The 144,179-nt window shown below is 36.8% G+C and overlaps 1 protein-coding gene across 3 annotated transcripts; it reads right to left on the reverse strand.

The window, feature by feature from the left end:
• Positions 1–41,348: 41,348 nt before the first annotated feature.
• Positions 41,349–108,134, reverse strand: TFEC (transcription factor EC). 3 transcript variants are annotated; one of them, XM_061988685.1, is made up of 8 exons: positions 108,075–108,134; positions 78,322–78,573; positions 75,973–76,065; positions 57,137–57,251; positions 56,201–56,254; positions 51,198–51,273; positions 43,021–43,168; positions 41,349–42,150 (listed from the first exon to the last, which is right to left on the reverse strand). In XM_061988685.1, the coding sequence occupies exons 2-8, from the start codon at positions 78,400–78,402 to the stop codon at positions 41,770–41,772; spliced, it is 948 nt and encodes a 315-aa protein (XP_061844669.1). In that variant the 5' UTR covers positions 78,403–78,573; positions 108,075–108,134; the 3' UTR covers positions 41,349–41,769. The 3 variants fall into 3 exon arrangements, with proteins under 3 accessions (XP_061844669.1, XP_061844663.1, XP_061844675.1); XM_061988679.1 differs by having other exon boundaries at positions 56,201–56,257; XM_061988691.1 differs by having other exon boundaries at positions 56,201–56,257; positions 108,088–108,114.
• Between the last annotated feature and the right edge of the window lie 36,045 nt (positions 108,135–144,179).

Here is a 144,179-nt window from a genome sequence, read left to right on the forward strand (position 1 = left end):
GTTTTTACCTCCTCCCCCCCCCCCCCCCGCGAAAGGCTCGGTGGGGGGGGTGGGGACAGGGAGTGGGGGTTTCAGTCAGTCTATTCCTGATAGCTTCTGCCGTTTGTCCCTCCTCAGGACAGGTGGGCTCCGCACCCATCCTCCCTGCAAGTCCGTGGGGTACCTCACACACACAGCAGCCCTGCACGGGCTGCTCCCATGCGCACTTATTCCAAAGGCTGCAGCTCCTCTCTGCCTCTCGTGTGGGGCTGCTCTGCGGCGTGCAGGCTCTCCAACACGGCCTGGGCCATGGCCCCACACAGTCTCTCACCCATCCCGGCTCACTCACACGGAGCTGCTGGTGGCTCTCAGTCCTGCCGTGGCCCTCTATGGGTTGCAGGGGTACAGCTTGCATTCTCACCACGGCTTGCAGAGGGATCTCTGGTCTATTGCTTCTCCTTATTTCTCTGGCTGAAGGGTCCGCGTGGTCGCCTCCATCTTGTATCACTCATACACCTCCTGCCAGCACTTTCAAATTCCCGTCCCCTAAATAGTGATCACAGAGGCAACAGATTGGCCCAGTCAGGCCAGAGATGGGTGTGAACCCAGGAGTCGGGGGAGAGTCCAAAAACTCTTTACTGGGTCTTCGCTGCAACCCGCTCCCCCTGTTACCAAGCAAAAGCTGCTCCTTGCTAAACCAGAACACCTTCCAAGGGAGAAGATTCTATGTGTGATTCTGTATGAAAGTTGAGAGATCTTGACAAGCGTGGATCAATTCCTCTCTCAAAGCTGTAACTGTTGAAAGAAGGTCTTAGAGTAAGGCTGATGAGTTTAGAAGTCAGTGAAGGCAAAGGCCTGAGACTAGAGAAAGTTGCTAACAAGGCCAGGTGATTCAAATGTATTTCCTCTAACAGGACTGTTGGCTTAATTCCTTTCTCCTTTAAATTAGGAACTGCTCCACTAAAGTCACTAAAATTATACTACTAAAAAAAAAAATCAAAATAAGATTTTATCTTTTAATTGACTTTAAATTGGGCCCTAAATTAGGTAATTTATTGGTCTGGGGTAATGACCTGTCTTGGAACTGACCCATTTGAGGGATAGGTAATACCTCAGTACAATCTCCATGAAGAAACAAAATAAAAACAAATACATTCTACACTTAATAGACATTAGGGCCTCAGTTCTTCTCTTAGTTTTAGATAATAATATGGAGCTCAGAGGAATGCTTGTAAATTCAAATAGTTCAAATGACAGATGAAATTCCTAGACACACAAAAAAGTTGCCAAAGAGTAACAAATTCCTGCATGTCCACTAACCTATGGTAACAACAGTATGCCATTGTCTCATTCATGTATCACTACTTCAACTCACCTCATGAACGTCTGATTTGGTAACACGTCATTACTTCAACTCATTTTATGAAATTCTGATTTGTAACATGTGCATCATTCTCAAATGTACTGAGGAACACAAGCAGGGTCCAAAATGTGAACACTCAGGAAGACCTGGTTCAGTGAGCTTGTATGCTATCTCAGTGTATTTTCCTCCCTATAGAGAAAACACTTTTGTATGTCCAGAAAGGTGACTTATTCAGAGAAGATACACAGGTCCTCCACACATAACACATGCTTCCCTGCCTTTCAACAGTGAAAGGAAAACCTGGAGCTATAGTATTGTGAACATTTCCCCAGCCTCTTCTGCTCTCCTCTGAAAAAGACTATCCCTACATATAAGAACTGCTCCAATGGAAAAATTATTTCAGCATGTCATGGGAATATGGACAATTCAAAACTGCTCAGTGAGATTACTGATGTCTCTGCATTCATGATGTAGGAGGAAAGTGACTCATCAGAAGTTAACAGCTAAAACTCAGTAAAGGTGGTTAAATTTCTCTTCCATCTACCCACTCATAGAAGCAGGGAAGGGCCACAATGTCAGAAGTCACATACCATTTTCAAAATAATGGTGTACGTGAGTCATGACAGCTATGAAAGACATTTTTACTTGCACTGATAAAGAAATAACTGAAAATGTGGGATTTTTTTTTTCATAATGTTTTTCAGACTATTTAATACTCTAGAAAAAGAATTTCTCAGAGAGTGTTCAACTGGAATACGTAGCACCAAGAGACACCTCATAAATAACTGCATTCTTGACAGGACCCATAAAGAAATTTTCAGAAATAATCCATATGGGAGGAGAAATAAACAGAATTTTGTCAAAGAAACAACCAATCATTTTGGTTAGAAGTTCAGATGCCAATCCTTGAAGTATCACTTTTAAGGAGAATATTCTGAAACAAAAGATCACAGCAGCTAGAAGTTCAAGCGCTTCTCATGGTCTCCAGGCATACTCATTCCTGCTTGCATCTCAGTATCTATGACCCTCCAGCTCCAGTGCACATAGACAAACATAATTGTTTTTAGAATCACATAATTCAGTGACCTCATTTTGATCATTACTTTCATAGATTCCTGTATTTGAAATAGCTTGACATTTTTTACTGGTGACCTGATTTCTGCTTCTCCATTGCAAACCCAAATGAATCATAATGAAGGGAAGTATTCACTTTTCTTCTGTCAGGAAAATATCTCATCTGATTGCAGCTGTAGATTAGATCAGATTTGGCAAAACTAAATGAGTTGGCAAGACAATCTTCCTTGTTAAGATTTTTTAAAAAGGGGAAAAAAAGTTAAATTAACAAATTTGTAATACAAGGTCTTCTGTAAGATTCATTGCATACTATGCAGAGGCTGGCTGTATATTGCATGTTACATTCAGAACACCAAGACAATAAGGTTGCAACAATCTGCTTTGGATCTAGAATGGACTTCAGAAAGTGACAGAGTAGCAATTTTATCTTCAAGCAATTCTTGATAAGACCTTTGCTGCATAAGCAAACAAAACAGTTAAAAAGTCTCAGAACAGTAGTGGCCATATGTGATGTCAGGAAGAGCAATGATATGTGGTTTATTCCTTTCTTTATGTACAGTAGTAAAAAGTTCCTCTTTTGAGGAAAATTTGAGATTTTAATTGGAATGGAATAAAATAGTTAACAAGAGACAGTGACTTTGCCTCAAGATATTCTGCAGAAGCAAAAGGGCAAATAAGGACTTTCTTCTATAAAAAAAGTTTCACTGCAACAATTATGCTTTGAATTTATTTTTCCATTGTGCTACACTGTAAATTCAACCAGTTTGCTGTACTATCTCACATGAGGTCCTCATGACCCAGAAACTTTTCAAGTATTACCCTTCCAATGGATATTTTTATTTCAGTTTTTTTTAATAATATATTATTTTTCATTTTTCTGCTTTGATTCTCACCTTTGTGAACTTATTTTCATGGCACATTACCAGTCTCCACAGCCTCCATATTATTTTTCTTTCCTGACAGTTACTTGCAACACTTCTTAACTTTGTATAATTTCCAAATATGAAGTTTCACTAATGTCTTTTAGAAGAATAAAAGAATTAAAGAGAATTAAATAGCCTGTATCTATAAAATAAAACTCCAGGTTGATCAAATTATGCTAATAAGATTGAGGAGCAGAATGAAATCTCCTGAGGATGTTGAAGAGCAGAAGGAAACCTCCTCAGTCCCAAATATGACATAATATTTGGTGACAGGTCCAGAACAAGCAAAGCAAATTCAGAATCAATATCATTGGGACTTACATGATAAACTTGGAATATCCACTATTACTACTTCTTCAACGTATCTTGACTTTTTAACTCCAAACCAGACAAGCTGAAAGAACTGTAAAGATTCCAAAGACAAGGAGGCAACTTCAGAGAGTTGGTGGTGCACAGAGGCATCAGTCAGCTCCCACCCATGTCCTAAATAAAGCAGCCCACAATTGAAGAAAGAGCTAAAAAATGTGATTGGTTTTGGGCTTAGTTAAATTACTAGTACATAATCTGCTTTTCAGAAAAGAAGCTGGTTATAAATGGCTTTACAAAGAATTGAAAAGAGAAAAAAAGTTGTCTCATTCTGAGACTGTAAATTGATTGCAAAATATTCAGCCAATAATCAGTCTTTATGTATTCTGACTGTTTTACTTAACATACTGTGATAATAAATATCTTTAGCTCAACTTGATACAAATATGTCTTTCCCTTTAGAAATAAAAAATAACAAAGAAAATGAAAACTATCCCACAGAAGCACAGTAGCATTTGAACATCAATTTGACAGGTACTGTAATTTCCCTATTAAGGGGTTCTGAATATCATACAGGAGTATACCGTTGGAACACTGTAAGAATTCTTCTGAATTTAAGTCATCTGAAAAAGCAAAGTTTAGTACAAGACAGAAAAGATGTTGGAAGATGGACTCAGGCTGATATATTTCCATGACCCTGACTTATTTCTGTTTAACATATATCTGTTATCACTAAACCAGTAACAAGTAGAACAGAAATCAGTATGAGACAGGAAAGTTATCTCTATAACAGATTTACTCTAAGCAGTGCTATGTCATCCACATCCATTTATATGCAAGTGACAAGAATGGAAGTATGTTCAGTTCTAATCCATGCCTTCCTTACTATTTTATGTCTAGGGAAAAGATGACAGAGGTGTGCACCACAGTCTTTTCAGGACCTTCTGTAATAGAAGCCATGAATGCAAAAGATGACACACATTTTATTAATCTTCTTTCAACATCTTCTTTATAATGTATTCAGAGCTTTACCTTTCCATGTTTAAATAAGAAAAAATGGTTTGGACATTGAAGAAATGGCAGAGGGGAAAGAAAGATTTTCATTCTTTACACAGAGATCTTTTTCTTCTTCTTGTGCCTGATAGTGTTATCAAGAGAGAAACTCATAGAGAGGCTCAAGTATTTGCTTCTTCTGTAACATATCTCACTACTGAAGGAATACACCTTTGAGTTAGTTAATCTTCATTCTCAGAATACTCGCCACTGATGGCTATTGAGATTTTTACAGTATTATGCATATGCTTCTCATTTATTTATCAAAAATTTGAGCCTTGTGTTAAACTTTGTGTTTGAAGCTGCCATAGAATGGGGCACACTCCACAGGCTTTGTTATTCTAACCTTTAAGAACTAGGCAGAAAATGACAGCATATCTCCAGTTCTCTTGCTTCAGAGGGCAGCAGTCCATCTATTTGGCAAGACAATTCCCAATTAACACAAGTGGTGATCTACTTTACATGCTGGCAGTCTCCATCCTAAGACAAAATTCAAAGATAAAAGCCCATCCTGATAGTCACAGAGTCCTCCAGGAGTTTAGAGTTTAGGAGATTCTTTTCCCCCTCTGCTCTGCCCTGCTGAAGCCTTATCTGGAGTCCTGTGTCCAGTTCTGGACTTCTCAGCTCAATAGGGATGGAGAACTTCTGGAGAGAGTCCAGTGCAGGGCCATCAAGGTGATCAGGGGACTGGAACATCTTCCTTATGAGAAAAGGCTGCAGGAACTGGGGCTGTTTAGTCTAGAAAAGAGGAGACTGAGGGGGGAAGCTCATTAATATTTATAAGTATAGAAATGGTGGATATGAGGAGGTTAGGACATCTCTTTTTTTATAGTAGCTAGCAACAGGACAAGGGGTAATGGGATGAAGCTGGAACACAAAAAGTTCCACTTAAACATAAGAAAAAAACTATTTTACTGTGAAGGTGATGGAGCTCTGGCACAGGCTGCCCAGAGAGGTTGTGGAGTCTCCTTTCTTGGATGTCTTCAAGACCCTTCTGGAGGCGTTCCTGTGTGATCTGATCTTGGTGGACCTGCTTCTGCAGGAGGGTTGGACTAGATGATCTATAAAGGTCCCTTTCAACCCTTGCCACTCCATGATTCTATGATTCTTTGATTCTATGAATTGTATCATATCATATGCATCTAATAACTCACTGTTTAGAAGCAGAACAGAGCAAGACTAATTATCCTGTAATACTTAACAATTGATATAAACACTATTCCACTACATCAAAGGTGAATTCATACAGCAGTTAAATATACAAATGACTTCTAATAAAGTGGTAATTTTTCTCTACTGTATAAATGCAATTATATTAAACTCAAATCAGTGAAATGCTAATTCACTTTTTAATGAGCTCCTTTCGAATTTCTGAATTTTTAAGCAACTTTCAACTGGGTTCTAAAATATAGTTAATTAGATGAAAAAAAGTGTTTTTTAATTAACTCAGACAAAATATTACATTGTATATAAGTGAGGTTTTAAGGCAACATGAGTTAAGATTAGAATTTATATCGTACTCTCTTTCACCTCCTGAACTTTAAACAGAGTAACCTGAGGTGTGGAGGACAGGTATCATATCATCCTCTCTGAAACTTGTATTGCTGAGGAAATTGCTTAGTTTTCCTTTTGGACGTGACTGCAGTTTTATTGACCAGGACAAGTTCTTCTTTCTGATCCAAAAGAAAAAAGAATGATTGCAATCCTTAAACCTGGTTATCCCATAAAATCGAAATGGGTCATCATGAGTTTCTGCATTGGCTCTGACATTGCACAAAAGGACAGAAAATTATTTTTGAGGTTCCTTTAAGGCCTGTGTCCTAATTCAGAAATACTATGAATAAAACTGATTTCCCCAAAGCTTACGAAAAATAACTTATACCCTACTGACCTCTACCTGTTCACTATTTGCAAGCCTGACTGAAAGCTGACCAGAATCAGTGGAAATCTTGAAGCTGATTTCTGTGGAATGTGCAATCAACGTTCTTGAATGTGACCATTATCAATCTAGTAATGCAAAAAACATGCTCATTAATACCCGTCCTGTAGACATAAAAATGCCTTTTCTCATATGCCATTTGGATCAGGCCTTAGAAGGATATTTACTCCTTTTATGCACTGGCGTAATTGAGCTCTGGACCTGATCCACTATAGAAATTGCATTGCGCAAGGGAACAGTAGCTCGCTCTTTGTTGTTGGTTGGATACTGCTGTTGCCAACCATTGGAGGTGTTCACTAGAGAGAATAAAATCAGGGTATGAGAGAGACCTGACAGTGTGCAGTGTCTTACTATCTTTTACCCAGCACAATTCATCTGAAGAATTATTCAAAATAAAATGTTATACATTAGAGCAAAAACTTATTTTTCCACACGTCTGATTTTCTCATGCCATTTGTGTATTATGATTTAGAATCAATGATTGAATTAAGCTATAGCTTTTATTCATATTTTGCAGCTGTTGAGCCTGAATTTGAAGTCCTCCCTGGTCACCAGTTAGAGAGTTTTAATGATTGGGAGTTTGAATGAAGGTCATTATATCATATCCCACGTTACATGAAGGTAATAAAATTCCTTTCCTGCTTTGATTTTAATTGAATACAATCTTTCAAGTGAAACATGATATCCAAAAGGCTTCCTTTGTCTAGATAGTAAAGTAAACGTGGCCTATTATTTGTCAATTTTATTGTCATTAAATGCTCCTTTGCTAGAGAAACTCAACATTGTTTCATTTTCATGCTCACCAGAAACAGGTTGAAATGTTTTAGAAAAATCTTCAAAACTTGGAACAGTGTGCCTACAAGATGAGAGTCGGGATTCATGGTTTCTTTACATAGCAACTTAACTTTGCAAGCCAGGAAACCTCAGTATTTTCACTGAGTCTCAGCTTTGCTCCTTCTTTCAATCCTCATAAAACACTTTTCTTTAAAAACTAGTTTTCAATCCAAAATGTTAGTATTCATTTGTTTTAGATTCTTGCCTAATTCTAAACAGATGGATATCTCACGACACCAGTGGCATAATGACACCGCTATTTTTAGGAACTCTAGCTGATCATGATAAAAAGCTCTTTAGAAACTGCTCTTTCTGCTCCCATAGACAGTTGGTCCCTAACATCTGTGATCCCCTCTCAGAAGCACCCTGGCTGAGCGTTTGGGCAGCACAGTTGAGCAGGCAAGCAGGTGGGATACTGTACTCCCAGAGCATCTGCAAAGTATTTGTCAATCAGATCTTTTGTTACCTAATACTTTTAGTTAAACCGTAAGGATTGACAGCTCTGAACCTAAGCCTACAATTTAGGTAATTCCACATCGACTTGATGAAGAATGATGCGGAGCTCCTTGTTTATTTGCTTATTCTGAAAGCAGATCTTGTTTATTCTGTGCCCCTTTCTAGTCCTGATATATAACTAATTGTTGGCAGATGTGGGAAGTATCTAGGGCCAAGATATATTTGTTTGCACAGTCTGATTTTTGAGTCTTAACCAGTATCAAGCAATTGCAGCTGTTTTTTATCAAGACTGTATACTGTAGACAGTCCACCTGGCAAAACAAGATTTACCCATGTGACCTTCATATAAAAGCTTTAAATACAGTAGTTCTACTCAAACAATATTTAAAATTTCTGAAAATACCTAATTAAATTAACAAATGGAAGTGAAATTCTAATCAATGTTTATACATGTAAAAATTGTCCTATGGTTCATATACAATACTGTGACAGTCTTATTTGTTAATTTTTATTTAAAATTTGAACTGTATAATAAGGGTGCAGATTCCCAGAGACAATCTTTCCTTTTTGCAAGCTAGACAGCATCTACATTTAATCATCTTGCTTGAAACAAAGCAGAAAGCTAACCTTTGCTAATGTTTGAAAGCAAAGAAAAAACAATGACAACAGAAGCAGAAAACAACATGAATCCAGTTTAGCTGGTTAATATCATCACTTCTTTCATTTCTGATTAACATTTCACTCCTTTAATATGCCCAAATTCTTCTTTATGAGTTGTTTTTATGATCTTCTTCAATTTTTAAAAACAAATAAAGGATTCACATTGGAGCTAACTTGTTTACTTTAAGCTATAAATTTTCTGAGCCACAGCAGTTCTCATGTTTTCAGCTTTTTCAAGCTTTTCTATCAGTGGATGAATGTAGCTGACTTGTTTCATCCATCCAAAAATATTTTAAGGGAGTAACACTGTGGAAGATTGTTTATTTGAAGTGGCAGTGAATAATGAGCAAATTCTGTGTCTACATGGTACTCTTCCCTAATAAAGTAGAAAACCTGTTCTCATTTGTTTTCTGTATTTACTCCATTGCTGTCAAAAGCAAATCCAAGAAGAGCTACAGGCTGTTCAGGATTGTCAGCTCACAGAGTAGAAATCCTTCAAGATAATATGACTGAAAACTGTACAATTTCTTCTGATTTTATTAACAACTATTATCTCACTGATTAATGCCAAAATCCCAAATAAATTAAAATACCAGAGACAGGGCCCCAAAATCACAGGAGCAAATAAAATGTGGAATTTATATATACATATACATATATATATATATATTTTTTTTTACCTATGCCTTTGGCTCAGAGAAAAGTCAATATTTCGAATTTCACTCTGGAAAAAATTTCCCTCCCCTTCACTCCCTTTCCTCTTTTCAATTCAGAGGGGTGGAAAAAAAATGAATACCCATGCTAAAATCAGAAAACAGGTCTTTTGCAAGTACATTCTGTAAACTTCACAACATTGCAATGTGAAAGAAATGATATAGAGATTTCATAGAGCGGAGACCAGCTAGAAAAGTAATGAAAAACAGGCTAAGAATTGAGACTATTTTAAAGTTCCCCACTCCACTGATTACAATACCTGCATTATTTTACTCAGCATTAAAGTAGCTCATTAAAATTGTGTTACTTTAGACTCAAGTAACTTCCTACAGATCCCAGTAGACAGGTTTGAGCACGTCAGGAAACTGTGATTCTGGGGGATGAGCTACGTACTCGTAGTAAGTCCACTTCTCCATGTGACCCTCTGCACTGCATCAAGCACCATCGCACAGTACCGTGGAAGCAGATCCTCACCCAGTTGCTGTGCAGCTCAAGAGTGTTAACATGAATAAATCTAGTGGAAAAGAAGGGTTACCTTCTGCTGAATGTAGTAGCATAGCCTAGGACATGGGTGTTTGCCATATGGGAAACAAAAAGGACAGCCAAGATAGTCAAAAGGTCACAGTTCTAAAATACCAGAGGATTTTGTTTTCTGATGTTTCCACCAGGTAATTAATTCCACAGGTAAAGAAGGTCTCTCCTCTCTCATTGCCTTCTCTACAGAGCAAGCAGTGGGGTTTCCCAATGTACAGTGACTGCCTGGAGTCAGCTGGCAGCACAGACCTCTCTGGAAATATGAGAGCCTCTATCATGGTTTCAGGACACTTGCAGCTCCTCTGCTTGGCAAATCCATTTCCTCTGCCTCTGAGTTGCTCTGAGCTTCATCAGAGCAGCTCTGCACAATGTGTTCTTTGGCCTTCATGTCCCCTTCCCTTGTAAAACACCCTGCCCTCCTTGAAACTGCAGTAAGTGCTGCAGACATGTAGACTGAATCTCTGTTCTATTACACCGTTATAGCTAAAAAGTTGATCTGCTGTGATTTGCTAATACACTTCAGTGTCAAACCCAGAGTAAGGGAAGAAATATTCTGAAATATGTGCTTGCAAGAAAACATGTTTGTGAGTATGATTCCAATATTACATAATTTTTTTTAATTTGGTGTACTATGTGAATATTAAATACTTTATTCCTAATTTCCTATGTCTGAGGAAAAAGAGAGAAGTGAGCTTCTTCTGGAGGCCTGAACACATTTGAGATGTTTATATGCATAAACTGTTCACCCCTGGGTGGCTTAGTATGTCCACCCAGGAGTACTTATTATAAGATGACATACTAGTTTCTGTTTCTAAACCATTAAGTATGATTGTAATACCACTGTATGTATCTTCACGTTTAATGGATATGCTCCATATAGGTCAGCATGGTTTAGAGAATTTCCTCTTCCTCTATGACTGAAAAATGAACTTGATTCACTCTTTTTCTAGAAGAAAATAATACAGAACCTCAGTAACTAAGTGTCTTGCCTAGTGAATTCCTTTTTCTTTCGTGTGTTGTCCACAGTCCATGAAAAATTGATGCTATCTCAGGTAACATGCTTCTTTTTATCTACATGCAACACATTGATCCCCTTCCAATTTGGAGTTAGCTTGTTCATTCCACTGTCATTCCTGAGGTAACAAATGTTATTTTCATAAGCATGGTTAGTAATCAATATACACAAGCTACTGTCATTGATCTGAGTAAAACCCTTGATCTAGAAAATCACCAATTATAGCTATTTAAAACAGATTTAGCTGGATTAAATGGAACTCAGAGAAAAACATTTTCTGGGCATTTTGTGTAATGACTTTAAAACTAAAGTGAAATAATTTAATTAGATGGCATTTACAGAGTGAACTTTAGTCTTTACTATCTTTTAAAAAAGGCTCTCTGAAGATTATGATATATGTCTTGAAGTTTACATATATATGTTCAATTGTTATAGCCAGATACAGAAACCTGCATAGAATGCAGACTAAATTTGTTTATAACATTTTTACTTTCTACCTGGTAGAAATAATTTAAGTGTTGATATAATTTGGTCTATTGCAGCCAACTATACTGAAAGTGTGAGCTTTTGTTTTGAGCTTTAACCTCCCTCACCACCCTGCATTCTATGTATCCCAGCTGCAAACACATGAGTTCCTTAGACCTGCACAGCTCAGGAAAATAGGACTGGACAACAGGTATTTCCATAATCCTGTACAGCAACACAAGCTATGAGAAATCTGCTTCAAGTATTTAACCATATAATTCACACTCACTTTAAAAACCTTCTGCCCTGCCAAAGATGTTTAAAGGAGCTTTAATATAGCAGTGAATCAAGCTCGGTGACCAGCTGTAACTTGGTATTTTCACGCTTTTATCAGTTTTCACCACTGCTTTCATGTTATTTTTAGAAACTGGCTGGAATCAGAACTCTAGCCTGAAGTTGTTTGGGTGTGCAGTGACTGAATGCTTCATTTTCATCACAGTTTCAACTAAATAAATGCCTCTGATTCTGTTCACAAGTCCATCCTATCTTTCTCGTCTCCAGAGGACTGCACACGTTCTGTACCCACAGACTTGATTCCAGGAAGCTAATAGTCCTGATTTTATTCACCATTCACAGAAGCCACTTTCTCTTGTTTAGCCAACAAATGGCTGCAAGTTTGGATAACACCTCCGTGATCTGTATAGAGTAATACAGCTGTAACGTCCACACACTGTGTCCCTTATGATTAAATACATGTGATTCAGTATGCAAGAAAGGTGAGCGTAGTTTTCAGAGGTATAAAGGGACCACACAAAGCACCTTGCAAGACAAAGAAGGATTTTTCTGCGAAAAGGAAGAGGGAAGTTGAAGGGGAATGGGCAAATAGTTTTGCAGGCAACCACAGGAAAGGAAATGTTTTCCTTTCTCAGCATCACAACAAAAATACCTACACAAAGCCCATTAACAGCGGCTTTCTGCAAGAAAAGGAATTCCCATGTTCTCTCCCTTGAGCATTGTAGTAATTCATTACTAGGGAGTGGCTACTGATGACCACAAGAGTAGTGATCTGACTGTGAAGTATGATCACAAGGGACACAAAGAGGGTATAAGACTCTGAGAATTGCTATTCCCATGAGGCACTCAAAATATGAAGAAGATTGATATTGCCCAAAACAAACATTTGTTTCTGCCTGGCAAACTAGAAATAGTATTTCAGATCAAAAATGTCAAAATACTTCAGTCAAAAAGATGATAATTTAGGCAAATCATTTTCTGCTGATTTTTTTTTTTTTAATATTTCCATGAGTTGGGTTTTTAACAGAGAAAGTCAGACTCAGCTTCTTGACTGGGCTTAGCAAGGCCTGCAAGCTCCCTTCTCAAAGCACACGATGGAATTTCAGAGGGAAACAAGACTGCTTGTGGAAATGACATGCACATCATGGAGATGATGCTCAATGTTTACACAGGGCAAAAAGTCTTCCTATGAAAATTTGCTTGAATGTTATCCCAAGTATGTTTACTAATTTAGTCTCACCATATCTGAATGAACTAAATGTAACCACCAATTAATTCAAAACTCATGTGTTAATGTACCTCTAGAGATTTAATGCAGTGCATCAGACTTAATTGTTTAGGGACCTTGCTTCCCAAACAACCCAGTCTCCAAGACATTGACTCTCTTCATTTTGAAGCTACTTATAGGTGCATTTGTTCTACTAAAAATCACCATTCTGACTTATCTGCCTATACCATTTGTGAGTTCATTAGCATTTCTTGTTGTTTCATTGCCACCAATGCACTCCTATTAACAGTGGGCAGGAGGAGTGAGCAGCCAGCTGGCAGACCAGCATCTCCCTGCACCAAGGCTGGGTCATGCTGAGGACATAGCATAAGGCTGAAATACACAAACGCTCTCAATCATTGCTTAGGTTGGTTGAGGTTTCACTGGTGTGAGTGAATGACTTAAAAAAATTTTAGAAGGTAATTTTAACAAAAATGCTGGTGCACAAAAGGCCTTGGCCTCTGGCTCTCAAGGAGGATATTAGCATTACCAATCAAGATCTCCAAAGTTTTAGTACATTGCAGTCTGCTCAGGCAGAAGATCTAATCTCTGAGTTTCCTTGACCCTGTGATCTTTTACCTCAAGTGAAAGTCTGTGTTCCATTTTAGAAATGTAAACATTATTAGTGCATATATGAAAGACCACCTCTGCTCTGCAAAGGAAGATAAATAAATCCAGAAGAGAAGACCAAGACTTAGTCTGAACCAGCTACATGTGGTGTGAGCAATCGAGTTACCAGAAAGAAAAAAACTGTCTTTATTGGGTAATATGAAAACAAAAGATAGAGAGAGTTAAACTAAGCACATTTAAAATTTAACCTAGATACTTTCAAAAGCTTTTACTGCAGATTTTGCATATAAATGTATGTACAAATTCTGCAGATTGTGTACATCTAGATATTACAAAATATAAAATCACATGCCTCTCCCATATTAATATGGTTATTGATATTACTACTTCATTGCCCACCAATGCATGACCACTAACACAGATGGGAAGTATGTATATGTCTATTTGCATCTATTTAGCTATTTAGCTATCTGTTTACGGCAATGTAAATCTAATGATCAGTCTATTTTTCCCACAGCTTTCAGTTCTTTACTTATAAATACATAACAATATACAAATTCTGATCAACATACCCCTCTGCCCCAAAAAGAAGTAATAACCACAAACAAAAAAAAATATACTTTACTTGAGAATATCTGATCTCCCAAACAAGAGGAAACCACAGAGGAGTTGCGCCATCAGGGAACAGGGTCCTCACAGAGGCCATTCACAGAGAGCAACTCACTCCAACATCCTACAGCTAAAAGGAGATGTTCGAGGAGAAAAGCCTAACATAGTAGTCTAGATTTAAATCAGAAAGAAATTAAGTCAGAAAGAAAACAGCAACAGAAGTATCCATGATTTTTCACATGTAACAATTCTTCTAAAGAACTATTTAATCCTGTTTTCTGATACTCATTTCCAGTTGTATTGCACTTGCAATTCTTATTGACTTTTGAGCAATGTTGTAATGACTCCCAGATATTAATGCTTGCATTTTCATATCATACTCCTCACCATAACTACATGGTGATAGTATCCCAAATCACAGTCTGTTCCACCAGTTTGGCCAAACATCTCAGCTTGAATTTACTACACTGATTTTTAATGGATTTGCAAGGTCCTTTTTTTTCAGTTGTGTTGGGAAACACTGGGGAACATGAAGAATACTGTAAATACTAAGGACTGACTCCAGGAAGTATATTTAGTGTACAGATCTTGCTCATTGCCACTCATTTCTAAATGTATCATTCTGATGTTACCTCAATTTGTGCAAAAATTGTTTAGGTTCAAGCAGCATTTGTGTATTTAATTGTGTCACATATCCTTGGTGCTTTTAGATTCAAAACTAATTAGACAACATATTTCACCAGGGTATCTTTCCTCCACCATACAAAGCTCTGTTAATAAAAGGCATCAGCTTGGGAAACTAAATATGGGAAAATTGTTTTGGACTGAGTTTCTAACTTTTTTCACTTGAGAAATTCCAGTAAATTGCCAGCTGAAGTACAGATTTGAAGAACAGGAAAACTGACACAGTAGCCAATCCTAGGTTATTTATTAGTTTCAACTCTGTTGTAGAGGAGGAAGACAATAACAATGCTGCTGTGTAAAAGAGAAAGATTGGCAGCCAGGTAAAGATGACATTCCTTTTTCCAAAAAGCTTAAATTCACAAAATATTTTACTTTTACAAGTATTCTCTGGTCCCTGGCATGAACCTGAAGTGTTGTATCTGTTGCATGTCATATTAATGAAACGGAAAGCTTTGTGTGTAGAGTAACGTGTGTTCTGAAATGGTTTGAAAGCTTAGTTCTGATACTTTGTGATGCCAAATGAAACTGGGTGAAGGAAAGGTGGGCCACACTCTAGATTTAAGACCTGGAAATGTTTTCCTGAAGTAACATATGAAATAAACTACTTACAATAAATGACTGTAACACTGTGGGAGTCTTCACTGATAAAGGAATGTGTGTAAGACACTGACATAAAAATTAAATCAGCTTTGACTTCAATTATTAAGTGCTAAAAGTAACAGTCTCAGATAGAAAAGTGTGGGCTTCCTGCTTTTAATGATAAATATGTATGAAAAAAAAAAAGAGAAGTGTCACCATGGAAACGAAAGTCTTGCCATAGTTTTTCATGCAGGCAAATGTTATAATGGAAACTGGTGTTCATTGCAAAAACAAACAGCTTGAGACTGAGTCGAAGGCAGTATTATAGCATTGTCAGCTTCATCATCTTGAGCTCCTTTGCAGTTCATTTTCTTTTATCCAAATCTTCCTGTGTTTCCCATCTGGATTGCACTGTCATACTTCAGCCTACCATCTAAGGTGAAAAGTTTAATATTTCTCCAGTTCAATAAAAGAAAAATTTTAATAAAGATGAAAGGAAGATAAGTATCCAAAAATACTTTTCTTCACCAGTATTTAATCATAATGACAAAAAATACTTAAAACAGTTTTAAATATTAAACAAACAACAAAAAAAGGAAATTAAATTAAGGCACTAATCCTACAGTTTAAACTCATGCATAACTTTGCTGTTGTGACTAGTGCCTTTGTAATCAAGATGTTTGTGTAAGTGTTCATTAGCAAGCTCAGGACTTGAATGTATGAGTATAGAAAATACACAGAAACTCACAGATGTCATTAAATAACATAATATAGCAAGAAGGACAAAATATGAGCAAATGGAACTGTTAACATACAAAAACTGCATCCCAAAATGCTGGCAAAGATTGTGACCTACTGTTTGCTACATTTGTCCAGTAAACAGAGATGATAAAGCATGTGCTAATTTGGAAGTGGTGTACTGTAATGGATGCCTTTCAGCATGTCTCATTTGCCAAGACTATATGCCATTTTGCCAAAACACTTTACTACAGCTGGGCAGCATGATGTTGCTACATCTCACTTTCTTGGAGTCAAATCAAGAATCCACTGCCCACAGGCAAGAAACACTATTCTTACAAAGAAGTCCCTTTGGTTTTAATAGGACTCATTGTGTGAATGAATAATCACAGAGGAATGTGAGTGAAAGGTTCAAAATCTGGCCACTGAACCACCTCTCTGCCAGCCAAGTGGACAGTCTGATTGAGTAAGGGCCACTGCTGTCTGTGACATCATTCCCTACCCTACAAATCTGCATAGTACGGGGCTCTCCAAATATTTTTATGATAACTTGGCTGACTTTCTACTATCAACTATTCTATTTGTTCTATACAGCATAGGAGTTCTTTGAATTATTATGGGTTATTATTTAAATGCATATTTAAATTCCTGTAGACAGGAGATTTTTAACCCCAGTAGACTACAACTGCTCCATTAAATCTATTTCAGCATTTCATGTCTATTTGGCTGCTGCACATACAGAACAATCTGTGAGCAGTTATGAGATTTCTAATTTTGAAAATTAGGTCATGGCTGCATTTGTGTATGAATGACCAGTTAGAAAAAATACCAGTTAACTGGCATTTTCAAAATAGCCCTCAACACTTCTCTGTCTTTTAAAGTCTAATGATCTGCAAAATTTAATCTAAAAATATTTTTCTAGTTCCATAAGATAAAAAATACATCTGATATCACACCATTCCTATCTCTTTTGCTTATGTGACATAATAACATCTGAGACAATTTGCTTGCATTTTATTTCTTAAGATCAGCTGCACTTGAACTAAGATCCTATAGTTTTGTCACAGAGAAAACTTCAGCCTTGGAGCTGCACAATATGTCCAGCCTTAATTCTATGCACTGAATTCTATTGCAGCTAGCAGGACTACTGAAACAGAGAAAGCCACAGTACTGCATTTACAGCCATGCTTAACTTTGTTACCAAGGTTATTCTCAGCAATCAAGTTAAGCACATATGTATGTGTTTTTCCAGGACCTGGGTCTAAGTCTTTTTTACGGGACTGGACTCTTAATGGTTTCATCATAAAAATCCAAACCAAGGAGTTATAAATGAAAAATATGACATAAATGCATCCAGAGTGGCACAAATGGCATCATCATAGTAATCACACTAGAGACTTTCAGGGAGCAAAACAATATAAAATAATTCAAATCTTTCTACTGAAGAAAGAAAAAAAAAGAGTTAATTGAATAAAGTACTTCAGAGGATTGTAGCCCACTTATGTTTTCATTTAAATACACATTAAGATTTTTCTAAAAAGGCCAAAGACACTTTTTGTAACGCCACATATGAATGTCGGCAGTGTACGTAAAATGGAAAGAGAATAGTTCATTCTCGTTAGGTTTAGTGCCATGTTTTTCTAGGTAAGATCAGCTGTAATAGTGGTATTTCATTGTGATTTTGAACCATTAATTTGCTCAATAAAAAGTACTGGATTTTTAATAAATGGAAACCTCAGAATACACGTGTGTTCATGGTCAAGTGCCAAGCATGATTTAAAGAAGGCTATTGTAAGTCTACTTTTATTGTTCTGCATAGACCACCAGGATCAAATAGTGTGTGGCCTGCGAAGCAATTAGGCATTTACAAAAGATTCACTGCTGGAGTTGCATGCTCAGAAACAAAAGAAAATCTGATTTGTAAACAGCAAATACTCAAAGTAATAATCTAGGCTACAATTCTGTGCTTTTTATAGTCTTTAAAAAAAAGTATTGAAATTTATCATATGAAAACAAGAGTGGTTATTGAAAGTCTCTTCAAGCCACATAACTTGAAACCATGTACTTAATTATAATATTTTTTATAGTGATGAATGCCTGGTCCTCATGCCAGCTGATGATAGCGGGAAAGTTTCATCTCCCTTCCTCACACTGCACTCCAAGCTCCAATATGAGGCAAACCAATCTGAAGCCCAAATTTCACTTTCTGTGATTGACCTGGGTAGCTGTATAGAGGCACACGTGCTGGTCTTGCAAAGGCTGAGCTAGTGCATGACAGGCTCTCCCTATTCAGCAGCTGATGCTCGGCCAGAGTTGGCACTGCAGATGTCTCTTGTCCATTTCCCCTGCATGGTTTTACCGGTATCAGGGTTTCTCTACAACCCAGCTGCAGGCTTGCTGCACTTCTAAGGAGAACAGCCCCTGCCTGAACGAAGGGCCATATGCTTCTGCTGGTACAGGCAGCAAATAAGGCCTTTAACATAGACTCTGAAGGACTATCAAAAACTGGTATGGACATACTTTGTCTCATATCTTGCTCGTAGTAGCATCCTTATTCCTTATCACTGGCCCTCAGTGGTGGTAAAGACACAATCTTATCTCACCTCAGAAACTTCCCTATAAATTGTTCTCATCAACAGCAATGCAAGGGGTGTCCAGGTAAAGAAAAAACCTCTCTGAGAAGTTGGGCAGCCTGTGCTCCCTCCTACTCTCAGTTAAATAAAGGAACTTTACTAAAGAGTTTTGGAAACACAAACAAAAGTAACAGCAGTTCAGATAAAATATTCAGTCTACCCAGCTGAGAGTCTGCTCCAGCATATGTATTCTTTAAGGACTATACCCACCTACAGGCTGAAAGGACTATTAGGGTCAGAATACATATTATTAAGGTACCATTGTCTGACAAATGGAAATCAGCTGAAAAATACATGTGGCTTTAAATTATTTGTTTATACTCCTCTGAATTTAACACAAAGTAAAAATTTAACAGGCAGAATTATAACTGTTATAAATCAGTACAGCTTCACTGACTGCTCTGATTTATGTTAACTGGCAATCTGGTCCACACTATTGCATCGTCAAGGAAAATATTCTGTATTTGCTTGGTTAGTATATCAAACATGTTTGTTGTTATTTAAAACCAAATCTTTCCCTTCCCCTTCCTCTCCTCTCCTCTCCTCTCCTCTCCTCTCCTCTCCTCTCCTCTCCTCTCCTCTCCTCTTTGTTGAAAATTTCCAGAAATATAAAATGCAACTTGTAAGTAATTTTTGGCTTGGCAAGCTCTCATGTGCACTAACGGTTTACATATTGTTCTGATTAGGCAAGCTAAACATGGTACTAAATATGCAGACGTGTTTCAACTCATGATGACAGCTTGTGTGTGATTTACAGCACTGGCTGCTAAAGGCAATTGTTCTGGTTCAATATTCCTATTTATTTATGCCAACATTTTGCTGTAAACAAAGCCATTATGTATCAGATGGCTACTGACAAAGAGTTTTTAGAAAGCTCAGTCCCAACAAATGTGCAGACACACATCCACACTTTAAATGAGTATGCTGATATTTTTGATACTTTCTTTGGTTGAAGTCAGACTGAAGGGAGATATTTCTACAGCAATACAGGAGTTGTTTTTGTCTGATTCTCTTACCTAATAAACAGAAATTTAATGCCAATGCAACAATGGTAATATCTAAAACACAAAAACAAGGCAAATGTGATGGTGAGAAGCCTCTATAGTACAAATCATATGGGGAAAGAAGACATTTCCAAATATTTCCTTTAAGTCAGCATTAATATTATCATGAAAATACTGTTTCCATAAACTCAATGGATGTCAGCTATAATATTCTCTTACTACCTATGCAGACATATACATAAACTGGCTGATAGTTGGCATGTCCTGATGAAGTAGGGTTACAAAGTTAAAAATCCTTATAATCTGATGCAAAATCTCTGACTATGTGACCAGAAGGCAACATTCTGGTTTGCATAGGCAAATGGGTAGCTCCTGTTAACAATTAATGGCTATGAAAAAAAAAAAATCTACCTTTTTAAGAAAATATGTGATACTTTCCCTGAGTGAGATGAAAGCAGAGTCTGTCTCTGTCTCTCTCTCTGGGCATTGGATCCTGGACCTTTGGTGGTTATACATTACACTTAGTATTTCCCAGGCAAATGAGTGATTATATACATAGGTTTTACCTTTGCCTGGGCTGACAATCAAAACCTTAACCTCTATTTCAGTAAGAAGTTAACTGATGGATACCTATCTGGATCCTGCCAAACCAATAACAAGACCAGTAACTCAACCAGTCAATACAGCAATGAGTAGGCTACCACCTTGGATCAGAAAGCACAACGCTCTGTCAAAGAGCTGTGTGAGCAAACTGAAGCCTCTGGAATTAATTTCTCTGCATTAAAATGTAAGTTTTCTCCAAACCAATATTATTATCTTTTGAGCTTTTTAATTTATAATTTTGTCTCTGCTCTTCGATTTTACAATATAAAAACCTATCTCCAGAACACACGTACTCTCCACTGCATTTCGGAAGGTGTCCTTCCTCCTACTCTGGACAAAACTACTTTCCTGAGGTGTATAGTGACTTTCTCCTCAGAAGTCATTCTTGGCCACTGGATTTTCTAACAGTTGCAGCTTTCCCTAGAAATCTCCAACAAAGCCCTTGTGGAGTCTAACACGCAGAGAAACATCTCTCGAAGTAACAGAATAGCAATTTGGCTAGCACTGCTGCTAAAGAACACCAGCTATAAACCTCCCACGCTGACCACATATTTTTGTCCTATCTGAATTTAGAAAAAAAAAAAAAAAAATGAACCAGCCAAAAATCCCCTGCAAATCACAGGAATAAGCTAATTGAAAGCTGTAGCTACTACTGACACCAGGTGAGGGGTCTGCAGAACAAGGACACTTCCAGAGATAATACAATCCTTTCTCATTTTCCTAATTTATAGTAATAGCCAAGCCAGAGTGCAGGAAAAGATGAACTAAAAATATTGGGGTCATGGGTCTATTTAATACAGCAGTTAGCAGCAATGGATTTACGGGAGAAACTAAGGGGCACATACTCTGGGTCATGAGCTGAAGAGAATGCAGCTGTCTCTGTATAACCATCACAACTGTCTCCAGCTCTGACTAAGGACGTGGCAGCCCTTCCCCATCGCTTACTAGTCTGGGATGTTTCCCCAAACAGGCGAGGCAAGGGCTCTCAGCCTTAGGTGTCACTTTGCAGTCCCTACTCCAAAGCAGTACTGGGGCTGCTCTGCCCCGGGAGATGGGTAGGAGCTACACAGCTTATTGGGCAGACACTTGTACTTAATGCATTTCTTACCCCTGGCACATGCCAAAGGCAGCATAGCTCAGCGGATACATGGCAAATTGGGAAAACTTGGTTCTGCACATGACCACTCTGTCTCTCTGGATTCGTCCTCTCTCCCTTCAGTACAAATGAATAATGAATCTGGTCTTTTTTTCCCCTTATGTAAGCCCTAACAGTAATGACAGCCCTCAGGCTACAATGATCCATGTGGAACTCTGGTAAAGGATGGAGAAATTAACTGCATTGAACGTCCACCAGGATTTTGAAACAAAAATGTCATCCTCATGCAGAAGGGGAGGTTGAAGAAGATTCTTACTTCCACCTTCTTCCCACATAATGGAAAGACATTTGCAGCCACTGGACTCAAAGGACTGTGCAGTCTTCTCAGCCTCCCAGGACCTGTACTTCTCAGGGAAGGAGAGATCTATCTCTCTCAATACCAATTCAAGAAGCTGCTCACTGCTTTCAGGAAAGTCCTGAGTTTAGTGATCTCTCTCTCCTACAAGCTACTGGTTTTGCCCTCAGCATTGTCCTCTCTAACTTCAAAAACATACTTCTTTCTTCACTTGAACAACAGAATTTAAATATACAAGTTGATGACTGTACAATTGCTCTTCTCCTCTGCAGAGATAAAACAACCGTGTCTCATCGGGTGCCAGCAGCTTCATTAAAGTAGGTCAATAGGCTCATGTGGTAGTTTGAGCCTGGCTGGATGCCAGGTGCCCACCACACTGCTCTATCCCCCACCTCCTCAGCAAGTCAGGGAAGGGGAGAAAAATAAGATGGCTGATACAATATGTATCAGCCTACCTTAGCGTAGTCAGGGTGTCTGGCTCTGAGTAAGCCATGTAGTAGGAGTAGCGTGATCCAAAGTTTGGTCTATTAAACATTTACACAGCGTAATTATACTGAGAATTAGACTGCATGATTTTCTAGTACTGAGCACCTGCACAACTTTATTTGCTTAGGCAAGCTGAGTTTCAAGAGGTAAAATTCAGAAGGTAGCACACTAAACCCACTGGAAAGGGAAAATCAGGCCCTTTAAGTCTTTAAGAGAAAGGTTCTTTTGTTACTGATTTAGTAATTTGGAATCAAAAAAGAAACATCAAGAACATTTTTACTTTTTTTAAGAATGAGTGTGATTTCATAGGACTGTAAAGAAGTACTAACTCCATTGAGATTTCCAGCTGCACTACAGTGAAAGTAGTGTAAGTGAAATCAGAATTCAGACCTACACTATTATTTTAACAATCTCAAAAAGATCTTGTGAGGAGTATATATTCATACTCTAACTCCATGATTTGCTAGTAGGAAACAGGCTTCAGCTTGAATTCTTTCAGCACATCCTGAGTGGTGTGATTATGGTCCCATAATGTTTCCTTACAGTGCTTTATTGCTCAGTTCACAGTAATTTTTACTATAGTATCTTTTCCCATAACTTTCTGTCTTTTTTTCACCTCCTGATTTGTCCACATCGTATCATCCCACTGCTGCTAACTCAACCCCCTTTGTTTCCCAGCACTGTCTCACCGTGCCTACCTCTCTGCTTAACAGGGGAATCTCTCTCTTGCTCTGACTTCCTTCTGCATGATACTGGTACTGATTTGCTGCAGTATTTTTGCTGTCTCCTATGTGCGCCTCCCCATGCTAAGAAGATACTCTCCACTTGTCTTTCTCTGTTGTTGGAAACTGGAAAATTCTTTCTTTCCCGTGGATATTTATATTGTCTTCTGTCTGACAGCAATGGGCTTTACTGTACTTTCTTCAAACAAGGTTTGCCTTGTTTATGTGGATGAGATTCTGTTTGCATTTTGTTCAGTTTTCTTCATGATCTTCATCTCTATGAATCAGAAGAACATAACTTTATATAAGTTGGATGATGATGTGCTTCATCTGTGTAACAAGTGTAAGGGAAGCAACATCATACAAAAATTTAAAAGAGTAAGAACAAGGTTAAACAACTTTGATGGTTTGTGACGTTTTTTCATAATAAGGTTACAATAAAAAAGAGGACTACCACAGTTGTTTTCTCTCTTTTTTTTTTTTTTTAATTAAAAGCAAAATGCATGACAAAGCAGAAGGAGTAAGAACTTTACTGCAGAAGCAGTAAGAGCTTTACTGTCAACTCATATGGGAAAATACACCTTTAAAGAAGGTAAAATGAAATAGAAATGAATGAAAAAGAGTTCACATTTCCAGTTATGGGATCTAAGTATATAGCAGATCCTAGATGTCTTCAGGATAGTTGGATACATCATGCTGTCTGTCTCTCAATAGTAAGGCACTTTTCAGAGTAGTGTGTTGTTTTATCTGGTCAAATTTTCAACCTTTTGGAAGACAAGGTGAAAGCTCAAACTTCTTTGCAAAAGTATAAGCATTGTGTATTAAAATATCCGGGATGATTCATTCAGCGAACCCAACATCTACTCATCAGCAGGAGAACAAGCTAAGGAGGCATGATATCTTTCTCTAGCATACCCCGTGAAGCGAGGCGTTCCAGCCTGAAAGGCGCAATTGTTCCTTCGAGTGCAAGAACCGACGGGCGCGGGAGCGGCAAAGCTGGAACCAGAGCGACCTCTAGTGGCGGTTCCTCCGCGCCCGGCCCCACGCGGCCCTCATTGTCCTCAGCCGCGCCGCTCTCCGCGCCGCTCCCGCACAACGCCGCTCCTCGAGCCACCTCGTGCCATCTGGCACCGCTCCCCTCACAGCACCGCTCTCTGCACCCATCCCTGCTTCCCGCACCACTCCGCACTGCCTCGCTCTCCGCGCCACCCCGCTCCATCCTGCACCGCTCCCCACATCGCGCCGTTTCCCGCACCACTCCTCGCGGCACCTCTCTCCGCACTTCGCACCGCACCGCACCGCACCGCTCTCCGCACCGCTTTCCGCCCTGCTCTCCGCACCATCCCGCGTCGCCTCACGCCCCTCACGGCCGCGCGCCGTCGCTCCCGTCGCGGCCGGCGCTGGCCCTGGGGCGTTCAGGACGGGCTGCGGGCCAGGGGCTGCGGGGCAAGGGGGCTGCGATTCCTGGCGGGGATGTCCACCGACATCTGACTCTTGCCTGGTGACGGGGCAAATAAGTGGGCAAAACCGCCTTTCACTCCGTTTCGGGTTTTAATTTACCTCTTTATGCAGCAGTGCTCTGGGGGACGCAATATTAAGAAATTCAAATGTCACTATAAATCCCAGGAGACTGTTTGTTTGTTTGTTTGTTTCTTAAGTATGAAATATTTAATGGTATGGGAAACAGGTTTTTGTTTTACTACACTTGATTGTTGAGCCCTCTTAGACTTACTTATGTGAGTTCATTTGGAAAAACACAGGGTTCAGTGATGCAATTTATGTTCTTATTCATGACAACCTACCTTCTGCTGTCATACCTTCATAATTTTGTATATTAACGTCTTCTTACTTTACTTGTTTAGGGGAGAACCTTGTTTAGGGCTTTGGTTTTGTTTCTATTTCATCCTAGTAGCCCAAACGGCAACTATTTGTCTCAAGTCATTTGCAGCTACGATCACTATTCAAAGCCTCACCTCACAAAGTCTTTTTTTCTTACTGACTGTAATGTTACTGCAAGTGGTCCCATTGGACCACGACTGTTAGCACAGAGTTGTGTCCATGGGACAGCTCAACCATCACGCCCACTGCAAAGTGCACGATTAGGGCCAAAGCATGTGAAAACTAGCAAAGACCAAAAGAAAAAATCCACAACAATTAGGGCTATTTTTTATTTCAGTAAGCAGATTCAAAATATGCAGGGGCAGAGAAAGGGGAGACATGCAGTGTGTATTAAGTGTAGGTTATCAAAAAGAAGCTGTCTCTGGATTATGTACAGTTTCACTTGACTGAAGCTTCATGGAAGATTAAGCTTCTTTTATTCTCTGTGCTGTTTCACATAGATCAGTTGATGATGTGCAGAATAATTTAAACCACATATTAAACAGTGGTTAATCTAAGATAAGGAGATGAGCAAATATGAATAGTGAACAGTGTTTTTAGTGTTAATGTTAATTAGAGATGGAGCAAGCAGTTCATCAGAAATTTAAGCTCTTTGTGCAGGGTTCCCAAAAATACATGTATAAAGAAAAGGTCTATTTACTACTGCAGTGTTTACCAGATAGTCTCCTGTATGGTGCATATAATTTTTAAAAGAATGAATCACTCCTCTCAGATTTATGGAGAAAAGTAGCATTGAGGTGACTGACTTCTGGAACTGCTGCAGACATGGGAAATAAAACAGGCAGAAAGTGTTAAAATCCAGGACGCTGTCGAAGAGTTCTGAGTATCAAGCTAGTTGAGTAGCATTTTTAACAGCAGAGGGAGGTGGAGTTGTGGGGTTCTGCAGTGCATAAAAATAACACATTGTATTCTCCTTAAATGATGGAATTTCCAAAATATACCCTTCAGATTTTTTCTGGTCCCACCAGACACATTTTCTGTGCCTTTTTTTCTTGTAAAGATTTAATTGATCTCTTTTGAGACTAAGAGAGATCTATTATTTTACAGATCTATTTTTATTTCGAGCTTTTTCCTTGATCTCCTTTATACACCTTTAATTTCTTCATTTGAATAAATTAAGCTCTCCTCAGATATATGAAGATTATGAGATTTCTCAGACCCGTTCATCACATAGGTCATTCACAGTTCTTTCAGGAATGTTACCATCAGTTCTCAGCAGTTTGCAGAGGAAACCTGTTTGTTACTTGTGTGTGAGTATTTCAGCAAGCCCATTCATCGGATAAGTGTCACTTTGGAACTTGCAGTGAGAGCATTTATCTTTTTCAGTAGACTCTAATAGCATAAAATTTGTTCATATAGCATTGTTTTCTAGGTGGCAATAGGACATCACTGGAGACAGGAAGAAGTGTGTAGGAGTTTAAGTAAGCAATGACGTTGTTATAAAAGAGAAAAAAACCTTGATTCCTTCCTCCTGAATTCCCATTTTATTTTCACTTTTTTTTACCCTTCTTGTTTTCTTTTTGGAAGATAAAGGACGGTTTAAATGCTGTATTATCTCCTCTGAGCCAGCTGCTTTTGTGATCTGATCACATTTACTCTTACGTGGTATGTCTTCAGTTTTCTTTCCACATCCTTCAGAGGTTTATTGCATGAAAGCGAGCCTTATCAATCAGTTCCTTGAATATATTGCTGATGGCAGAAGAACTATGGAGTCTGTCGTAGTGAATAACTTCATCATCTTTGCCTCCTTGTCTCTGATCAGATAGGTGTCTGGGCTACTTTTCCCCTGTAGGTGGACTCTTCTCTAAATATTAGACTAGTGCTGGAGGTGGTCTACAGTAGAAATATATTTGTCACTGTGATCTTTGTGCTTAAGATATGTGCTGGTCTTTTAAATATTAAAATATTGATTGCTGCTCCTACAAAAAGGTAAAAAAAAATTAGGAACTCTACTATATTAGGAATGAGTAGGAAGAAAATAGTTAACCAAATGTAATTTACCAATCATTCCTATATAGTGAGACACATGGTTTCAATTTTTTTATTGAAATTGAGTTACTGGTTTAGGACAGGTTGGCACAGTAAATCATTTCATATGTAGCCGTCCAATACTCTCTCCATTTCTTTTTAATCTCCAAATATATCTGGCAAGTTCAGAGATTGTTTTCTGGAGTCAAGGGATGCCAAACTACAAGATCTGTCTCACAATGATTTTTTTTTCTCACTTTCTATTTTTCATTTTCTGATAATAAAAACAGATAAGACTTTGTAGACTTACAATGTCAGAGAAAATTCTCCCTTTTCTTTGAGTATACTTCGGTTAAATATCTGTAAAGACAAACAAACTCTGTTGCTGTATCTCTCATAGAAGAGGAATGTGTGTAGGAGCATACATTTTGTTGGGAGTTAGGTTCACCATGTACATCATCATTACTCAAATTGTAAGGGAAAAAAATCTAGGGAATATTTGTGTCCCTTTTATCACTATTACAAACAACCAGACAGAAATATTCCAGTGTGCATGTGAAAGAATACCTCAGTAACAATTGAGTTTATGTTACTGTTATACTGGGCACCTAAATTTCTCTTTAAATATCTGAGCAATATTTTGTGACATTCACAAACCTCTGCTCATCTGTCTTACAGGTCTGTATGTATATCATGTGCTTGTACCATAGTAGCAGGACATTTGCTTGAAAGATATCTGCAGTTGCCCTGTTTCTGAGGTTATTGCTGTTCACTACAGACTCTTTGACACTTGACTTAAGTTAACTTGTTTTTCCTTTCACTGGAGGGGTGACAACCAACGGCTGAGTTGTAGTCGCATCTCGTTTTGATGTAGCTGCTTTGCAAATAAAGTTATGTCTACACCCACAGTTTCCTTTCATGAAAGTACACAAAACTGCAAAAGTCCTGGTGATCTTTAGTCACTCAGAACATCAGATCCTGTCAAAACTCGTGTGCCAATTTAGCACATATCTTCAATGTACATCTAAGCTGCACTAGATACACTTAGACAAGACCATACACATTGATTCAAAAGCAGTGCTCTGGGAGTTGTTGTGGGATCTCTGAAACTCTAATGGTACTTAATCTGAAAGGGGAGTCTAATCTGGGATCTTTTGTTGTCAAACAAGTGAGACTGCTCTTACCACTAGGCTATTACCTAATATTGAAGTGGTTTTAATAGTATCTCCTGCTTGAAACATTTTCCTGTCCCATTAAAACCTAAACCAAATAAAGAAGAAAAACTTCCAGAATACTGAAGTTGATTGGTAAAAGATCAGTGCTCATCAGTGACATGGATGGAAAAAGTGACAAGCCTAATGTTAAACAAGGCAAGAGAAGTATTTCAAAGCCAGATCTCTTACCCTTGGGCAATTGCCTGACCTACTCTTGCTGAGGAGGCCTGATGGTTAAATCTTATTCTGAAATTCATCTAAATGCTGCTAAGACCTCATGACAAGGAAAAAATTATGTCTGTGAGAAAGAGCAAAACACAGTACTTAGGCACATACATAAAGGTAAAAGTGCCCCCATCTTTCTGGTAGGTTCCTCTGGTGTTGGTCAGTTGGTTCCCAGTTTCTTGCCTTGAGATGTTTAATTCCCCCTCATCTTGTTATGGTGGGTTTGAGGTGTGCCTTGCTGTTGAAGCCCTGTATTGAGTGCCAGGTTCAGAGGTGCTCCAGGCCACTGGGGAAGGACAGACCAACAGCTGCAGGGCATCCTGCAATGAGTTCATCTGGCATTATGGAGAGAAATTCCTTCCATTGGTAGCTATGGTTTATAATAAATGATGTGAGGAGACAAGTTGAAAGGTCTCAGAGAAACAGGAGAAAGGACTTTCAGTAAGAATGAGGAAATAGTGACAGCTGAAAGACTTCCCAGTTCAGATCAACATACCATGTAAAAGGAAAAGATGTGGCAAACTTTACCCCATAAAGGTGCAGTTAGCATCATGGCTTTATTCCCTTACTTTCTTGAAAATAACATCACAGAGCTGATGTCTGAGTTCCAGAATATAAAAATAGGGTTTTTTTAATACAAATAAACAAAGTCAAGCTAGGAGGAAAATAAGACGTAGCTCATAAACATTGGATCAAAGACTGAAGAGCTATTTTGTTCAAATGGATGTTTTTATTAATGTCATTTCTTCATAGCTATAAGAATAGTGCTTTTTTTGTTCATAAACAGATTAATAACTTTCACCAATTCAATCTGTGAGCAGGAATAACATCGTTGTATCTTGGTGAACAATTATTGCCACAAATGAAACACTGTACAGGTGAGGCAAAGTACGTGTGTGATCGAGGTTTGATAATCCACATAGAACCTGAGAATTACAAATACTTCTGCAGAAACCAGGACTGTGAAAGAATTCCGAAATGAACAAAAGCTAGGAACACATTTGTGACCAATTAAGCTGTGCGATTGGTTCTAATATATATTATCATTTTCCCAGGTAGCATTGAAATTATGAAAAGATGAAAAAAATGACCATTTCATAATAACATACTTCCTTAGCATGATGGATAACATTTATAATTTATTTCATCAAATACTTCATTAACTCAATGAATGCTTCCAAATTCCAAAAATAACATTTCCCAGGGTCTTTTAGACAAAGAATCTGAGAACAAAGTGAGAGGAAGTACAATGAAAGTAGTAGTAAAAATCAAAGAAGAGAGGAGTGATGAATACAAACTGTAACACAGGATGGTCTCCCACAGCAGATCTTGATGGTATTACGAGCTGTTGCTCTCACCCTAATGCTTTATCCACCCCGCAGTCCCTGCGGGGGGTTCTGAGTGCAAAGGCTCAGATATGCCTTGAGGTGAGCTCCTCTTAATTTTTTTCTTTTAGTATTCTAAATTATTTTTTGCCTTAGCTGGAAGATTGCATTTCTGGACAACCCTGTTAACATATACTATTTCTTTTGATTTGTATAGATTTTTGGAAATATTGAAGAATTCATAGATTGCTTATAGAGTTTTGGTTTGATTTGATTTGTTTTTTTCTGAATTACAGTGCATTCCCTGGAGCATAAGAAAACAAAATTACTTGTAAATATGAATTATAGTGTATGTCTTCAGTGAAACCTAGAAATCTTGGTCATATATACTTTCACAATCTTTAAGAGGATAGTTTACCTAAACGACAAAGGAGTATTTCTTATTTTTACCAAATGTATTTTCTGTAGAACTTTCTAAATTTAAATAAACTTATAATTTGATGAGTGTAAGTCCAAATAGAATTCAATCTCGTAAAAGATTGTGTTTAGTTCATAAACACGAAGAGAATGATACAGATAAATAAAATGCTATGTTTGAAACATGAGCAATTAAAAATCTGCCTTTCAGACTGACCCACAGAAACAAAGTTCTGGTCTGAGATCCTTAGAGGGAAAATGGCCACTTGTCATATTACAATCATGAGTATTTCTTATTTTCCAGCTGTTACTGAACATGTTTAAGATACTCCTGAGCTGTTTTGGCAGATACTTACTGATGCATTTTAAGCCTTTTGTTAGCTATAGTCTTTAGTCATTTTAGTACATTGAGAACTAATCTCCAAGTCTGTCAGTCCCATTTTGCATTACAAATCATTTGTAGTTTTATAACTGTCATTTCCAAGGACATCTGGAAAAGATGGATTTATGAAAGGTTATCGTGCATTCTAAGGAGGCCGGGAATTAGCATGACTTTGTAAAGGTTCTTGTAAATTGAGCAGCAGCCATCACTGGCAATAAGCTGTTTTCTGCTCTAGTCAAGTATCTTTATTTAAATATTAAGGAAAAGGTGTGACCTTTGGCCTCAAAGATCACTATGATACAGCAATAGCACAATCTATTAGCTGTCAATGAAGTATTATGGCCCTGGCTCTCTCAAGACACCTATTTGTGGACAGTGTTATAATAACCCTTCCATTAGGCATCCCCAAGGCAAATAACCTTGGCTTTAACAGAGTCAGTTTAAAATTCCTTAGAGTAACATTAAGAGAATATCTGGTTTGTGTCAGTTTAGGATCAACTACCAGCATTAGTCCCATTCTGTAAATTGTAAGTAGCTGTGGATTTATTAGAATTATTTTATATATGCCCACAGGTAAATATTAAATACAAAGGATGTGAGAACTCATATTGCTTTCTACTTCCTACATGGAATATATATAGATTAATGGACATATGACAGGTCTGAGAGTTTTAAAACAGGAACAATTTTCTGCTGTATACATTTCATTTCTTTTGTTGATGTAAATTACACAGTGCCACCAGAATTAAATTGCACCAGAAACAAAAAAAGAAAAAAAAAAGAAAACAGTAAACAGGAAAAAAAAGTAATCTCAATGACATTCCTATACTAATAGTCAGGTACAGTTAGAATAAGATTACGAGACTATCTAAAAAGCTGAACAAATTTCAGATGCTGTTGTTTGTTTGTCACCACTGAATTTCCTTCTCTTCAGGTGCTGATATATTTAATACCCAAAGTTAAGTCCTAGACCAAGTGTTTTTAAACTTGTGGGATGTTCAGAACAAGTTCTTCATCTCACTTCTCTCATTTAGACAAAATTAATAATACTCCCTTAATATCAGCTGTTTTGGTTTGAAAACTGCAATAGTTTCCCTACAAATATAAAACCAGCTGAGGATGTTTTTTACACTTTCTGCAAGAGAACAGCTCTAAAGCCCCCGCTCGTCAGAGGTAACAATCAAGGTCAAACTCAATTTAAATACTTTGAAAAATCAGAGGTGCCCACAAGTATTAAAAACAAACCTACTAAAAAACCCTGTTAACGTTTTAAATATTTTGGTTGGTATACTAATTGTATTGTTTCTTCTGAATCCAGCTTTAATGTCTAATATAAGTGGGTTTTGGTGCTGAAATATAAAAAATTGAATGCACTTGCTGTTGTGAAATCAGAAGTTTGGGCAGTTCTGAAGGTATAGCTTCTACACAGCTTTATTTTCTGTTGTTTTTTAGCAGTAGTAGATGATTCCTTAGGCAAGAATAAAAGTATTAGTGTGATGGGAAAGCACATGAGCTGCCCCTCTGTGAGGATGAGTATCTCCACACCACCTCCCTGTCCCCAGAAGGGCTTTGATGGAGCCAAGGCAGTGGTGGATCCCCTCCAGCCACTGCCTCCAGGACTCTTCTGCTTAAGGAAGGTTTACACATTGGAGGAAAAAAGTATCTGAATTAAAATAACTCACTTCTAAATTATCCAGTTTTCTCTGCTTAGATTTAAAGAGTCCTGTTTCCACCCCCTCACCACCTGCAGTTCTTGACCTTCTGAGAGGGTTTTCTAGGCGGAAGATGAATAAAGAGAAAAAAAATTGTAGAGACAATAGTCTAGCATGCTATGATCCACCTTCTAATGGGTGGATTGGGATTTATTCCCCCAGCTAATGAAGGCAGCTTCTACTTGGTTGAAGATTGGAAAAATTCAAAACTCTCAGTGCAGATTCAGGCTGCAGCCAAGAGCATTTGGTTCCTGTGCAAATGCTACCACTACCCTGGGCAACATGGGCTTCAGGACCAATATTTTCAGCCAGGAAGCTCTACTCTCTCCCAGCAGGTCCTGGCATGGCAGCCAGCCATTGTCAAGGGAAAGGAGCTCCTGAGGCAGACTGGACAATGCCAAAATTTTGCAGCAGCTATTTTGGCCCTGACATTCTCAGAGTTAAAAATTGTGGGTCCAAAAAGTGCAGCACAGTGAAAGACGGCTTCACCTTTCCTGTGACCCTGACAAGCTTATTTCAAACCAATGCTAGGAAGCTCCAGATAGTTTCAAAGCAAACAATTAAGTTGAGGATTACAGTAGTTGTTTTCAAGTGTTCAGTTCTCACATATTGCACACTGTGAAGGCAATATTCACTCTCAATAAATGGCACTTGACTTTTGGTTCATTCTCTCTTTAGCACTCCTCTTACAGGGATATTGGATACAAAGCCATTTTCCTTCATAGAGCGATACATGGCAGAATCCAGGATGTAATTTAAGGATCTCTATTGATACCATAAATTACAAGAAGCCTGCTGAAGCAGTTTATGAATGGTAGTAAAAACCTGGAACTGAATTACATCATTAGAATCATGTACCACATACATGTATTATTATTTATAATACAGACCTAAGTATCCCTCTATTTCATAGACAAGGAAGATACTGTAGTATCTTGTACTAAATAGGAATAGGACTTCCAAAGCCTCTTGATAGCAGATTTGCTCCAATAATGGAAAAGAAAGTGTTGTTTATGAAGTTATTTCCTAAAGGAGGAAAGAAATCCATGTGTTTCAGTCTGGGAAAGTGTGATATCATTGCAATGCTTTCTACAAGATCAATTCCCTATGCCATCCTCTGAATAACGTTTTAGCTCCATATATCAGCAGATTGAACTTGAGGATACTGAAGATCTTAATTGTTTTGGTATACCGAATCTGTGTCTATATTTCAGAGTACATATATGCCTTTGATTTGGGTGATAGCTGTCAATCGCATCACTGTGGTTATGCTGTTATGTCTCATAGAAAGAGTCTGTGAATTGTCCTGAATCACTTGATTTTGATTCACTTAAGTATTTAGTTTCTGAAAAAAAAGTGATGCATGGCCTGTATTCAGACTCCAGACATCTGCTTCAGGCAATGGGCTTTGAAGGGGAATAAACAAATAGGCACATTTTTTCAAATATTTTTTGTGTGAAATGCACTTATTTCTCTGTGCTGTACTGGCAAAACAGAACATGAGGCAGACAGCTGCAGTAATAACCGTATTTTTATTGGTCTATCAGATAGATAATTTTGGAAGCTCGGGCATAAAACCTTTTATTAAAACAAACAAGGGCCTCAGTAAAGCCAAGCAACGTCTGCTCTCACCAGCAAGCTTATCAAGATGAAGCCACACGCATCATCTGGTAACATTGAAAGTTCCTGGACTTGGGATTTCAGAGGCCTGAGGAAACTGAACATATATTTCTTACTGGATTTAAATACATTGAGTATCAAAACTAAGTCAGTTCCTCTGAAATGAAAAGCTCAAAGGAAAACTAAGTTTATTTTATTCCCAAGCTTGGTAACATTGAGGATTGAGATATGTGGAAAACCATTTCTGGCCTTTTAATCACAAAATTACTTGTCACCTGTAGTTCATTGGCATTGTTTCACAGCTACCAATCTCTTAAGCCACTGACTGATTTGCCAAATTCAGCTGAGGCTGCAGCTGGTCTCTGATAGGCAGAAGGAGCTAATGCTCCTCACACTCGCACCAGCCTCTGGAAGAGAAGGAGCACGAAGGAAGGCAGGAAAGTGTATTTGTGTTTTGTCCTCCAGATTTTGTCACAATTTGAAAATAGAGAGAATCATGTGAGAGAGGTGTTTGAGGAGAGGTACTCATATATTATCGCACTGGAAGCTGCATATGCCCTGAAATAAGCTTTTTTCTTCTTCTGCGGGAAAGGAGAGGCTTTGCCAGAGCCCAGCCTGGTACTTCCCTGCCTGCTTTTTGGGCTGGTGTTTCCCTTGAGCAGAAATCTTCCTTTTGGTGCATCAGATCCCATTTGTGATATTTTGAGATCAAGAAAATATCTTTTGTTTTCCATGTTCCTTAACCTCAGTTGTCTCAGGCTTTGCTTTCACTTGCCCAACAGATGCTCTACTTTTTGCAAATGAGCAAGTCAATTTAGGGTAATTTAGAGTGTTCATTTCCAAGTGCAACAATTCCCCTTGAGTGTTTATTGCAGAAGTTGGTTCTCTGGTCCATGTTCACGACTGACCATGCTTAACATTACTTTGCAAGAAGACTAAATTGCTTCATGTCAGTTTGTTTTTATACCAAGCTGGCTGTGTATATTAGGTGTCCTGAAGTAGAAACTGGGAAATGATGGAATGTCATTTATGTAATGACTTTAGATATTCACTTTACTTTCCAAATGGCTCTGTAGCAATGCAGGATTTTTTCTTGGTGAGTTTCCTGACTAATCATGAGGAAAGGTACCCATGCCATAGATCATCTGATTAATCAAAGAGATTATATAAAGAATTTTTAATGTTATCATCTTATGTTTCATAAAGACACACTTTCTTTAACTCAGCCTGGTCCTGGGAGGTCTGCAGAGGAGCTTAAGTGCATTGCCAAATCCTTGCCTGCTATAGTGGGCAACCAGATTGAGTAACCTCGGTTTTGAACTTATGGATTTTGAACCTGTTAGATGTTAGAAGGGTTGTAAGGTCACTCCACCTGGATCTGAGGCAGGACAATATTGAGACCTGTGCCAGCTCTGAGGAAGAAATCCAGGTGGAAAATGAGACTAGGGAGAGGTCTCACTCTTTGGAGAGATGAGAGGATGGGACTCACTACCAGATTTGTTCATTTGACTCCTCCAGTGGTGGGACTGCTTGCAGAAAAGAGCGATGGCCTTTATTGCCATCTGCCCTGCAGTCAGGCCACAGAATTACAGAATGCTAGGCCTTGAAAGAGACCCCTAGAGATCATCTAGTCCAAGCCCCTGGGACATCTTTGAGGTGTCATCAGGGAATGATGAGGCTTGCAAGTGTTACATGCTCGAACACCAGAGGCTAAAAGAGAAGATAAATTTCTAACCCAAAGAGTGAATTTTGAAAATACTGAAACACTTTGCAGGAGGCATTACTTTTTGAAGGGTTCCTCTTTTGCAAATACATCATTGCCTGTCTAGGAATGCTTATGTGTTAATTCCGGAAAATTAATATAGTATCACTTGAATCAAGGCACTTCACAGGAAACATAGTTTATTGCCTCCTTTCACACAGAGGGAAGTTTACAGCATTAATGTATCTGCCAATCACAGCAATATGTGATGTAGCTTTCTGGATAACCTAGCACCAAAAAATATATTTTAAATAAGTAGAAATTGACATCTGAAGTCCCACCTAGAAATCAAAGGGAAAATGATCTTAAGTCTAGGGTCTCCATGATGACGCAAGGCCTGCTAGGTTTTCTGAGCAAGTGAGATGATTAGCATAACCAACTCTCCAAATCTTCTGAGAACTATCCTTCCATACCCTGATATACTGCTGTAAAATCAGAGAGTAAAAGTAAGAGTCATGACATTTTCTGAGAAAACCACACAGCAGGTAGGGATGAAAACATACTGAAGTGCATGAATGAAATTAATGCATTTGCCACGGTGTCAGCACTTCAGTACGCATACTTAGGCACAGGGATGGCATTTGGGTGGGGAAATGCAGTTCAGAAAGTGACTGAGATTATATATCTCAATGAAATTTGAAAAGAAGAACCTGATTATTTCTTATGATTTAGGGCATTTCCCCATCTTATACAAAGTGTTGTCTATCAAACTCATATGCATATCTTTGACTATACAATCGTTCAATCCGCCTGTTCATAACTCAGCCTCTTATTCCATTATAATGCTTGAATGATTCACATGCAATGTTTCCAATCCACTTTTCCTATCTTGTGAAACTTTTTAACGAAACGTTAGCATTTGCAGGCACCAGATGTTTTGACATAAGGAGAAGCAATATGTAAATTTTAATCCATGCTAGGAACAATAGCCTGGAGGCACCTTTTTCTTATTACATGAATCATATACTTAACCACAATGTGGTGGATTATATCAAAATCATCACCACCCTGAATATGGAACACTTGTCTTGTGGTTGCCAATTAATGAAACTGATATATATTTAACTTGATGGGTACCAGTGATTTAACCAATGTGCCTTAGCATACTTCACTGCTGCAGCCTCCTATATAATTAGGCTTGTGGTCTGATTATTATCATAACTTCATACTTCATTTTTCTCTAATCTCCCACTGATTGTCGGTACAAATGATGCCGACATTAAATCTGTTTGTTGTCAATTGCAAGAATCACTACTTTTAATCAAGCAGTGTAGCACATAATGCTTTTCTAATCTCCAAAATAACTTCTTATTTTATTTTCTGATGTTGTTTATTTAATCATTAAGTGTCTGAGACTGCAACAGGGTGAGTATTGCTTTTCATCAAAGTGTACTGAGGGCTCTTGGTCCCTCACAAAGGAGCTGAGTACCTTTTATGATCAAATCCTAAGTACATAATAAATATGTAAAAAAGCAAGGCTTCTTTCCATGGCTAATCACTGAACTTTAAATAATATTTATTATCATATTCTGTTTTAATGCTGATGGGAGGGTTTTAATGATCTGATGAAATAAAGAGTCTGGAGAACATCTTTATTACAAATAGACTGTTTATCTGGCGTACACAAACAATGAGCACTATTTAACACAAAACAATGAACTATTGCAGAACTATAGCTGAAATATATATTACTACTCATCAAATTTTGCATAATTTCTTGCACAGAAAGAACCAAATATCTTTTAAGGAAAGCAGCATTTTTGATATTAGAATTCAAAATGCAATCCAAATCCTTACTTAATTCATTAAGTAAGAATATCTTTTAGTGCCAAATGCTACCTAATTATCAGCTTTTAAAAAGTGTTTTACATCTTAAAACACAATATTCTGTTTATCCTAGATTGTCTGGGGAACATCTAGTACATTAAAAGGTTTTTGTAGAGCTTCTTAGTGATTTAACTGATATCATCATGCCTGCTAGTAATTTTGCCACATTCTGAAAACACTTTCCATAAATCAAAGCCTTAGCAGCAGGAATAAGCAGATGGCAGGAGATCATATTAAAGAATGTATCAATTATTTTTATTAATGGGAGGCTACTGGATCATGGTATATCGTAATGGACTAAATGTGTAGCAGTTGTGAAGTGTTTTGTCTGTTAGGTATCTCAGATGTTCTTCACGGATGTTATTATATTGTCTTGTGATGGTATTCTTTGAGGGACTGGGTAGTGGAGTTTCACAAGAGACATATAAGGAGATGTTTTAATTTCAGTCCTTTAATTTTATTCATATAATAAACATAAAATACCAACATGTATAAAATGTAATTTTTTAAAGATTGCATGTACAGTACATAACAAAGTACATTCTGTCTGCATACATTGACTTAGAAAACAAGATACTATACGGTTAACAATGAAAAATAGCAATTATGATAAAAATATTCTACAGTCTCATAATAGTAATGTAAATGCCTTTACTTAGCTAAGAGATTTAACATAATTTTAAATTACAACAATTTTACATCATTCATATATACAGCCCTATTAAAGTCAAAAGGTATTATAATAACAATGTTCTTATTAAGATTAAATGACTGAATTATATTTAGTTATTTTACTATATAAAGCAATTGTGTTCCTGTTTGTTAAAACTGTTTGCACTTAGTGTAGCTTTTTGCACTATCCACACTATGTGCAATGAAAAAATTTAGGTTTCTGTTCTTAGGAGAGTATCTATATCCATTAGAGTATCTATATCCATTTCATGAATTAAACAGCATGTTAATATTTCAACTCCCTTTCCTTTTGTGTAATTATCAGTCTGCTTTGTTGTGTATTCTGTAAGAATATGTCCACCAGCTTTGAACAGTTGCTACTGAAAACAAGCAAAAACTCATCATTTAATACATCTTGACAAAAACAGCCAGTTCCCCTCACCCCTTGCCCTGCTTGATTCTAAGTCTTTAAATTCTTTTCTAGGCCCAGAGCATATTATGCATCTCTTTCATGAGATTTCATTAAACAGATCTCTGTAGGAAACAGCTAAAAAGTACATTTTGCTTTCACCACATTTTAGTGGTCCAGTAAAACTTGCATATACAGCAAAGAAATTCTGCCTGAGGAAGGACATCAGGATTTGTCCCTGTTGTCATGAAACCCTTTTCATCTGTGCAAGCCCGTAGGACTGTGCTCTGCTCTGTCTCACAGCAGTTTCATCAAACCTGGAATGCGAGAGCGAGTGCTTACTCCAGAAAGACTGGGAGATGGTTGCCAGAACACACAACTCCTAAATACCTTTAGTATCATCCATTCATCCCCAGAATATCCCAGACTATTGTTTGTTGCACCCTGTACTATCATTTAATTTTGAGACTACAGGTTACAGTTATTAACGAAAATACTAATTGTGATGACTCCCTGCTAGAAAAAAAATGTAATGGTAGTGAAATAACATTGCCATAATATACACCTACAGGCATGGATACATTTAGTGGTTTTGGGCAAGGAGTTTAGGGATTTTATGTGAATGAAGACAGCTTGAATAAGTTTAATGACAGGCACAATATGGTATAATGCAAAAGAAGCATTCCCTATCTTCTGCTAAGTTTCTCATGCAGGAGGAGAAAAAAATCAGGTGCTTCAGACTGAAGCAATGTGAGAAGAATGAAAATCAACTTTAAAAAATTTAATGGAAACACTATAATGTTTTTTTAGAACAGTGCTTATAAAAGTGATGAAATTCAGGATATTATTTAAAGTCAATATAGTTCAGAAGTGTGGTCTAACTCCCATGTAAAAGTTCAATGGGAAAATCATGTAATACGTTCATATTTAATTTCTTTTCCTCCATTATGAGCAATCCACGCTGGTGTATTTAAAACTAATGTAGTAGAAACTGCAGTACAAGGACAAACGACATTTGATATCAGCCAAGTACCTCTTCCTTCCATCAGCTAAAATGGACAATGTGCATCCTACAATAGACATAATGTGTGCATAAATGTTACTTTTAATTCACAGCATTTTGTATTCAAATGTCAGTATTAGCCAGTCTTTGGCAAAACTGTGACAAAGTGTTTCCTTTTTTAATAACCTCATTTACAGAAACACTCCAATTAAAATAGTCCTATGTTCAATTACCTTTGGTTAATACTCATTTGCCTTCTCATTCCTTTCCTCCATGTTTAAAAAAAAAAAAAGGAAAATGACTGGAATCATGTTTTTTGTTGTTATTTTTGGAAATGAAAGCATATCCCAAGCCTCTTCTGAGAGTCAAGTGTGTGCTGGGCTCACTGGGAGCCCTCACGTACGCAACAAGGACATCAGTTCTGTCCTGCTCATCTTATGTCCAAGTAGTTCACACAGAGCAGTAGAAATCCTGAAGTTTCCTAAAACTATAAATATTTTTTGTGAAATTGAATACTCATTGTCTTTTATAGTCAGCTGAATGTGATTTTTTTATCCCACTGCTAACTTTCCACTAAGAAACTATCGTGACATTATCTGGCTTGCTCAGACATGGCCCTGGAGGAACATAGCCTTCACGAGGACTGTGAGGAGAACCCAAGTACCAATAACAGAAGAGGCAATAGGAAGCAACAATTTCTGTCCTTGGACAATATGTCCAAATACATTTTAAATGTTCCTGTGAACAGAAAGCCACTTTAATTTCTTTTTAGTATTTCCAACACTAGAATCATAGAATCACAGAATCATTTCATCTGGAAGAGACCTTTAAGATAGATTCCAGCCTTCGTCCTAGCTCTATCAACCACTGGACCATTTCCCTAAGTACAACATCCAACCATCTCTTAAACATTTCCAGGGCCACTTCTAGGGCATAAGGCAAGCTCTGTGATGGCAAAATTAATACACACTTTGGAGACATATTGGAATTGTTAGAGGATTCCCTATTGCCATCTTTTGGCTTTGGTTAAAGAAGAGCTGTGGAGGCCTATGCCAGCTTATTTTCCCATGTATTTCCCATGTATTTATATTACAATTAGAATGATTGCACTTAATGTCCTCCAGGAACATACAACACTCTCCATAATTTCACTAGGCATGGAAATGTTATGTTTTTTACCTGCCCTCTAACTGCCATACCTTTACTGAGTCATCAGAACACATTTTCTGAATACCCCCTTCTAGCAAGCTAGATATGAGAAGAAGTGCATCACATCAACACTTCCAAATATCACCTTTGGCTTGAAAAGTCTTCTTTTCAGCATTTCTGAGTAAATCCAAAGCCAATTTTAAAATGAAATTCTCTTTGTTTCAAGTGTATACAAAGGTAATCTTGTTATTTTACTCCATTTCCAAATGTATCTGAGGAATGTGTATGGTTAAAGTCCCTTTGGAAAAACATAACAGTGCAGCCAAAGGATAATGAAAGTGTTATACAGAAGTACACTGTCTTGTCTCTGAATTCTGATTTCTCCCTGATGAAACAGTTTAAATATTCTTGGAATAAGCAGCTGACATAGCACTGTCACTAGTAGTGCTTGTTTTAAGAGTGCTAGTTGTAACATGCAGTATCTTTCTTGCATCTTGTATTTCCATACAGTCTTTCTGTTGAAATGTTTTCTCTTTTTCCATCTGTTTGTTTGAATCTCTGTCATTATGTTAGTTCCCATTTTTCTTCTGTATCATTAAAATACATGTTAAAAGCCTGTTCTTTTTCTGAAAAAGAAATTTTTAAAAATGGAATTCCACTAAAAGCTTATTGGATTTTCTCCTTTTAAAGAGAAACCTACAAAGTTTCAGTTGCATGCTGACTTCACTTATGCGAAAGCATTACCAGCTGTTTTTTCAGATTTTAAGACCTGTAACATCTCTACAGTTTCCACCTTAAATAATTCCCTATTGCTTCGTGTTTTATAAAATTTTTAGTTATATATAAAAAAAAAAGAAATTAGCAAATGATTAAAACTCATGTTTATAGCAGAGCAAAATGAATGCAGATCAAAGAGAGAGTTTAAATGCACTTTTGTAACATGTGTATTCCTTTTGTGGTAACCATTTTCATAGTGCCGGAAGAAGTCATGGAATGATAGTAGAAACATTCCAAGTGAAGAAAGATTTGTGCAAATGTCAGCTGTGAACAAAGGATGTAAAGGGGCAAAGCAGTATGAGTTCATGTCCATCTTGTTTTCGTAAGGGCTCATTGAAGTAACATTTCTTTACAGAGTCTGTCATTTATTTTAAAATAAGCACAAACACCATGCTTAAGTTCAACTCAGTCTTTTAGCAAGTGGTTTAAAGAAGTATGAGGCCCTTTCTACATTCATAAGTCATCTCCATCATCTGTGCTAAAACTGCTTCTCCTGCTGCTCTCCTTCGATGCAGCCGGGGATGTGGAGGACAAGAGTGGGTCTGTTCCAAATGGTGACACCGTGTCATGTAGTAAAATCTCCTCTAGTCGTTGCTCTTCTTTTAAAGCTGCACTGAAGGACAAATCGGTGAAGTGTGAAAGTGGATCAGAAAAGGCTGTAGAACCATCACAAGCACCTGAATTTGGTCTGTGTGCCAGGGGCATTTGTTGAGAGTAGTCTACAGAGTTCTCCTCTGTATAAGACTGTTGCTTCATGACCTGTGCAGCTAAATCAACAGCGTTGAGTGAAGACAGGACTGGAAGTCCATGTGCACGTGCCTGTATCTCTAGTTCCTAACATTTAAAACAAAAACCATTAGATAATGACTTAAGAAGACAAAACAGTGTCTTCAGAACTATTGCAATAAGTATACGAATTGCATGTGTAAATAAATTATACCTTTTGACAAGTCGTGAGATTACTTTTTAAACTTTGAAATTCTTGATCTACAAAAATCTACCACTTGAGACTTTTTATTTCCCCTTCTATCATTAAGCAACTGTCCTACATGAACATAGGAGACAGGACAGCCTCTCTGAACACAATAAAGGTGACAGAAAACTCTTGCTACTTTCTAGTTCATTTTCTGAAGTTATCCATAGAAACAGAAGTTACTGGATTTGATGATGCTTATGATATATGTATATATGTGTAAATCATCACAAGATGATTGATTTTATGTCTTTCTGTCTCTCTCATCTTCATGTATGTCTATATTCAAATCTTGCATTTCAAGCTATTCAGGGTAACATTCTGCTCCTTCATGCCACAAGCAAATGTAACAAGGCACACTATACCCAAAGCAGCATAACGTGTGAGTTGGTTACAAAGTGAAAATACTGAAGGGAATTTTGTGTCCAGTATTGATTTTTGGCTATACATTTTTTTCTTCAGTTTCTGTCTGTCTCTAAGACATACAAGAGGTGTCTGTACAAATACTTGATTAATTTTCCATGTATTCCTTTACATGAAGTCTAATTACCAAAGGAATTTCCTAGATATCTAAAAAATACCACCTCCCTAATATGTACTGCAATATATAGGGAAGGCAAATTCATTTTTAATAAATGTCATTTGGGGAAAAATGATATAGATTAATAAAATTTGATGAGGGATAAGTACTGAGAAGGCTTTGTCGTTCATGACAACGCTCTTTTACAAACCTGAATTCGGAGTAGAAGTCTTCTGTTAGCATGCTCTAATTTCTTCTGCCTGTGTTCTAATTCTCTGGCTCTCTGTTGTTCTTTTTGTAGCCACTTGATGTACTCCACTGATGCTTTTAAAATAGTTCCTTTGTTCCAGCGCATATCACTGCAGAATGTAGAGATAACCTTTTCACAATTGTGCATGTCAGCAGAATTCATAAGAACTTACAAAATCTTTTACATTAATATGAAATAATGATTTACATGACTATTATTCACTCTTAGATATTATTGCTTCTGAATGGAAATTTTAATAGAATAGTTAAGAAGCCCTTATATAGTAAAATTAATCCCAGTATGAAAATAAGTGTCAAAAGAAAGTAATAAAGTGACTTTTTGTGGGAGAGCTAAATGCAATATCATGATTCTACCATTACAGTTTTTATATTTTTAGTGAAAATTGCTTTTATTATTAACTCTAAGATTAAAATCTATGTGCAGTATTTCTGCATTAATGAACTAGGAAATATACATTACTGAGGACTTAAGCCTAAATTTTTAAAGATCATTTTGAATATACTACTCTTTTTACCTGACTTACTAATGAGGTTGCTTTTATGTTTGTTGAGAAAAAAATGGTCTGTGCTGAATGCCACCCCTTATTGATGGTAGACCAGACAAATCACACCTTTTTAACCATAATGGCCATGGAATGAAAAAAATCGTGTTAAAAAATCTTGATATAATATAAGCCAAGTTAAAATCTATACATGCAGACCCCAACTCAAAATAGAAATCTTGCAAAATAATGAGATTAAACCTATCCATCATTCAGAAATTCATGGTTTACCTTTCAGCTTACAAACATCTTACTAAGAACAATACACTTGTTCGAATACATCTGTTCAAAGACTGTCATATATCCATTTACCAGCTGTCTTTTCTGTAAGGTCTTAGGCACCTTGGAACAAGAATAAAAATTGTCAAAAATGTTTCATTTCTAATAAAGTTCAGTATTTTATGATCTAGGATGGGTCTGTAGCATTAAATATACAGACACAAAGTTTTATCCAAACTATCCACTTGACTGCAAGATGGCTTGCACTCAGCATAAGATTGGCAGATTCTGATCTTATAAAAGATCTCTGTTTTAGACCAATAACAATTTGAGGTTGGCAGTGACAAGTAAACACCTTAGTGCATTTTTTTTTTTTTAGAATTTATTTCAAATTCAAATACACTGATATTTATATTCAAAAAGTAACATAAATTATGCTCCAGTCTAACATCACTTTTCATTATTCCTTGGTTGTTTTAGTTAATAGGACTTGGTACTACTCACAAGCTCACATATGGTGAGTAAAACTGTGATGTGGAGTGGATTTATTGTAAAAATGTCTGCTTTACATTCAGCCTCTCAGAGTAAGTGCCTAAGCAACACCTAGCAAATTTATCCTAAGGGTAAGCACCCTTAGAGACTTCCAGCAAGGCAGATGCCTTTGTACCAAATGTATAGGGCAAAAGCCAGACAGGTACAGGATGTGAAGACCCAAACCACCTAGCCTTTTTTGATGCACTATACTAGGGATAAAACACTATCGAGCTGATAACTCTAAAGAAGAATTCACAAAATTAGTTCTGATAAAGCATCACAGTGTTTAACCATATCCCCAAATTTAAAGCATTTGCTAGAGATTTGGGAGAAACAGCTTTTTGATCAGAGACGTCTTGAATTCACATCTCCGTCCTCTCTGGGCAGCACACAAATTGCAGGCTTCCGGTACACTGGACCTCCCCTCCTCTTAGTGATGTGGGCCAGGAATGCACAGCTTTTGGGATTAGAAGGTGAGGAGCTCAGAGAGAAAAAAATTATTGTCTCAGACCCTGCTATCTGCAAAGACAAAAAATCAGAGGCTGCTCACTGAAGTGAATATGTGTTCTCATTTAGACATTAAAAAAAAGATAAGCAGAGGTAGGACTGGGAGCCAAAGGCAGAACCTGTCTCCCTCATGACAGCTGAATCATCTCTTGGCCTCCTCTCCCTGTAATACTTGCCCAGATGGGAAGACAGAATATTTTCCTGCCAGCATCCTATCTTATCCCTATGAGAAAACTTTCTCCTTGTATGTGGGAGATACCTATGTTTAAACTGTAATGGTTAAGGAAGTTTTTAGTATACATTTTCTGGACAAATGTCTGACTACCATCAACATCAAACTTGTTTTCTTTGGATCTCTTTGGAAAGTTAGGTAAAATACTATGAATGTTCCTATTAACACTTGAATTGCAGAGGAGTTTGAAAGGCAACAAGGTGCCCTCTGCCTACACCAGAGCACTTCAGAATAGATAGGAGCAGCTAAAGTTAGGAGCACAACAACATTTCAAACTGGGAATCTCCACTACCATCTCAAATATAAGCTCTATGTGCTATATATAGCTAGAAAACAACTGATTTAGGACATTGCCATGACAAATTTGAAAGGTGCTACAGTAATAAGTATACCATAATCTCTGGAGAAACACAGTATGCCTAGATAAGTGGGGTAAAATCCTCCTAGCACGTCATTAAGACAAAATGAAGCCAGTTTTGGACTGATGGTCTTAACACTGAAATGTAGCACTATCAAATCAGAAATTAATCCATAGCTAGCAAAACAGAAATAATTAAGACAGGTAACAGCAGGGGAAAAAGATGCATGTATCATGTTTCACAGTTTAATATCAGTTATAAGATTTTATGAATTAAAAATAAAATTAAAGCAAAAATACTTGGGGTTCTTTTTGATTGACATACAAATGAGCAATATATTCATGACTCTATTTGGAATCCTTTTGTGATTAAATCAATTCATGTCATGCATAGTTGACAACCTTTGTGACATTGCTTAATTTTAATAAAGTAAATTGTTTTGATAGCTTAAATTTTTATGTACATGGTAATGGTATTTTTTCTCATAGGTTAAAATAAATCTTTCCTGGAGGAGCAATTCCTGGATTTAAACTGCTAGAGATGGATCTGGTCAGCTTCTGCATAGGATACATACAGATAGATATGTCTTGGGATAATATTTACAAATTTGAGGGGCAAAACTATCATGGAGCTCTAGGATGAAAATGTTGTGATTACTATTATCATTTAAGATATTCTATTTTTTTATGTGTGTGTGTGTCTGTATGTATGTGAGATCCCACATAACTTCTGCGTCTCTACTCATATATACATATATTAGCTGATGGAGGAATATGTATAGCTGGAGGAATATTGAACCTAAAATCTTCCAATATCTGAAGGCAAAACAACAAAGGATCAGCTAGTGACCTTAAAAGTCAACATGTCTTTCACTCCATGTCTCTCTGTTTATAATAGGATGGAAAGAAAATACCAAAATTGTTTGTACTGGTCTTGCATCACAGATCTTCTCACAGAATCACAGAATCTCAAGGGCTGGAAGAGACCTCAAAAGATCATCTAGTCCAAACCCCATGCCAGACCACCTATAGTAGGTCACAGAGGAACTCATCCAGGTGGGTTTTGAATGTCTTCAGAGAAGGAGACTCAACAACCTGTCTGCTCTCTAGCCATTGTAGCCCAGAGCACCGTGCAGCAGTGATATGAAGAAACAGAGTCTCTATGCAAATGTGCAGAATTGGAAGAGTAGCAATATAATTAGGGAGGGTGAAGGCAAAAGGTGGGGACAGTACAGTCTTAGCAATGGTCTGAAATGCATCTAGGTCTTCTTAGCAGGCAGGCAAGCAGATTGGGAAAATATAATAGGAAGAAAAAAAATGTCAGCATTTGAAGATGGATTAAATCAAAGCACAGCAAGTGTGTAAGAATTCAAAAATTCTCTGACCAGTTACTGGTTTTCTGTTATTTCTTAAAATTGCTGAATTCCAAATTGAATTTGAATAAAGTTATCCAAAAAATGATTAATAGTGGCACTAGGAAATTGTGGGGTTTGATTTTTGGAGATTTATGTATTGTGCTTGCTGTGTATGTAATAGAGACAAAAGTTGAAATTAAAAGGCCTGCAAACCCATTTGAGAATCCTTAAAAAATTGAGCAACTACTGGTAATTATCAGTCATTTTATTGGAAACTACTTCATAAAACCAGACAAAATAATTACATAAATAGCTGTTTTGAACCTACAAAGTTGGGTATAGATCAACTAGTCTTTGGAGATTTCAATTTCTTTCTTGTTTCTTTTTTTCTTAAATTTTATTGTATATATGTAAGGCTCCATCCTATAAACACTGAAACAGGTGGGAAACTCTACATGTGAGACAAATCAATTGAGAACAGTAAAAATTCTGCAGGTCTGGTCATCAGCAATGATCTCTTCAAAGAAAGATTGTGCTTTTGTTTGTGTGTATGCATGTGTGTATGCATAATTTGAAATTGTCAGCAAGGCACACATATGTTATCTAGCTTAATTATGATACGTATATCTCATTTAACATTATTTGCATGATAAAGTAGCAAAGCAATAAAAATCACATTCTGCTTTGTTAGTCTCTAAACCTCAGCTCCTTGTAACTTTACCAGCTGAATCTCTACAAAGCTCAAACACCCAGACCAAAATCTATAACTCTCACATAGGAGAGTTTCTCATTTAGGAGAAAAGAAACAGCTATGAGATTGATTTTCAGCTCATCTCCATCAAGGTAATTTTGTTGAAGTCGAAGAATCTTCACCAGTTTATGTAGGAAGAATGACAGTATCTCATTATCTAAGATTAAAACTCATTAACAAAAAAAGAGTTTGGAAGAGAGTGCTAATCACAGAATTTACCAATCACACAACAGTTGTTAAAAAAATATACTTGTGAATTTGAAACTCTATTTGAAGACCATTTCCCCATTTCTGAGAAATTAGCTGTAAATTATGCTTGCTTAGATAAATACTTTGAAAGATGTTGTACTTGTTTTGATGACCTGCACAATTACAAGGCATTCTCTGATAGACCTAGGAAGTTTCTACTTTATAATAGCATGAATGTATACAAGCTTTGCCTTTACAAGAAACGTGGCCACTAGCAGGTCTGTCCACAGACAACAGAGAGGTCTGTCCATAGACAACAGCAGGCAGAGAGCGAGAGCAACCCACTACCTCTGCCCAAATCTGCAGATGTTCTCTTAACATCTCAGCCCTATAATATTACTAGAATCCTTAAAGGATTTTTTTTTCCTTCTTAGTATTTCTGACCATTCTAATCTAGATGCCATAAAACAGTGCCCGAGTAGGAATTTCCAGACTTCATTGCAATGTGTGTAGTCCTGTTAACCACCTAAAACATGAGTTCTGAAAAGCTGAACACAAAGGAACCATGAATGGAAAGGTAGACACTTTTAAAGGAGTGGATTATGAGTTTTTCAGAAAAATATCACTGAGTATTTTGGGCCTTTTTTAAATTCTGGTTTTTAATTATTCTATATAACTGTTTTACATTTCTGAATCACCTAATGCTTGGATTTCTAAGCATTGAAAATTAAACAAAAGAGTCAAAGTTCTTTGCAACTTATCTCCATTTTCTAACACTGATGAAGTGAACTAAAACCATGCATTCATCTAAGCAATATAATCCACACTTTTCATCATTAAATTAAATAAAAAAAAAAAAAGTGAAAAGAAAAAGGGTTTAAGCCAGTCAAAGGAAAATCCCTGTGGAATCTCTGCAGGAGCCAAACAAGTTCACTATATAACTAACAAAACAAAAGTGAAATAAAAACCCCACACACCACTTCTAAGAAATATAAACTATAAAAGGTTTCCAAATAGCATCAAAAATGTCCTTTTCTCTTCCTGAGTCTGAATATAATCTTCTTGAAGCAAGCCATCTGGGACAGGCATGCTAACCACAGTGGCTTAGTTATAGTAGTATTTGCTCTTCTATGCAAAGGCTGATTCACTTCACTGTCATTAGTCCAAGCATCAGTATGGTTTCTCCTTTTACAGCTAAGTTCCCACTCTAAGAAGAAGCTTCTAAAATCAATATATGAGGTGAAAATGCTATGTGTGATAAAATGTTACAGATAAAGTATTGTAAGAGATGATACATCTCTTTCTTTCAAAGAAGAAGGGGGCAGATTGGGGGCACTGTAAGGTGTTATGAAGGAAAAAGCAAGAACTGAAAGAGAGGGTAAGGGCACTGAGTTGTGATTTGGCAATACAGGACCAAACCAGAAAGAAATAATAATTTTGATCTGTTCAGCCAACAAAATAACATGGTCAAATTAATGTATTTTCACCTACAAATATATGTATAAAAAAGTATTTACACTTCTTTGGAGTTACTTAACCTGGCACCAAGCTATAGCAAAGTTATGTTATAACCTAGTTATTCAAAATCATCCTGCACATTTTGATGCCTCTTTTTTTTCTTACCACTATCTTGAAAGCTTTTAAACAGGCCTATTTTTGAAGCAAGTACTGATTACCAGCCTTTTGAAGACAGTAGTCCTCAGAACGTGAGATTCTTAAATTCACCTCCTGCTTTTGTAAACATAAGCCGCTTTGAGGCTGTCACACTGTTGAACTCAGTCATAGCTCTGCAGACTAGAACAAGGCGATGTCTATAGGATCAATATCTGAAACTTTTTAATCAGACAATAACATCAAAATCTGTGGGTAAAGTCCATCATCCACTTGCTGAAGAAAAATTACAGGTGCAGAACATTCATTTTAAGTGATTGCTCTAGATATTAATGTTTTCAGTAAGTTTATAAACTAAAACTAAATCCAGACCAAAGTATGTAACTGAAACATCTCTGTAGGGAACCAAAAATCACAAATGAAATTTATAAATCATGTCCATTTCTAATTGCAGTATAACTTGCTACCATTATTGCTTTATAGCTGCAAACCAACAGTGCCATCCACTGTTTTTCTGAGAAATCTTTCAATTATTTGCCCAAATGGTCTTGAATACTGAAAGACACACCAGTAAAATTAAAACTCTTCTACCAGTCTGTGTTTGCAGCAGATTACAGATTGCCAAAATTTTACCTAGGTACTTAAAACCCTTTTAATTTTATCTTAGCTTCAATATCTAATTCTATTAATAACAACAACATGCCCATCTATCTAATCTTGGGTGGATGCTGTAGCAAGAGCAGAGTTTGTGAATTCTCTAAAATGGATGCAATGATAAAATTCTGCCTGGTGATTTCACTCCAAGTGGCATGTTACGACAACCTTGTAGTAAGGGGAGTCTTATAAGGTTTTATATTGTTAAAGAAATCTTTAATATTACCAAAAGTTTCTTAGTCCTCAGGAAATGAAAAAGGCTAAAGTATCAATAGATGTTTTCATTTGAAGCATCGTGCAGGCCTGTATTGACATGAAAATGATAAAGACACAATCTGTATAGTCAGTTTGATGCAAGGCACAATCAAGCTTGTGCATGGTCTTAAGGCTTTGCTGAGTGACATGAAAAATCTAAGGCTAAAGTTCAGCATTAAATAACATATCGAATTGTTATTGCTAATCCTGCAATAGGCTTTCCTACCACAGGGTATTTTTTCATGTTGATGACAAGTATAAGTTTTAAAGGAGTGCAGGGATGGTTTTAGCAGTATGTAGTTTGCTTCACTGTAAGTATATGCATTAGTATAAATAGATAATGTTACAATAATTATTATTTCAATCTTTTATTTTAGGGCTGTTGCTTTCCCTGCACTGAGTGGAAGGTTTCTGAAAAATGCTTAGTCTACAGAGTCTCAAACTGACTTTATTTTCCTTTAGGCAAAGGGCAGACAGTGACAAAATGCATTTTGTTTTATCCCACTAGAGGGCCCATGGCAGGGCTGAAAGCATCACTCCTTCCTCCAGAGATGACACAAAATTGCTCCCAGGGACAGAGGCTGGACTTTCTGTTGTTTGGCTTATCTTCTTTTCTTCTTCCTTTTGGTTTTGTTTGCTTTTTCTCTTTTCTTTCTTTTCCCCTGCTGTGGCCGTCTCTTTTAAACACTCTAGAATTGCTTTTTATTTTGTTATCCTTTCACGTAAGTTTTCCCAACAGGTACCAAAAATCTGTCAAATGTTTGTTACTTTAACAGTCTGATATGAGCCAGTAACTGAGCATGAAAGATTTTGTATCCCTTTCCTCAATCCTTTAGACAGTATATACAACTGTCATTTTTACTCTGTACTTAAACTATAAATATTATTATAGAAAAGGCTGTTGAACTCACGGATCATTAGACTTGGGAATGAGTGTGCCAAGCTCCTTGATTCGGTAATTAATATTATACCTTCTTCTTCTCTCAACTGTTAAAAAGAAACAGTTACTAATTTTATGATGAAATATTCTTGGAGAAATTCAACACAAAACCTTTTAATTAGTTAAAAACAAGTCAGTCAATGTACAGAAAATCTCTTCCTCAAATCGAAGTCCCAACATGATTTCTTACCTGACTCCGATTTACCTAGAGAACAAATTCCTTGATTACTATCATCTCTGTGTCTTAACCTACCTGTAGGTTCTTCCTCCATTTATAACTAGATTCCTAGAGAATGAAATAGTCACATAGTAACTAACTTTGTGCTAATACTTCTGTTTTTGTGATGTTTATATGTCTGTGATTCTATGATTCCTCCACCCTGCTCCCACACAATAGACTTTTCAGCTTAGTTTTTCTGATGACTTCAACAGGGAAACTGGAAAACTCATCCAGCATTTTATATTTTGGCAGAACTACCACTATCGATCATGGTTAACAGCTACATTATCCCTTATTTAGAGTTATCAGCAATGCAAACCACAGAGAGGATATAACTTCAACCATGTCCCTCCACTGAAACAGAGAAAGACTGTGTCCCAGGAACCCTTCATCTCCATCTCTTCAGTGATGGAGAGCACAAATGTATTCCAAGCATTTCTGTTGTTTTCAATAACTTTGAAAATACACAGAAAATGAAGAAAAAAAACATAGAATCATAGAATGGTTTGGGTTGGAAGGGACCTTACAAAACATCTAGTTCTAGACCCCTTGCCATGGGCAGGGACACCTTCCACTAGACCAGGTTGCTCAAAGCCCCATTTGATCTGGCCTTGAACACTTTCAGGAATGAAGCATCCACAACTTTTCTGATCAACCTCTTCCTGTGCCCCACCACTTTTGTAGTAAAGTACTTCTTCCTAACATACAATCAAAATCTACCATCTTTCAGTTTGAAGCCACTATCCCTTGTCCTGTCCCTACATGCCTTGTAAAAACTTCCTCTCAGGCTTTCTTGTATGCCCCTTCAGCTACTGCAAGACTGCTATAAGGTCTCCCTGGAGCCTCCTGTTCTCCAGGCTGAACAACCTCGACTCTCTCAGCCTGTCTTCATAGGAGACGCATTCCGTAAGTTCTGTATTTAATTTTGGGCTTCTCCTAAGACAAACTATGTATATTATCCTGGGTTTACTTGTAGTTTAGTTAGAAAGGAAAAAAAAAGAGAAGACAAGCCTCCTAAAATTAATTCCCCCTCTCTGCGTTCTCAGTCTACTTTATCAGCATTGTACTGGTATACAGACTGCAGCATGTGACACTTCTCTGTACAAAGGGTCTATCACTTTTCACTAACTTAGAAAGAAATCGTCTTTGCTTCCTCATCAGTTTTTCTCCAGCTACTTTTTCATGCAGAATCTTCATGTTTTCTAGTGGATAGGCCCAAAGGACATCTCATCACTTTGGGGGATTTCTTGTATGCAACTGTGACATAGAAATAATATTCCTTGAGAACATAATCCTGTTGTGATATTGCTGCTGTCAGAGACCAGTACTGATATTCTACTGGCACAACTCTCACTTTTATCTTCTCCTTCCATGCTGCACCTTAACTCAATTCAAATTTCACTGAATAGACAGGACTCAGCTTTGACCCATCACTAGTATTGCATTGACCTGTTTCTCTTATCCTTTGCTTTCTGAAAGAGCTTACCTTGTGCTCAATGTGTTAAGGCCATTGTACTCTGTCAGATCAGACCTAGCTAGTTTAGAACATGGGCAGAATGCATACATACTCTCCTCACCCATGTATGGAGACGTGCACTTTAAGTTTGATGTCTTAATTTTGAATGTAAGTACAAAAGATCTGGTAGAGCTGAATAAGTGTACAGCCAAGGGCAGCCTGGTGGGTCTTCCTAGGCTGATGTCAACCTTCTCACAGCATATCACATTCAGCTTCAGCCCCGCCACATAGATTGGTTTTAGTTCCTTACTTCTTTCAGTAAATAAAGATAAGTTTTCTTCCTGTGTGTAAGGTTTGTAGGTTTGTACAGCAGTCAGTTACTTCCTTCCTAGATGATTCCAGCTCTGGGAACACCCTAGGTGTTATTATTTACTCTGTCTTGGTGAGGCATATTATCTTGTCTTACTCTTTAGAAACAGGAATTTCACTCAAAAACATTACAGCATCTCAGCTTTTGTAGTTATGATTCACATATTTAGGACACGGGGTTATAATCTTCCAGAGTATACTAAGTGACTCCTTGCATTCCATTGACATGAATGTGTTACATCTCATAGGAGAACACATTGTACAAAAAAGATCTGCAAAATACAAAAACATGGTCAACTGAATACTTGCTAAGCTATAAAATAAAAAGGCAAAGAAAAATTTTCTTTACAAGTAAACATTTATCAAATGGTTTTTTATTTCTATTTTTGTAGTATTTCCTGAAGAGAAACTTCCAATGACCTTGCTAGTGAACAAACAGGGGAATTTTGAAGCTTGAAAATGTTTCAATAAAGCTTTCCTGATTTACATCCATTAAAGAAGGAGTCCTATTTATTAAATATAAATCCTTTTTCATGGTTTCATTGAGGATCTAGCCTTTTAAAAGAAACTTTTTTTTTCTAGTTCTTCCTTGGTATAAGATACAAGAACACTTCTGTAAAATGTGGGCCTTAATTCACCCTGAAATATGAATGTTTGTGTAATTCTGATAAAGTTCCAAAACCTGATTTTTCATACCATCTCTAAAATAACTGGCACTTATAAAATAGTAAATCACACTAATATAGCTTTCATATGTAAAGCATTAATACATTTAAGCTGTCAGATAGTAGAGCTATCTCCAGAAAGACTTTGAACTCCAAAGTATACACCTGGAACCAAACCAGAAGAGATGTTGCACGTCTGCATGCTATCACCTGGGCATATAGCCTCCAGTTCAGTTGCCAGTGGTGAGGGACAGTTCTCAGACATGTCTTCTATATTCATAAAGGATTATCTCAGAGACAAAATAAAGGAGGTAATGGTAAGACCAGGCATTCCTAATATATGCTTGTGTCTGCCTTTGCACTTACAGTTCCATATAACTCCTGTCCACCACTTTTCCTAGTACAGCAAAAACTCCTCAATCCTATCCATATCATACAGGCAGCAGCTGCACTAGCACTTCAGAGAACCTATGCTAGCAAGGGGCGTTAAAATCTATGTGATCTGTCTGCACTCCACAAAAAAACATACAGACAGAAATAAGGCCTTCTGCTCCTCCTCTACTCTGCCCTGGTGGGGCACATCTGGAGTACTGTGTCCAGTTGGAGTACTGTGTCCAGTTCTGGGCTCCTAAGCTCAAGAGGGACAGAGAAATTCTAGAGAGAGTCCATCGCAGGGCCATCACAATGATCAGGGGACTGGAACATCTTTCATATGAGGAAAGGCTGTGGGAACTGGAGCTTTTTAGTCTAGAAAAGAGGAGACTGAGGGGAGATCTTATTAATGTTTACAAATATCTAAATGGTGGGTGTTAGGAGATTGGGACATCCCTTTTTTCTGTTGTAGCTAGCAACAGGACAAGTGGTAATGGGGATGAAGATGAAACACAAAATGTTCCACTTCAACATAAGAAAAAAATATTTCACTGTGAGGGTGAGGGAGCCCTGGCACAGGCTGCCCAGAGGGGTTGTGGAGTCTTCTTTCTTGTAGGTCTTCAAGACCCATCTGGACACGTTCCTATGCGACCTGATCTAGGTTGACCTGCTTCTGCAGGGGAGTTGGACTAGATGAACTCTAAAGGTCCCTTCCAACCCCTGCCATTCTATGATTCTATGATTCTATGAAAGTCTAAGTAGCAGACTGTTGTCCACAGTGGTTGCTAACATATTGTACCAGTGAATATATATTTCCAGGTGTGTAATTTCAGGTATGTAGAGCCATAAATCTTTCTTAGATTACTGGAAAAGACAGAGAACCAAGATATAAATAAGAGAGCAAAGATACAAATAGTGGCTATTAAGCAACTACTACAAATTTAGGTTTAAATTCCTAGAATCTTATCATATTTCAAGTTAGAAGGGACTCATAAAGATCGTCGAGTACAAGTCTCAGATTGTTTTTGCTGCAAAGGTGGACAGGAGAACTGGAAAATGTAACTGCTTCACTCAACACTTTCAAAAAAAGAATGCTTCAGGTTTTTATTTCAAATAATTCTTTAGAGGGAAAAATTTCCCAGTTTTATAGGCAATCTTCTTTCAGCAATATAACCTTTTTTTCTATTCTGTATAAAACAAAATGTTTTTCATTTTTATAAGTTTAATATTTAGACACTGAACTATGAATGTTGTTATATTCTTTGTCTAAACCACAGAAGACTGTTCCTCTACAACTGAAATGCCTAAAATCTGTACATGGCTACACTGTTCTACATAAAGGAAACAAGTCTACAGGGGGTTGTGTATCAGAGCAGTCAGAGCACCATGAGTTTCACCCAGTCCTGCCCTGATCTCCTATTGTGACATATGATCTCCACAGCTTTATGTGCTTAACTAATGTTTAGAAGTTGTCTGATTTTCTGTTTTCTTTCCCATCACCTATGGAGACATATTGCCTTTCACTTGGGTGCTTCATTAAGGTGTGAAGACTGTTGGGTTTTTTATCATCTGCCTCCTTTCTTATCTGTTTTGCACAGAGTAAAGAAAAGCAAAGTGTGCAAGATACATGTAGAATAAAAGTATAGTAGCAGGAGATGGTATGGAAAGAAATTCATTACAATATGCAAAGTATTTTGAAGGACAACAATCAAAGACAGAAATTAATTTCAGGGAAGAAAACTCTGTGGTTGACTATGTTTGCAGACTGAGTTTGACTGCCCTGGTAAGATGCTGATCTAGAAGAAGACCAGAGACATGGCAGTTAATATCTTGGGGTATTTGCATTCCTCATACATTCCATTTAATGAGATGGAAGTCGAACATATACTTACTGAGATTGTGGTTATCCTTTTTTTGTCTCTCCTTTGCCATTGCTCGTGTATCTGCTTCTGACAGAAAGTAACATTTATTAAAACAGTCCTTAAGTTGCAATTCCAATAATTCTTTCACCTTTTCAAAGTGGCCTCTTGTCACAAAGAGAAGCCTTTGAGTCTTTTTACTTCATTACTCTTTTTAATATTAAACAAGATCATAAGCAAATATATATTCTACCAGAACTAAATTTTGAGAAAGTCTGTCAGGTTGCTCAGGACTTTTTTATTGCACATTTTTTTATTTAAGAACATGGAAATTCTAGAGAGGGATATTTTTCTCCAATTTGCTGTATTAAAGTACAGCAAAATCAGGATAAAACTTACAATACACTAATGTGAATATGGATTTGTATATCCCATAATGCAAGAGCTAATCAGATTTGTAAGATATTGAACAAACTCACTGTTTCCTCTGATTGACACTAATAAACTGTACATGGTTGTTAGCATTCTTTGGATTAATTGAATGTAACTTTTAAAGTTGTTAATCCACTAATATAGATTTACCTTGAATAGCCTTATTGTAAGGTTTTAAAACAACCATTTATTCTAGACTGGAACAAATTTAATGGATGACAAATTATTTATATCGTTTATCAGGAGCCAACATTTGGAAGAATTCACTATGTTTCCTAAAATAATAAGGTTTATTAGAAACATGATGTTCATAAAAAACAGGAGGTAAACATAGGTTCTGAATTACTAAAGAGGAGAACAAAAAGAAAGCATTTCTTCTTGGTCTTTATTCTTTTCCTTAAATGAAGCTACAAACTGCAAAAGTCTTAGAAATTTAATTATGGACATCTATTTCATGGGTAAAATTTATTTAACTTTTAAGAAAAACACCATCACTTCTACAATTAATGAAATACTAAAATCTCATAGTTCTTTTACCTGTGAGTTCCCTTTTTACTGGTAGATTAGCTGGGCAAGAAGCATTTGTGAGACCCATATTAGCTGATGCCATTCCCTGGTCATTGCTATATATATCCAAAATGCTGCTAGATAGCTTGAGGGGTGAGGGGAGAAAAGAAGAATAAGGAAAAAAAAAAAAAGTTAAAGATTTAGATTTAAAAACATAAAGAGCAAACTTCTCTGAATATGAGCCTGGCATTTTTTATAAGGAGCTGTGTATATATATCTAAAGGGGTAGTTTACTGCTATATAGTATCAAATAAAACTGAAAATTAAAGGTCAGAATCTGCCTCCAGTTTGCAGGTAGTTTTCTAAGTGTCATTGTGTGGGTTTCAGCTGCAGAATCATGGCAGAATATGGCCAAATGTCCATTTGCCAATTACTTCTGACCCATCTTTTCTAATAACACTATTACCACAACTGCACTTCAAACATGAATTAGGCTGAAAGTAAAAATAACATTGGTGGTTTTGACCTACTCCACAGTGAATTTTTAACCACATCACTAATCTTTGAATTGATACTTCTTACTGTGTCTGGTTTAACAGAATATAGATTCAGTGACCCAGTTAGAGGCAATAGTTAAAATTAGAGTGGACAGAACACCAAAGCATGTGCTTTAAGGAAAGAAACTGTTGTCACTAGAATAGACCAGAAAACCTAATTATTTTAACATGCTTAAGGTACATGACCATGTGTACAATTGTCCTTATTACCTTCCAAAATATAATACAACTTTATTTAAATAAACCCGTAGAATAACCTCAGTAAGTAATGACTTATCAGTAGGGCTAAAGTGTGTTTATGTATATTCCAGATAATTATCCAAATGTTACTTTTATTTTAATAATTTTATATGTTAAAAATAACTGTAAAACATGTAGAAGTTTTGTAAAGAATAGTTGAGATGTTGCCCAGTTTCTATGGCCAGGTATTTAGCCTTTCATTGTCATACACTTCTGCTTATTCATGTGAAACAAGCTGTACAAAAAGAGTCGAAGTCCAGATTCACAAGAAAAGATTTGCACTTCTATTGTCTTCTAAGGCAATAAGAGCAACATATTCTTTTGGTTTTATCAGGCATTCAAAGTTTGTGCTGATTTTTTTTTTCTTTTGCCACCAACATACAATGACTCAGAAACTGAGTTTTGGGTCCATCTGGCCAAGAAGAAAAAAAAAATATTAAAATAGATTAAAAAAGTGAGGAAAATTGTGGGTAAAACTACTGACTTGAGACAGAAAAATATGAAAGGAAATTAGGAGATGAAAATTTTTTCTCATAGACAAACAACCATGTTTTTACAGATTTTCCCCACAGCCATGGATCCTGAAACACCTTGGAATTTTTCAGGCAGGTCTCTAAGACACAAACTGATGGGAATGGTCTGATTGAAATCAGCTTTTGTAGACTCTGATAATTTCTCGTTTTGTAGAGACTGTGAGTTTTACCACAAGTTATTTTTAATGAAGACACTTTCCCAACAACTTGCTCAGTTTAAATTGTTCCATGCCAGTACTTGCTATAGTTTTACATTAAATTTTATATTTTAAGTAAGTCTTATTTTAAAGAATTACTAAAATAACTACTAACTTTTCTAAATTATCTGAGAATCTAGTTTGTGTTAAATTCTTCAAGTTCTATAACCTACAATGAAATGAAGTAATCAGGATTCCTTTTGCATACACACAAATAAATTGCGCATTTTTAAAGTAGAGGTTTGTTACTTGGGAGAATCAACAATTCTTAAATACCATTAGAAATCACATCAATTCAGTTTTGAAAATCTGCTTATATTTTTGATCTCTCAATGAAAAAACTTTTTAAAAGAATGTTTGGAATTCAGTTGAGTATTACTCGACTGAATGGAAGATTTGAATGCTAAGCGCATTTGCACATTAAGCACCTTTGTTTCATTCCAGAGTGGTAAACTGACAAGTATTACAGAATTCACTGCAGCTTTACCTTTGCATTTTCTTTGTTCCAGGGATAGTATAACTATATTACAAGAGTGAACTCATTTTATCTCTAGAGACACGTTTAATTACTCTTTGCAGTCATGTAAATTAATTTAGTTTATTGAATGATATGAAAACAAACTGGTATAATGAAAGAGAGTCAGTATGACTTCAACACGTATTCATCTGGACTTTGGATAAGATTGTTCTATGGTTTAGGATACTGCTTTTGTGAAATGCTGGGAAATAGTAACCACTGAAAATAGTATAATCTAAAACACAATCTACAAATTAGAAATGCATACTATTATAATTTACACAGCTTGCATGAAACTGGTATTAATCTTTTTCATTTATAATATTATCAATACCACTAATGAAAAAATCAGAGTTGTAAACCATACTTGACATGAGATACATCTAGGATTACTGCTATTTTTCAAGCAGTAATTCATCTTTATCTTCAAAATACAGTTGCATTTCTAAGGTCTATTTATAAAGGTGTGAATTCAAACAACAAAGCCCAAATTCAAGGGAAAAGGTCATGAACTTAGCTGATAATGAAAAAAAACAAAACAAAAAAATCAACAAACCTGAAAATTGAGAAGTGTGTTAGGTTTCAAAAGAAGATGAGTAAAATCAACTTAAAGCCACAGGTATACAGTTCAGATGAATCTGAATGCATAGTTGACGAAGGTGCTTCTGTCTAACTCAGATGCCATTTCCTGGAGTGTCAGGAGTTTGTTCATATGCCTCCTTCCATCAGCAGAACCACTGAGGCAATGTCATCCCTCACAGAAAGGGTTGCTAGGGAGTATCTGTCCATGATCTATGTATGCCTGTATTAATGCTTCCATAGAGCACCAAAAAAGGCATGAAACATTTTCTCGAATGTCCCATATCATCTTTGTTTCACACAGACAATCTCTCCATCATTTTTCTCCTCATAATTTGGTATTTTTTAGGAAAGCACTAGGAAAGCAGAGATATAACTCCATGTGGAGATGATGAAAATGAAACACAGTCTCACGTGATTCATTTTCTGCTGGCTACAATCCTAAAACTTCACTAATTAAAATGATTCCCATATACGTTAATCCAGAAGGAACAGAAGATGGAGAGTCTGTGGGGTAGTTTTTTATGGTAGGGAGTCTAGAGCTTAATAACGGTGATGATAGGGTTGAATGTTTATAGGTAAGAATTAAGAGAAGGCCAACAAGGTAGATATTATGGTGGAAGTCTATAATAGATCACACAATCAGGATGAAGAGATAGATAGATTCTTCTCTAAGAAGCTGGGAGAAGTTTCAGAATCACTAGCATTTGTTTTCTTCGGGGACTTGAATTTACTGGTCCTGAGATGGAAGACAGGGTCAGGGAGCAGAATGAAACCCCCACAATCTAAGAGGAAATGGTATGTGACCTGCTACTCCATCTTGACACACACAAGCCTATAGGGTTAGATGAGATATACCCATGGGTGCTGAGAGTGCTGGTACAAGTGCTCACCAAGCCACTCACCATCATCTACCAGCAGTTCTGGCTAATCAGGGAGGTCTCAGTGGAATGGAGGTTAGCAAATGTTGCACTCATCTACAAGAAAGGTCAGAAGGAGAATCTGGAAACCTACAGGTCTGCCAGCCTGACCTCAGTGCTGGGGAAGATTATGGAGCTGATAGTCCTAAATGCCATCATGAGGCACATATAGGACAACCAAGGGTTGAGGCTCAGTCAACATAGCTTTATGAAAGACAGGTCCTGTTTGACTAACCTGATCTCCTTCTTAACAAGATGACCCACTTAGTGGATGAGGGAAAGCCTGTGAATGTGGTCTACTTGGACTTTGTGCCTTTGACACTATTTCCCACATCATCATAGAGAAACTGACTTGGATGTACTCTTGACTTAGTAAAAAGTTGGCTAGATGGCCAGGCCCAGAGAGTCGTAATGAATGGAGCTAAATCCAGTTGGCAGCCAGTCATCAATGGTGTTCCTCAGGGCTCAGTACTGGAGCATGTTCTGTTATCTTTATTAATGATCAGGATGAGGGAATTGAGTGCACTTGCAGTAAGTTTGTAGCTGACACCTAGTTGGGCAGGAAGGTTGATCTGCTTAAGGGCAGGAAGGCTCTTCAGGGGAGCTAGACAGGATGGCTTGATGGTCTGAGACCAATAGTAGGAGGTTCAACAAGGCTCAATACCAAGTATAAATTACAAAAATAATACATACAGCATAATATATTACAGAAATTGTGTGTCGAAATATGTCTAGTTGTTTGGATATACACTAAAACCCCATACACTACAATGTAATTTATTTCTTACAGTGTCATGTAAGCAGGGTAGGTTTTTGCAGTACTGAGCCTTCAAATAGCTTCCAGTTCTACATTACAAGATAAATATATACATTGGAATAATCCTACAAAAAAAACCAATGCAATCTTACTAAAAGTACAAATCATTTGCAATGGCATAATTATATGATATGTGAACAATAATGATCTTACAATTATATAGCATTGTCAAACTTTATGAATCCCAAAGCACTTTAAAACTCTACTTGATTACACTGTGTCAAAAACAGATTCTTGCTTTCAGTTCAGAGATGTGGAAACACAAGCATTCAGTTATGAAAATTCATAGGACCTAGGAAATAATCTATTTATCTTGCAAGTGTCATGAGCTATATTGGATCACACCTGTGTTCTGAGAAGCCCTGGCGAGTCACATAATTTCCAGTCTTTCCTTTCATGATACACAGTTTTAAGTCTAAGAATTTAGGTGCAAGTAGCTTGCAAAGAATGAGCATACACATATTAAAAATAGCAGTATACAGTTAGCCACTCCTGCTTCTAAAATACAGCCAGCTTTGGACAAAAGATTAACAACTTTTAACACAGCAAATGTTTAAGTGGGAATAGCCAGTGACAGTGTGGTATAGGAAGACAATATTACCATATCTAATTATAACTGTATGGAGAGTTAAAGAAAGCAGACTGTAATTAATGAAGTTAGCATTTGTCAAGGACACTGGGGTTGCTGTTCTTCCTTTTATATAAAGTGTCACAGGACCTTCAATGTCTGTGTGCAAAGACTGGAACATGAGAATTTCCATTCACAGGGCTCAGTCCTGAAAGATGCTCAACTTTGAAGCTTAGACCAATTATAAAAGTAAATTTCAACTGAAGTACCTGAGTGAATGCCTGGCTTGAGCTCAGCAGCACCTCACAGGAGACTATGACCTTGTGGTTGCTGGCAGTGTCCAAGACGGCTACTGTAAAGGCCTCATCCAGAAGAGATTGTTATAGTCAATTCTTGGGTCCGAACTGCTGTGCAGGCAGCATTGTTCATTACTTGCATGAATGTCTATGAATGGACTGCTGTGATCATAATCTACAGTCTGTAATACCAATTTATGGGAATTTTTAAAGGAAACTTTGTTAAGCCAGGAAAAGTATTCTGTGAAATAATACGGTATTCCAAATCCCACAACATGGCAGTTATTGGTAAATATAATGAAAAGTCACGGAATTCTTAAACAAAATAGTATTTCTACATCTTCCAGGAATGAAAGAGAAGGATTATTAATACAATAATAAAATATATGATACAGATTATCTGTGTCTATTCAGCTGTAGTCCCTAGACGGATCTATGTCACGATAGTGTTCAGTTACATGATCACATAGTATTTAAGCATTTTTCCATTTTGGCTAATCTTTGTGTAGTGTGATTATCTTACAGTAATGTTCAAGTCTGTAAGGATCATGGTTCTGTCAGAGTCAGTGCTGCACAGCTAGAAAATAAGAGCCCAATCCTCTTTTGAAATCAGCTAGATTTTTCTTAACTTTAAAATTTTGCCGATTAGGGTAATGTCCAGTCTGGACCAAAAAGCATTTCCTGGACACAGGATTCATTTAGCATATCATCACATGATTTGTTTCATAAACCAATGATGCACTACATAAAATCAAGTAGAGTTCACATCTCCAATATTTTCATTTGGAGTATGCTCCAAAAGTTGAATGATTGCAAAGTATTGTTTAAAAGCTTTAATTTTATTTTGGTTCCTAGCAATTTTTGTTTGTTTGTTTTCTGTTTATTTAACAGATATGGTTCATTGATTAAGCCCCCATGTGATTACCATGAGTAAACATAGCTCCCCCCTTGAGGCTTTGGTTTGTTAAGTTGAACAGGCCAAGTTATTTAGCCAGACTTCCCATGCTATAAGTTCTAACAGGCCTCTCTCGGCCCTTCCTGCTTTGAAATATTTTTTTATGAAGGGTGAGTGCCTTTATTTCTCTATAGCATTCCAGAAGTTTTGTACCCAGTGAATTCCACAGTGGATGTTTCCTTGTATCTCTTGGAAATCTTTCTTGTGATGAATCTTAAGAACATATTTATCTCCTCTTTGCAGTCCCATCATTTTGTTGGCTTCTAGCCATCCTCTGAGCAACTAATGTAACCAGATCTTTCTCTGTCATCTCCAGTTAATGAGCTCTCAGCTTACTGCAGACACTCCTGATATTAGTATTTAAATGAATGACCTTGCACTCAGTACTATTACATTCTTTCCATTTATACCATTCTGTCATCATGGTAATTTAACTCTTCCTCTATTATATCCTCATACTCTTTTGTATTGGAAATAGTTTCCACTTTTGTTATCTCAGTAAATTTCATCACTATAAACTTATTTTCATTAATATCTTCTCTTTTAACAAAATCTTTATCACTTGTTTGGTTTACTTATTAACCTGAAAAGCATTCTATCCATCTGCCTTCTAAATAATCTGTATTGCATTTTACTAACATTCATCCATGTGTTCCTATGTGACCTGATCTAGGTGAACTTGCTTCTGCGGGGGAGTTGGACTAGATGATCTCTAAAGGTCCCTTCAAAGCTCTACCATTCTATGATTCTATGAAATCTGCTATCAACAGGCTCTGGATATGCAGGACCAGCTAGAAAAGCTCTCTGTACATCCAAAAAGATGTCACTAATCATATATAGTTATATATATTTTTAAAGAGCAAACACCTCACATGTTCTAGTTGTTTGAAATGGCTAAACTCTAGAAGAAGAACTTTTCACCAAAAGCATCTGGACTGTTCTGACAACTCAAAGCAATTAACCAGCTAGCCTGCTTTCCTTTGAGAGGAATATGCAGCAGGATAGATTGTCCTGTTAGTGGAGGTTTATTTCCAGCTTCTATGTCCCTGGGGCTCTTACTTACAATCACATTCAGAAGGCCAAGTGTATGATTAGAAGGTTCAAAATGTCCCCAGAATATACAGAGCTCAGGATCAGACTATCTCTACTGGAGGACTTAGAATCATAGAATCATTACAGTTGGAAGAGACCTTTAAGATCATTGAATTTAATACTTCCAGGCCCATCACTAAACTAAACCATATCCCTCAGCACCTCATCTATTCATATTTTTATTATCTTTAGGGATGGTGACTCCACCATCTTCCTTGGCAGCCTATTCTAGTGCTTAATAACTCTCTCAGTGAAAAGTTCTTCCTGATGTCCAATCTAAACCTTCCCTGGCACAACTTGAACCCATTTCCTCATGTCCTATCACTCCTTACTGTAGAGAAGAGATTGACTCCCACCTCACTACAACTCCTCTTCAAGTAGCTCTAGAGAGTGATTATATCTCCTCTCAGCCTCCACTTCTCTAGGCTAAACATGTCCAGCTCCATCAGCCACCTCATAAGACTTGTCACTCTGCCCAGGTTAGAAGACCCCATGAAGAAGAGGGAAACTTCATGAATAGTCATGTTAGCAGAAACTTTTTCTGCTATCCTCTTTTCTAGGGTTAATAACTACAGATATGGAACTCACCAAGTGTGTCAACACAGCTATATTTCCTGCAGTAACAGAAGTGTGGAAAACACCAAGAACAGAACAGACAGTTCTGAGGACCATAGGTCATATTACATGTGGGCCAATTGCCTGTATTGAACCCACAGACTTGGCAAACTAAGTAGTGGGGAAATATATACATGCTCCTTTACTTATCACAAGAAGAAATTAAGTAGTTGCCTAACCTGAGAGGTTTAGTACTATACCTGTAAGAGAAAATTTTTGGTACTTGGTAAAAATTAATACTTTCTCTGACTGCATACAGAAAGAAATGTTCCTATGTGAAATATTAGTACAATATTTTTTCCCACCCCTAACTATATTCCACTTACGTTCTCATAAACTTGATAGCATCACTTTAAAGAACGGTTTTGTGAAATAAGGCTACTTATCCTTAGCCACAAAAAATATGTCAGGGTCTATCCATTTCAACATGATTCTTCCTTATTTATGGCAACTAAGAAATCAAAGCAGGGATTTTGCAAAGTTTTTGTAGTGTTAACCTATATATGCCTCTCAAATCAAGTAAAAGTTTGTTCAGTATTTGTGTTACTAGGGTACAAAACATAAAAACCACATACCTAATTTGTTGTCATCCCTTTCCTGTTTATTCATGGCAAGTAAACAATTTGGTTTTTTTCAAGTCTTTGAAGTCCACAGATGAACTTAAAAATGGGCACTGAATTTATCCAAATTAATTGTGAATTGATCAATAAGTTTATAATAACCCAGTCATTGAAAATTCTTTTTTAAATAATATTATCTAGTGTATCAGGTATTTCCAGTTTTTGACAAGAGGAAAACTGAGGTAATTCTTGTATTTTCAATCCATGTTTTAGTAAATTGTGATTTTTCATCTAATTTGAAGGTGTTGCAGACAGGATGGATAGTCTTGTGTGTCAATTCAAGTCCTGTACTCAGAAGACTGGGATTCAATCTTGCTTTTGCAGTTCCTGTGTTGCTTGAAGAAGGCTGAACATCGTAAATTGTGACACCTTTTTAATTTGTAAAGATGTGTTCACACTATCAACTGTCAAAAAAGTTGTAGTATACTGGTTTTAGAGTCTGGAACAAGAAGATCCTGTTCACAGCTAAAACTTGATTCAAAATATCTATATTTAATTCAAAATAGTTGTATCTGAAAATAGATGAACTTTAGTGATAACTAATACCCAAATGTTCCAGTTTCTATTTTTATTATCTAAGGAGAACAGCAGAAGAGCAAACGTTTCCTTTTCAGGCTTGTTTTCCTTTGAACAAATTGTATCCCCTTCTATATTTATCTTTAACACGGTTCATAATTACATACTCCTCAACCAGGGCCTTAATGTTCAGATATATTATATTACATATTATATATTATGCATGAAACCTGGTTCATTTTTTATCTTCAAATAATGATCATCAAGATGGTTTATTATTCATCAGAGAAAAATGAACTCTGTTCATATTCCCAGTTACAGTACATTGCTGCCTCGATCATATACATAGAATTACATTGTCTAGATAAATATCTGATCAAATATGACCATGCAAAGGAATTTTTTTGAGAATCAACCTTCTACAGGACAGTCTTTTAGTTATCATCTCTGAATTATGTGCTTTCAGCTGTTCTTGGTTTTTCTGATTACAAAATCGACATAACAAATGCAGACCAAAAGTGAAGTGACATAGTGGTACTGTCATGACTCAAATTGCATTTGGGAATCAAATGTCACAGGAGTACATCTCCACTAACCTCCAGGGTCTGAAACCTGAAGACAACAATTAAATGACATCTCTGTTTCCTGTTTACTAAGATTATTTCACTAGTAACACTAGCAAACAGTAATTTCTGATTCCATCCAATTTCTTCACCTACCATGTATAAATACGTATACCAAATAATTCAAATTCTTCCTCTAAAATCAATGAACAAAGGTCTGCACAAAAACACAAGGAAAGTAAAAAACTGAGGCTAAGGGATGAGTGAGAAGCAGGGGTTTTTCAGGATTAGAATATGGGGCATTTTATCTTAAATATAGATGCTAACATGTCTATTATAAGTCTTTGTGTTACATGTTATATATGTATATATAAAATACACCTTATATCATGTTCTCTTACATTTCATATATCACCTAAGTATCTGAATACATTATAGTAAGGTATTTACTGATATCTGTGATCTAGTATGTTAAGTTGGATTAACATGTACCATGTAGTTTAATTTTAGTTAGAACACCTAGTGGCTGATTTTGGATATATTCACAAGTGTTTCTTTCTAGTACAAATATAAATGCTTAGTGAACTACTTTGTAAACTACTGTACATGTATACTACTTCATAAACTACTGTATACATATAGTAAATGTGACAGAAATTCTTAGCTGATGGAGAAGAAGGTGCTAAGAAAAGATGTCGTATCCTTTAGGAATTTATTTCTTAAAGCAGCCTTTAAGAAATCTTTGTGTCTTCTGCAACTTAGCTTTATATTGCAGTAAGAAGCTTGACCATGCCTGGAAAAAAAAGTAAGTGGCCACTGCTATTATCGCAAAAGTCTTTTATTCAACCTATGTAAGTGCTCTGGACAGAAATTCATAAATTAATAAAGTTGAACTCTTGAAGCAATCCTAACCTATATGTTCACAGACCCCAAGGAGCCTAATGTAGCCTTCTTTATTACCTGTCATCTACGAAGGACTTAAGTCTTGCATTGCTATACAGACAATAATACGACACATACCGCAGAGGCTGCATCAGGACTTTGGGAAAAGATAGAATCTGCCTGGTGGCCACAAACAGCAGGAATTTTCTTGCAGATCCTGCTGCACAGGAGCTTAGAATTAGTGAGAAATGGATATTAAGAGAATTATAAACTTTAACTATCCTTTTCTCTTATTTCTGTTCAAAATTTGTTAAGCTCTGAGATGAAGACCATGTTTGTAAGAGGTGATTACATTAAAACAACTGTATATTTCAGAATACTACTTCCATTTATGTCTATTCACCTTCCTGGAAGAGAAAAACAAAGAGGAGAAAGGAACTTTTCCTTCATTTCATAGTTATGAAAAAAAAATACTACAGGTGTATGAAGCTTGACTCTTCTGACTCCTTTCAGTCAGAGAGGTCTACCCGCAAAATAGAGAAGAGTTATTAGACATCATGCTATCAGAGCATTGGAAGCAGAGATGAGCTATTTGGGCATTTTGCACAGCTCTGTAAAGCTTTTGTAAAATTATAAAATTCTGCAGTTAGGTAAAAGTGGACCACAATTCTCCTGACCAAATGTGTTTGACCTTTTCTATAGCATAAGGTAAATTGCAAACACTCATACCCAATCTATTTGGAGTACTTAGAGAAAGCAAAAAAAAAAGTTGTACACTGTCCATTTCAGCCTCAGGCTACTATATTGTGTGACATACTGAAAATAATCTTCATCTGGTATCTGTATGACATTCACAAAAGCAGTGGCATTGATAGCAAAAGACAACGCCAGCTGCAGAAAACAGACCTGAGGAGTTCTCAGTTTGTGTGATTTATTGTTCGTTCTCTGCAACTGAAAGACACAAATACCTGTCTAGCACCTTTATAATAACAGTGAAAGACAAAGAAAATATTTGCTCACCAGTTTCATTTTTGAGGAGTCTATTATTTCCTCAATAGCTACCGATTGTTTCTTCTTCATTTTTGTTTTTCGTTAAACTTGGAAAAGATACCAGGGAGTGCTAGACAGTTTATATACTTAAGTGAACTTTGATTCTTCCTTGGACTTTAAGACTAATCTAGTGTAGAATGTGATTGACAAAGCATTTTCATCGATGTTGTGCAGCCTTTTCAAGTTACCCAACCTAAGCAAATGAGGTTGTTAATGTTTACTCTGGCCCTGTCTCTGAAAAGATTTTGAACTTCAGTAGATTTTATAAACTTGTAAAGACTGCCAAATGACATTGGTATTCACTGAATAAAAAATACTCGTGATTATGCAGCAGGGGGCTGCCTAGATCAGCAATACTACATGCATCTCTAATGGAAACTTGTTTTTATTTTATGATTACACAATCACCGCAATTATTGAATAAAATACTTTGGAGGATACCTACTTGAGTTTCTATTTTTCTGTATGATTTCTGGGAATGGGACAGACAATAGTTATATTAATCCATCCAGACAGTAACCATCAGTATTTGACAAAAAATTAATACAAACACAAATTATTAATGCCATGATGAGAAACTGTGACCTCAAAGACCTTGTAATAGCAATGAGATTTCACAGACAGTGTGCACTGAGTTTTTATCAATAAATAGTTTCACCCTAAAATCAATTGCAGAGTTAACATAACTTTATACCAGCTGTACCTAATAGAATAATAAAACTAGAGAAGGAAAACATCTAACCTGTCCCATCTTGATCTAACCTCTATTCCATGCCTGTACAACACAGTTTTTTTTTCAAATGCCAAAGAAGCTCAATAAATAAAAGTGAGTCACAGGGCAACTGAGGATTTTCTAATCCAGAAGCTGTCTTCCTTAAAGAGTGACAGAAGCAGAGCAATTCCAAATGAGTTGATCCCAAAGGAGACTGGAAGACTGTACCTCCCAATCTTGGTGATATAGTGCACTAAGAATATATGAAGTTATGCAAGTGAAGCAGTAAAGCCTCGTAGGAGCCTTCAAAAGGTGACCTATTGCAAGGCAATACTTTCTCATAGCACTGTGCTCCCCACTCTGCCACTGTTCCCCATGGCCTGCTGACCCCTGGCTAAGCCCTGCCATCTAACAACTAGCAAAACCCCTGCCTTTCAGCATGACTAGATGGTTTTGCTTCCTCACTCTGTTAGTGTTTCAATTCTTTTTTTCCCCAGCATATAAATATCACATACATCAAGTCATATTCAAAGGAAAACTGAATAAATTTGGTTAGCTTCACAGATAGACAATGTTCCCAACAACAGATTCATTGCTTGTGACAGCTTTAAATCTCTGAGGTGATGTGAACATCAAAGCATCAATGACATCATAATGATTTTAATGTGAAGTTAGAGCTGAAGCTATTGGATGAATTAATCCTGTCTCAAATCTTTAAAGGAAAGAACTATTTTGGAAACTATTTTGAAGATATATTTTTTTAAAATAACTTGTTTTCACAGATATTTGTTGCAGTTTTGTCTAAGACTACCAAGACTACAATATTCCCTGGATAAGAATAGCACTTATTTATCTATACACAATAATAAAATCCATCTTTTTGGTTGCTTAGAATCCATTGCTTTCAAGAAGTTCATTCAAGAGAATAATGAAAAAACTTATTTCTTAAATGTTATGAATCAATCAACATAGAAACACTTTTTCTTGTCTCTGTTTAGAATCAGACATGGTAAAATGTCAATGAAAAACTTTTCCATGGTGAAACTTTCCTTTTCCTCCCAAGCAATATGAAAGAAACAGAATTGCTCCATTTTGTTTATTCATTTGATATCTAGAGAGCCAAACTGATTGAACATATCACAAGTATATCCACTTCTGCGAATTTTTTTTAAGTTCAGTTTTATGGTAGTGCTCTGCCTCAATCACTACTCCTTAGCTCTCACCACCAGACATTTAATTTCTACAGAGCCTCTCTCCCCAGGCTTCTTCAAGAATACTCCTGAAAGCTCTTGTTTTCTTGTGGACCAGAACAAAAGACAACTTAAAATTCTTGGAAACGTTCATAAGACTAAATTCTCTTCTGTCTGATCCCATCTAGTACAGTGCAAGAGATGCTAGTGCCCTCGCAGAACATTAATAACCTCTCATTTTATTCCCATTCAAGTCAGTCAATCTCCTAATGCTTTTGATCTAAGTTTTAATGGACATGTCAAATTTTAGAGGACATTATCCCAGTAGCTGTAGAGAGATTATCTGGGCTACAGTAGTTCTTTCTGAATGAAAGTATTGGTACAATTCCAAATGCTTTCAGAGAGATTGTTGTCGAGCTTTCAAAATTACTGGGTTTTCTGGTGTATATGTATGTTAGTGAAAAAAATCAACATTTAGTAAGCAGAAAAGGTGCACTAGGTCACACATTCTCAAATCACATCCTGAAAAGCACAGAGATCCCAGTTTTTAACTCTGCATTATTCTGGCATCCTGCACATATGTGTTTATTCACCATGTTTCTTAAACTTCTGTTTTTTCATATCTTAAAAGGAACATAGATCACAGCTTTTTAGAACTTACCATAAACTTTTAATGACAGTGTCATAAATACTTTACATTAACAGACCTGCACATCTACATTTCCTGTGTTCTGAGCATTTGGAAGTTAATTAACTCTAAATTCACTACAGAATGTTGAATAGACAGTAAGGATTATGAATAAGAATATAAGTTTGATAAAAATTAAAAATGTGTACTTTTCAAATGTCTGTTACCTTATTTGACATACATAACACTAATTCACTCTAAAACTCATTCATACATTTTTTGTTTAATTTTTATAATGACTCTTATAATGTCAGGAGGAACCTGTTGCTCCTAATACGGTCTTTAGAGGAGAAATTAATTTCTTACGATACAGATAAATACATTGCTGTCAATTAGCAAACAGTTTCATAAAACTAGAATTATTATGACAGAGTAAAAAGACTTTAAATTGGTGTCATCTTCCAGGATTTCTTTATTAAATCTGACTTCTTCCATGGTGAACAGACAGTTCTAATCAAATGGTAGTTCATAAGAGCTGGTTGATCTTCAAGCATCACTTCCTCTAAGCCCAGGATCAGTGTATTCCCACATGTAGAAAAGCAGGAAAAGGAGGCAGGAAGCTTCCATGAATGAAAAAAGATCTGCTGGGACAGCTCACGGAAAAAGCAGTCATCTATGAGAGGTGGAAATAGGGCCTGATTTATTGTGATGACAACGAGAACATTGATTGCCAGAGCATGCAAGGATGCAACCAGGAAGGCTAGAGCCCTTTTAGAATTAAACCTGGCCAAGAAAGTAAAGGAAAACATGAATGAGTTTTTCAGCTATGTCAGCAGCAAAAGAAAGATTATGGGGAATGTAGGTGTGCTACAGAACACAGAGGGTACCCTGGTGACTGAGGATGCAGAGAAGGCTGAACCACTGAATGCCTTCTTTGCTTCGGTATTTACAGCCAAGTCCAGCCCTCGAGAAGCCCAGTCCAGCAAGGAAAGTAGGATGATCTGGACAACAGAACTTGCCCATGGTGGATAAGGAAGAGGACAAAGACTTGTTGGCCAAACTTAATGTTCATAAGTTAATGGGACCTGATGGGATGCAACCAAGAGTGCTGAGGGAACTGGCTGACGTGGTTGCTAAGACGCTCTCCATCATTTTTGAACAATCATGGAGGACAGGCAAGGTGCCTGAGAACTGGAAAAAGGCCAATGTCACTCCAGTCTTCAAAACAGGCAAGAAAGACAACCTTGGAAACTACAGGCTAGTCAGCCTCATCTTGGTCCGTGGAAAGGTGATGGAAAAAATCATCCTGAATGTTGTTACTAAACATGGGAAGGAAAAGATGGTTATCGAGGAAGTCAACATGATTTCGCCAAGGGGAAATCCTGCTTGACCAACCTGATAGCCTTCTATGAGGGCATAACTGGCTGGCTAGATGAGAGGAGAGCAGTAGATGTCAATTACCTTGACTTCAGCAAGACTTCTGATATTGTCTTCCATAACATCCTCATAGGAAAAATCAGTCAGTGTTGTTTGGACAAGTGGACAGTGAGATGGATGAAGAACTGGCTGAATGACAGAATCCCAGAAGGTGGTGATCACTGGCAAAGAAATGAGTTGGAGGCCTGTGGCCAGTGAGGATCAGTTCTGAGGCCAGTCTTGTTCAATATCTTCATCAATGATGAGTGGACAGAATGTATCCTCAGCAACTTTACAGATGACAGCAAACTGGGAGGACTGGCTGATTCACTAGAAGGTTCTGCTGCCATTCAGTGGGATCTTGACTGGCTTGAGAATTGGGCAGAGAGGAATCTCATGAAGTTCAACAAGGACAAGTGCAGAGTCCTGCACCTGGGGAGTAACAACCCCACGCAACAGTACAGGCTGGGGATTGACCTGCTTGGAGAGCAGCTCTGTGGAGAGGGACCTGGGAGTTCTGGTTGATAATAAGCTAACCATGAGCCAGCAATGTGTCCTCATGGCCAAGAAGGCCGATGGCATCCTGGGATGCATCAAGAAGAGTGTGGCCAGCAGATCAAAGGAGGTTCTCTTTCCTCTGTCCTCCCCTGGTGAGGCCTCATCTGGAGTTTTGTGTCCAGTCATGGGCTCCCAGCTCAAAGAGGGACAGGGAACATCTAAAGAAAGTCCAATCCAGGGCCATCAAGATGATGAAAGAACTGGAACATCTTCCTTATGAGGAAATGCTGCAGGAACTGGGGCTATGTAGTCTAGAGGAGATTAAGGGGGATCTTATTAATATTTACAAGTATCTAAATGGTGCATGTCAGGAGATTGGGGCATCCCTTTTTTTCTATCTTGTCTAGCAACAGGACAAGGGGTAATGGGATGAAGCTGGAACACAAAAAGTTCAATTTAAATATAAGAAAAAACTATTTAACTGTGAGAGCCCTGGCACAGGCTGCCCAAGGAGGATGTGGAGTCTCCTTCTCTGGAGATTTTCAAGAGTGACCTGGATACATTTCTGTGTTAACCTGATCTAGGTTGACCTGCTTCTGTAGGGGAGTTTGGACTAGTTATCTCTAAAGGTTCCCTCCAATCCCTACAATTCTATAATTCTATGATAAGAGTTGCTATGATTTTGTCTCAGATATATTTTCTGGACAAAGATATATCTGAGGTTTACAAATTCTTTCAGAAGAATCAAGAGTTCTTGCATATAGGAAGACCTAGTCCTATATTTTAGCTGAACTTCAAAAACGTTGTTATAAAACATAGTTTTCTACCATGAGGGTAGAAAACTTTTAAGAGCTATAGAAAGAAACTCAGAGAATTCCTTAGAGTGATTCTTAAGGTGCCACACAAAATCAGGGAGTTTTATGAAATTACAAATACAGTAAAAGCCAGGCAACCCACTCTTCAGCAGCTCTAATTACTTTAATGAGAGATAGAGGAATGTTCTTGTTTTCACTTCTCTGATTCTACTAATACATAACTGTAATTCATTAATTCAGGGTCAGACAATGAGTCTCTGAGCAATTATTCACATGAGTGGTCTCACAGAATTCAATGTCCTCATTTAATGTGCCATTAAAATGGTACTTGCGAGCCTCTAACTAAAGCAAACATTAATTCACTGCAGTACACAACAGGTGGCACAGTGAATTCCCAAATCTCAGCCACTATCTACTTAGAAAAATGAGAAAATAAAATGGCTTACTGAATTTGGCTTGTTCAAGAAACAATTTTGCTGAAAGAAACATGCAAGGCTTGTATCACATTCTGTCGAATAAGAGATTTCATTTTTTTCAGAATTTTAGAGAGACTTCTCTATGAAGTTTGAGGAAATTCAAGACAATGCCAATGACGGAAAAAATCTAAGATGAAATTCTAAAAATACTTAAGCATTACACTGGAGGGATGTAAAGAGGAAGCATTTCTCAGGGGAGTTAGATATCTCATTCTTGATCATGTCTCCTAGTCCAATGCTGTTGTAATATATAGATTTTGAACTCAGATAAAGAAAATATCATTATGCTTAATGTGATGAGGAAAAACTGGATCAAAAAAATCTCTTTTTTTCCACCTGTCTCTCTGTCTTTCTCCATTACACAGCTTATAATCAATATTTGGTAGGCGGAGTTAGTATGTCACATGAAAGATGGTACAAAACTGTGAGTCATTAACTAAATGCCTGAAATATCCCTTGACATGCAGAGAAACTGCTTGATCCCTTCCAGAATGATGCAGTCTGCATCCCTTGTTGAAAGCAGGCTTTATTTTGTCATAGTATTGCACAGAGAGATTTGGAAATACATTGTGATTTACCTGGTAGCCTGTCAATTTCTTCAACATAAACAAAAATCCAAATACTATTACCTGGCCCACAGGTATTGCAGGAGTCTCAAATCTCTGCAAATAAGATACGAGCTAGATCTAAAAGTCAGTTCATATTTCTTTGCTTGTCAAAAGTAGGATATTCAGTGCATTTTAGAGAGACATGCCCTTCATGGCTGAAGATAAAGGCTAATGAGGCTGGAATTAGCATAGATTAACATCATCCAGTTTTAAAAGGTGTTGAGGGAGTATGAGTCCAATCCAGAACTCAGAAATCATGCCTCTCATCAGCATCCCACAGTATCATACCTGAAAGTATACTCCCCCATCTCATGCTAATTTGTGCCAAAATATTAATTCCCTCCTTAGGGAGCATTTCTTTTCTATGTTCTGTACTGAGATATTTATAAATCAATCTGACTGCATTAGTTCTTTAGCTGACATGCAAATACCAGGTTATCATGGGGCTATTAATAGTTATTAATACTGGACTGTGTAGTGGGCAATTCAGAGGTGCAGAGATCTTATCTTCTAAGATATTTTTGTAGCCAGTGATGTCCTGTAGTCAGAAAAAGATGTTCATCCAACCAGTGATTAAGAGCAAGCATCTGACTGTATTCTGAAATGAACTTGGTCAAAACCTGTGAAAATTGCTTCACCAGAGTGAAATTGCCCTTTATCAGTACTCATGTGAAGGTACTCAGTTGAAGACAAAATCTATGGAAAATGATTCCCACAGTGTAGACTCCTTTTATCCATAGTCCTGCATGGGAATCAGTACCTCCAATGAATTATACACAAGACCTAAGCTAGAACCTCAAATGGTATTCAGACCACTCAAAACAGCTGTATCATACCACACTGGAACCCTTTCCTGCAATATTTTTGACAAAAAGACAAGAAAGTGAAAAGAAAGGAGAATAGTCCACTGATAGTACTGCTTTAGCATCTGAAGTGTGACGTGTTTGAATCACTCAATGACATTATCAATTATAAACAGAAAGACAAAATTCCATAAAATACTTACAGTTCTTTGCATTAGAGGAGTTTCAGAACAACCTATGCCTTCATCATTAAAACTTGATTCCATATTGATTATGTCTTCAATCACCTCTTCCATCTGATAAGATAATATTTTAAGACTAATCGTTATAAATAATAATGGAAACAATGTTATTCTGAAAATACAGCGGAATTAATTTTGAGTGTTTAATACATCAATAAAACTAAATTTCACAAGTTTATATAACATATTTCAAGTACTTTTACACAATCTTCGTATTTTAGGTTTCCTGTTAAAACAGCTTTTGTGGTTTATAGAGTTACTTCTTTCCTCCTAAACACCAGATCATTCCCCTTTTATAAGCCCTTATTGCAACACCATGATCAGATGACAGGAGAGCAATGCTAAATTGTAACTGTGATCTGTCACCTTCATCAAATGTTTCATATCCATAGTGCATTGTTGCATTGATGCAGGAAGGCTGAAAGGAGCCTGTGGTTCTGCAAAAACGTGAGTCACTCCAGATTTGGTGTTACACATTGCTCTCAAGATTCAGCAGGGGGAGGTTTCTGATGCATTTGACAGTACACTGGGTACTTTCTGACAGTCTCCTACTGCCACTTTTGCTCTAATCTGACTCAAACACTGCTGAAGCAGATGGAGTAGCTAATTAACTACTCAGGATGCAATAGTGAATACTTTGCAGACATATAGACATATTTGGACAAGGTATAGCATGAGTTTCCAATGATAATTTTGGTCTGATTCTGTTCACAAGATAATTTTGAGAAAGATCATGTGATGAACTTGTCACTGTTTACTGTCTACAGGAGCAATTGGCTCATGGGCTGGGCTTTTCAAAGCAGCTTTTGGGAGCTGTTTGAAGAGCTGTATCTCAATTAAATGTAGAGGGCCCTATGTAATGACAGAAAGTATCACACAGGACAAGGACCTTTCAACACAGACATTTGGCCCAATATGATTCATACCTTCACCCATCTCTCTCTCTTAAAAAAAAAGATATGTGCTGTCCCAGGAGTTGTTCACGGACTTATCTAGGAAGGTGCTGTCCGGGCCGAAAGGATGCCAAGAAATGCCAGCATTTAGACAACGTGCATGACTACATTTCATTGTATCAGCCTGTGTATTGGCTCTAAATTATTTATAACATAATTGTTATACATTGAACCTACATTGAACCACAAGGCACATCTGCACTGAGAAATTAGTGTGCCAGTCATCTCCCTGAGGCTCTTGGATGAGATTATTCAAATCATTGGAAAGATCCCTGTGGGGATTTTGGCCAGTGCCAACTAACATTCTCCCAGTCATCACCAGGCCCAGTTGACGAGAATGGTTTACAAGCAGCCATCTTTCTCCAAGAGAGAGAGGTACAAGGGCAGCCACCAGTTATTCCTGGTCAGATACTCAAAGTGCCTGAGAATACTCACAACACTGTGCTTCCACAAAAGTGACTACAGAGGCCTCCACAAAGGTCATCTGAAATAATCTCTGCAGAACAATGGCTGCAGTAAACCATAAACCTGACATTAAATGTCATTTATCAATGCAGAAGGAATGGAGAGGACTCAGATAAGATCTCCAGCAAGAGATAGGTTTATGCTTTCAGTTCCTTCATGCTTAGCTGCAAAATATCCAAATGTTCAAATGGGTCAAATGTATTTGTAAGATTCTTCTGTTCTGTTAAAGACCAAGATATGATACAGCATCTCTATTTCTCATTTCTATAGGAATTCCCCTTTTACCTAATAAGCAGTCTCTTTTGAAACTCACTGAAGTATTAAAGGCCACAATGATCTACATCTCACACTGATTGAGAATCTGACATTGTATAATAGCTGTACCTCTATTAAAATCGATGGTGGCACTAAAGTTAGCATATCTGTGCCAATTTACCCAAGATAACCCATATATAAATATATTAGCTAACTTAAAAATGAATGAGCTATTCTTTCAGCTATATTTTTAAGGTAATCAGTATTTAACATTGTTATGCAGCTAGGATAATACTTCTAGACAGAAATAGCTCTCACTTGAAAAAAAAAAAGTTTTGCATTGCAAAGTACATTTTCAAAAAATGTACAGTAATTTATGACACATAAAGAGATGCAACAGTACATTTTAACCAGCAGTAATTTAGAAGCCCGATCATACAATAAGCTATTCATAGGCATTCAAGGGAATCATCCACATAATCCAAAAGATTTCAGGGAGCAAGTGCTATAACCAAAGTTCCTATGAAACAAAGAAAGTCATCTCTTGCCTGCTACCAATACAAGGTGAGTCATGTTAACGTTTTTGTAGAAGTCTGCAAAGCCCATTTCCCCATTCCTTTCACCAGCTCTGCCCTACCGCATTTTCACGTTCGCCTCCAAGGGACAGCAGTTTGGTAACTGGGCTTTCTGGCGTGCCAATATCGCTGACAGGAGGCATGTGTCCGTTTCTTAAAATGGAGGTCACTCCCGTAGGCTGGATTGTGTGGGAGTGGGACAGGGAGAGTGTCTGGCTGGACAGCTTGGTATCAAGAGTCAGGTACTGCTTCACCTGGTGCCTCTGGCTTTGCTGTATGTGGTATCTAGACTGATTTTCCAAGTGTGTTTGTACCTGGAAAGGAATGGAAATCATTGCTAAGGTTTCAAGTTATTGTTACCAATATTTGCTCACATATTCACTTAAAATTCTTAGAAATAATAGGTTTGAGTTTAATGACATTTGGATGGAAATATTACTAAGCTTAAATATTTTTTTTCAGTTTTGTACCCTTTCCCATCTTTGATTCATATACTATTTTTCCCTAACACAATTGAATAAGCATTCTGAATAACTACCAAAGAAAAACAGATAGAATAGATAAACATGATCCTGAGAAAAGATCAGAAGCATGCTACACACTTTTTCTCTTCCAGTATAGGAATTATCTCTGTTGAAATCACTGATCATTGCAATCAAATTTATAAGCATAAATGTACTCTGAAAATAATACCACAGTGTATGTACTTTTTGTACTTGAAAAATTAAACAGATATATGAAGAAAAACATGATTCAACCAACTTCAAGCGATATCAACAGTAGCAGACATTCACTCATACCTAAATCCACCTTGTCTCACCTTGTAATAAGTACAGTCAGTTAAATTAGTCATTATCGTACTTTGGAAAAAAAACTCAGACAACAAAATAAAGAGTCCAAGCTATAGTCCTGGATGACTGTTCACTATCCTCAAACTGTAGAGTCCTCTTGAAGTGCCTCTTGAGGATGGATCAGTTTTTGAGTTGGTAGGACTTTATAAACTGAGTGGTCATGCCAAAATGGCTAATTGGGTATGACTTTGGGCCATCCTTTGATTGCAAAGATTGACAGTTACTACTTCAAACAGCTCCCATTTCAGATCAATGTCACATTCCTGCAATTTAGCTACCAGAGGAGCACTGCATACACAAACCTTACTGTCATTTCAGCCCTGTGGCTTTCTCCTCTTCCTATGGCATGACTGGTCACAAATTTCTTGTAATAAATTTTTCTCAAGTGGCCTCTGTGTAAGCATTATTAATATTTGTTAAATCACAGCAAGATTTGCTTTGCAGCCCTTCCTCCTTCCCTGAAAAAATCAGTCATTTGAACAAACTTCTTTTTCATTTTCCTAACATATATAAACAGAGATAAATAGCCCATGAAATGGAGTTGCACTTAAATTAGCTATATTTTTGTACAATATTGCAGTATCTATTTTATTTTTAATCCTGTATGATGGTATGTCTGGACTTATGTTAATTAAGTTTCTTTAAACTAATTTTCTAGTCATACAAAAAGATTAAGCCATGAAATGATTAATAGAATATTAATTATTTGTACGTAATCCTGAAAGTTATTAAGAAGTGTTCCATTAAAATTTTGGCTTAAAATTTTAAATATACTGTTTGGATTTTCCCTGTTTTATATTACAAAGATGTGCATCCCATCTAAGGTTTTAAAAGCTACAGGTGTATTTGGGGTTTATTTAAATCATTATATGAATTGTCTTCTCTGATATCTTTGTATATATATTCGAGGAAATGTATAATGTAATCTTAATTTCAGATCTGATTTATCATGTAGAAAGATTCAAGACTCCTCTTTACTGTGCCATTTGCAGTCATTACAAAGCAGAATCACTAAGGTTAAAAAATGCATGTATGCCTTGATTTTCAAAAAGTGCCTGAAGTTGCAATCCCCGATCATCTTTATATATCTAAATGTGTTAGAGATTAATGCTAATAATAAATAAAGCACTTTGAAAGTCAAACCGCTATGTAAAGACAAAGCAAAGTTGGAATCCCATGTTTATAATCATGCTGCTACTGTATAATAAACAATATGGAAAAGGTCATGGGATGCTAAAGGAGTATTAAGATTATAAGTCAAGCTCATAAAGTTAAAGTTACTATTAAAACTGCCTGTGTAATGTGTGAAATAGGAGAAGAAATTCAAAACTCAAGGTTCTGCTCTCCCTCTACTCTGCCCTGCTGAGGCCTCATCTGGAGTCCTGTGTCCAGTTCTGGGATCCAGATGAAGAGGGACAGAGAACTTCTGGACAAAGTCCAGTGCAAGGTCACCAAGATGATCAGGGAACTGGAGCAACTTCCTTATGAGGAAAGGCTGTGGGAACTGGGGCTGTTTAGTCTAGAGAAGAGGAGACTGAGGGGGCTCACATTAATATTTATAAATATCTAAATGGTGCATGTCAAGAGGTTGGGGCATTCCCTTTTTCTATTTTCTAGGTGGACCTGCTTGAGCAGGGGTATTGGTCTAGATGATATCTAAAAGTCCCTTCCAACCCGAACCATTCTGTGAAATATCAAGTGTGAGTGGTTTATTCTCCACTGGGATGTTGGATGACTTCAATTATCTTTCATTAAGATATATATCAAGCTTAAACTAAGATAAATGTCAGTTTTGTTTTTCTGAAAAATTTAGGTGAAATAACCTCTTTAACTAACTATAACTAATATAATTGCAAACATTAAACATTTACTTGATTTTGAGCTAATTTTTAGTGATGTTAAAAGAGTGAGTAACCACTGGCACCAGTTGCCCAGAGAGGATGTGAAATCTTTCTCTCTGTATATTTTCAAGACTTGATGGGACAAGGCCCTGAACATCTGAGAATGTAAAAGGAATTTTAATTGGTAGTCTAAATATTAAAACTCTGGATAATTATTATTTAGTTGAGGGAAAAAATAGTATCAGATTAGGGTTTTAGTGAAAAAAGTGCAAAAAGAACTGAAAGATCACTCTCATGCATAAGTAATCCCACAAGTAAAACAGCCCATATGATCATGCACTTAGCAACTTAGCGACCTTGATCATGTAACTTAGATCCACTAGATAAAGTCCTTCTGAAAAAAAAATAAGATAAAAATAAAGATTTTTTGGAGGAGGAACGCCTTTATTTTGCCAAATAATCCCAGCATCCTACCCTTCAGTAATGTTGGGAGATTAATTTTCTAATTCCCTATCTTTTGAGGAGTTTCCATAATATATGAGCAAATTATGTCTGAGACTATGTTACATTTTAAGGTGAGGGTCTCTGATTCTCTCCAGTCTGGGAGACCTCCCATATATAAAATCATTAAAGATTCTTAGGACCAGGGACCTGCAATGTTGATGCTGACACACACGTAACAACCACAACGGTTCGAATATAGTGGTACTCTCTGAGCCAATGAATTGAGGCATTTTTTAAAAACAGAACATCTGTAAAGAAAGATCCTGACATGGTTTTCAGGGTAGAGCATCCAAGAAGCTGTGAAGTCTGTGGAATCTGGTTTACCATCTCTATTACAAATGAAGCAGTGAGATTTGATAAAGCATATCTTTAAGCTCTCGACAAGACTGTTATCTATTAAATTTCTCCCTGACTTCCTATTTTCTACGTGTGAAATGGTTGACATTGCTTGTTGACATACCGGATTCTAGGAATCCCTAGCAAAAGCAGGCACACAGTGACTACCTGGGAATCCAGATTCTAACTTAGACGAGAATCAAACACAGCCCGGGATCAGTGTTGTCCTACAGGCACCTCTGCTCTAGCTCTTGGTATAGATTCCCCAGAAGGCTGTGCTGCCACTCAGCAGGATCTCAACCGGCTTGAGAGTTGCACAGAAAGGAACCTCATGTGGTTCAACAAGGACATGCGCAGAGTTCTGCATCTAGGAAGGAACAACTCCATTCACCAGTACAGGATGGGGATTGACCTGTTGGAGAGCAGCTCTGCGGAGAGAGACCTAGGAGTCCTGGTTAATAATAAACCAAGGCCTCATCTGGAGTCCTATGTTCAGTTTTGGAGTTGCCAGCTCAACAGGGACAGGGAACATCTAGAGAGAGCCCAGTCCAGGGCCACCAAGATGATCAGGGGACTGGAGCATCTTCCTGATGAGGAAAGGCTGTGGGAACTGGGACTGTTCAGCCTGGAGGAGACTGAGAGGACATCTCATTAATATAAGTACTTAAAAAGTGTATGTGAAGAGGATGAGGTGACACTGTTTTCTACAGTGTCCAGTGACAGGACTAGGGTAATGGACAAAAGCTGGAACACAGAAAGCTCCACTTAAGTAAAAACTTCTTTACTGTGAGAGTGACGGAGCACTGGAACAGGCTGCCCAGGAAGGTTGTGGAGTCTCTTTCTCTGAAGGTTTTCAAAGCCCCCTGGACATGTTCCTATGTGACCTGATATAGCCAAACCTGATTTAGCAGGGGGTTTGGACTGGATGATCTTTAAAGGTCCTTTCCAACCCCTACCATTGTGTTATTCTGTGATAGTCAGTGACTTGACCCTTCCTGTCTAGTGCCCTTGAAGTTACATAGGCTCTTATGATTGTTGTGTGTGCAAGGTGTAACAAGCTGACAAATTTGCACAAATGAAGTTCTCCCAGTTCTTGCAGCAGCTGTGGCCGTATACTTTAAATGCTAATTATTTAAGATTATTTGAGGAGTGAAGGACAGCATAAATATCAACAGTAAATAGATTATTCTCTCCCTCCTCAGCACAGCTTTTGTCTGGTACCTGGCTTTCCTAATCGTGGTGAAAATAAAGTCTATTCAGAACCAGAAACATCATGCATGTAAGGAGCTGAAAGCATCCAAACCAAACTCAAATAACATAATTCTACTAAAACAAAACCAGAAAAGAAATGAACACTGAAAGATTATTTTTTTTACTCCAAAAAAGATCCAAATATACATGTAACTGATTGTAGCTATTTCTCCTTTATATCTTACTGACAAGCCAGATCCATGAACAAGAACATAACAGCCCTTCAGAATTACAGATACATATTCAAACTTCTTCAATTGTTCTTTCTGATTTGAGTACACATTATCATGTTGTAAAACTGTGGAAGAGTTGTGTAACATCTTTTCCCACATTCTCATTAATTTTACTTTCATTTCTAATATATTGCACAATGACATATTTAGGCCTTCAGTAGTTTATTTACATAAACTATATTACTTCCACATTTGCTGGTGAGCATTTTTTTCCATTAGTGAAAGAATATCTAGCATACCTAGTATTAATAGAGGGCATAATTAGGAAAGCTAAAGGAGTCATGAGCAATATCAATGATATTCCAGTAAGTATTAGTGTTACACTTTGTGTTGGTATTCCACTAAGGGCAAGCAGATGATACTTGTACTCTCAGGATGCTTAGCCCAACATCAGTCCTGGGAGAAATAATAGGAAAACTGAAAAGAGATACAATTAATAAATTATTAAAATATGGGAATATAATTAATGCTAGTCAACATAGTTCTGTGCAAAATAAGCCTTGTCAAACAAATCTACTTGTTCTCTTTGATGAGATTTCAAGTTAGGTTGCCAAAAGTAATAATGTAGGAACAATACACTTCAACTTTTGTGTGCCTTTTGACTTAGTATTATTCAACATTCTAATTAAAAGTATAGCATTACACAATATCAATAAAGCATGTTTTAACTGGATTAAGAATTGGCTTACAAACATGCATAGAAAACTAATCAGCAAAGGCTTGACATCAGAAAGAGAGGCTCTTCAGTCTTGTACTAAATATTTTCATCAGTGATTTGGGACTAAAAAAACAAAACTTACTAAAAAGAATAAATAATGTTTAGAATAATGATCCCATATAAAGAAAATATGTTCCCATTCAGCCAAATACACATTTATATATGCTGGAGGAAGAAATACAGGATGTAATAGCACAGAAAACTGAATGGAGAAAACACTGGAACAAATAAGCCTGTAAACAACTTGAGGTCATAACAAACCAGCAACTCAGCAAGAGTGTCCAAGTGAAGATATAGCAAGTAACGGAAGGTGGCATTAAAAAAGTAGTGAATAGGAACCTGACTTTACTTTGCTTTTATTTCTGGATGAGGGAATATCAATAAAGGCATCCTAAAAATATTTCTACCCAAAACATTTTTAAAACATTGTTGAAAAAAATACAGAAAAGAGCTACTGAAGTAACTGAAGACCAAAAAAAGGGATGTTTCAATGAAATTTTAAAGAAACTCAATTATGTTCTAGTTGGCAAAATGAAATTTGTGAAATTTATGGAAGATGTTGAATGTGACAGGGTCTTTCAGCTAGCACAGAAAACATGGCGAGAGCCCCTGTCCACAAGCTGATGTTAAGCAAGCTTGTATCAAAAGTTACATGTATAAACAGTGAAATACCGAAATGAAAATGCTCTAATTGATATTTTCTCCAAAATAAGGGTTGATGACCTTCTGGAAGAAATGCATTAGCTAAATCCAAGGTTAAGTTTTATCAAACATGTTCCTGGACTCAAAGTTTAGTCTAGGATAATTCTGCTTATTCTAGGTCAATGAGTGAATGGAGTACAAATCCCGGTGATTTTAGAGGATTAGAATGAGCAATCTAATAGCCCTTTCTATCCTTAAACTGTATGGCTTTTTGGGTCTGAGAACTGGTCATTATAGCAGTAACCATTTTTTTTAAATGAAAATTCACTCTGAATTTAACAAATGTTTAAATCTCTGCTACAAGAATGATTTGCTTGAATATGGTCATGGTATACTGGACAAAACTCAGTAGACTTCATTATAGTTTGTCATTCATGCTGGATATTAATTTGCTCCAATGTTTCAAATAGCTTTTGAAGCAAAATTTCTCACTGTGATGGGATCGCATCATAAATCATTAGCTCTGAACACAACACCTCTCTGAAACTGTTCAAGTTATGGGGTTTCATGCTCTTTTCAGCCACTGTACCATAAAATCAGCATCTAATTATGAAGTTTTAAATTATTAAAATGTTCTGTAAGTACTCAAAAAGTCCAATTCCATTTTAAGATAAGAGACATAATCACAACACAGACTATTTTAGCTCTATTTCTGAGGATTTTCAGATGGATTTTAAGGGTTAGGAAGAAATACATTTTTACTGATGAAGTAATTCTTTTAAACTTGTATGACAAATGAATATCAATTGTTTGTTTGTCCTGCTCTGTCTATTAAACTTTGTAATAAAAGCATATTTGTGAAATTATTCCATAATAAGATGAAATTTCAATTTAACTTAGCAATTATATACTTCTGTTCTATCTTAAAAACTATCACCAAATAACACTGCTGTTCACTTTAATGTTTAGTTTATAAAAGCATGTGTGATTATGTCAATTTAATTACTTAAGCTAAACACAGTAATTAATTTTTAAATGTGAACATTTTTCTCATTGGAACTTTGATCTGACTAGATGAGACCTTCTCCATTAATATGCATGAAAGGAGAACACAAAGCAAAAGACATCCAGTCTGGAAACTCACAGCTGTGTTTAGTTGATGTCTTACAGTAGCTTTCAAGTTAAGAAAAAATTCTCATGTGACTGTAATACACTATTTTTCATCTTATTTAACCTTTGACATATATTCATTGGGAACTGGTGAATGTTCTTTCAAGGGTGAAGAGACTGAAGAAGAAACATTCTAAAAGTCTTTGACAACAGCCATGTCTTTAACAATGACTACTGTTTCTGTATTTTGGTATCTCAAGGCCTAAAAATAGCTTGTAATTAATTATAAATGTGGGGTAGGATGGAAGCAATCAGAAATTCTCCATCATATCGCTAAGCATTATGAAAAGTAAGAGGAATACGGGGACGAAAGAACTGCAGAACAGACTTCAGAAGTCAGTGCTGTGTAAGAAAACTCTCTGCACAGCATAGGCAGCAGAAGAGTATTTCTTTCAGGGAGAGAAAGGCAGCGGAGCTCTCAGGACTGTGGCTATTAGAGGATAGATCTTACAGCCAGCCATTTCCTGTCAAATCCCCATGCAGACACAAGGGTTTTGATAGCATTTCCCCATTGTAGTATTCTCTAGCACTCACTGGGCATTGATGGAGCTCTGTCCTTTCAGATATTCCTCTGTGCTAACCTCCTTGTGCAAACAGAAATGAGTTGGGGGAAGCCAACTACCTGCACTGAGCATCTACAGAGACATTATCAAAGCTGGTACTTCTATTTGTGCTGGTATACCTGAGACACTCTTGGCTTCTTAATTGAACTCCTGCAGTTAAGATACACACATTTCTGATGGCTCCTTATCCATCACCAGCTTGACTTATGAAGAACGGATCCCTAAGGTCTTAAGGCCAGCTTGTCATGTTTTAAAATAACATTGAGTCTGATGACTTTGTGGTCTTCACTGGCAGAAAAGACTCAAGTTTTTAACACTGCACTATAAAAACAGCATATAAAGTTAAGCAAAGTAAACTATAGGAAGTATTTTTACAAAACTATCCCTTTTATTAGTTAGAATTTAAGATGAAAATCTAAACTGTGAATAAAATAAACCACTACAGTTAATAGGACACACAAGCATGAAAATGGACCACAATCAAATTATGAAACCCTGGCTACTATCCTTACGTTTACTCTGCACAGTGACCCTGTCCACGCTTTCATTGATTCATTAGATCTCTGAATATAATAAATCTTTACTGTTCCAGTTGCTCTTTATTGTTGGTCTTACTAAAGGACAGAGAATGTGTCTCTTACATTTGAAGAATGAAATGAAACTTTTTCAACATCTACCTATGTTTAAAGAGCTAGGCCCTGATATCTTTATTTAAATACTTGTCTCTGTCCCCAGAAATAATTCAAATTATGTCAGCTAATAAAATCTATTAAATGGAGATGAGGGTATCACAAATACATTCAAGGAAAATCAGTTCTGAATCTGGAAACTATAATCGTCTAATTTTCAGTTAAAAATCATTTGTTAATAAGTTGTCACCAATGCAGTTTGTTCGGTCCTTGTAGAAGAAACAAAACAGTAGCATCAAAAGTTCTTCTGCATTTTCCTACACACTTTTTCTGGCTCCTCAGGTGAGCAAACACTGTGTTATTTGAGATGCAATGATGGCTGTAATATCTACTTCAGTTACCGACCGCAAAACGATCCTAGAAGCAAGATCTAAAAAGTGTATTTTCCTTGTATGTCAGGATACAGACATCAAATCTAAGGTGGAAAAAACTACTGATGGTAACATTGTAAGATGAGAAAATAGTACTTTGGCATTTGAGTATACTGATATTTCTGAGGGAAGGAGTATGTCTTTTTGTCCTTACTCCATTCCATTGGACAAATAGTGTTTACACACAAATAATATGTCTAATGCACTTTCCAATAACTTTGTCATGTTTTGGTAGCACAAACTGAAGAAGAAAAAGACAAAATGTGAACACAGCAAGTCTACCTCTGGAGTGCTATTCATCTTCAAAAACAGAGTGAGCTCAAAAGATTTAGTGATTTTGGATAAAACCACTGCTTTTGCCTATTTCTAATATGAAAGATTCATAATTCTATGCCAAGGGGAACTGCATCAACTTCTTCAAAAAACTGAAACCCATTGGCTGAAAATTATGATCGGTTTGTTAAAAGTGGTAACAATTTTACTACCAGATGACAGTACTGCTTATTGTTGACCTCTTTTTGCGTATTTCAGTCCTCATTCATTTTGAAAACAAACTGTGGGAAGGCATGCACCCTTCAGCCCATGCACTGTAAGAATGGTGGAAACTAAGCCAGTGGCATAAGGTGGTTTGGTGAGATAGTCACATCAGAGAGGCTAATCTGTTGGACAAGTTATTTTAAATCTGTGAAGAATTTTATCATCTATGAAGGATTTTATCTTCTGTAAAGACCCAGACCAAACCAGCTTCAGCCTAAGAGCTGTGCTTTCTATTGGTTTCCTCACTTTCAGAATATTAAAGATGGCAGAGGGAGAAACTTTCAAAATAGGCATCTTAGGTACAGTTTCACAACACGATTTTCATGAAATGAAGGCAGCAACATCATTTTGAGATGGCTGAGGATCTGGTCACAAAGCATGCTATCATACAAGGGGAGCAGATTGTTTTAGTTGATAGCGGTAGTTGACATTTCCATCAAAAATAGAAATGGAACATCAAGGATAGCTATATGAGGAAAAAAAGTAACAAAAAATATTTCATATCAGTAGTTAAGAGCATTTTTTAAAATCCATCTAGTCCATTTTGTATTCAAATATGTCCTACAGCTCTAAGTGGCAATGAATCTGACTATGTTCATGCTTCAGGATGCTGTTGTCATGCTGTTCATGGGGTTAGCAAACAATATCTCCAGTACTTGAACACCAGCTACGAATCAATGCATTCTTTTGGTAACATAAACATGTTCTGAGTAGTAACATTGGATTTACAGTGCAGTGATTATGTGGTCCTTGCAATATTTTAATGGGATTTATGTTTGACTCTATTTTTGCAAATACGAGTTAAATAAAGAGCCCAGTTAGTGAAAAAAAAACCCCACCTAATATTATTAAAAAAAATCATAAATATAAATTTTTATTTCAAATTTTACAGTTCATATGAGGAGCCTTTCCTGAACTATAGGTTTGTATATTTGAGTCTGAAAAGATGCTTTTCAGCCTAGCATCAACAAATATCTGCTAAAGAGAAGGGAAGTTGAGAATTCATTCTTGCACACTTGGAGAGTGCAAGACTTCAAACACTTATGCTTTGCTGTACATAGCACTTGACTGGAAATGTCACCAAAATAGTGTAGATGTTACTTCCAGTACTGAACCGAGCAAGCAGTCTTGCCTTTTAATATTATTTAAACTAATCTTAGTTCACAATATGTTCCATTCAGCAGTAACTCAACAACCTTCCCCCTCAGAAAAAAAAGGCAGACATTAATATGATTTCTAATGTACAACAAATCAAAATTCAATTCCTTTTATAATTACTTAAATACTGAAATGAGCCTTTAAAAAGATGTAGAACAAGAACTACTGTAAAAACACCATAAATAGAATAAAAAGGCAGACTAGCAGAAATATATTCACGTCCTTCAGTGTTAGAGCTGCACTTTGCAGTATAGCCATTTCAATTCAGGTACAACAAACTTTTGTGCACTTAGTAGACAGAATAGGAGCTGGAGGAGTGACGTTAGGGTAAGCTCAAGATACTCAACAATTCTCAGACAATATCAACTAAATAAAAACATATTAATTAACAAAAGATGATTGATTTCACTGGGATTAATCAAGAGAAACTCCCACTTAGTTTAAATGAGTGTTCTGTGTGAATATGGAATTAAAGATTACTACTGGTAAGTCATTGTTAAGAGCATTAATCATAAGCTGTATTGTACAGAACAAGCCTTTAGAAATGCAATGGTCCTAATGTGGAAAGGAATGTACAAGTTTACAATAAGTTAAATTAGAATTGCCTAGATAAATGATAGTCATAGATATGCATCTGTATGAAATATTTTTGCCCTCTCCAAAAGAAACATTTTAGTTGAAAGTAAGAACATTTAATAATGATAACAGTATTTTAAAGAATTCAGTATGTTGCCATAGAAATTTCAGAAGGAAAATATATTGCAGTGTTTGTACTGCAGCAAAGTGGTGTGCTGTGAATGTTAACACTAAGATTTAGTAAGTTTATTAGTATTAACAAAAGTCTTTCTTTATTGAGTTAATGAGCACTTGTCAGCATAACCAGTAGGCCATGTAATAGAAAGATAACAAATGGTAGTCTCTTTGTTCTGCCTTAAGAAAATGGCAGATAACTGATTCCATCACACACGTAAAACAAAGCAAGAACTGACTAACTTGATTTTCATCATACAGTTAAGGCGCAGAAATGTTAACTTGCTAGCATAGTTACCTACCGGCAGTGGATGGTTTTCTATCAATCTTATCACCTCTATAAAACAGCATAGCCCCAGAGCCCAGGTACATGAACACAGAAGAGTAAACAAACAAACAAACAAAAAAGCAAACCACTAGTATAAATCTGGCCCTGAGTAACGTATGTTGCAGTTTGTGTATATCCAGTTGGTTCGAGGGAGAGAAAGGGGAAGTGGTTCATAAGGGTATTTCCTTAACTCTGGCTGGAATTTCAGTTAAAGAAGAAGAAATGATACAGCACTTTTAAGGAAAGTAACTTCCTATCTGTCTTAAATGCATTATTAACTGATGAACAGATGCTGAAAATAAGTAATAGCTTACTATTAAGTAAGATTTTCATACTGACTACTGAGGTTTCATTTTCACTTCCAAGGGTATAATTTATTGTAGTTTTTCCCTCTTTAAAAAACATTTATAGTATAGTTAAGTTGAAATTTACATTTGATGCGGTAAGTGAAAAGATCCTTTTCAATTCTATCACCAACCTCCTTTTCTCCTGAACTAAGGTCTTTGTAAACCTTGAAAGAGTAACTAAGCATAGTACTATCAGCAGAGAATACTCAAGTCACCTGAGATTTGTAAATAACATGATTCTCCTGCTTGCTGGAAAGCTTTGGGGCAATGTTCAGAGTAGTGGGAAGAGCAGGAAATAATGACTCAGTATTAGTAGGTGCAAAACAAGAACTGGTTTTAATATGATTGTAAAAGAAGAAAAAATAGAAAAGATAAACCAACTGGCTAGATTAAGCTGATAATATAAGTAAAAAAATGAGGGCTTTATAAAAAGCTGTCAGAAGACTAAGCAACAGAAAGACCATTAAACTCAATTTCAACTTAGAAGGTATTTTGGGTATCCTCCTATTCTTAGCTACAATGTTTTAAAGCAAAAATAAAGCCCTTCACCAAGAAAATATGTGGAAAAAATCTGTAAAGGAAAAGTTAGTCCACCATTATAAAAAATAAAACTTAAAACTAAAAAACTTAAGAAAAGGAAAACCAACATAAGGCAAATAGATAAGCTGGGAAATCAACAAAACAATAACACCAGAGAATGCTGGATAATAATAAGAAGAAATTTAGATCTTATTCCAGTTTTCTATTGGGTAGTTTACTTAGGTGCCAAGTCTAAAACTGACTCTGTCAGTAAACAACACGGAGCAGTGCTGCCATAATAAAAATGAAGGATTGGAGTTCACAGCTTGGGGTAAGAAAATGTTCTGAGTGGTTATGTAGAAGAAATGTCTAATTATTAAACAAAATAAAGAAATAGAGTGTGTTCAACATAAAATCAACTTTGGATACAGAAAATCCTGATTAGCTCACTTTCTGTATTGCACACAATAGAAGATCCTGATTTTACAATTTAAGTGGAAGAGACCACAGGAGTACATCAGAGAGAAAATCCCTTCCCAGCATTAGGTGGGGATCAGCAAAACAAGAAACAATGATGCTCCCAGAAGGGCTTTTGATCTTCTTATGGATCCAAAGTAGATCTAGTTGTTTTGTTGCTAGGTTTTTCTTCAAGATGGCAAATTTTAGACCAGACACTGAATAGGAAGGGAAATAATTTAAAGCTTGAACTGCTGTATTAAAAGCAAATCCCAATCTAACCTCCCTCATAGCCAAGAAAGGAGTAGCAGCAATACAGTTTCTCTGTTTAGTGTAGGTACACAGAAAATTATTTTAAATAGATTTTATGTCAAAGCATGCAAGATGTGTGTCCACTGTGCAAAATCTGCCATGGATGGGAGGGGAAAGGTGTTTCATGGAAAAGCAGCCCTCACTAACACCTAAACTGATTATTAAGTGAGAGATGGGATCTTTTTTGGCTGAGAGTTCAGTAAAAGCCACTGAAAAATCCACAGTAAATGTTTCTTCCCCCAATCCCAGTGCACAGATCTCAATTTCAGTATATGTGGTGTCCAGTTATCCTAGTATTTAGACTTTAGTAATAAGAACTATGTGTTATAAGAGAGATGAACATGGATATCAGTTTCCAAAATCTACCTTTAAAGCCTACCAACTGGAAGGTCTGTTATAATCCTATTCTGGGCTTCCCTTGCTGTGACAGATACAGAAAAAAGTCTTTGCATAGAAGCAAGACAAGTTAAAAATATTCTTTTTACCAGTGACTTCTGAGTCTTTTTACTGTAGACCTTTGAAAAAAACATGTGGAGCAGAAACAAAAAGGAAGGTGAAAACAGCAGACCACAGTAAGAAATGGCTTGCATAGCAGTAGGAAGCAGAAGTCTACATATAAGCCTTCATATATAGAGATCATTTGCACTCTGATCAATTACATACATTCCGAATTCTGTTTTACAGTTGTACAGTAAATTAAATCAGTATTAAAATAGAGTATATAGAATAGTGTAGGGGACTTTTTTGAGTTGTGGTCTTCTCTACCACTGATCAACAGAAATCCATCTTCCCAAGTCTGAATTCAGTAGTAGTGAAGACAGAAAGTCGGCACCAAATCAGTAGTTGGTTTGAGGTAGGGCAAAGTAATAAATTTAATTAACAAATATTAATTCTCAAGAATCACTTGATTCCTTCCATTTTTCTATTTCTCTAGAACTTTTTTGGTTGCATAGTTTTTGATTCCCAAATTAAATAGTTTTTATTTAGCCTATTTCCAAATCTCAAATTTGCCCCTAGCTAAGTAGAAGCTTGCTTTGTCTCTACTTCCATTTCATTGTGGGAGTCGGTGAAAGTGGGGGAATTGTTAGGGTCTTTTTGTTTAATCACTGCTTATTGGTACAAGAATGTCTCTATTCTTGCTAATACTTTTCTAGACCATACTCCTTCAACTATCTATGCTTTTCCCATTTTATCCTAAGAACAGTTTTCACTAAGTGAAATACATGGACAATTGTAAGACTGATACTTTAAGCATTAACTGCAAATGCATTAGTGAGCTATGAAAAACGTCCTTAAGAAGTGTACTACACTTCAGTCATATGGCAAGTCATATTTTATGCCTATTTACATTAATGAGAATTTATGGTAAAATTTTGACCAGATAAAGGACATATATGTCTTGGAAGAAGCAAGATGATAAGCTGGCATTTCTTGGCTTAAATTAACATTCTTTGATCACCAGACCATATTGTGGCTCCACTACACTGGATTCTTCCTGGATGCCACAAAACAGTCGTGCCATTCATAGGAAAATCACTCCTTCCACAGCACTTGCCAGTAATTTAAATTACAGTGGATTGGCACTCAGGAGTCCTGTGTATTCAGTCCTTGTCCTTACTATATTTTCCTTATATGGCCTTGAGCAAAACATTTAATCTGTTTTTCTTCATAAATGTGAAAAATAACATTTATTTATCACTATTTTTATATCTTTTTCATTTGGGAAAATCTTTGGGACAAGGATTGTTTCAGTCCGATTGAGACAATAACACCATCTCTTCACAGAGGTGTTTAGCTGAAACATTTCCTCCTTCTCCTCCTCTTCCTCCTTCTCCTTCACATAATAATAATAATAATAATAATAATAATAATAATAATAATACTTTACTTATTCCGAGTAAAAAAAAATTGACTACTAAGACCTACATCTTTGAAGCAAAATATAAAAATTCAGTCTTTTCTCTTGTATGATAACCAATTAATCCCTATTAGTAGAATGATAATTTAACAGCCAAAGCTGTTCATTAAACCTTACACTAGACTTGTGTTTTCTTCAGATTTATTCTGCCAGAGATCCTATAACAGCTAATTAAAAAATGAATTGGTGCATAATAAGAAAATTCACTGCAACCTAGGTTATTTTGTTGTTTGGCTGTTTGGGGTTTTTTTTAACTAGTGAAAGATGTTTTCTCTGATATGTTTAAATTTTAAAAATCCGTAAAAGGTATTTTTTCATTTATTAGGGCTCAACACAAATATATAGAAGTCTGGAGGCATCTTCTCATTTTGTCCTTTTATTGATAGAACTTGATATTTCTATGCTTAACTAGAGATGTCTTGCCTTTTCATGTTTATGCAAACCAGATTTTTTTGGAAGAGAAGGAAAAAAGAGGTACTGTAACATCAGAAGGAAACATCAAAGTACTGGTGGCAACATCTTAAGGCTTTTTTCAAAGTAGTAAAGGAATGCATTAAAGTAACATTATATGTAGCTTACAAATTACAGGACTATCAAATTCTACAGTATGATTAACATAGAGGACACATTTTTACATGCACTCCTTGTTTTAAAAGGAAGACTCAGACTGTGGTTTTACTTTCAAAACTGAGAGAAATATAAAAAAACTTAGGTCTTTAGATTGCATCAATCAATGGAACTGCCGTGGAGTCAAAGGCAGCCAAGCACACTTACACTTGATGACAAGTTACAGTTTTATAGTTTTTAAAGTCAGTGTCTTCAACACACACAAAAAATGTATTTGGGGCTTTTTATTCCTCTCCACTTTTGTACTTACATGAAAGTTGAGAAACATAGTACTGGTATATGGCCTAATGAAGAAAAGTGTAGATAGTTCTAGTAGCTAAGAATCAGTCTTATGAAATCATCAAGCATGGCCACAACATATCTGTCAAGCCCACTTCTCAAAAGTATTTCAAGAATCAATAAGTTGGTTTCACTTACTGGGAAAATAGTTTTTGGTTTTTCTGATTTAAGCCTAAAACTTGCATTTGAAAGCTCCAGAACTGCATGAAGTACATGCAGTCTCACACCAATCCCAGCTCCTATGTATCACACAGCTACCTTTTCTGTTCAAATATATGGCTTTTGCAGCATGACGTAGGAAAATATACAGGTTATAAATCTACCATTGGAAGACATTAGTCCCCTCCCAGCCCCTGCAGTAGCAGTCAACTACAAGTCCCAGTTAAGCCCAGATCCAGACGCCACAGCATGTGGTCCCAGCAAGTCCATTGACTGCTCCTAATATTTCACTAATACTCACTGCCATTAAAATGCAAAAAAGTTCCATAAATTGGGGATGAAGAGCCATTCACAGAATCACAAAATCACATTCACTAGTTTTACAACTAAAATAGTTGGCATTTTAAAGCCAGTTAAAACAGAGCTGAGATTAAAACTGTCATACATGTGTTCATGCGTGTGTATGTGTGCATTACAAAGGCCTAGTCCCAGCCACAGTGTCATACTAAGACTTTAGAAGTAAGCCTACTCCTCATGGCAGCAAAACAATGTACAGAGAGGCATTGGAACAATTAATCTGCATGAAAGAGGTCTGGCCTTTTAGTTCATGAGAAGAATACATGTTTAAAAATGTTCAGGGTCTAGTTCTTGCAAATTATTCCTACAGTAATATTTTCTGGAACCATTGGATCCCAGTCAAGAAGGACAAGGAAGAGATAAATGCTCACCGTCACTATATTCAGTATGTCTATCTGATCCTCCAGTGAAGTGACATAAGTTCACCTCAAATACTGGGTTTACCTCTGGGTCCCTCACTATAAGAAGAATGTTGAGGTGCTGGAGCATGTCCAGAGTGGCTGAGGAAGCTGGAGATGTTTCATCTAGAGAAGTGGAGGCTGAGAGGAGACATGATCACACTCTACAAATACCTGCAGGGAAGTGTAGTGAAGTGGGAGTCAATCGCTTCTATAGAATAAGTAATGATAGGACACAAGGAAATGGGTTCAAGTTGTGCCAGGGGAGGTTTAGATTGGACATTAGGAAGAACTTTTTCCCTGAGAGAGTTATTAAGTACTAGAACGTGCTGCCCAGGAAGGTGGTGTAGTCACCATCCCTAGCAGTATTCAAAAGACGCATAGATGAGGTGCTGAGGGATATGGTTCAATTTAGTGATTGGTCCGGCAGCATGAGGTTGGGCTCAATGGTCTTTTCCAACTGTAAGGATTCCATGAATCTATGAGTATGTTGCTTTGTGTAGGGTGATGTAGAGATGCTAAGCAGCTGCATTCTATCAATTTAAGGCTCTCAAAATATGTTGTGGATGTGCAGGCTTTGAGTTCACAAACAGCTGCAAATCCATGTGGAGATGAAAAGCAATGGATAAAAATTAGCATAGGGACCTGGAAATAGTGGACAGAACCACAAAGCTCAGCTGCTGGAATTTTATTGCAAAGCTTATAATTTAGGAAAAAAAAAAAAAGTGTGATGGTTGATCTTTACTATGTCATTTTTATTTGCTTTTTAAGATGGGCAGTCTCTTTTTCAGCATAAGATGTGACAGAGTTATAGTGTATTTGAAGATGGCAGCAATGCCTGTATGGCCAGAGAGCAGAAGAGTCTTTTGGGGCAGGAAATTCTGAAAGTAGTTATTGTTCTTGGAAGCATAACTCTGAAGCTCATGGGAAAACCAGGTCATTTGCTTACAGGCATCAGGTCCCTAGACTGATTAATGCTCACTACATCAGAGATTTATGGACCTTTCTTTCTAATAGCTCTTCCCTGAGCCAAATACAAGATTATTTTTGCACATCCTAACTCTCTCATGAAAAGTTCTCCACCCATTTATACTACTTTAAAATGTCAGCAGGCCAAAGCTGTTCATTAAACCTGATTATTAATTATTTATTGCATTATAACAGCATAAAGCAGAGCGGTGGAGCACAAGCAAGGAACAAAATGGAGTCCAAGTCCATCGCCACTACTTATACCTACTTCCTTCTATCTTGGCAGCCCAGCATCTGGAAACCACTTGATCCATGCAGCTGCACTACATGGACACTCATGTCACTCCTTAGAGCTTATGATATTCCAGAAATCTCTCACGTTATGCATTTCGCAAACTCAGAGCAAAATATCAGGCTCTGTCTCATGTTGCAGGCTTCTCAGGAGGCACAATCAGCCAACAGTTACAATCACCAGCTTTACAATGTGTCAGATTTCCTGCTTTTTGAACATGACTAGAAGTTGTTGAGCTCCTGGAGAGCAACTCTGATTTTGAAATAAACTCTGAAACTCTTTTGTAATATCGGTAAAAATCCAATATATAAAAACCTCTTTGTTAAAACTGAGGGAGTCAAAAGGACTGAGTGACAAACAGTCATTTCTGTCTGTCTATTGGAGCACTTCATTAGGATCTTAAAAATTTATGAAAGACGCAATAATAAATAGAGCTCTGAACTGATGAGAAAGAGAGGAGGAATGAGAAACTGGGAATACACATTCGGAGCCTATTAATTGCCTTGCTTTGTGGTCCTCTGTGCTTGTGGGAAGTCATGTTTTAGAAACATTCATGGATATATCCAGCAGAGAGCACGATACTCTTTTCAGTAGGCTTACTCATATACTTGCACCAGCTAATGACATAATATCAACTTTTTATGAATATTCAGAGTGCTTTTGTTAATAAAAAAGGAGGCTTTATAATAGCCAGTCATTCTGTGGGCTGACACCAACTGTTCAACTTTTCTAATAGAATAAAATAATTGTGTGTGAATTGTATTGCTCATGAAAAGGATTCAGATCTAGGAAGAAGGCAGGCAGACACTGCAAACACTTGCATCACACCTCAGGCTCCACCTGAAACACTAGTTATTCAATTACTGGGACTTACCTCTGCAACGCACACAACTTCATGCAGCATTTGTGCAGAGAGACTATATGGCTAAGGCCTTATTAATGTATACAGGCAATATTTCAAAACAACAGCACATTTGTAGACTTGCATCTTTCAATGTAAGAGTTCTGAAAAAAATAGCACTCAGTAAGATTGGGACAAAAAAAAAAATGTCCATTTATGGGCTGGTTTAGATCCAAAATGTTATCTAAGAGGTATGATAAACATACAAAAGCACAATGACTCCTGTTTAAGTGTGGCTCCTATTCTTCAGGAGAAAGCAAAGCGCAGAGAAGAGAGAATCCAGCACAGGGCCAACAAGATGATCAAGGGACTGGAGCATCTTCCTTATGAGGAAAGGCTGAGGGAACTGGGGCTGGTTAGTCTAGAGAAGAGGAGATTGAGGGTAGATCTTATTAATATTTACAAATATCTAAATGGTGGATGTCAGGAGGCTGGGATATCCTTTTTTTCAATGGTATCTAGCAACAGGACAAGGGGTAATGGGGTGAAGCTGGAACACAAAAAGTTCCATTTAAACATAAGAAAAACTATTTTACTATGAGGGTGAGGGAGCCCTGGCACAGGCTGCCCAGAGGGGTTGTGGAGTCTCCTTCCTTGGAGGTCTTGAAGACCCACCTGGACATGTTCCTATGTGACCTGATCTAGGTGAACCTGCTTCTGCAGGGGGGTTGGACTAGATGATCTCTAATGGTCCCTTCCAATCTTACCATTCCATGATTCTATGATAAGCTGCTGTTTATAGAAAAGACTGTCTCTGGTAGTTTCACTTGCCTTCAAAAAGTTTATTTTCATTTTGAGATGGGGGAATTCTGAATTCAGATACATGAAGGAATGTGGATATGCAGCTGAGCAAGCAGAAGTCTAACTTGAAGAATTCTGCTACTCCTTTCCCACTTCACCCTTCCTTCCAAATGAGACTTCTGTCTCTGAGCTCAGAGAATAGGCAGACAGATATTTAGAGCATTTTATAGATATGGTGTTTTTTTCTAATTGGATCTTGCACACTTATCAGAATTCTTCTTTGTGACTGAGTGAACTGAATTATACTGCATTACTTAATATCTAATAAGCAGTTCCCTGAAAAATCAAATAACTTCTCTTATTATTGGTGGGTTTGTGTCTTATTATGGCCTTTTTCACAAATATTCTTCCTGTACAGGCCTTCTTTTCAGATCCAGATCTATCATGGTATTGGTAACAGATCCCCCAATGGGATATGACCAAGCTGTCAACACAGCTGGCCTTAACTCTAGAAGAGAAAATCTCCCTCCAGTCTTTCTGTTTAGTAAAGAGTTATTAATGAAACGATAACTTTAAATGATAATTTACAGACATTATATATAACATGCAATTATGTATGTATGTATTTATGTTTCTCATACACACCTTGCTGTAGATGGGCAAACACACAGAGAGCTTTTAAAGCAGTAAAAAGAATTTGCAGTTTATATCAAAACCACCCATGCACTTGAGTTCTCATTTTATTAATTAATCTTATTGGCTTCCACATGTATTTTTTATATCCTGATATGAAAAACTGAGGTCTATTATGATTACTGACATTTCTAAATTAGCTTTCTCCTCAAATCAAGACAAAGGTCTGCCTTCCTTTTGTGCTTCAAATTACAGGCTTGATTCTCCACTCACTCTCATCATTTTTGCATCAGTAGGACTCTGTAGAGAAAAGCTCTCAAAGAAAGACAGGAGGAGTCATCTCTACTAATCAATCTGTGACCACAACTAAGAAAACTTCATAACACAGTTTTAATGAACATATCCATATGAACCACATCCAAACACCTGAAGTAAGAACATGGAGCCACTAACTCCTCACACAGGTGAATTTTGAGGTGCACTGTTTAAACATATATCAAGCACTATTTAAATTCTTTCTCAGTGAAAAAAAGATGCAAAAACTTTGAGGGCTACTTCAACAATTCTAATAAATGGACTAAACAGATCACAATGGGAATAAGATTTTCTTCTTTATTGTGGAGTTTCATGGGATGCAAGCACACTGTTAGTCTTCAGGGTGTTATATATGGGGCAGGACACTAGTTGACACATGGAAATAAAAATCCTTACCTCATCTCATAGAATTATAGAATAGTTTGGGTTGGAAGGGGTCTTTAAAGGTCATCTAATCCAACTGCTCTCTAATGACCAGGGGCATCTTCAACTAGATCAGGTATCTCAGAACCCCGTTCCAGCCTGACCTTGAACATTTCCAGGGATGAGGCGTCTATGTTCTCAGCAACCTGTTCTAGTGTTTCACCACTCTCATCGTAGAAAATTTCTTCCTTTTATCTAAGCTGAATCTACCCTCTTTTAGTTTAAAATTATTACTCCTTTTTCTATCTCTACAGACCCTACTAAAAAAGCCTGTTCTCATCTTTCTTACACACTCCCTTAAGTACTGAACGGTTGCAATAAAGTCTCCCCAGAGCCTTCTCTGCCTCAGTCTGAACAACCCCAACCCCCGCCTTTCTTTGTAGGAAAGGTGCTTCATCCCTGTGACTATTTATCTGTCTCTCCTCTTGATCCGCTCCAACAGGTCCATGTCTTTCCTGTGCTGAGGATTCCAGAACTGGACACAGTATCCCAAGTGGGGGGGTCTCATAAGAATGGAGTAGAGGATGAGAATCACCTTTTTTAACCTGCTGGCCATGCTGTTTTTCACACAGTCCAGGACATGGTTGGTTTTCTGGGCTGTGAGCACACATTGCTGGCTTATGTCCAATTTTATATCCACTTCTGAAGTTGCAGATCAATGCATTTTACGCATGTGATGGAGCAAAATATTCAAATTCATGTCCTTTGAAAGTTACTTTTCACTTCTTTAGGGCATTAAATGCAAATGAAGTGTTTCTCACAAGTAGGGAAAATCATCATCATAGAAAGATATGTGGGCTACAAAATGTCATGGACAGTGGCCAGTCTCAGGAAAACTGTCTAGGTTCCTTAACGGGAACTTAGAGGGGAAAGTCCAGACATAAGACAATCTTATCTCAGGCATTAAAGACTGTGTGCAGACGTGGCATACGAAGCTAATATTAAACATATGCTTCTTCTGTCCTAGACATCTGTTCATGCACCTGGGGAGTAAGTGTGCTTTGAATTTCTTTGTCAAAATTAAATTAATTAGCATGAAAACCCTCATAGATTCAAGTGACCTGTAACATGAAAAACATGATAGTATTCATTAGATTTTGGTTTGATGTAATCCTGCTAAAGCTGAAAATATACACACTTTAAAAAAAAAAAAATCAACAAAAAAACCCATTAAATTGACATTCAAGTCAGAGAACAAAAGCCATTATAGGAGAACAAAGGATCAGTCTCTGAACCTCTTTTTTCTCTGATGCAGGTAGCAGCTTTGTGTTCTGTATGGACATAAGTACTTTAAGGAAATGTGAGGGTTGGTAGAAGGAGGAGTCAGGTGTTGATCTTTACTGTGTGAAGAGAAACATAACTGTTTGATACAGACTGCTGAGAATTCCTTTGGATACTCCATACAGCGACTAGCCAGATTCATTGAGCTTTTATGCACACTCTCAATCCCATAGTTAGTTTCTATGAGGATTGCAACAGTTCAGCAATTTAATAGTTCTCATCACATTATATTATTCTCTTTGTAGGAGTAGCTGAAATATCATTTCCAACCATTATAATTATGTTTTCTAGAGGTATTAGTGTAATTTGAAGAGCAGTGTGTTTGTCATATTCCATCATCAGAACAAGAAAGCTCTATTACATGCCCTGGTAGGATCACTCCTTTTTAAATGTGGAAGCCAGTAAAAAAAGATTCCTAAAAGCACTCTAAGCACCATTGTGGATCTGTGTTTTAATCCTGTCTTATGAATTAAATATATGTATATACATATGTATACACATGCATCTCTAATCAGACAGTTTGGTTTTTTAACCTTGGGTTACTATAGCTTTTGGAATAATCAAGCTCAGTTTAGGCAGCTTAAGCTGATGTAATAATGAGAAAAAGTAGTCCAACTTATCTACTTGTCTCAAGCAGTGTCCATTTTCAGTTATTGAGAAAAAGGAAGGAAAATTATATGATTAGGAGAACATCTGTACAGACAATCCAGGTAACGATAGGATTCAGTAGGCTGAAAGTTAGCGGCTGACAACTTTCAGCTGAAAGTTAATGATGGTGAAATAGGAAGTTCTGAAGAGGAGCTCACCAAAGATGTTTTAGTTCAATGTTCTGTAATATTTAGTTATAAATATTTCTCACTTGCACAAAGGCTGCACATCTGCAGTGGTGAATTTCACAAGCATGTAAAGTTATGCTCAAAAATCTTAAATAACAGCAATGGTTACATTATATTTTTTATTTTCCTTTACAGTTTTTCTTGCAATGGTTTGACTAAAAGGAGCAAAAAAGCAATGGTGCTCCCAAACTTTCAATAATTGCTGAATATTTATGTCTTTGAAGTTATAGTTTTTAATTTGTTACTAAAGTTGTTGGCATTTTCCAAATATGAAATTGTGATTGTCCTCATTGTCACACGCTGTTGGCACAGCTCTCTTACATACAAATGTAACAATTTCTCCTCAGCTAACATGTAAAATGAAATCTAATCCCAATTGTACGAATTCAGAATTAGCAATGTAGAGAAAAATAATGAAGTCAATAGAACTAACAAGAAAGATCTCTAATTTTAAAGTCCTGTGGGGAAAAAAAAAAGATAGAAAAATGTTTGTGCATAAAAACAGGCAACTTTAAACTATATTCAAACGAAGAGAAAATAAATGGTTTCAATTATTTTTTTATATAATTGTGTTAACTGCAAAAATCAAATATACAAGAATAAAGTTTTATCGTTATGAATGACGTTACATTATTATGTGTAACAGAACAGGAAATCCACAGTTGGAACTAACCCTGTACAAAGGCTTTTTATCATTTAAATATGATTTGAAGGAGGGGAAGGCTCTCCTATCTGTTATTCTGTTCTATTTCATCTTTAATTTAACCCTTCGAGCATTTTCAGAATGGAGTAATACACATCAAAGCAAAAGATAAAATCGATTAATTCCATTTAGTTAAAAAGTAGGAGCATTGCAGTTTCTTAGCATGTTAGTAACTATAAAGATAAACTTAAATTCCTGTTGCTGTTTATAATTGGTTAGATAACTTTGTCTAAGAACTTCACTATAAAGAACAAGAAGCTGCAGAACATCTGTAGGCACTAAGGTAACACTCCCTTTACTTGGGGAAGCCACAGGCACTTCCAAAATAATCTGCCCTTCAGGGGAGGCAGACAGAAACTGGATTCTGTCTTTTCTCAATCTTTGTTTTAAGAAAGAGTAACTTTCTTTCCAGCTACTCAACAGTTCATGGGTGCTCTGAGCAGCAACTCCAACATCATCCACTCTGAGAGAGAGCAAAAGTCACCCCAGAGACATATAGCCCCACATGACAAGAGTCACCCCCGCTTGCCTATGGTTCCCTAGGAAACATAAACTAGGAAACAGCTTCTCTTATTGTGATACCAATCTCATACCTATCACCACCTTCCTCAAGAATGGGGTCGCAAGCACACAGGTACTAACAGCAGGAATCATGTTAATCCAATTGTTCTGCAACTTTTCTAGAGACAGAACCTGAAAACTTCCCACACTGCAATGGAAGGGCTTTCGTTTATCATCATTAAATATATGAACTCAAATGAGCTACAGATGCTGTCAATTAAGTAGTTTTGGAGTTATCTCACATAAGTAAATGACCACTCTTATCTTTGTATGCTTGTCACACTGGCTGAGATCATGACTTGCTATAACTCATTTCATTAAATCCTGAGATATAGTAGCTGACTGTCTGGATCCCTTTAATTAAAGTTTATATGGCATCATAATTTATACAACAAAAAATTTAAACTGTCTTTACCAAAGTTCTCAAAGAAAGATAGCCTAACATTAGCAATTAGACCTGAACAGAGGCCATCCTTAGTTTGAGTTGACAGTGGACTCTAAGAAAAAGTAGTCTGAGTAATGTCATTATTGCTCAAAGTCATTCTGTTTCACTGTCCTATTTTTAGACTTTTTTTTAAATAGATGTCAAGCCCAGAGACTGAAGATTGAGGAAAGTTAAGATGAAAAAGAACACTGACGTTTTTCATTAGAAGACTCATTTTAGAATAGGAAGGCAAAATTCACTTGATTCACAGTTTAAATTCTTTTTTAAGGAAACATCTGGATTGCTGACATTTTTAAATTTTATCAACAGCTTTCTTTTTACCATTCTACAAATCATTCTTAATTCTCGTGCTTTGAGTCTGCCACTTCATCTGTATTTCTCTTCAGTGGTGGATTGCCTGGTTTTGAAAGTATTTTCAAAACAATATTTTGTAGAAACTTTCTTTTCCCCCAGTGCAGAAGATACGTAGCATTGAAGACTGTCAATGTAGTTCACCGACCCTTTGTATTTATATTCACATGGCATCTATTATGCAGCTAAAGCAATTGTATCTCAGAAAAAAAAAAAAAAAAAAGTCAAACTAGAAGAATATTTCCTGCTTTTCAGGCACATTTATTACAACTAGCAAATGGTAATTAAGAAGATAAAGTGATTTGAAAGATATTTTCATATTTCCAACCCATAACCCTTGTGCATTTCCACTTACTGCATTGCCATCATCAATTTATATAATAATCAAAAAGAGCAAACTTTCTCTTGTTTATTTGGCTATTTGCAAGTAAATACAAGTGAGATCAGCTGCAGTGAAATTTGTTGCTGAACTGGTTTGCAGTGGAACTATGCTTCTAATGCTTGGCTCTTAAACTGTCTGTGAAATAGGCTGAACTTTTTTGAGAGTCTGATTATCTTGCAAAACTTTCAACACTTCCTTTTTCAGATCAGGCTGTGAAGTGTGAGAAGCCTCCTCTCATTCTTCCTTCTCGTCTTCCCCACCCTCAGGCTTTCAGATATTGCTTAAGACTCTGACTTAAGGAAGTTTGGAAGAGCGCAGCAAGATTAATAACATATACTGGATTAAAATGAATCTAAGGTACATGATGAAGAACTTTGTCTCAGGACCAGTAAAGGTGTATTTGCATGAAACAATGACTGAGGAACTGAGTCACTTTTGTCAATTCCTGACACCTCTCTGCTGCCTTTTTGACTGCTTTGCCTAGATTTATGATATATTCTGCCAGGTAATCTCTGTTTCTTACCATCATTTTTTACCTAATGGGATTAATTTTGCCCAACTTTAGACACTTTAGACATCTCTGAAATGATCCTCTGACTGGAAAGAAATCTCCGGGATGTGACTTGTTTGACCAGCTGTAGACAGCTAACCGAGGACTGCACAGACGTCTGCTGAATTTCGTCTTCTACTTTGCTATGAAGACAACCTGGCATCAGCAACTCAGGCTAAGACCTGAGTCTTCGTGTCCTGGCATGGACATGAAGGCTCTCTAGTACAGCCACTTAATACAATCCTAAGTAAAGCTTTATCTGAATTTGGTTGGGTTTGTTTTGGTTGAGTAGATTCATTTCAAAGTCAAAATTCACTAAACAACCAAAAAAATGACTTTATGCTGCAATAACTCACTTCATCCCCTTAAGCCTTTGCGGCACATCATGACACGTAAGGAGGTGAGGAGGTGGATTTCACTTATGCAAAGGTGGGTAGCTGGATTGACCACCCTCTGAAGAAGGTAGGATTTGAAACATCCTGTGAAACTGAGGAAAAAGACAAATGTTTCCCACAACATGTGTAGCCTGAGACTTGTGAAGCAGCATCCCCTTAGCCTACACTTAGTTTTTTCCTGAAAACAACAGCATACTAACAGATTTTAAACACATCTATTTAGTCTCTGTCAAGATGAAAAGTTAATAGATCCCAGTGGGTATGAATGCTTGATCATCAAGGTTATTTTGCACTTAGCTATGCCTGGTTTTGCAATCGCTTCTTTACTGAACTGTGCTATAATTATCGGTTGCAGGAGAGTTTCTTCAGTTCCCAGCCTTGTGCTGACAACAGCCTGCAGTACTGTGCTTCTTCCCCTGCTTTCACAACTCAGCAGAATCTGTCCCACTGGAACAAGGGCAGTTACAGGCAGATGTGACCACAATGTTGCCCAGCCCAGATCGTCTATATGGCCAGCATACTGATATAGTCTCAAAGCTGCCCAGAGGGGTTGTGGAGTCTCCTTCTTTGGAGGTCTTCAAGGCTCGCTTGGACATGTGCCTATGTGACCTGATCTAGGTGAACCTGCTTCTGCAGGGGGGTTGGACTAGATGATTTCTAAAGATCCTTTTTAACCCCTATCATTCTACGATTCTATGAAACAAATCCTGATCCTCTGCTCACTTGCTCACCACTTAATGTTTCAAGGTGGCTTTGCAGGACTTCAGTGACACAACTCTTCTACTTCTTTGTGCAAAAGGATCCTCACACAGATGTTCCCTTTCTTTTTCGGTGCACAGAAAACAACCGATAGGGAAAGTGTGCAGCCTTGCACATTGCCAGTACAACTTTAAAAAAGTGAAGCGACTTAGACTGATGGATTAAAACACAACACACCAGGACAAAGCACAGCTTAAGGGCAACTTTGTGTTTTACTGACTTAGTTTAGAAACTTCTAATTTGCACCTTTGCTTTCTTAAATATATTTGCATTTTCAATTTTGTGCACCCTCACACTTGCATTCATCCAACATGACCAGTTACTCTGGAGTAGAATACTTTGTGTCTCTAGTAGGTAAGTGTTATCCCCCAAGACTGATGATCACATTTGTCTTCTCCCACTCAGCAAAAGTGTTGGCCATTTTTCAGGTTGGAGAGCATGCAGCAGGTCAATATGAAAAGAACGGCTTCAAATTTGACCTTATTACAATTTTTATTTATGCTGTGTTTCTTTCACACAATTATGCATGTCAGTTCAAGAATATAGGTTTTGGATTAACTTAAGGAGTTGTGTCTTGATTATGTTTAAAACAGTCAGGTTGATTGCTCTGTATTAAGCCTTGCTCCTCCACAATCACAACTGTATTAGGCCAGTTGTCTACCTTTTAGAACAACCAAGGTAAGATAAGCCAATTAGGAGCAGCTTCTTAATATAACTTGGGGTGAATAAGTATGATTTTTTTTTAAATTTACCTTGAATAAAAATTAGGCATCTATATTGGTACTCAGTCCTGCATATGCCGTGGTAGTACCAGAATCCCTTTGTGCATAGCTCTACAAAAGTCAATTGCCTCCCTCAGCATTGCAGGGAGTATATTGACTTTGATGTGAAATTATACATTCAGGACATTCTTGCGAGAATCACAAAAGTGACTTAAATGTCAGTCCCCACTGATCTTATTGTAGCACATGCTCTTAAATCACTTTCAGGCTTTGAAAATTCATCTGCACATTGGACATCCAAATTTGAGAGATTTATCCATGACCGCAGAGGCAAAAAGACCAAGTATTATTAAATTCTTTGAATACCAAATAGTAATTATAGGTTTATGGGACAGAGAGGCATTATTGTTTGTTCTCTTAGATCAGTGGTTTTTATTTTCCTTTCCCTTGGGTCAAATAGTCTATATTTAGAATCAAGTTTATGGTGGAGAGTTTAATTGTGAATTACCACAGATGTCAATAAACTCATATACAGGGACTTAATATCTGTACATATACAATTGTTAAAGTCTCCATAGTTCTAAAAGCCATTTCATAATTAAATAAAAAATGGATGAGGGGAACGGGTAAACTGCATAATGGAAAAATGTGCTGTGATGTAAGTAAATATTTGCATACAGTCTTGCCCTGAATTTGTCAGCAAAACTTACATTGAATTCAACAGAAACTTTGTGTAAATAAGCAGTAAAAAGCATATACTGTTTTATACAGTACAACAAATTTAGTTTTAAAAAATGTTATCCATGAAACATTCTTCTTTCCTCAGAAACACTTAAACCAGGTTAGTTATGTTGCAAAGCTATGGCTATAGAAGTACAGTAGTTTAACTATAATGCAGTCCAAACCTAGATAGCATTGCAAATATCTGTTTAACCAAGCAGTTCCTGCCACAAAATTACACTGCAAGTTCAATGGCAATTAAAATATGAGCATTAAAATCGATTATGAATGACTACACAATTAAGCCCTGTTGTGCAATTGCTGCTCTCGCCCAGCCTCACCAGGAAGCTGGATGCCGCCTGCCAGGCTGTGACAGACTTGGGCTCTCCCCAGGGCTGCCACCACCACTGCACCCTCTCCTGCAGTCCTTGAACCTGGGTTAGATCCTGCCAGTTGCTTGTCCCCACTACTGAGAAGCAGAATGATCTCCGGAAGCAGGTACTTGCCTGTACCCATACTCACCCTAGTTCCTTACCCATGCCAGGGGTGGCAGATGTGACCAGTCGGCTGAAGGTCAGTAATACCAAGGCAAGCACGCACTCAGGCGTTTTGCAGATCCTGCTTCCCTTCCCACGAAGGGTGGGGACAAGTTTTACCTCTTAAGGAACTTCTAGAAATTTGGTTCCATATTTGACTTTCGATGGCTGTTAAATTGTTCAGGACAAAGTTTGTGTAACACCATCTTCCACTCACAAACAAAACATGTTTTTCGGAAGTGAGGCAGAAGTTTTAGCTTCAGTTGGTTTAAAATTCTCAGAAATATATGAGAAAAGCTGTTCCAAAAGCTATAGCGTAATAATATTCCATGCATCAAGACTAAATTAATATGAGATGATTTTCATCCCAGCAGGAAGACTAGAGGAAAAAGCCCTGAATATGGATCAAGGTTTTGGGTTTTTTAAAGGGCAGCTCAGGTGTATGTGGTGTTGAAGACATGTTTATATTGGATTGAGATTAAAAAGTTCTGTAATCAGGATAGGCTCTTGTAATGCAATGATTTCTTCCAAATGATGAATAACTTGAAATCCTACTAAGTCCCCTAAGCCTTTTCTTTTTTCTTAAAGTAGCTCCTGTATGCTAAAGCCTCAGGGAAGGCATTTTTTTTCTCTTTTAATCCCAGTTTTCATAATTGCTGTAAATCCTATGTGCATATTTGAATCTTCACATTCAAATACAGTCAAAGGTGGAAGTTACATCCCTGAGTCCTGTTCTGGAGACACCTATATTCTCTCACAGTGTATTATTCTCTGTGTAATGCTAAGTAAAGGATTCACCTAACCCTTCATGAAAAGAATTGTGATACACGTAAAACAACAAATGAGTATTTTCCCAGGTTAATTATTCTTTACTTGAAAGATGCTAAAATACTTTGAGAGGTTTCACATTCACAATCAAGTTTTTGATGCATTTCACAAAATCAAAAGCAAGGGTGCTGAGGTTCAAACAGCAGTTCACAATTTTAGTAATGATGTGGAAAGAAGTTAATAGTGCCTCTGATCTATCGAAGCAAGAGGTTCAACGTGGAAAAAAATTTTACAGGGACAAAACCATCAGTGATAAAGCACTCAGACACTGTCCAGTTCAGACACTAAAACAGAGCTGCTTTCTCTTAAAGCTGCTGAAGTTACCATTGCTATTCTCACAACCCTGCAAAATATTACAAAAATAAAGTCATAGGACCTGCACTTGCCTTCACCTGAGCTCTGCTCTAGACAGGGACAGCATAGATCCCCACAGGGCACTTGAAAAGCTGAGATGGATTCAAAGCTCCACAAAAAAGATTATTTTTCACAGAAAGTTTGGGATTTTTCCATGAAAAAACCTGTTTCGACCTCCAGCCAGAGAAAATCCTGGCAAATGACATAAAAACCATCATGAAGGAGATCAGGGTGGCAAAGGGAATGGAAATGGAAAGCTTTGACTTAGGAAAGAGGAAAGGTCACTGGGTTGGCCAATGACACACTATCAGAAAAAATATCTAATATATTCTCCCCAAGTGTTCCCTGTTGTTTCTGGTTTGTAACACACTGGTTTCCATAAGAAATGGCTGATAGGAACTTTTTGCTCAGTATCCCTGTACCCTTCAGCATCTTGTCGCTCTTTTCCCTGAGATCCAGAGGTGATTTCTTATTCTTTTGTTTAAGGATTGCACTTACCAAGAATGTATAAACATTATCGATAACAGAGGTCAACTCCCTGCCCTCCCCAAGCTATGAACACCTCCTTTTTTCACTGTTAGAAAAATAATTCAATTAAAATATCATTACTGTAATATTTCCCTGCTACATAAACCTTTCACCTAAGAATCAGAGAAGGCTTTGTCCTAGTAAATATTGACATCTTTAAGACACTTGGTAATAAAGTTGGTATATAGCACAGTTTAGGTATAAAACTAAGAAATGCCGATTGCACTCTCTAATTGCACTCTCTAATTACTGTAATCCTAAAATTTTGAAAAAAATGTGAACTTATCTCTCAGATTCATTTAGCCCATATTTTACTAATAGTGCTGGTAAGGCATTGTGAAATGGATAATAAGTCAAATAAAATCACACTAAATGAAGATTGAAAAATCATGTCTAAGAGAGTCAGGATTTTGCTAAGTTTAAAATCTTTGAGGTATTCAAACTCATAATATGAGCTAAATGAAGACTGTTTTAAAAAGCATCTGTTTTTTAGTCAGACACCTAAGGTTATGCTGAAATGACTTTTTTTTTTAGGGAACAGTGATTTGAACAGAAGCTAAGCACCTCCCTGACCACAGGCCAGTGTGGGTTCCCTCCTATGGGAACACTAGGCAGAGAGACCTCTTTTCAAAGGAGGTCAGCCTTTGAAACAGGAACTGACCTTCCGCAACCAAGACTCCCCTCTCCTTTGCACCCTTTGTGCACTTTCTATTAGAAAGCAGCCCAACAAGATATATTCTAATTCTCATCTTCTAAACGTCCTTAAAAGCCTAGAGTTGTTCCTGTTCTCACTGAAAGAAAGGAACTGAGTGCATTTGAGAGACAGGACTGTCCCTCAGCTCCTCTCCTGCTATCAAACCTAATCCATTTGCAGTGTACACAAGTTATTTTGATCATCAGGGATAGAAGGTATGAACTCCCTGCGTGTTCCTGAAAACCGTTCTGTGGGATAAGAATGGTCCAAGAAACTGCCTAGGCATATTCAGCTTGTTGCTGTTTCTTTGGAGAAGGAGTGGATGCCAGGGCCAAGGATGCAGCTGGTTGCAGGTGAGGAAGTCCAGGGAATAGCCTTCTACCATTGTCACCTCCAGGAGAGAGGAGAAAGCAGGGGGACCTGCTGGAAAGGATTCACTCAAGGTCCATATCCTACATCCCAGCCTGGGATTCAGACTTTTAGCTGCTACAGTCAGAACTCCTACCCCAAATAATAGGCGTTCTCTCCTAGTTGTATAAAGGGGAATTGTTTAGATAATCCCACATCAGAAATGTATTGTGATACTCAAAATGAGAACAATGCTTTTGCCTGCAAGACTAGTGGCTCTTTTATGGAGATTGATAAGTGAAAAATCAGAAAAGTTTTACTCTTCATTCAAAATTGAGCCACGGAGCTTTCTAAATCAATATTGGTTTCCTCAAATCTTAGACCAAAAAATACCTGTCAAAGGAAGAGAATGACTGTTCTCATCATTCCAGCCATCAAAGTTATTTTGATCAAGTCTGTGTGTATTTTTAATAACGATTTTCTTTCTCTCTCAAAGTCTTGTTATTCACTTGAAGATAAAATTATATGAAAAGAGGAGCAACTTTCTGAAAAAGTGTGAGAACCTCTGGGACAAGATCAACTAGTATTTTGCCAACTTGGGATCCTGAATGATATGTGTGACAGAAGGCACTGTATGGCTCTTCACAGTACAAATAGTTTTTAAATATTTATTTTGACAACATATATAACAGTGATAAGACTAAAATAAATCACTGTTTACTGTTTGCTTGTCATCTTTAAAATTAGTTGTGTTGGAGAGGGTATATATTTTGTCATCCAAGCCCCAGTGCGAATAGACAGAAAAAATTTCCTCAGTTCTATGAAAAGACTCTCCAAGAACTAGAATTTAAACTTAAAAGAACAGCAATCCTTAAATTGCCTCCAAGTGTTTCATATATATTCTAAGTCATGCTGAGATTTACACAAGAATCCTCTGCCAAAACCATCAGGAATCAAGGAGAGGGAAAAACAAACATTCTGACTAACAGCTTTGTCACACTAGGTTTGTAGCACTCTTCCCAGTGCTAAGCAGTGTTTTTACTATAAATATTTCTTAAAAAAAAAAATCTAAGTGTTACTTAGAACTTAGCAAAAACAACTATTCAATTTAGAATATGTGCTAATAAAACTTTTAAAAAAATCGAATAATTTTGTTCATGGCATGGACAAATTTATGGATAAAGCATGTATTCTAATGGAAGAATTTGTGTGATAGAAGGTAAAAAAGAACTACTGCACATAAATCTGTGCCAACATTATTTTAAACAGCATGAGAGCATTTAAAGTGTGAGAGGCTACTGGTCATGTATCATATTTATAGCTATATTTAAACATTGGTAAATCATACCTTTATTTGACTATTTTGTACATTATTATTATTCTCAGAAACAAGACTAAGATCAAAATGAAATACCACAAGTTGCATCAGAAACATTTAACCTAACTTTATTATTATTCAAGATTGCACTTTCTGATTTCACAATTACAAAATGCAATCCTCTTGAAATGAAATTCTGCATAAATATTGTTCAAGCAATTTCAAAAATACAGTGAAATAATACAGATAAGAATCTATCATGCAACATTTAGGCAATCAATAGTTACACCAGCAGCTACTTTCTAACAAACTTGTCAGAGCTAATGGAAGTTTTTAGATAGTTGTCCATAAGGATATGGAGCACAGTTTGGTGTTTACAACATTTATGGCATTTTACTATTTTATTATTAACACAAATTCAAAATAATATCTCTTAAAAACAAAACAATTTTACATCAATTTGTGCTCATAAGCATGCTTCGAAAATTCAAACTAGTTCTCAAGTTTCTCAAAGGCTATACCAAAAGGGCAGTTTTTAGCCATAGTGCCATACAGTTTTTAACCATAAATGCAATTTTATTTAATGGAATTGCAGTAAAATAAAAGAAAATATGCTATAGCCTGTTGATAGGAAGAAACAATCATGGTAAAATGAAACAGCAGAGCAAAAAATACACACCATTCATTTACTGAAGATTACTACTCTATTATTCTTGCTACTTCTCCTATTCTTCATGAAAAGCTGTTATAATTAATTAAATACCTCTTCATCAGCTAAATCAACATAATACAACAGCATTTATGCTGGAAACAAAACAAAACAGTGGGGATTCCATTTCTGATTTGGGCCAAAAAAACCCCCTGAAAACCCCAAGTAAAATTTTGCAGATCAGGAAGATATTTTTACAGATTAAAAATAGTTGATTTTCCTTTTACTTCAATGCCACCAAAATAGATGGGGAAAAAAAAAAAAGCATTTGAACTCTCTCTATTAGTATGCAAATAATGTCATGTGCATGTGACACATGATGTCAAGAATTCTATTTCATTTCTTACAGCTGAAGGAACAGAATATAGGTGCTGCTGTTATAATAGAGTTTGAAGTGGAGTTATACATACCTGCCCATACCAACTGTATTCCAGCATTGTAACCTCAGTGAACACCAAGTCTTAGAAGACTCAGAGCAAATTCGTGACTACGAACTGTTTCATGTAAGATAAAGCCTATGACTATGCTGCTACTTTCCCTTTCAAGGGAGTGTGCTACAGTCTACAACTTTTTACTCAGCCACCAGCACTGCCACAATCATAGCTTTGTTGAAGTGTTGTGCTCTTGCAGCTAAAACCTGTTGATAATGAACCTGAACCCATTATTTTGAGTCAATGAATTGAAAGAAATAGGGCAAAGAATGAAAGCCACAGGGCCAATTACCAGCATTCTTTGATGTATTACTTGCTAGCACCCACCAAATCACTTTGTGTCTTTGTCTTGATCCCCTCTGTTATTCATTAATTATTCTGGAAGGGTTAGAGTTCAGATAGCTAATTGCACAGACAGTCTTACTTGGTGGGGATTCTCCCTACACTGACACTTTCCCCAACTGTGCCCAGCCACTTTGTATTATGCCAATTAATCCAATTCTTGGCATTTTTGTACAGTCATCCAGGTTCTTTTAAAGCTTTGCCTAAAATATTTTCACTCAGGCTTGTACAACAGAGGTTGAAGAAGATTTTTTAACTAGATAGATGATGTTTTACAATTGGTATCTTCATTCATTATGGAGGTCACTGGCCTTAGTGACCCTGGTTTTTGTCCTCACATGTTTGACTCTATTTAAAAGCATTGTATATGTATTATTGCATATGTAGAAATGAGAATTATTTTACAATATTTAATTTTTCTGCTCCCTGTTTCTCCCCACTCTTGATTTTTATCACAAAGGATCTTTGTTGAATTAAGAAACATGTATCAGTTTATATCAAGACATTTTTTAGAAATAGACTTGTGGCTAACAAAAGGAAAATATCACACTTTTATTGATGCTAGGGATACTTCTGTGACCAAAATTTCACAAGGAAAAGGAAAAAAAAAAGGAATGAATTCTAATCATTAAAATACAAAAAAAGGCAATAAAAATTTTCTGTTCTGAGAGATCAAAGCCCAGGTTCCTGCTCACAAACTAAGCAACTGTTCATGGGCTTCGATTCCAGAAAATGCACATTTAGAACTCTCTTCCTTTTTAAACAAAATGAGAAAGAGGGCATGTGTTTATGCATTTGGCCATAAATTCCATATTTGTTTTTCTACTGTCACAGATACTCACATTCCTGCTGCTACAACCTAGGAATTTGGGACAATATTTTGGAGACACAAACCAGAAAGAGTACAATTACAACTAAACCTATTCACAGTCAGGAATATCCTAATTTAAAAGTAGTTCCACTGCAGGTAATGTCAGTAATTTTAGGTCCTCATAGTCACTGCCATATGTCTGGGAACTGTGAAATCAATGGCTCTGACTGACAATCTGGAAACTAAAGAGGTAAAATTGAATCCTCAAAGAATACTCTGAGATTCAGTATGCACAGACAAGAGCTCCTTTAAGAAGACGACCACTGAAATAAACAGAAAACAGCAGCCACAGAGAATATGCTCTAATTATTTTAAATCATAACATTAGCTACCTAAGTAATTATCCAATGATATAATTGTTTTTCAGAGATATCAGTTAGTTTATAAAATTGTACTGGAGATATTAAAGTGCTTCATAAAATTTTACCCAGGGACAATCATCCTCACATTACATGGAACAGATATTATGAGTTAAATGTGAATACTGAAGCCCAAGATAGAGGCAAAGAAAGATTTTGTAATAAGTCTGTTTCAAAAAATTAGTAATGTTTTAGCACTTTAGGTGATCTGACTGCTCATCTCTATTTTCAGATAACAGAAATCCAATATCCTTCAAGAAACCAGGTCAAAAGAACAGTTCAATAATTACAGGAGTCTTACATAAGAATCTGTAAAACACCCAGGAGCACAAGGTACTTGAGGAAGATTAAAGAAAGAAAGTTTGTTTATAGATTTCAGTTTTCTCTCACAAGAATTTAACTAAGCTTAAGATGGTACCACTTTCCTTATACAAAGTCCAAACACAAAGTTATTAATCACAGTTCTGTGAAACAAGTTATACTTTGCATGTATATTGAGAACCGCTCAAGCTCCATCTTCAGGTGAATGGTGTGCAAAATATTGGCTTTAGTCTAAACAAGATACTATCTCTGACCTCGCTTCTCAGATTGACCTGTTGACTGGACTAATGCAAAACTCATCATCCATGAATTCATTCTTATTAAGCATCAGTTTCAAACTTGGTTTCATAAGCAACATTATCATCACAACTAAAACTCAGAGTTCTATGAAGTAATTTATTTTTATACAGTTGTGTCCATAAATAAATTATGGTTCTTTCACACCCCATGACTTGCCCTTTTCCTCGTTAAATAGAAGAAACATAAGGTTTCTGTCTCATTGATATGCAATTCAGAAAAAACAGATATCTTCAAAGAACAGTATTTTTTTTATATATCTGAAAATGAACATAGTTTAGGAAATAGGAAAATGTTATCTATCTCTAAAGCAGAAGAGTACCTTGAGCCAATGGTGATGAGCTTGTTTTGTGATACTATAAAGTTAAAAATTCAAAAAGCTAAAAAGTTTCCCATAAATTATTTCTTAAAAGATCCATAAGCTGTCAAAATTAGTTCTGGGAAATCTAGTCTACTATTTCTGAATCTCTTCATAATGTTGAACACATCACATAAGAGGCGGAGACACTATATATTATAGTCTTATCAGCAGCTGTGCTGAGGAGGTCCTTCACTGAAGGACCTGAGTGAAGGAAGAGCTCTGATCATCTGGGATCTAACCTCAGAGAGCTCCTCGCAGACTAGCCACAACTCAGAAGACTACTGCTTTCTCCCACTAGTTTCCCTTCTCTCACTTGAGAAGAGCTGTTATTACTACATACATTGCTGATAACTTAAGGCAAATCACACAACCCTCAGCTGTGGGGGCAATTTGTGATGTCCAGCTCTCCTAAACCACATCACAGCAATTTAAGCAGGGATGAAATAACCCACTCTGAGGAAAGACAGTGAAGAATTTTCAGACTCTGTGCATCAGCATCTGAAATTTCTGAAACATAATTTCTATACGTCAGTTCTCTGAATTTCAAGACTTTCCAGTACCCAGAGCCCTGCTCCTTGAAGTGAGCTCCAGAGCTGAGAACAGCTCTTTATTTCAGTGAAGAGTTCCTTATTTTGGATGTATCTCTAACAACTTTTTAATATAGAAAGGAAAAACACTGCCAACAGCACTTAAACAAACACACAATTTAAGTGTCTGCATTGAATGATTACTGCTATCCTCTTCACTTTTTTTCTGTATTGCTGGAATTGACATTGAGACTTTAGATGTCTAAGATGTACTTTTCCATCAAGTCCTTTTTAATCTGTAGGGCCCTTAAGGAAGTGGCTCACTATGTCAACACAATGTTTTGCACACTGGGGCACCGATCTGGTTGAAAACAGAATTATCCAATAACTTTTGACTACAAGCCCTTTCAGTCACAGCTGAGGATTCTGTAAGTGCTCTGTTGCTGTGTTCAATAGCAATTCCTTACAACTTCCACATTAGCAGCCCAGAGCAGAAGTCTTTCAAAAGTCCTATCACGTGTAGCAGCTAAGTTTGGAAGTCATCTAGGCTCCTTTCTCTATAAATAAAGTAGTATGAAATGTTAATGATTTCCTCCATGAGTAATCAGGAAGAACAGAAATTCATATGTGAATAGGCTTGTGACAGTTTACAGATTAATATGTAGCTCCTACATCAGAACACTTTAATAATGGATCTCCAAGAGCCATGACATAACCTAAACTTGCATTAAACATGGAATATAGCAGAGAACAGAAACAGGGTATCAATATACCTGGCGAGAACAATTATTTCAATTTAAAGAAAAGCATAAACAGTAACAAAGTTGCTCAGAGAAATAGTCCAAGTCTAAGAATCAGGTTCTTAACATGGTGTAAATAATGTTGCCCTAATGGACCTGAGCCTGTGTATTTGAACCTTATACTAACTGAGCATCATTATTCTAAAAACATCTGTTTTTCCGAAGTTGAAACAAATTAAATATCTTCTCAGTAATACAATAAATAAGACACATTCAGGATTATACTGACCTTCTTAAACTAAAGTGCTGCAGTCCAAAGTTATCCATCTACTAAATGCAGCAAGAATATTACATGATTCTGAAACTAGTCACATTAATGCATCTTTCTTCTTTCAGTAACACAATTCAGAAACTGAGCTTTTTCCCTGGCAATTACATCTTCTTTTTAGATTCTCTCTTTTAGCTAGTAAGCAGTATTTCTTATGTAAACAGTTCCAAACCCTACCACTCTATGGTTCTATGAAAAGCCTGCCATTCTGCTTTTAAGTTGTTGCCATTGATTAGGAACTTTGCCTGACTAATAATTACAGGAATTGTTATTGTTGTTATTAATTTTTGTACATTTTCTATGAATTTTCTGTACTACACAGGACTCTGATGAAGTAGAAAAGGGAAGTCAAGTTTTTGGATTAAAAGGATGCTATTATCACATGTGAAACATTGCAAGCACATGAACTAAATACAAAATCTGGTTCAAAATTCAACATACCAGTCAGAAGCATTGATTTGTTACACTACCTTAACAACCTGCAGTATAAAAATAGACACAGAGGCTCATTCTTAAAATGACTGTGAGCTGAAGAAATATGATAAATAAAAGGCAGCAGTTGGCCCTCTTCTCATGACAATGTTACATATATACAATATGTGTTGCATACTAACAAGCTGAACAAGCTGATCCATGAACAATGAAAGTGATACAGTGTTGTTTCCCATGGATTTCTGTTACATTTCCCTTAAAGCTTTCTTTCCCTGGACTTAACAGTTAACCTAGTTTGGATTGTTCCTCATGATCACTGCACAACACCTTCCAACGGTTGGTCACATGTGCTGCCTGGGAAGTGACCTTGCAGCACAAAGGCTCCTGAGCCAGAGGCCCACAGAAGCCCAAGAGCCAACACACACAAGCTTCACTTGCTCACAGCTGTGCAGAGTCATTAAGAGCTTTCCTTCCCCTCGGTACAATTTATGTATTTTTTCCCTAGCCACCCATGTATTTCTGTGACATCTCAAGGCAATTCTTTTGAAATTGGCCTGCAGGTTCAAGAAGTATTGAGATGCAAGGATTGAAAGGTTGATGATGAGCAAATAGATGGCAACGGCAGTCAAAAAATGCCACATTTCTTTAGGAAGACATGCTAAAAATGATCAAATAGTGCTGCCTTGAGAAAGTGATGGATGCCACTTTGAAACTGAGTCTCCTAGAACACTGCTTCACTATGAGATATATGCAAGTTTCTTATTTATTTAATACAACACAAGCTGAAGAACAACCACAGACTTTATCCACCTAGGAGAAAACAGAAGAAATACTGGAGTTTCCTAGTATGATTATTTACAAAAACAAAAATCAAAGATATTTATTGAATCTGATTTTATAGAAATTTTAGGGAGCTTTATTAAAAATGCAAAACTCTCAACTGATTTCAGAGAAGTTATGAAGTTATCATGGTATCCTTTAAATTTCAGAAAAGCTAAAAGACCACATACTTACAATAATATGAAGATTAGACAATACAGAATTAAAAATACTCTTTAAATAAATATTATTATTTTGATAAAATACTGCATTTTCTCAAAATGTGAAGAATTCTTGTGGAAAAAATCTCTGATTATAACATTAACTAAAAGGTAAAAATAGATATGATTGAGAACATAACTTCAGTGGTTTTAATATACATCAGTCAGGAAAAATTAAAAAAAAAGGTTTCAGACAAGGGCATGCATAGGAGAAAAAATCTGATTCAGTAAAAAGTATTAAAAATACTGTAGGGGAAAAACTTAATATCAAAACCCTTGAAAATATGAATGAATCAGTCTACATAGATCCGAATCTATCTACAATACATAGGTTTTCTAGCAGGTGAACACAAACTTAAATCTTTCCTTTAAGTTTCTGAAGTATTAGGATTTGTTCAAACCTACTGCAAGTGTCTTGTATGATCTAGTTGCTGAGTAATATCTAATAATTGAAATTATTGAGACTTACTGAAGCATTTCATATTAAAGATTTATATTATACTTCTTGAAGTGTTTAAGAGTACCATTTAATATTTCATCTGGGGAAATTGCCTTTTCAGTATTTCAGAAATACTTTCTGAAGGAACTAACATGCATACTTGAGAGCTCCAAAGAAAGTCAGTGAATCAAATGTCTGCATACAGCCAACAATAACAGCAAGGAAACCACATAAGAGACTAATAATATGCTTGTATTGAGAGGAACATCATAGAGCTATAAGGAAAATCCACTTTGAAAGAAATAACTGCAGGAAAAAAAGTCTGGTAGTGTATTTCAGGTCCATTACATGAATGTTGTTGAAACAATACAGAGATTTAGGTATTACTGTTGCACTGAAGAAAATTATCTATTCACTTGTTTCCTTCATAATTTGGCACTCATTAATTAATTGAAGTCATGGAGACGTCATGTTAAGCCCTGAAGACATTTTTTAGAATCTCAGCTTAATGTGCCTCATCTAGAGCATCGGACCTATGCACATCTGATCTGGGAGTTTAATTTTGAATGCCTGTCTTCTGCAACAACAACCAAGAAAGCTGCTAGCTTTCTTCTTTTAAAGTGTGAATGTAGAAAATATTATAGTGCATCTATATTAACAGCAATCATTACTTGTTTGTAATCAGGTGCTATGTGTGAAAGAATCCTTATTTCTGTAATGAAACTGTTGTTAATCCATTAGGAGTAGCCAGAGATTGGGCTTTTAGGTCATAGACACTTGGGGGCCCTAACTGACTGCTCATATGCATATTTACAGTGTCTAATACAGTGGAATGACAATAAGCCCCTTCTCACAGCTTCTGACTTTTATATACACTTCCGCACATTCACATGGTGGAGAGGGTGATATATATATTTATATATTAAGTAGTATCACATAATAAGGAAAAAAATACTGGTAAGACTCTACTCCTTCTAGTAGTTTCTCTTTTTAGTCTTTTGACATTTTTGAAAATAAAGTCCTGTTAAGCCTCATTTCTTCCAAATCCATGTCACACTAAGAAGTGTTTTAGTATTGTTTTTTGAATCAATGGGCATAATACAGGGAAAGAGGTTTCTGTCTGCAGAGCATCATCACATTTTTAGAAGCAATACTTCTGTTTTCACAAGAACAGCCCATTAACTGTGGCACAGCAGTGAGGGAATAACTTCTGAAATGTCATAAGCACTTCTTTTGGTAGGAAGCGTGCTTAAAATAGCCCTGTACACACAGAAGTCTGACTTGGTATAAAGATTTCAAATAAGAGTACAGAAAAGTTTTGTGGATTTGCTTGTGGTTTTTTTTTTTTCCTTTTGTGTATGTATGTTTTTTCAATTTCATTTATACAGACACATGACTTTAAAGAAATGGATTCCCATTAAGTTTCATTACCTGTTATTCCAAATAACACCTTCCATAGCATATTTTTTTATGAATTATTTAAACTAAAATCAGCAGAATGTCTGATCAGATGAAATCTCTTTGAAATATCACTGTCTGGAATGATTCCAGATTGTTCTGAGTTATTTTTGAGTACAGAATGACTCTTCTCGTAACCCTAAAAAATGCTGCTTTTGTAGACTGAAAGGAAAGCTCAGTTAAGTCAAATTGGTTTTGGTGAGCTTTGGAATTGGTCCTAGGTCTTTCAGTTTGCAGATGGCAATCCTTAGCCAGCCTGCAGGGAAGCTAGTTGGTTTCTTGCAGAACTATTGCAGAAAACGTTTTTATGTTGTGAAAACACCAGACAATACACAGCATCTAACATGAAATACTTCATGTTAGATATTGGAAGACGTATATTTACCAGTTCATTGTGTCCTACTTCTACCAGTGGTCAGCACCAGAGGACAAGAAGGCTGTAAGGCAAGCATACTGTCAGTCAGGTCATAAAGATGTCTATATCACTATCCTAAAACATGAGCTTTAGCATCCTATAATCATTTGTGGAGCCATATTTGTTGTAATAGGTGCTAATCCTGCTGTGGAAGAATAAAGTACACATTATTGACTTGAAGGGGAGAAAAGACTTTGTGCTTCACTTGGATGCAAGAGAAGTGAATTAAGTTTCTAGGGGAGAATCATTTGGGTTGAAAGAAGAATGGCTCAGTGGTACATGGTACCCAAAGACTTCAAAAAATCTGGCATAATTTCCTACCTAACATTGGTCCCTGGATAATTTTGAGCATTCATCACGAGTGACTAAAAGATAGATTTCTAGTCCAAGTTAAGAAAAAGTTTGTCTTTTGGACAATAGCAAGATAATTGGGCAACTAACCTTAATTAGACACCTATTATCTAGAAAGCTGGATCCATTTAAGTATTTGTGGAAGCTGTATATATACTATGAGAAGCTGAATTTGTGTCTATGCATCTTAAGTTTTCACCTGTTAAATGTGACACTTTCCTTACAGTGAGACTATGGGGGGATGAAACTTTAAAATGTATGTGATGTTGTCAAAATGTCAATGGGAGACAGAAAATCACTCAACATAAACAGATAGAAAAGAATGCTAGAGGCAATGAACCCCAACTCCCAAAAGATATGAACTAAATGTTTGTATTCTAATGTTGTTTCCATTTTTACTAACTAAAGGAATGAACTGGATGATACTTCAAGCACTCCGTATATGAAAAGTCCTTTAACTACTAATATTGTCATTTTAGCCACAAAATCCACATTTCCTGTAGCATTGAATTTTTCAAGGCAAAATTTTCAAGGCATCTTTCAGTTCAATTTCAATTCAGAGACTCTCACTATGTCGACTGCAGTTTGTTGAAGCAACATTCAATTTGGTTTTCTTCCTCTATGTGTTAGATACCATAGCTTATCTCAAGACCTAATGCAAACTGTTTTTAATTACACACCCTCTTTGGCCTGCAACTGCAATCTGCCTCTTTTAATATTAAAAAGGCAGGACACAGTTCAATTATTTATGGTTTAGATATGAAGAAAATGTGGAGTCTATTCTTTAGAAATGTGTCCATCATTCACAACAGCACTCATAAAAGTTACAAGTTTATATTTATCATGTGGTTCCAATCCAGTTTTATTTTCATAATCTTTTGTCAAAAAAAAAACCCACCAAAAAAAAACCTCAAAGCCCAAACCTTTCCATTTCATTCAGAAATCAATTAAAATCTGTTCTGCAGAAGGAATTGTCTATGACTATAGTCATATTAAGGCACCTTGTAAAGTTATTAGGCCTGAATCGACACCAGTTTTAGTGCAAGCTTGCAAGGTCTTTCAATGCAATAAACTCTGCAGTAAATTAACATAAAATATTAATGGAAAAATTGGCATATAAATAGACAAAGCATGGATTATCTGCACATTGGTCTGAAATCACAGCACACAGAACAAGTGTTTAGAATCAAATACTTCACTAGGGTACCAGCTTTGCTAGTTACATATTTTGGCCAAATATCTTGCTTAGACTATTTGCAATGTTTGCAATGTTGTGATGGACCACAATTTCCTTAAAAAAAAAAGTAACAATTATCACATTTTATCACAACTTATGTAAAATGAATGTTGGGGATAAAATATTTCTAGCTGTGTCCTTTTTGCTCTGCTATTTTCAATGTTTTTGTCTCTGCCTAATTTTTCCTCTCTTCTTTGCTTCCTTTCCAAGTTTTGATCTCTTTACTTGTTTACTCTGTCTTTCAGCATTATTTCTTATCATTTTTCTTCCTCTCAGGCACTTTTTTTTTTCTAGCATTCATAATATTTCAGCAACACGTAGTTTTGGGAAATACAGTTGCCAATGCTATGTTACTGCAATGATTCTTGTATTGTGGGTTTTTTTTCCAGTCTGATCTCAAATAATTGATTACAGCAGTGATCCCAAGGGTGTAATGGTGAATATGCACTATGGGTATGATTAAAGCAAGAGTCTGTTATTCCTAATGGGGAAAAAAAAAAAAAAAAAAAAAGAAAAAAACAAAACAGAGAAAATTACATTTAGTTACAGAAATTCTTCATTAACTGGTTTTCCAAATACTCTTTATTCAGGGTTTAATATTATTTCCAAAGCCAGCAGGTAAATGGCCATTTTCCTCTTAATTTCTTTGACCTTTGAGAGAAGTAATCGTTTGTGTCTTTGAATGACTTATTTTGGGCAAACAAATGTACTTGAAGGGGTGGTCTTTGTCCTGGGTGGTCTTAGTCTTTACTTTCAGTAGTAAGCAATTAATCCACTATTGTTCGCATATCTTATGAGACATTCTGTTTCAAAGTCACAGACATTTAAAAAGTACTCAAATCCAAAACGTCATCCAAAAGTGGCACACTTTCCAGTTATCTGCAAAAGGCTAAATAGAAGATTTGAAACAAAATACCTCCTGGGTTAGAATCTTGTATGCTGTATTAGCCTTGAGCATAATTTTACAATGCAGCTACTTAACCCACAGACAAAATTTCCTAATAGGAATACTGAGAGACCTGTAGCTACAACCAGTACTACTGGGCACCAGTATAATATTTAATTTACACATCTTACAAAGCAATTTTTGTTAATCTTGCTGCATGAATGAAAAATATCATCCCAGAGTCATCAATTCATTACCCTCATGAACTCATAAAAAGGTCTTTTAACCACTGCTGTGATTTTCAAGTGGAAATAATAAAATGGCAAGAGTTAATATTAATATTCAGTTCTTGCATTGTGCCTTTCTTTGATACCAATTACAACTTGAACTTCACCTAACTCAAAAAGACTGCAGACTTCACTCAATTAGCAGTAATAGGATTAAAACATAGCTTTGGAACTGAAGATTTAAATAGGAAAAAAAACTTGGCAAATGTACACTACATGTACCAAATTAATCTCAAAATAAATATGCAGTCTTGGGTGAAATCAGTGGAATGTGGAATGCTAGAGGTGTGGGGGTTATGGTGAGTTTTTTGCTTTCTTGACAATCTACAGGTTGCATTGATTTAGAAACTATCATGGCTGTAGAATAACTACTTTTTCTTCCTCTAGATTTATTAACAGTCGGAATAGTTACTGTCATTTACAACAGATATTCTCCTTTGAAGAGCATCAAAGCTATTTCTTTCTGTTATACTCCTCTCCATTATCAAGTTTGTATTGTTCTCAGCTTTGTGAACTTTAAACAATCCCACAGATATAAAGCATTACATTCAAATATCTGTCTCCTGAGAAAGGATAAATATGGCCATTTACAGGTGATAAGTGTCATAGGAACCAAAGTTCTGTTTCTGCACTACAGATTTGAACAGTAGGTGACTGAATTTGTGGAAGGGAATTCTTGTGTCACTTTACCCATGATGAGTTATTTGTGGTTTATTTTGTATTTGCACTTGATGGGTAATAAATTACGTCATTTTCACTGCATTTTGAGTATTTTCCTCTACAGTGTATGATACAAAGACCCAAACTGAAGATGCTTCTGAGTTTAGGGAGCACATTTGACTTCCAGGAGAAAATTGAAATGTCCTAAAATTCCCTATCAAATATAAAATTGGTTGATCTCAATTATAAAGAGCTGTTTGTATCCTTCTCTCAGAGGCAAATGTGAAAGACTTATGTTTTACACATCAAAACTCCATATAGCAGGATATTTGAAGTATAGCTAAAAAGATCAAGAACCAGCTATGAATCAGAACAGATGTAAGTGGAGAAGAAACCAAGCCCAAGATTGACCACACGTTTATGTTGACAATAACTATGTGAATCATTTGTGGAAAAATGTGCTTCAGGAAGTACTAGAGAATGTCTAAGTGCTCTTTTTGAAAATTACATAAGATGCCACAGAGATTTAAAAAAGACTATCGGTGGCTGTATATTTGCAAAAACTGGCCTCTATATTGTCACAAACAACAACTCCACAAAAGAAAAGAGGGACTAGTACTTGGTATTTAAATACAGAGAGATGCCTGAGTTCACATGGGCTACCAATTACAACACTCCAGAGTACCAAGAAAATGGTCTGTTCAGCTCCAAACCTATAAAACAAGGCAGAAGTGTGGGATGTCTTGAATCAGATTGGCTTCAGCCACAGTTGTTTTGCTAGACTGCAGGTAATCACAGATAAGTCATGACATCTTGACACTATTTTAATCATATTTAAGTTTAATTTCAACTACCTGTAGAAGCTATCTGGAGCTATCAACTACCTGTAGAAGCTATCTGTTCATTTCAATCTTTTTACCTCTCATTCCAACAAAAGAAGTTAACCTGAAATCTACTAAAAAGATTCAGTCTGGTTCTTGTAGCAGATATTTTTAAAGTCCTGCCTCTGAAGAAAATATTACTTTACCAAGTCTTAAAGGGCTGGCCTCCATAAGTCCTATATCTTTGCTCAGAAAATAATGTAATTATAATTCAATGGCACTGCTCAAAAAGTAGATAGACCACTTTATTAGACTGGATCATCTGCCTCATGGTAAAAACACACTGAACTTTTGGAGATAGTTGGAAATAGCTCTGAATGAATGTATGAGATATAATACCACCATTGCAGGGCTAGTAAATGGCAACTGAGATAGGAAAATTGTCCCTCTGCACACCTGGATCACAACATACACCACAATTCTCCAGCATATCCAAAATAAAAATCATACTATTTTTTTTCTAGGGTTTGATTTAAAATACCTGCTTTATAAAACAGAGAATCACTTTACCACCTTCTCTGATCTGTCCAGCTACAGAAGTGACCAATACATGACAAACACAGGTTATAGAAGTTGACCTGGAGAGATTTGTAATCAATAAATGCCACTTCGGTGAGGTGAGAAAGATAGGATGAATGCAGAACACAGAGACTTCAGCCTACAAACCAGGGACTTGTAGCTCTGCATCCCAATACTAATCAAAAGGCCAGCCGTTGTACAAGTTGCCAGAGTATAGGCTTCCAGACATTGCGCTCATGATCAGAGCCTTGAGCTAAATGGACTCTCATTTCTATGCCAGACTTTTTTCTGGCTCTGCTATGTTAACTTTACATGGCAGATGATCAACATTGGTGGTGAAAACATTTAGAAAACATTTGAGAACAAAAAAAAAGCAATAAATGAAGGCAGTTGAAGAGGAGTCTAGTTTATTTATATACTGGAATAGTATAACCATATCAACTTTTTTCAAAATAAGAAAGCTCTATGGTAACAGACAAATTGAAACTGTGGGACAACTTACACATCTGATTTGCTTAAGGAGATCTATGCAAACTGCGAGCAAATGAACTAAGGTTCATAGAATAATGCATGAGGACACAAGGGGGGTTATTTTTAATATATTAATAAAGTTGAGAAGAAAATAAATAACCCTGATTTTTCTAGTGGGGCAAAGGAACCATATACATTCAGGGACTTTGCCTCTAGCATCTCGCGATTTACATGTTTTTTATAAAAGTCAGAGTTAGTTTGAAGTCACAAGTAGACCAACCACTGTTACAATGATTACTTTTTCCCCGTTATGCCTGGGTCAGATCTATGCCATCAGATTCACACTTTTATGAGTAATATAAAATTCAGACACAGTTTCTAGTTAAAAAAGAAACCACTTCTGCTGGGTCTTCATAACAATCAACAGCTTCTTCCCTTATTTTTTTTTTAACTCAGTGAAAGTTCAGATATCCAAAGTGGCAACTAATTGCCCTGGCAATTAAATGACATTGCCACAGCACAGCCTTTATGCATTTGTCCTAATAAATGTCAGATGAAGCTCAACTGCTCACTTCAGCAGCTGTTAATTTAGGCGGAATACCACCAACTATTCAGAGAGAGAATTTTTGCTTTAACTAAGATTAATCTCACAAATGAAGTGTGAGTTTCCTTCCCATAACAAAAGCCATTGGTTTTTCATTAAATCTGAATTACAAGATTAACAAACACTTGCATAGGAATCATTAATATAAATTTTTATGTACTTACTAATGCAGTGTACAATACTTAATATCTCAACAGCCAAGTCTCTTCAAAATTTAGTTACTATAGCCCTTGTCACAGAGATTAGCACTGCTGTTTCAAAGCTCTTTTTTCCCTAGTGACCCTTCAGCTTGACTACTTCTTGCTTGGCTGCCATTTGTCAGTGTACGAATAGTACAACTGTCAAGTATAGATTTATATCGAACTCCTAACTCCCATCATGGTTCCTACCTTTCCACTGAAGTCAATGGGAAGCTGAGAGTCCTATTATGCTTTTAATTCTGAGCCAGCATTTCAAAACGGATGATCTGCTTTGCAAGTCTGTGGAGCTGATTCATTTTCTCAGTTGCAGGTGACAAGAAACTGAGCCTCTTTTCATTAGCACTACAAAAGCCTGCACACTCTCAAGGTAAGGCCAACAGTATTTGCACTAGCATTCTCTACAATTGCAAAACCTTTGTTAGCTCCTTTTGAGACCTGTTAACATTCCCCATGGAAAAAAAGAAAAATAAAACTTTGTTTATCCCTTCTTGCAAATGGGGTCTTCTCCTGTTGCACCGCTCATTTTGAAATATCCACTGAACAGCACATATCTGTCAAAAGAGAAGTTTATGTGACCCTTGCAAGATACCATTTTATTCATAAAATTTATATGCTTGGAAATTATGGTGAATGATAAGGCCAGAAGTAATGGAAGAGCCCATATTTTTGCCAGTAAATACCTTGATAGCTACAAGAACATGATTGTTTGCAAAATGCCACTTATGAACTGTCTCAGGACCTTGTAACTTCCAAACCTCACTGAGATACAGCACTAGTTGTCATAGGCCAAAACTGTACCAAGAACTCTTCTAAGGATTGCTGAGAAGATGACTGCCTGGATATGTTCTGAACATGTTTAGATATACAAGTGTGGACACACAGCTCACTGCTGCCCAGGCTTCTGAGCTGAGAACACACTTGGATGGAAATTGGGAGATCTTGTGGTTAAAGTATGACTATTTGTCTGCTTAGACCTGTCTTCCACGTTTCTTGTCCTCCATCTTACAGAGAATCACAATACGCTTTAGGCTGAACTATCCTAACACTAGATAGCTTCAAGTCCTTAAGGAATTGTCACTTTTGATTCTAATTTTGAGTTAAATTTCAGATTTTGATCAAATATTAATGATTTGTTCTGCTGATGAAGGTAATGGACCTGCTGAACTTACTCTCAGTGGCAGCAACATCAGTGATTTCCATGCTAAAGGAATTATTGCACAGAAATAGGTCAACAGCCGTGCTCAGATGTGAAGAGGTGTGTGCAAGAATAGACATAGTAAAAATAAAAAGGTCTAAAAAAATGACAAAAAATGATGAGGTATATGGAAGCAAGAATAAAGACTGTGGACTTTACACACTGTAAGGTTAGAAAGATGAAGTCTGTGAAGTTTTAAAAGGAGAAAAAGATATATTATAAAAGTCTACAAAATAATGAGTGAGCCTGAGGATCCTACACACATCTCTTTATTTATTTCCCACTTACCCATATCTTTTGGTCTCCTTTCTGCTCCTCCTCTTTCCATATTTTCCAAGATCTATTTTGCTGTCCTTCCCATTTCCCTTTTCCCTCTTATTTCTGAACTTCTTCATCTCATTTCCACCTTTCCTCTTTTCTATATGCTAAAAATATTTGTAGTAAATATATAGTTTTTATTACTATCAATAAATGTATTACATTAAAAAATAATAACATTATAGTCCATAAAACTACAAAGTAACATATTGCAAATGACTGCCATGAAGCGATCCATGTGAATTCAGCACACACACAGGCAGCCGTGCTGCTAGAAACTGCTTCAGCAAACAGTTCAGGAAGATTTAAAAAGCATAATAACCTCAATTACTTTACTTGTGGTAATTTGATATAAAATTAAATGTTAACCCTCAAGCATCAGCTCGTAAGCTAATTTTAAAGTGGAATCCGGAAGTTTTGAGACTTCTAGCCTTTCTCTGAAGCAAAAGACATAGAGGTAGAATTTATTTGACAACGTGTGTATAAAAAAATGAAGATGCCTACATCCAAGGGTATTATCCAGACTTTTTCAGTCAACAGGGAAAAAAAAGACACTTTGAGGATGTGATTCATTTTACTTGAAAGTAAACACCTAAGGTGAGCCAGATAAATGGATCATAAAAGGGCCTGCTTGCCTCACTGCCTAGAAAAATTTACTGAGGCATCTAGTTCAGATATAGGCCCTTGTTTCACAAATGGGGAGATACCAAAGAAGGCATTCTGAAACAGATTATTCTAGTTTAAGTATTCTTATGTTCCTATTTGCTGCAAATATGTCATTTACACTAGAGTTGTGGCCTGGAACAAAGTCCTAAGACGGCATTACAGAGCCTACAGAGGTGTATGAGATATATACCTGGATCCAAAAGGTTCTCCTTGAATATGTAGTGCTTCTTCATGCTTTCAAACATTTTTGTGGGGGAAGTAAGTCACTGCTATTCTGTTCTCCCTTTCATACTGTCTCCTAATCCATCAAAAATCTATCAATGTGACTATCCAACATAAAACAAATCAGCTTTAGGAAACATTTGCATTATACAAAATGTGGGAGTCTCTGCAACCAACAAGGGACATCAGAAAGGGAACTGGAAACATGTCAGTGCAGTAGATACTGGGTAAGACTCTCTAGATGGGAAATACAAGGCAGGCAGCACAGGACTTTAAAGTGTAACAGATCTTTTTGACTTTCAGAATGCTTAAAAAAAAATCATTACTTCCCTCTTAGCAATATCTGCTCTGGTTTTAAATATAAAATTTAACTGCAGAAAGTTTCTAAAAGGGTAAGCATTAAAATTAAGCCTCAAAAGCTTTAAAGCTACTATTTCCAAAAGAAATGTAGTAATTTCTAGATATGTTTGTAAGACTACTTCCAACCTCCCTCAGTGTCCTAGGTCACTGCAATGACCTATGCTCCTATGCATAGGACCGCTGCAAGGTCCTATGCTCCTCAGACACTCATATAGATCTTAGCAGGGTTGTAACTTTAAACTGATTAACAGACAGACCCTGCAGAGCTTTTCCCAATATATGCAGGTAAACATCACTCTGGCCTCACTGGAATCTATGGGAAGGTATTTATCACACACCTACCGTGTAGGTGCCTGAAATCAGGTGAAAAGTTTCTTATCCGGGGACTCAGCTGTATATCTTCAGCTCTACATATGGGAGATCCTATTCTCAACATTTTGGTATATCTAAAACATTTTGTTTTGCACTAATCAAACAAATTGTGTTCTACAAATCTTTCAACATGATTTAGATCTTTTTATAATTCATTGGATTCATTGTTTAGTCCTTACCTCCTTATCAGTTTCCTACTGGATCTGGGGAGATGTGAATTGACATAGCATCCAGTAATGATCAGACCAGACCTTAGCAAACAAGCCAATATCCATGGTCCAATTCAAGGATTATTTGTCTTTCTTCCATTCTTTGTTAAGCAAGTCCCATATCAACCACTCTTTTGTTATTTGTCAGAAATGACTTGTTCACTCTTTTAAAATACTGACATAACAACAGAGATCCTTCATTCATAACACTATTTCAACAGGGAATGTATCTTGTTTTGACTATTTGTATTTAAATGAATTTTTCTGGCTTTAGCAATGATAATTACTATAATTGAATATTATTCCTTTCACCTAAAGTCATCAATGGTCTTTACAAAGGACATACACAATGAACTTGCAAACACAGAGGTTATCACTAACAATAGACAGGCCACAGAGAAGATTAAGGCTGGAGAAAGAATATATATATTAATTACACAGTTAACCTTCACTAAAATGTATCAATTTAAGGATGAGAGGGAATAAGTGTCAACCTGAAATGATAAATAATTAGTTTGCTTTGAGTGATAGATTGTGGAATAAAAGACACTAAAATTTCCACTGAAACTAATATCTGATAACAGCCATCCCTAAAGAAACTATATTTTCTTACAAAGGGTTTTTGTAGTAATTATCTAAGCTGAACTTTGACTAAGATACTGGAACGCTCCTGAGGAAAGGGCATCAGGGTTTAAACACAGAGAGTAGGAACCTGTTCTTTGCCCATTGACTGAACGATGGTATTTCTTGCTACACAGTTCCTTTCACCTCATTAGATATTCATTCAAGAGCAGATGTCACAATTTTCGAGCCACAAATAGCTTTCTACTTCCCTCTGGATTTTCTTTCAAAATCTCCAATCCAGGTATTTGCTAAAGCCCAACTTTTATCTAATCCAACCCCCCTGCCAGAGGTGGTCCTGCTCTGGCAGAGGGGTTGGAGTAGATGATATTTCAAGGTCCCCTCCAACACTTAAGATTCTTTGATTCTGTGATTCCTTAGTTTATAGGGCTTACAAAATCTGCAGGAGAAAATCTGTTAGCTCTTTTACTGCCTCTAGTATTTCTATAGGCTAGCCTGCCTTCCTGGAGAGTATAGGTATCTTTCCTTGGTCAACATAGAAACTAATCTGGATCCAGGTTTCATGTCACAAAAAGAAGCCATCAAACTCTCTTGGGCCTTTGCTACTGTTTCTCTAAAACACCCTTTCTTGCTACCTTTCCAAATCATTTATCTCAAAGACAATATTCTCAATGATATTTTATGGTAAATCTTCACTCAAGACGGGTTCCTCGTTAGTGCTCACTCTGGCAATGAAAAACTGTCATGCAAATGAGCTACACCTATCAACACCAGAATTTCTGTGCATGAAAAGAAAATGAGAGACTTTCAGAAAGGTATACAGGTTTGTTCTTAGATGCTATTAATCTCTAGTTCCTACCTTAGACTTTATAACCTCTCAGAGATTTATAATTCCTGTATTCTTCCCAACAAATCCCTTTTCACCTTCCAGACAGCCAACAATGGACAGATTGGCTTTGCTGTGAAGCCTTCAGTAGAAAATTTACTCAATCATAAGTTTTGCTACTGAACAATGTCAGTCCTTAATGGTATCCTGGCAGTCCACAAATGGGTGAAAAGAAATCATGTCTGGAAGCCAACCTGTCTATAGCTACATAACTTAAAACACTGCTACTTAATTATAGATTCGGTATGATTTCTTGTCTAAAACTTGAAACTTGCCTTTGAAAAATTCCCCTTGTGACCCAATCTTTGAGACCTTTTGGAGATGTTGCTTCCTGTCTGCCCTGACTTCTGCAGAGGAATTTTTTTTTCTCTTTTTTTTTTTTCTTACTTCTAGTTTTCCTCTCAGATAACATATGACATTCCACATCTTTTTTTTTGCCTTTATTTCCTCTCCTCTTGTTTGTTTTCTTGACATTTTTCCTCAGTCCTTCCAGTTTCCCTATCTCCTATTTCACATTTCCCTCTCCTATCCCTGCCATGCTTTGCTTTTTCACAGACTTCCCTCCTTAAATTTACTCCAACCTTTTACCACTTCTCTTTCCCTTATGATTTACAACCTGCAAAAAAATGCTACCCCCACAGGCTCTTCAGCACCCTTTGATCACCCGCTAGCCTCTGCAAGTGAGCTCCTCCAGCAGCTCCACCTGCCCTAGTTAACCCAAAGACTCCAAAGGGCTTGAGAAGGACTTGCCTTCCAGTAGGAGCCAGGGGAATTTTAGTACTGGGTCAGTTTGCCAAAGTGGGTAGACTGGCAAGAAGACATAGCGCCAGCCACACACCATCTCATTCATGTTCTCCCAATTAAAGCAGCCTGTAGGGAAAGTAGCATACCACTGTAGTGCACTGGTGTATTGACCCCTCTGAGTGCTTGTTAGCTCTCACCATACTCAGCATTTCCTCTCACTGATTGATAGGACGATACGTGTGTGTATGGCAGAGAGCAGATTCATTACAGCACATTAGTCAGACAGGCAGACAAATGCCCACAGGGGCAGAAAAGCTGTAAGGAATAAATAAAAACTTTATTATTTTCCTTAAACTTCTTTTCCCCAGGCTACAGCAAGGAATACTGGAGGAACAGGAGAGTGGAGGGAGCCCAGAACAGAAAGGGAGTGGCAAGAACTGGAGAGAAAGTTTATTATCAGTCAAAGAAAGCTTTACAATATTTATTTCTGGATTCAGAGTTCAGATAGTAACGGAATCTCTACATATCTTTTTATTCTCCTTCCCACCACTAAATGACAAAGACCGGGTCAGTGCATCAGATACCAAACTGTCAGAACATTCCTGGTACAACATTTCTAAAAAGGCTGGCTACCTGGCTGCTTCACTCACTGCAATTAATCGTTCCCCAGTTTTAAAAATGAAAAACAAACTAGTATCAGTCTTTATCAACAGCTGCCACCATGTGGTATCTGAAATACAACAGTTACTTCCCATTCAAATAGAGAGAAATATGGTGGCACCACTTGATCTTTTCGGTGATGGTTTTTAAAAATCGTTTCTGTAAGGCATGTCTCATAAGAGATGACGAGGCTAATGTGCAGTAGCTCTGCACCCCTGTACACACACTGCTGAGGCTGAGGGGTGGGCAGCCTAAGCAATATTGCCCCCACACTGTGGCCACCATACCAAATCACTTTCCCATCGAAACTAGGAGACTAGACTACAGTCTGAGACCACCCCAAGTTGTCAACAGAAATGCCTGAAAAAAGAGTATTCCCAAATGGTTGATGCCAAAAATACATCTGCCAGACACAAACTTACCAAGTGGTAGCATTCTCTCACTATGTCATGAGAAGCTCCCTGCTCTGCCCTGGGGTGAGGAGCTAAACATGGAGCTCTTGGGCCCTGTTCCCACTCCCCATCCATTCCCTACACCTCAGTCTCTGCTGCCTGGAAATATGGTGTGATGTGCAAAGAAAACTCCAGAGACATTCTAGTATCCAAAGGGAAGATGGAACGTAAATGATCAGTCCTGAATCTTTAAAGACTTGATCCTAAGACTGGTGATTCAAGGAGCATGTTTTGAAGGACCATGTTGACAATACCTAGTTCGTTAACACCCTGACATTCGCTTGCTTGAACCCTAAGTATTTTTTGGAATGATAATTCCAACAACTTTGCCTCTCACCTCCCTCCTGGATTTCATTTAAATGCACTTCAAAATGAGCTAATTATGTCACAATTAAGAATAGCTTTCTACAGATAACACAGCATTCAGAAATCTGCTTTGTAAATATCTGTTGGTAATATAGGTACCTCTGAAATTGCTGGAACTTTGTCTGACGAAAAGCATGTTCCCATTGGAAAAAATCCATTGAACCCGGGGTACTGTGAAACTGGCATATGATACTGTGAATAACATGCATGAGCTTCTTCTTGAGGGTGCTTGTCTGTCCACTCTTGATCCTGTAGTTTTCCTCTGAGCTGAAACTGTAGTCCAGTTAGTGCCTGCAGCATTGCTTTATTTCTTCCCTTTCCACTGTTACCAGAGCTGAAAAAATCACTATAAAACACACACACAAAATAGAAGCATCAATTTAATTTCTTGCACAATGTACTGCTACTGTTAAAAAAAATAAAAATCCTTAAATATAAAACCAAATTATTGTTATGGTTATAGGGCAACCATAAGGACACAATCCCTAAGATAGTACTGAATTTAAAAAAAAGAAAAAGAAAAAAAGATAAGAAGAAACAGTTGGCATTCAGTTAACAATCATGTTTGGAGGCTTGTGACTGACTTTGTTATTTCATGGGAAGCCAGGTACCAGTCTCTTGGGATGAGGTACAAAGACTAGAAAAAAGTGGACATGTATGGATCTCAAAGGTGACTGCTGGGTTAATAAAACTGTCTGTTTTCTGTTCACCTACTCTTCCTCTCAGTGTGCAAGTACATTAAAATATGTCAAAAGGAAAGCCATTTGCTGGGAAAAATAATTCAACTAAAAGTCAAAATTTCCAGCTGCTGTATTGCCTTGGTGTGTGTAACTGCGCTAAGTGACCCACACATCTCAGTGGATGAAAGTTGGTATCCTCATTAAAGTAGAAACAAACACTTGAAAATAGGAACAACTGACAGCTCAAAAAAAAAAAGACCTGAATTGATATGAGAAACCTTCATTTTTCCACATTCTGTTTCCTACTTGCTCTATAGCAGATACGATATACATTTAAGTAATGTCTTCAAAAGTAATGAAGGTAAAACTGATTCTGTATGCAGTAACGATTCCCATTTGCTGGAGAAATTGCGTTGCTAACAACCAACCAAATTATCATTCTATGTTTAGAAGAAGAAATATTTTCAGTCCAGTTTCTAAACTGCCACATGCCACACAAGGACTGGCTGCTGTGAAGAGTAACCCTTTCAGAAGTGAATAGCTCTGGAGAATAAAACTTTATATCAGAATTATGCTAGAAAAGGTTCATAGGATCAACCTCCAACCCTTTTAAATAAAAGCACTCTTATACTGGTGTATACCACATTTGTACCCAGGAAACACAATGAGGTTGGAACACCATCAGTAATTCACTGCAGCATGAGCATGAGACATTAGACTTCCTGTTCCTTGGCCCAGGCCCTGTCAGAAAGCACTATCAAATAAACAGAAAGTAAAACAAGGAAACTGGTATTCCGTGATGTGAGCCACTTTTTGTTTATTGCTATGATTTCAGGGGAAAAAAATATTTATTGATATGTTTATTGATATTTTATCTCAGGAAAAAAAAAAAAAAAGACAGGCAAAGAAGTTTCCAAAATCTCTGATGACCACAGCAGCATATGATATGAGAAAATGAAATACGGAATTCCATCATGAGTGAGACTGGAAAGGACCTCTTAGGATCATCTAGTCCAACTGCCCTGCTGAAAGCAGGGTCAGCCACAGCACATTGCTCAGGGCCATGTTGGATTTCAAATACCTCTAAGGATGAAGACTCCACAACATCCCCAAGCCGAGAAAAAGTGGACATATTATGAATGTCAAAGGTGGCTGTTTGGTTAATAAAACAATCTGCTTACTGTTCACCTACTCTTCCTCTCAGTGTGTGAATACATTAAAATATGTCCAGTGTTTGACCACACTTGCAATATTCTTTTTTTCTAGTGGGGGAATTGAAATTTTCTCTACTTCAGTTTGTGGCTGTTGCCACTTGGGCTGTCATTGGGCACCGCTCAGAAAAGCCTGACTCCACTTTTGTTCTCCCCCTCACGTAGTCCTTGCCGTAAAAGCCTACAAGATTGGTCAGCCATGATTTTACTTTTTTTTTTCCTGCATTTTGCTGTTGTTCTCCCTGTAGAAACCTTTTATGATGCCATTCATGCCCCTCTGCATATTTAATGACAAAAAACCCCACAACTGTCTTTAGTCCAGCAGTGGATCATTGTACATTCCCTCCAACTGGAATGGAACTTATTAATTTAGCCAATATTTCAATGTATACTTTTTAAAATATGTATTATGTTTCTGATGCTTAGAATTCTTTTCCCTGTTATGCAAATGCTTGCTTAGGGTCTTTTCAAAAAAGCATTTTATGAACCTGTTCAACTGTAATAGTTGTTAAATAGCTGTTATGAGCTACAATATCCATACATACCCAAGAACATAACGAAAATTTTAGTACATTCTACAGAACATTTTTGGTAGTGCTAACAACAGCAGTGGAGAAGAAGACCTTGTAAATGTTTTCCTCATGATCAAGGATTTTTCAATGTGCTTCTCACTGGCTAACATACAGTAAAGAAGGGATAACTTTAATGTAATGAAAATGTAAGTCTTAACACTTAAACATATCTTCTACTTTTTTTTCTCACAAAATAAACATCACTTTAAAAACTTATTCCAGTTATGTTGACCCTGCAATTTTGTTTGAGTGTCTAGAATAAATGTCAGGACAAGGATTTGGCTTTGTTCTTTCAGAGCATCTTTAACTGAGTCTCTGATGTAAATATGTCACAAAAACTACATCACCGTTTTTCAAAGCAGCTTTTTTTAATAGATACAAGCAAGAGTTTGGAAAGATGAGGAACAATTTACTCATTAACAACAATTAACTCATTTGCTCTGATTCAAAAATAAGGTACGGACGGAAACCTATATATCCTAGGTGCTAATGTTATTCCTTAGGCACACGAAGTAAAAGGTTAGTCCTTGATTAAATACTTGCTTTGCAGGCACATGCATAGCCAGCTCCATACTAAGGCTCAGAAGTTTTCCCATGTTCCCAGGTTACCTAGTCTTATGTCTAAGGCCCAGGTTGCCTCAAGCGGGAGACTAGCTAATGTTGTTTCCTAGCTGTTTGGCAGTGTAAATGACTTCTCTTCGGTCCCTCACGGACCCTCTCTCCTGTTTTGGCCCAACTACTCCAATACTTGCAAAGTTCTCAAATATGGAAACTGAAAAGATGGCTGTAACTGGCCCCTTTCTGGTCACTACAGACTTATTCCTATTTGGCAGTCACACTTGCATACAAAGATCCTAATCTTGCAGTCATTTTGCAAGCAAAACTCCCCATTGACTGGTATGTCTTTTATTAAAAAAATTAGTGGATATTCAGAGCAGCAGTTCTGAACAAGGAACGTAGTCATTTTTCTTTTAGTTTCTCCCTTCAAAAAATGCCCTAAGGCAGTCATCTATTTCAGTCAATGGAAGGCTGAAAATGTTACATCAAAAAAAAAAAAAATCTATTTTTGAGCAACAGAATCATAAAAGACATCTAAACTCACAAATATTATTTTTGTACATATTGAGGAACAGATTTCTTCACATTCCATTGACCTTTTTGTTAACTCTTTGCTTGCCAGATTTTGCCTGGAGCAACTTTTGACAGTGAAGGAATTTGTGTTTATTAAGAAATGCATACTTATGGCCTCTTAGTTATATTAGTGGCAGAGGAGGAGTAGGACAGTCACATACACAAATGTTACCAAAAAAAGTCATCTACAAATTTAAAGTATATTTCCATTTATAAAGCATTTATCTCAGCAATTTTGCAATTAAAAAAGTTTAAAAAAGTTACATTAGTATTTTGAAATTGAAATCCAACTTAGCTTATATGATTTGCACAATAGTTTACAAATAGATAAACAAAGTTAATCCTACTGAATTTCTGTAATTATTTAAAATAGTTTTCCCCTTCCCATACGGCTTTCTTCAGAACAGATCAAGAAGTAATATCAATAAAATAATGTAAGATATTTTTATATTTTAATTTTTCTTGCTATTTTAAGGCTTTTAAAGTTTTATAGTCAGACCAACAAGTCAAAGAATTTCAGTGAAAACAGAATAAGTTTGAAGGCTGTGTTAAATTAAAAGTATGTGTAAGTTATTGGAAAGTAAAAAAACTCATATGAATTTTGCATGAAAGTTATGTTGAAATTAAAGGTAAATAGATATGGATTTGGAAATATCCAGTGAGTTTATCCAAAGAATCATAACTCTGATAGGTAAAATGCCAAGTAATAAATTTATATTTATGTTGATAGCAGTTTAGTCTTTTCAGCTCAAGAGAAGATTAAATTGATTTTTAATAATTCAATACAGTGTTTGAAACTCAAAGTTTGGAAGAATCTTTTTTGTTGTTTCCAGTTTGAGTAAAACATAAGATATAGATTTTAAAAAAAAAAAAGTTACATTTTAAAAAAGGGCACAGTGAAATAAGTAGAAGATAAAATGATAAATGATGAAGATAATGAACAAGTGGGCTTACTTCAGAATTGGAAGGATGATTCATTAAAATAGAAATCACTAAATTCAGCAGTGTGTAAAAGTTACACTGTTGCAATAAAAGACAAGAATGAGAATTGGGCAGAGAGATACATTAAACTATAAAGGGAGACACCCAGGAGATACGGAATTACATATCCACATATTATCACATTATGACTCAGGCGAAAGCCTTGCTGTAGAACTAGAATACCCTAATGAGCAACATCTATCTTTCTGTGAAGCCTACACCACAAAAATGAATAAAATTAAAGGAAATTTAACCAAGGTAAACAGTAAACATTGACAAGGAGCTGAGTTATAAGGAAAGCTGTAAAGACAAGACAATTACAATGCTTTTAACACGATATATGTGAAAAACATGAGCATCAAAAAATAAACAATTATTACAAGGAGAAAATAAATTATCCTTGTAATTATGGTGATATTAAGAATATTAAGAATAATATCCTAACAATTCGTCATAGAGAACATGAAGCAACAAGGATATATTGTCCCAAAGGAAGTGGTATAATCCCTATCATTTGATTCGTTTAAATTGAGACTTGGCAAAACATTAGTGAAGTTATTGTACAGTAGGTCATGATCCTGTATTGGCAGGGGACGGACAAAATGACCTAGAAGGTCTTTTCCCTCTCAATCTTCTTTGATTCTAAAAGGCTCTAAGTCAGATGTTTCCATCATTTGTCTATGAGATCAGCAGAGCTCAGAGCTACCACTGGGAGACTCATAAGGGTGAGGGTGAATGTAGACTTGGCTAATAAAATATCAGAAGCCCATAACAGTCCAGAAATTCTTTCTCTATAAATATATATGTATTTTCTTTTCAGGGTTCAGTGTGAATGACTGAACAGAAAGCTAAATTTTAAAACACTGAAAGGCAAAATAAGTGTGGAGGTCACTGCTGCAGAGGGATCAGGCTGGAGTAGTAGCAAAAGAAAATGTACAGTCCCCTGCTATCAACATTTTGAAAATGCAGGTCTCAAAGGTAAGGCAGTAGCAGGGTTTCATGGACAAATTTTTATTTTTTTCTTGATTATCATTCACACGGAAACATGTTTTTGAAGAAAACCCCCTACCAAAAGTTTCATTGCTGCTCATCTATGCTATTTCCAGTCTGTCTTTAACAACCGACAGCATTAGAAAATAAAGTTTGAGAAATTGCTTAGAACCAAAGAAAGTTATTTCATTTCAAGATGTTCAGGAAAATTCAATGCCCTGCTGACAATTAGGGTTTCTTGTTATGAAGGTAAGAGGCAGTGAGAAAGAATGGCAACTACTAGTTATAGAGGTCTGTAATTCCTGGGTCCGTTGTGACTACAGGATCTATCAGCCTTAAAATTCACTGAGTGCTTCCTATCTTCACTGGATATCAGAAGTGCTTTCAAATGCATAGGGTGTCAGCCTAACAGCATGTGAACAGGACAACTAAATATCACTGTCTACATCCCTGCTAAGGCTGTATGTCGTGTTGACCTCCTGTAGAGGTGGTGAATTTAAAGTGTAAAAAGACATAGAGAAAGGGCAGCACTAGTAAGCCTCCAGATGATGACCTACAGAAGTGGTGATGGCTGTGCATGTAGCTTGCTTCTCTTGCCTTGTTCTGAAACTGAAGAGAAAGCCCCATGATTTCCTGTCAGCTTCATCTGATGGAAAGATTAATTTTAGTTCTTTCATAAACTGACTACGTGTGGGTCTCATGTTCATTCCAGATAAACTGAGTTACAAAAAGGAGAGACTGTTAGACACACAAAATATCTGTAACAATGAAAGGAGATAGGACTATAAGGTTTTTGCTGAAAAAAAACTCACCTTACAAATCTCTTAAGTTTATTTCAAGTAGTCACTGAGCATGTGGAAAAAAAATAGAGACAGATTGCATAGTTCACTAAGACTTCCAAAAACCTTTTAGAAATTTCCTTTACCAAAGGTGACTAGAGGACTATGGCATAGGACAAGAGATCTCCTTACCAGGATTGCTAACAGGCTGAAAAAGCAGGAAACAAGAAGGGAAGAATGGTTAGTTTTCTCAAAGAAATAGAATAGAATAGAATAGAATAGAATAGAATAGAATAGAATAGAATAGAATAGAATAGAATAGAATAGAATAGTTCAGTTGGAAGGGACCTACAATTATCGTCTAGGCCTGATTGCTTCAGGGCTGAACAAAAGCTAAAGCATGTTGTTAAGGGCATTGTCCAAATGCCTCTTAAGCACCAACAGGCTTGGGGCATCCACGATCTCTCTAGGAAGCCTGTTCCTGTTTGGCCACAGTCTGACCCTCCTCCAGCACAGCTTGGAATCAGAAGAGATTAGCATCTCCCTTGCCACTTCCCCTCCCCAGGAAGCTGTAGCCCAATGAAGTCACACCTCAGCCTTGTTTTCTCTGAACTAGACAAACCCAAAGTCTTCAACCACTCCACACAGGACATTTCTTCCAGATCTTTCATCAGCTTTGTTGTCCTCCTCTGGAGACATTCAAAGACTTTCATGTTCTTCTTAAGTTGTAGGCCCAGAACTGCTCACAGCACTCAAGGTGAGGACAAACCAATGCTGAATACGGCAGGACAATGACTTCTTTTGACCAGCCGATTATACTGTGTCTGATATATCCCATCTTGCCCTCCTGGATGCCAGGGCACTGCTGGTTCATATAAAGCTTCCTGTCAACCAGTACCCCAAGATCCCTTTCTGCAGGGCTGCTCTCCAGTCACTCCACTCCCAGCTTGTACCAGTGCCCAGTGTTACTATTTTATCCTACATGCAGAATCCAGCATTTCAACTTGTTAAATTTCATGCCATTAATTATTGTCCAATGCTTCAATCTATCTAGATTCTTTTTTGCCATTAGCAAAATCTCACAGGTATCACTGAATGTTCCAAATGTTCAGAAATAGCCTCTAAAAACTGTAGAGAGGAAGGTAACAAAAATTTACTGGTTATTGAAGGTAGTATAACTGAAGGGTCTCATGATATTGACTGAACAGTTGAAAAATGACAGATAAAATTCAGTGTCAGTAAAAATTATGTGATGTACTTGGGAGAACACATTTCTGACTTTATACACTATTGGCAGAGGCTCTTTCTAGTTAATGGGTTTTGAAGATAAAAAGTTCTCTAAGATGGCACATCCAATGGTCAGTGGTAGTCAAGCTAGAAGACACAATATTAGAAACAAACTACATAGAAAAGAATGTTACGTCATGGATTACATTCAGTGTATTCAGTGTATATGGTTGAAGATATACCATGTCTTCTTCATGAAGGTCAAGTTAACAGACAAAATTCTCTATTCTGGAGGAAAGATACATCTGGCAAGATAGGATACAGATACGTGTAAAACATGCATAAAGTGGAGAAGATTAAGAGAAAACTCTTCATACTTTTCATTAGTTAAGAATAAGATCATCATGTCCATGATGGAATGACCATAAGACAACTTCAGAACAAAGAAAAGGAAGAGGTAAAAAATAGGTTTGAAAAGTCACTGGGGTAACTAATGGTAAGACATCAAGCGATATAAATGAAAAAGACAGCTTATGTCTGACTGAGGAATTACCTGAGCCACAGATTGCTTGAGGCCAGGATTGTTTCCTCAAGGAGTTTGATTGCTTTCTGGAGATGTCCTTTGACTCTTATCTAGACTTCCACTACTATTGACTGCTGAAGCCAGAGTACTGACCTAGGAAGATGTCTGGTGTGGTCCACTGTGGTTAATTAGGAATTCTTATTAGGAACAGAGAAAAGTATCTCTAAGAACATGGAATTGTTTCCTGTGCACTGTACATCATCAATACCTTTAACAATCAGTCAACTGTATAAGGCCCTACTGCACCACAACAGTAGTAGCCTGACAAAAGGCATTCATATATCCTAAGAGTTACTGAAAATCCTTCAGGTATCCAGCTGCAACAAATTTCATTAAATTTTAATGTGACCAGTAGGACAAGAAAACAATTTGGCTTCTCTTCTAGAATGATTTTTTGTTTTGAAACATGAAAATCCTTAGCAAATCATGCAGCTCCCACATCATCTATGTCATAAAAGAGAAGAGACAATTGGCTTAGACATAACTTTCAAAGTCCAGAAAAATTGTTGCACAGGAGTCACTGAAGCACACAGTGGTTAAAAATAAATGTTTTTCTTGACTTGTGGCATTAATGGCTAGCAACAAATAGCAAACAAATCAGAAGACTAATAGGCATTTCAGCTCAAGATGACATCTTTAAATGCTTCCAAAACTATGTTATTTTGGGGGATTCAGTAAGCCGGCTTTTATATTGAGGATAATGGAGTCCATCCCCACCAGAATTTAATAACCTCACTGAAATCTTTCTTTGTCCTCCTGCCATAGCTCCTGCACATCACTATTAATGACGTGCAGTAGCAGCATAACTCAAAGGAACTAGCATGCATGGAAGAGGTAAAATGAAACACTGAATGTAGCTCGTAACAAGTTATAACATGTTATGATACGTAGCAGGTTTCCAGATTTTTTTTCTTTAAACTAATGCTTAAAGGGGTTTGCAAAATTCTTACATATTTCCAAACTTGCAGAGTCAAAGATGAGGCAGGGTCCTGGGTTTGGCAGGGGTAGGGTTAACTTCCTCTGATACCCAAGAGGACTTGGCCAGACTGTTAGATATGTGCTGACCTCACGCTTGGTGCAGCAGGGCAGCTGCCGGGGTGGAACTGCTGACGCTGACAGGCTGCGGGCTGTGAGAAGTGACACTGGGCACTGCTCCTTTTCTCTATTCCTTTGCTGTCATTATGACTGTTTGTTCTCTTCTTGTGCTGCCTTATTAAATTGTCCTATCTCAACCCACAAAGCTTTACCTTTTCTCCTCATTCTCCTTGAGATGGGGAGGAGTGAGCAACTGCATGGTTTGATCACTGGCAGCTGGGTTTAAACCACAACAGTCCTTTGTGGGACCCAGTATGGCAATTTTTTTTAACAAGAAATAAAAAATGAATCTTAAAACACCTCTCCCCACAAGTCATGACAGCAAACCTGCTCCAACATAGGCTGTTCTCTATGCAGGTTCCCAGGTCCTGACAGGAACTTGCCCCAATGTGGGCTTCCCACAGGGTCACAGTGTCCCTAGGGCATCCATCCACTCCAGTGTGGAGTCTTCCACAGGCTGCAAGTGAATCTCTGCTTCCCTGTGGACCTCCATGGACTGCAGCCTGCCTCACCATGTGCTGCACCAAAGTTAACAAGGGAATATCTCTTCCAGTGCCTGAGTACCTCCTCCTCT

The sequence above is a fragment of the Colius striatus genome, chromosome 1, assembly GCF_028858725.1.
Source record: "Colius striatus isolate bColStr4 chromosome 1, bColStr4.1.hap1, whole genome shotgun sequence".
NCBI classification, from domain to species: Eukaryota; Metazoa; Chordata; class Aves; order Coliiformes; family Coliidae; genus Colius; species Colius striatus.

Bases quoted from the DNA above. Each gene is read 5' to 3' on its own strand.
- TFEC (XM_061988679.1), bottom strand. From the start codon at position 78,402: ATGCCTCCTGTCAGCGATATTGGCACGCCAGAAAGCCCAGTTACCAAA. The intron at 76,066-78,321 runs GTAGGGCAGAGC...TTATCTTATCAG, and splicing joins GAGGCGAACGTGAAAATGCG to ATGGAAGAGGTGATTGAAGA. The intron at 51,274-56,200 runs GTAAGTATATGT...TCTTTTTAACAG, and splicing joins AAAGGATAACCACAATCTCA to TTGAGAGAAGAAGAAGGTAT.